Below are 123,379 nucleotides of genomic sequence, written 5' to 3'. Positions count from 1 at the left end.
AACAATACTGTTAATCTAATTAGATACAGCCAAATTACAGCACAATAAAACTAAATGTTATCACTTATTGGAAAAACTCAAATGCAAAAACAGAGTAAAATGCAATGCTGTCAGCCCTAAAAAGAGAATATACCATGGCAGAATATCTGTACACAGTGACAGATAAAAAAACTGAGAGCCACCTTGACAAGGTTCAGATTCAGTGGACAACCTCACTATAGAAAAAGGCAGACACAGGAAAACATGGCTACCACAGGAAGAAAGGTTGTGTCCACACTGTGATCAAAACACAAAACATAGAGACAGAGCTGCATTTCCTAACAAAACGCACAAAATACACAGACAAACGTTCAACAAGCGATGAAAAACTGCCCTTATAAGGACTGTTGCATGATAGCTTCACAACACGTGTCTGTCTGCCACAGAATGAGAGACAGTGAGTGAACTTACTTGACTCTGTGTTTCAATTATATTTTATGGCTCTTTCTTATTGTTAACATTTTCTTTTTCCTTTATGTGCATCTTCATTTTTATTATTTAACAATAATTTTTACCTTATATGTCAAATTTACATTGTATATCTTGTCTTTTTTTATATTGTGTATGTTCTTTTGTGCTGTCTTTGTTCTGCACAGTTTTATTAGTATGAAGCTCAGCTGTAAACGCTTTGGCAATACAGATGTACAAATATGTGTCATGCCAAGAAAGCACCTTAAAACTGAAACTGAGAGAGAGAGAGAGAGAGAGAGAGGAGAGAGAGAACAGAACCAAGATTACTGTTCATTAACGCTAAAGTATCTACCAATACAAAACTGAATGTATTATCGAATAGAACCAAGACTTGTTTTACTTACTAGCAGTTGTATAGGCCTACTTCATTATGGTCTGAGCACATCAACCTCTGACTGACTGCATATAAATCAAAAAGGTGCTGACACATATAGGCAGATTTGTTTTCTTCCTAGGAATGATCTGAGGTCAGACAGAGTGCAAATATTTATCAATTTATGCAGTGGCGGATTTAAGCATGGCCGTTATCTTGTGGGGAGTGGCAAGATGCACCCACCGGTCAACAACTTTGGGGGCGTGTTGAAGTGGGTTTCGCCCAGTGTGCCAAACAAGCTAGCACCGCTAGTGGATTTATAAATGAAAAATGAAAATATTATGAACACAGAAAGAAGCATTCACCTCAGAAAAAGATGTTAGTTTCGTGCCTTTATACAGTCATAAATAGTTTGCTGTAATTCGTTTGTTTCTGTAGTCATCAGATAAAGTATAATTTACTGTTATTCATTGCACATAATCTTTTAAAAAATGTGTAATCAAGGATTCAAATCAGACAATCTACAATAGAAATATAAAGCAACTTACTACAATTGCCTCTTATAATTGAATTAGCCATGCATTGTATTACTGAAGTATGTGTGGGATATACAGTATAGAAAATACATGACACCCTTTTTTCATTTAATTTATTTATTTCATCATGCTCAGCAGTTCTGTATTGCCTATGCCATTAATTGTCCATACAGCAACGTTGATGTTTCGGTTTTCTACCACTATGTTTCAGTAGGCACACTGGGTGTAAAGTGAACCTTCCCTTATAAGAAAGAGATTGACGTTGCATTTATATTCAAAAGACTAATTGCATAATATTTGAATAGTCAGTGATATCTTTCAGGGCATAGGAATACTTGTCCATACCATTCCATAAAGAAAATGAAATAATAATAATAAAAAGGCTTACACCACCTTTAAGAGAAAATCGACCTAAATGTGTCATTGAAGAGTGCCCCATTCCTGTACTTTGCCTAGGGCCCCCAAATCACTTAATCCACCCCTGCATCGAATAAGTTAATTTAAGCATGAATTTGAAAACATTAAGTAAACACTACATTTGTTTTTATTTCAAACATGTAAAAACTAATTATTTAGCTTATAAGTAAATATTGTTTATGATTATTTGTTAATTTTACAATACGTCTGTATAGGGATTTGGACGGGCAAGGACGAGGCGAGAACCGGCTTGACAATATAAATAATAGTTTAATGAGAAACTTAAACAAAACACACAAAAACACACATAAACACACATGCCCATAAACGATCTCTCTCTCCCGCACCATCTTCCGCAGTCGGCCTTTATCCCTCTCGGATGCTTGATTAGCCTGATAAGGGACCGTGTGTGTAGAATCACCACAACGTCATCATGTATTGATCCTAAAGTTGAAAACCTTGTCATTTTTATTCACTAATTTGTGTAAATTTCATTGGTAAATAAAATGAGTACATTTAACTTTTCAAAGCTGTTGTTCCCAACATGCACCAAGCTTGAATAAGTAATGAGCTTGCATGGGTTCATTGTTATCAAGTTTATTTACACCATTTTTATTGCTCATTTTGTTGTTACGTATTGTAACTTCTTGTTTTGTAAAGTCTGAAGTACATATTCCTACTCAAATTACCTATTCATTATCAAAAAAATTACATGTTAATTGTTACCGTCGTCGTGTTTTGGGCACCAAGTGTTCAGGCCTGTAGCCGCAATTTGGTCTTATTGCCTGCATTGAGCTTTCGAGTGTAAAGCTTCCATTTGTCATGTGGTTCATTTTTTTACGTGTTAACAAGAGAGTTGAAAACGTGGAAAGTTCTAGTAAAACATTCATTTAAATTACTTATTTAAAAAAAACATATTTAAGTACCATGTACATCTGATTTGTAAGTAAAAGTTACTGAGATGTTAAGTTAATTTTCTCTCTCATTTCACTCAATATTACAGTATGTCATGAAATTAAGTAGATTTTACTTAATTTTATACCATTAAAATTTACTTAGAAAAACTTTGCGCAAGCACTTGCAAAAAAAAAAAAAGAATATTTGTCACTCTTCAGTTTTTCAATGTGTGATGACGTGATGTGTGCAGTCATGTGTTTATAGCCACTAACAGTTTTGAACATGGTTCATCCAATTAGAATTTATGCTCTGAACTATCTGTTTTCTAATGAGAAATTAACCTCCATGTGCTGATGCTTTTCAGAGCACTGTTTGAAACCTCTCAGCTCTTGTATGATAAAAACATGAAAAGATAAATCCCCTTAGACTGAATGCAACCAAATTGCCCAATCACACCTCGGGCGGTTGTTGACACTGAACAATTCAAGCCAAAATGTCACCTTTAACCCCCCCACATTTATTTTTGTTCTACTTGACTTGCTTTGCAGCAGTCTGAAATAGATTGGGAGTCTCTTTGCTCAAATCAGAGGCTGAGAAAACCTTGTTTCAGCAGCACAGACTTCAGTGAGGCTCGCATGACCTCATAGTCAAATTAACTTATGAACAGAGTCTGCATTCTGTCAGTGACATTATAAATCATCAAGTGCTGATGTCTGTGGCTTCCTCCTTCCTGTCTTCATCTCTGTTCTCTGTCTCCCTCATATTTATCTCACTCACTCTTTCTAATATTTTCATCGCCTGTTTCTTCTGTTGTTGCACCATATCCAGAGACCTCAAGAGATAGTTTAACGTCATAGTTTGTCCCATTTTCGATCCTAAGGAGGCTGCTTCCTTAGAAACAGAATAAAACAAATGGCACTTGGCCATGTTCTGTCTATGTGCATTTGTGACCAAGGATGTAACCACATGTTACCAAATGTAATAATTTAATAATCAGCCATGTTGTGACCGCAAGAGAGAATTAACCCAGAGAGCATTCTATTACAGTTGGCAGTGGTCTCACTAAACATCATCCAGCAAGGCAGATGGCACCATTAACAGTTTTAATCAGGGGTTGGAATTAGACGATACAACTTGGGGCTACTCTTGGGATCACTGGTTTAGCTGGGTTATTTGCAGATACTTGGGCAGCTAATTGATTAATTTAATTAATTAAGTATATGTGAGGTCATCCTGATGGTTTAAGCTGGTGTTAATCGCTGTGCAATTGAAGGGTAATGATGGAGGCCAAGCAATGCCTGTGGCTTCTCTTACACTCGTAAATTATCAATATGACGTTAACTGCCAAAAATGAGCTTATTTAAAAAAAACCTACATGAAACAGACTTGAAATTTAGATGTCAAAACATAAACAGGCATGCACACAACACTTGAACCATCAAGTTGAGAGATCAAGTTTGTTTTGGGTGAGAACAGACCAAAAAAATAATGCATTTTTCACTGTGCATCTTACCATTGCAGTCTCTAGGCACGATCATCAGTTCAAGCTCGATTACACTTCCTAGTATATTGCACTATAGGAAGTGTGATCAAGCTTGAAATCATGATCACCAATTGAAGGCTGCTGTCAAGATCTACTGTGAAAAAGGAGTTACATTTTAGTCTGTTCTCTCCCAAAACAAAAGGCATCGCGTCAGAAGGCATTGATTAAACCACTGGAGTGTGATGGATATTATACATATATATGCTGACTTTTATCTTCTTTTTAGCCTTTACTTCAAAGGCTTGGTCACCATTCACTTGCATTGTATGGATCAACAGAGCTGAGGTATTCTTCTTAAAATCTCCATTTGTGCAGCAGAAAGAAAGTCAGACACATCTGAGAAGGCATGAGTAAATGGTGAGAGAATTTTCATTTTTGGGTGGACTAACCATTTTGTGGTAATAGAGCTATATTATTATGCTGTGAATGAACATGAAGACCTGAAAAGTGTTTTTGCAGAGGACTTGGTATTGAGCAGCACCATTCTTTTGACATCAACGTGACAAGGAAATAGACAACACATGTGAGTTAAGAAATAACAGTAATTTTTAACATGTGAGGTAAAATGGCTCACTTTTTGGGAAGTGTCAGATTAAATTTGCCCTTTTTAGTCATGTTATAGCCGCAATTCAATGATATCTAATGCATTTGTACATGACTTATAAGCCAATAATGAACCTCTTTATCAACCCTTAACAAAGGGAACATTAATGTAAATTAGTTAACCTATTAGTATGTTTTCTGTAATCTGTGGAATGCCACTATTTCATAAAAGACCCAGCTGTTTGATACAAAAATTCCCATAAAATCATCCTTTGATCATAACACTGTCATTTGCTTTTGGTGGTTAACAGCCTGTTTGTAGTGATTGCAAATCATACTTATTCAAAGCAGCTGCTTTGCGTGGGCTTTTGTTATTGCATTTGATGGTACTAATGCAAACTGGCAACTCCCTGTATGAGGTTTTCAAGATGAACCCTTCAAGCTTCATTTGTCCTGCCTGATTCACTGTGTACAGGAAGTGCACAAATCAAGGACCTTTAACAAAAGGCTGGGCTTTAGTTTCCAGCGAAAGTGTTGCGACTGGTGTTTTCAGAATGTGTGGTCTGTGGGTATTTACTGTAAATGTGGCACTAAACACAAAGCCAGATAATATGTTACAAATAGATCATCTCAATGCAGATTTATTCTTGCACACCCTACATCACTTCTGCCTTGTGTTTGCATGCAGTGGAGGGTGATTCTGTAGATAAATAAATGGGAGCCTAACTGAGCGATTTTCAATAAAAACAGGAAGTAAACCAGTCATATATTAAAATAGAGACTGATAGCAGTTTATTTTCACCTTGCTTGTATCAAAAACTGTTGAAAAGCTGCTGTTTTGCCTTGAGTCCCCTTCCCAGATGAATCAAACTGGGCGTGATGATTTGCCATTCAACCGTTTGCTGCTTTGAGTAAAAGGCTCCTTAAGTTGCATTATATCAGCCTCTAGAACAGCTGAACGGATTTCACATTTCAAGTGTTTCAATTCACAAATAAAATGTTTTAAAATAGTTAAAATGGAAGAAAATGTAGGACTCTTCTCTTATACTCTGGCTGTAACCAAAACCTTAAAAATGCTGCCTTTGCAGTCAGTATGTAGGCAGGCATCAATGCAATTCAATGCTTGCTTAACCTCCTATCTACAAAGTTGCCTCTATCCAGTAGGAAGCATAGATATATCTTTCTATGATATCCCAAACTATAATTCCATTACTACCAAGAAATAAGCATTGTTGTCATTAAATATTTGCTCATGAGACGTGATGAGAAAGGATTTGTTCATTCAAACCCTTAACAAATGGAACGTTTCAGGAATAATTCACCCAAAAATGCACATTCTCTCATCATTTACTCACTCTCATGCCATCTTAGATGTATTTGACTTTCTTTGTTCTGCTGAACACAAATGAAGATTTTTAGAAGAATGTTTCAGCTCTGTAGGTCCATACAGTGCAAGTGAATGGTGGCAAGAACTTTGAATCAACAAAAAGCATATAAAGGCAGCATAAAAGTAATCCATACGACTCCAGTAGTTAAACATATATATTTATAAGTGATACAATAGTTGTGGATGAGAAACATGTCAATATTTAAGTAATGTTTTACTATAAACAGGCACATTTTAAAAATGTATCCCACATATTAGATTACTCGAGGTCAGTAACATAGTATAAATACTTTCTATTACTTCTTCAGTAATGGCAGATTTTCCACTTGTTTTTGACAACAATCAAGAAAAATATGTGAAAAAAAAACAACTTTAAATACAGTAAAATGAAATACACCTTAAATAGAAAAAACATGCTCTGAAAAAGCATAAATATTTTATGGAGTGTAGCTTTTTCCGATTTTGTGGATTCTGTAAATAGAATGAGGCAGAAAATCTATTATTTGTAGGTTTCTATTTGATGCAACAGGCTACATTGGTTATACATTGGTTTCTCATTGAAGCATACTTTATTCTTGTAAAAACACTCAAATCTCATAAAAACTTGTCATACCATATAGCCTGATTTTTATAGTTAATCTGTAAGAGCAAAGATTTAAATTGTAACTGTAGTGGAATACAGTTACTCATATTTTGTATTTTAAAAACACAATGCAATATTCCATTACTCCCCAAACCTGACTATGAATTCTCCTCTGCCCAGTAGGTGGTGATATACATGACAAATGTGATTTATCGGCAAAAACAAAAGAAGAAGAATGTGGAACTGAAAGTAGTAAAAAATTGACTTAAATATTCATACACATCTGGGATGGCATGAGGGTGAGTAAGTGAGAGAATTAAAATGTTGGGGTAACTATCCCTTTAATGTGAATAAGGTGTTACTCAATTAGTAACATTTCTATATAAATGAATAATTTTTTTATATATTTATTTTTATCTGGGTTCAATATTTAAATATTTTGAATTACAGCAGGTTTTAAAAGGAGATTCGTTCATCCAAAAATGAAGATTTTGTTAATTTTCTCCCCCACATGTTGTTCCAAACCCATTTTTCTTAATCAGTTAATTAAAATGCATTTTCAATCTGAGCAATTAGGTTGTTACCAACAAAATTCAAACATTATCAACTTATATTTTGTGTGATAAAATATTTAACTAAAAATAAAATACATTTCACATGATGCAAACAAAATAGAACAATTCATTACAAGGGCATTTTTATGATTTTTTTTTTACATTTTGGGTGTATTTTTGGTCAATTTCGGTGGCATATTTGCCCCGAAACTTTTCTGACCCTGGTCCCCGTTCACTGTATGGAAAAGAACAACAATAACATTCAAAATTTCTCATCATACAGTATATATTTCACTGAAGATAGAGTCATATGTATTTAGAATACCATGAGGGTGAATAAATGACAACAGAACATACAATCCTCTCTGTTTTATCCATCTCTATAATTTCACACCATCTAACCTCTTATTCCTGCATCCTCCTATTCAGCATTTGATCCACCACCCTCAGAAAGAGAGGGAGGTGCCGACAGAAAGCTCTTTGTGTGCCACCCTATAAATGCTGCATAACAATGCACTAATTAGCATAACATGTATTTCTCATTCTTATTACTCATGCCTACCAGACAACCAGCTAAAATCCTTTTAATGTTGCTGTGGAACAGCTCTCTGCATTTAACATCACATTACTCCCTTGCTTGATTGAATTACCCCCTCTCCTTCAAACAGATCCTGCCAATCACAGATGAAATTATAGACATATTTCGTTTGGCACCAAGGGGATGCAGAGCGGAAAGCAGGATGAGGACAATAAAGGAATGGTCAGAGAATGACGGGAGCGAGGGAGAGATGAAGAGTGAGAGAAAGGAGGCAGGGAGCTGGAGAAAAAAGGGTGATATCACTGCCTCTAGACGGCAGCCAATCAGAGGCAGGGAGAGGCAGCGATGGAGCCAGAGAGGGTGTGTTTTCCTCGCACTGCAGCATCAGAATTGAAGAGAGACCACAATCAATCTGACACACAGCAAGAGACACAAGAATCTTCAGGGACAGAAAAAACGTCAGACGCTCAGAGTTGCCAGAGAAAGAAGGAAACCTGAAGCCGTTTCAAACCTGCAGAGGTAAGATGAGAAGATGTGAGTGAGAAATGTCAATAGCATTTAGTGTCTGATGGATGTCAAACAGAATTGCCTTTTTTTTGCAGCTCTTTTCTTGTGGTTAGATGATCACACCTTTGAGACTTAAGGTGAAATTATGTTGCAGTGGGTTTGATCTGTGATCTCTGATACTAGTGCTGTGGGCATTTAAAAAGCAGCAATGTTATATGCGTTCATGTATCTTTTTCTATCTATAATTAAGGTCTGTAAGCATGGAGATGGAAAGTCATATTTTCTTAAACTTCAGTGCATTAAATGAGGACAAGGCAAAAAGCCAGTATTGTTGCAAGAGTTGACGAATGTTTTCTCTGTAGATTAATTATTTGCATTGTGCTTTGAAAATACAGTCTCACTCCTTGAGTCTCGTAAGCAGAAACATTTCTCTGGTGGATCTGCACACATCCCATGTGATATCAGCAACAGGCTCCTCTTTTACCAACTTGTATTTAGGACTGTGCACTCTTAACTTGCATATTACAACATATCTGATTGGAAATGCTGATCTGGTTGCATATTGCAGCTTACCGATCCTGCTTAGTACACATACTGACCTAAGCATAATGCAAATATTTGTTATATTTAATGACACTAACTTTAAGAACGCCAACAGGAGAATCCAGTTCTACTTGTTTGGTAAAGCAGCTTTGCAAATTAATGATATGCTGTTAAGATCTGGGAACCATGCTGTACTCTTCTGTACTCATAATAATAATCGTTGTATTAGAATTGTTGTTGCAGTAATCATTTATGTATCATCTATATGGTTGTGTCACTTCCCTCCCCCATCAATTTGCTGGCTGTGTAATTGTGTGAATCACTCATGATTGTGCAATGGTATTGGTGGTCTGCAGTGCAGTTTATGGCATAACATGCTTTGTTGTATTTTGGCACACTTGTCAATTACCATGAAATTAAAGAACATTATTTATTTGCATAATGTTGCAGTACCATGGTACAGTGATGGTATTAGATTGTTATATCGTGGTACTGAGCAAGAATGTGGCTGTGACGAGGAGGAGGGCAGGGCGGGGCCGGGCCGTGACTATGCACTCCCCGCCCCCAATTGGTCTAATCAGGCAAGGAGAGGGATAGGTGCAACGGAATGCGGCAGGTCGGTAGAGAGAGAGCCACATGCTACTGCCATTTGTGCGTTTATGTTTTTGTGTTTTGTTGTTTATGTTCCTATTGAAATATCACTTTGATTGTTCAACCGGTTCCCGCTTCCTCCTTTCCCATTTTCATCCCTCTTACAGTGGCCAAATATTCAAGAACTGAAAAACCTATATTGATCGGCCGTTAATTTGAATATTGTGGTGATGTATCCTTCTCAAAGTCTATGGTGGTTATGGCCCTATGTAAGAATTACTACATTAAAGGGGTAGTTCACTCAAAAATGAAAATTCTCTCATCATTTACGTTCATGCCATCCCAGATGTGTATGACTTTCTTTCTTCTGCAGAACACAAATGAAAATTTTTAGAATAATATCTCTGCTCTCTTGGTCTATACTATGCAAGCGAATGGTGACCAGACCTTTTGAAGCTCTAAAAATCACAGAAAGTCAGCATAAAGGTAATCCACAAGACTCCAGTGGTTAAATCCACAATATAATAGGTATGGGTGAGAAACAGATCAATATTTAAGGCCTTTTTTACTATGTGTACTTTTTCAAAATGTGAAAGTGAAAATGGAGATTTATAGTAAAAAGTATTTAAATGTTGATCTGTTTCTCACCCACGCTTATCACATAGCTTCTGAAGACATATCTAATCACTGGATTCTTATGGATTACTATGCTGCCGTAATGTGAGTTTTGGATCTTCAAAGTTCTGGTCACCATTCACTTGCATTGTTTGGACCAACAAAGCTATTATTCTAAAAAAAAATGTTTGTGTCCTGCAGAATAAAGAAAGTCATACACATATGGGACGGCATGAGGTTGAGTAGAGAGAATAAAATTTTTTGGAAACTATCCCTTTAAAGAAATGTTCTGGGTTTAATAGAAGGTTAGCTTAATCAACTGTACTTGTGGCATAGTGTTGATTATCACAAAAAAACATTTTAGTGCGATAAAATCAGTGATTTACTGACGTTACATCATCATGACAACAAAGTTCTATATTGTTGGAAATCCTTAGCAAAGGAATTTTGAGGAATGATCTGTCACTCTTTCCAACAATGACTTTCCAAGATAAATTGCTCGGAATTGATTATCGGCAGGGTGTTTACTGCATACAGGTGCTTGGGTCATGCGAGTGTGGAACTGAAATAAATACTGTATGAGAATCATCCATACTCTGCTCATAATTCTGGTAAATTACCTGCCGCACAAACACTGGCTTTGCAAGGAAAAATATTATCTTCCACTACAAAATCTTCTCCTTAGAGGCAGAGGCTTTAATTGAGCTGTATGCACAGATGGATGGATGAGCTGGAGAGATTTAGTAGCGATGAGAGAAGAGAAGGAGGGTGGGGTCACATTTGACAGGCAAAGCCCTTCCACAGGCTGATAATATATGTGCACTTATGCTGTCTTTGGAGAGGCAGAGAATAGGTGCAAGGTCAACAAGAGAAGGGCTTGTACAGGAGCTGGGAGGGGGCTATGTAAAGAAAGGCTAAGGAAAGGAGCCATCACCTTCAGCATTTGTCTCCTTGGTGGCCGCCTTTTGACATGCACACCAGCCGAAACAGCCTCATATTGTGGTTTTGGAAACGTGAATATGTCTGATTTAGTCAAACGTTTTTTAGTGGTTAACGTGATATTGTTGAAAAATTTACTTGAAATCTTCTGTATCAGTTTTCACTCTCATGAATTGTTGAAAGGGATAGTTCACCCAAAGATAAAAAAATTATCCGTTTTTTTTTTTTTTTCAAAACTGTAAATGGGCAGTAAATGTGGAGCATCTGTTGTGCATGTGCCAGTTAAAGAGGAGTTCTGGGGAGAATCAGCACAGCCTGCAAGTCTCCACAGCCACCTGTTATCGCCTGAGGGCCTTGGTCGCTAGCATCCTCCTACCACATCACGCATGGTGGGGAAAAATCCCCCACAACAGCATTTTAACTACCTATCCAGTGAAGAGGGCTTCACAACCACTGCTAACACAGTACTGATGGGGATGAATTCATGTTTATTTTTACTTTTTGATCAACAGACTGTAAATACAGAAAGGATTGTAAAAGAGACATGAAATGAAAATGTGGAGTGTGTGAATCTCGTCTATGTACACAAAATACACAGAATGAGCCAAAAGGAAACTTTTACTTGCATAATGTGTATTGACTTACGTGTACAAATATTTATTGTAAAAGTTCTCAAATTAAAATCTTAAACACTTTTACCCTCTAACAGGTGTCCAACACATGAATTGTCTGTAGCCATGCTAAAAAATTGAGAATGTTGTAAAAACAGTCTGTGACGTTGATCAATGCAGTGTATAAGTAACTATAGCATATCACGGCTCAACTAAAGTGATGGTGACAGCGCGTTTTCACAAAACCCCAGAACCCACTTCAGCCAAATAAGGTAAATTTCCTTCTGTGTGCACTCACGAGACACTGCATGCACTAAAAGACAAGGCTAAATCCAGCTTCTTAAAAGCCAGCATTTTTTCAGTAAAAGTATCGCTGTGCTTCAGTTCTTCACCACTACACAACTCAATCACTGGCTAGTGAAATCTGAAGAATTACTAGCCAGTGGCTAATAGACATTTGTGCGAAATTTGGTTGCATATGCAAGCGAGATATGCAAGATTTACTTAACATTTTTAGGGTTGTAAACTTAGTAGAACTTGCAGTTAACATAGTGAAATTGACCTGTGTTTAATTTGTTAGGACATCTTTGTAAAGCAGAATGGAACTGACTTTAATACACATTCGCTAAAATTGCCTTGGGATCATTTGGTTAAAATTAGCTAAGAAGTTAATTCCATGAAATTTGGTTATCATTGAAATTCATACGTTATTAAGTGTGGCTTAAGTGTCCAAATATGTTTGGGGGCCACTGTAAGTGAACTGCAGAATAAAACCTCAAATATCAAAGATGATGAAAGCACTACCAAGTGCACCAGGGATTTGGAATCAAGAGAACACATGAGAGTGACTTTAACAAAGGAGAGAGTGAATTTACTTTATAACCCAATAAAAATAGTCAATTTTAATATGAAAGCATTAGTTAAAAAGGGAACCTTTCAACGTTCCTCTTTATTGTTCTTTATCTACACTCTCAAGTGAGTGTTCTTCTCCAAGGCTATGTCTGTATTCATGCATTGCCAGGCTGAAAGACTTCTCTAGACCGCAATCAAAGTAATGGGTTCTTGAGAATCAATTGCAATTTTTTTAAACCTTGCACATAAAGCTTCACAAAATGAAGCCAATCATGCAATTGAGACTGTAATGGCAGCGGTCTCAAACAGAGGCCCCGAATATGCTGATGAAATTAACTAAGCTGAAAGAGGTCACACTAAATCTGCCACATCTCAATTTAATCACCAAAAAGCAGACATAAGTTTTGACAATAAATCTAAACTAAACCCACATCATAATGAACTGCAATAAAGGTTTTCCTCTCCTTATTGGCCTGGCTATCAGATTGTGACTACTGACCTCATTCAAAATACTTTTAAAAAGCTCTCTGTAACTGTCAACATAAAGCAACCAAGTAAAAAATGCAAAGGAGAAAATACAGCTGTGACAAGAAAAAAGACAAGACAAAGACAAGTAAAGCCTAATGACCATCTCCCTTCCCCATTTCCTCCCACAGTTTGGTGAAATAAAGCCATCTCTTTGTTAAAAAAGCATCTCCCCATTCCTCTTATCTCTTTTTAATGAAAGAAGCATTATTGACCATATGAATGTCTTGACACAAAGTGAATCTATGCTTTGTGAGAGGTCTTTTTGTAGTCTTGTACAGTTGTGTATGCAGTCTGTTAAGATGGAATTCTGGATAGTCTCTTGTGTTTCCCATAATGGCAACATTTTGCAGCTCTCCAAACTCATTTGAATTTGACCTAAACAATGAAGCAACCTTCATATGATACACAAAGGTCTGGTGTTGAGCCGGTATACAGCTGCTGTGAATCATTTCGATTTCATTTATCCATCATTGTGATGAAAATCTGTTGTTTGGAAGATTTTTCATGATGACCTGGACTAGAATGGAAGACCATATTGTGGCTGTGGGCCAACAGTCTGGTAGATTATTGACTGTAGAGATGTGTTCTCACCAGGCATCATCGATCTATGGCACTTTTATATCATCACTAAATTTAGAATATAATAAATGTACCTTAACACAGTCATAGGTAAAAGAATGGGAAGAAGTTTTATTAAAATTCTCTTATTGTGGTTCTAAATTGTATGTGGGGTTAGATATGCCTATCTAGTAGATATCCTGTGAGCACATAGAGTTGGAGGCTTCATCTTGTGGTCTTTTTTTTTTAAACATCTCTAGGCCACATAAATGATCTGGTTCTCAGCTTATGGTCTCAGATAAGACCACAGTCTATTTCCATTATCTTCCATTATGTTCCCACATAGATGTCCCCCCAGCTGCTCGTAGATTTAATGGTGTACCTCATAGTTAAATTTTTAATTGACAATGTACATTTTTTCTTTATAATGTGGAACTTCTGTTCTAGTCTTGATCAAAGTATGAGTCTTGATAGGTATAGTCTTGGTCTGTTGGTATGAGCTAATAAACAGTCAAATGGACAGTCTGGTTTTTGGACTGACAGGCAGGGCTGGACTGGTAATCTGGCATACCGGGCATTTTCCTGGTGGGCCGACGCACTTTGGGGCCGATCAGGGGCAGAATGGCCATCAGTAGAACCGAGCGGGCCGGTGGGTCGCCCGCGAAACGTGCCGAATGGGCTGCGTTAAGCGAAAACGAGCTCAGCAGCCAATCCTAACCTTGAAACAAGAAGCACCAAACTGAAATTCACCAAAGCACCAAACTGAAATATAAAGTTTGCAGACTTTATATTGGAGTCTCACTCCAATAGTCTCCAAGAGACTATTGCAACGGCAAGTTCGGTTCCCTATTCCAGGGAGATAACAGCAACAAGGTTAAGCTCTGCCAAGCAAACCTTCTCTTCAAGTTTCGTGCATCTGCGTGTTCCAAATGATGAATCTTGCACTGACATAAGGGCTGTATATCTGCATGTTCCAGATTGCAAGAACCCTCTCAGTGTTACCAGGAAATCAGCATTCCTCAGCTCCTTCGTGTTGAAATGGAATCCAGCTCCTTCCACACTGAAACGTGGCCCTGAGCCCCAGTTGAAGAAGTCGCTATCAGCGAACTCATCGATCGATCAAGGAAAACCTCTTTCCAGAGACCTTGTCATTAGTGTAGACTATCAGTTTATGATTTTCTAATGCTCTTTAGATTACATAACCTGTGTATCACATGTTTTGCTATTGATCTTTGAGTTATTTGTTTGAATAGAAATAAGGTTTTAACCTTATTAATTAACAGAGAAACAGCTATTTATATTTAAATAAGATAATAGTCATACTTTGCCATTGCTACATCCAGTTAAACCACTTGCATCTTTCCATCCTATGCACATTTTTACCTATACATTTATTTTATGTTTCAGCATATTAGTACCATTTTGTTGTTTTGTTAGTTAATCTTGTTTATCTTTTTGAAAATAAAACTAATTTTATTAAAACGGTGTGTTCCTTGTGTTGATGATACAGAAGATCTCTAAAGGGTTAGGCTGAAACTCATGAATTCTTCAGATTAATCAGATGACCAGCTCCATCCAATTGACATATTTCAAATTTATTGTATGGTCGATTTGGATCATTCTTTTACTGTTAAGGTGAAACTCCTTAGCTGGTGCCCTGAGGATGGAGGGAGGGTCTGTCTGATATTAATAATCACACACATATAAATCTTAAGTGATGTGTGATCGAAAATCACCACATATTTTGGTGTCTTGTGTGAGGCTCAGTTCATTTCAGTAGGTGCCAGGGTGATTCTCACTACACAGGTCTTGATGTGTCTCCATCTTAATGGGTCTAGTCTTGTTCTAGATCTGGATGGTTCTACTCTTGGTCTGAGTCTCCATCAGTCTAGTCTTGGTTTAGGTCTTAATGGGTCTAGTTGTGGTTTGGATCTCAATGGGCCTAGTCTTGGTCAAGGTCTTTATTGGTCTAGTCTGGATTTGTATCTCGATGGGCCTAGTCTTGTACCCAATGGGTCTAGTCCTGTTTTAGGTCTTAAGGGGTCTAGTCTTGGTCCTAATCAGTCTAGTCTTGGTCTAGGTTTTGTTGGGAATAATCTTGGTATGGGTCTCAATGGGTGTAGTCTTGGTCTAGGTCTAGATTGGTCTAGTCTGGGTTTGGATCTCAATGGGTCTAGTCTTGGTCTATTGGTCTGAGCTAAAAAAACTGTAAAATGGATTGCCTGGCCCTCCGACAGACAGGTCTTGATCTATCTCAATGGGACTAGTCTTTGTCTAGATCTCGATGGTTCTACTCTTGGACTGAGTCTCAGTGGTTCTAGTCTTGGTCTAGACCAAGAGATGCACTGTTTCTCAAGAGACATACTAGGCTAGATGAATCATAATGCATTTCATTATGAAAGGAAATAAAGTCTACATAAAAAAAATACATTTTATGCAAAGAAAAAAATGTATAGGCCTTTTAATTTGGTTAACTCCTAAACATGATTGTGACAAAGAACCTGCCAAAGTATACCAATGTTCATGGTACAGTGTCTTTTTAAGATATTTAAAAACTTTGAGGCAGATATTCCTACATGTTTGACAAACTGCTTATGATTTTTGATGGTTTAATATGTCATTCAGATATTTTATATGTGAATGAAAGGGTCTTGGCCAGAATAAGATGCTGAAATATGCATAAGATTACAGCATTACAGTTTTTGTCTTGTTGACAAGTCTGAAAAGGGATAGAAGAGAGTCCTGGCCAGTTCACTTCAACTGGTGACAGGATGGATTATCATAGTTCTTGTTGTCATGTTGTACGGTGCTTTCAATGATTGGATCTGTTGTTTATAGTGAGATGGTCCCTCACTTGATTTCGTCAAGCCTGCTTCACGAGGTTGCTTCAGTGTTGCGCCTTGCGTATATGACATGTAATGCAATCTACAGCGTACAGTGTGTCATGCCAGGGGTTTCAGTGTTTGTTCTAGCAGAGTCAAAAGCACTATGTCAGGCATGATATATTCTTTACTTCTGGATCAGTGCACTAGTGAATGTGATCCCAATGCACTCTGATAATTTAATCTCACCTACTGTGTCTTCCTATTTCACACTACACCCACCAACCACCCAGAAAGACACATTAAGGCCTGAGGATGGTAGGGCTATTCAGGACCAAGGAAAAATACAACACATCTCTCTTGAATCAATTAGCTGTATTGGATAAACATTTTCAAGTGAAGAGAAAGAGTAGAATGAATCACACATTTCAAAGGACAAATTTCATCTGTCATTATTCTGTAATGGCATGGAAACACATTTGAATGAATTGGAAATTAATTGGAGTGTTGGTGCAGCAGTTGTGATGTACTGCTGAAGTGTGATGTGATGTTTGACTAAACAACACACTTTTGTTGCCAAATAAGCAGAAGTCCTGCCCACAGCCTTAAAAAGCACTGTGTTTTCATAAATTTCAGCGCACAACATCATGTACCCAAAAGGACATAGCCTTAATACTAACCATAAATCCTGACCCTAACCCTAACCCCAACCTTCCCTTACAATCAGAGAAATAATAAGTGGACAAAGTCCCTTTCACAATGCACCCATCATTACTAGTGCGATGCGCTGCTTTCACCTCCACATTACATGAGTTGCAGATAACAGACATACGTTTTTACAAGGTTGCTCAGGTAGCAAGAAAGAGAAAGGTGTTCACAGTAAACAGTGAAACTAGTGAAAGCAATCGATAGAGGTACTGTAACATACATTTGTGCTTAGAAAAGAAAAAAGTCCCGGGATTGCTTTGATGGCAGAAAATGTTCTCTTAAAGGGATAGTTCACCTAAAAATGAAAATTCTCTCATCATTTACTCACCTTCATGCCATCCCAGACGTGTATGACTTTCTTTCTTCTGCTGAACACAAATTAAGATTTTTAGAAGAATATTTCAGATCTGCATGTCTTTTCAATGGAAGTGAATGGTGACCAGACCTTTGGAGTTCAAAAATCTGATAATGGCAGCATAAAAGTAATCCATACAACTTCAGTAGTTTAATGTATGTTGTCTGAAGCGATGTAATCAATTTGGGTAAGAAACAGATTCATATTTAAAACGTTTTTTTTTTTTTATTATAAATCACCACTTTCACTTTCAGAATGTAAAAGTGAAAGTGGAGATTTATAGTAAAATATGACTTAAGTATTGATCTGTTTCATATCATATCACTTCTGAAGATGAATTTAACCACTGGAGTCATATGGATTACTTTTATGCTGCCTTTACAGTATGTAACTTGTATGAACCTAGAGAGCTGAAATATCCCAACAAATATTTGTGTTCTGTAGAAGAAAGTCATACACATCTGGGATGGCATGAGGGTGAGAAAATAATGAAATAATTTTCATATTTGGTGAACTAACACTTTAATGACATTCAATGTTGTGTCATGTAGCTCAATATATCTGGATAAGCACAGGATCTCTCTTCCATCTTGTTTTGATTTTCGCACGGCACTGCCCAAATTATTATGCATCATGCAAATTACAACATATGCTGGTCTTTTCATCAGAGATAACTTGGTGCTTTGTTCAGTGAATTTGTTAACATTGACACAAATCATGTGAAAGGGCCTTAAAAAAGTTCAAACCACAAAACCAAACCTTAAAATCTGATTGGATGACAGCAGTGTTGTTCCAGAACCAATAAGGATTTTGGTCCAGGAACACATCCTCCTTGGGTAAATTGCATGTATAACACTGCTGCTATGCAAAAGTGAGTAATTTATATTCAGAAATACTCTCTAATATCTTATTTCCTTCATTTCCATGCACCCAGCTCTGAACATTGGTTACATTATAGTTTTATTACTAAAAAAACATCATCAAAGCTAGGCTATGCTTACTTTACTTTCAAGCAGTGTGTGTTCATCTGTGTGTCACCTTCTCAGGTATCGTAATTTTCCCTTGCTTCTTCTTGCATGTGCAAGGAAGGTTGTATTTTTTTCAGTCATGATATAACTGGGGCTGAATGCAAAACCAGAACTGCTATGTTTGTTAGGGTGATGTGTTCCTGCAGTGGAAAAGTCATTGTGGTTGCACTGCACCAATGCAAAATGAACTGCTCACTGTTTTGACACACACTTTAGGGAAAAAAGAGATAAACAACAACAAACTTGAGAGATGTTATTACACACACACACACACACACACACACACACACACACACACACACACACACACACTTTGAGTGAGCAATGGGAGATGAAAGGGCATAGAACAGCGGAGAGGAGAGAGAGTTATATTTAACCAAGGACCTAATGGTGGCAAATCAGGGGTACACTGAAAAATGAAGGAGATTATGGGACACAGAAAAATAGAGATGGAGAGGAGGGAGAAAGATCAGATGGAGGCAAAGATATAGAGTCATAAACAATACTAACAAGCCTAATGAGGTAATTATGCAGTTGGACAATGGGATGACCTGAGGGGAGAGGGGTTTGGGTGGGGTTTCAGGCTTAAGTGCAGGATGAAGACAGACATTAAGGACGAGAAAATGTTGTGAAGGGGCTGGAAATGATCTCTTTGAAGAGAGCCAGGGGAACAGGGCTGGAAGTAGTTTCACAAGGAATGAGAAAATAGGTGGAGAGATCTGGCGGGGCATGTCTGTGAGTTGCAAAGATGCAAAGAAAACTATATTCTACATGTTCTGAGGAAAATATAAGAAAATGGTTGCCAGGGCATTGCTATGGAGTTGCTGGGGTGTTTTTCTAGGTGGTTTGTTCCACTGTAGCGGAAAAAAAAAAAACCCGCCTAAGCTTGTTTTAGGCTGTTTTAATTAGGTTTTGGTGCTCTGGTCAGGTTGGGAGACCAGCTAAAACCAGCTCAAACCATCAAACCAGCTTAGGCTGGTTAAATATGTTTTTTTCTTTTCAGCAGGGTAGCTAGGATCTTTTCGGTGGTTGCTTAGGTCCAAGTCAAAAGAGCCCACCCCCAAGTTGAAATGATGTTCTCATTCTTCACATTAAAATATAAGGGCTTTTTTGTACCTATTTTATTATCCTCTTGTCGAAACACCTCTCCTCAAAAAACTACACGATTTCAGGTATCATTCATTAACAGTATATGTTGTACATGACAAAATATTCACAATATTTACAGTCTGAAGGCTTCCCTTATGGCTAATGCTCAGTGCGCACTGTACAGTTTTGGTGACGATTTAGTCATCTGATAAAAACAACAACAACAACAAAAACATTTGCTATAGTTTCAAAACTGCAGTCTTTGATTACTTAGTGAGACACAATCAATAACGGCCGATTAGTCATTGTACAGAAGAAAGATGCAATGAAAGTAAATGGTGACTGAGGCTAACATTCTGCCTTACATATCCTTTTGTGTCCCACAGAAGAAAGTAAGTCACACTTGTTTGAAACAACATGAGGGTGAGTAAAAGATGACAGAATTTTCCTTTTTATTTTCGGTGGACTCTCCCTTTAGGGATAAGAGAGTATGGCAACCTCTGCGTTTGTTGTCACAAACACTCTCTTCTCTCATTCACTCATCCTTCCAGTACCGTGTCTTGCACTCTGTTGGGTTTCCTTCTCCCACAGCGAAGTCACTGCGGAACCACCTGTCTGGTTTATTTTTATTAGGATTAGACATGCGTTTTGTCGCCCCTCTAGTGTAAAAGAAACAACAATGAAGTGTAAATTCCTGTGATATTTAAGCTGCTATAGTTGTGGCTGCAGCTCACATGGTCTTTTAAGCATCATGGAACGCTTCCCACTGCAATATCTCTGTCTCTTGAGCTAGAGAAATTTCCTGGATCGCCTGTAATGTATACCATGATTCTCGAAACTTGATCTTCTCTAATTTGGCTGATAGTGTCTCTGATAATGATATGGATATGAAAGGTTGGTAACCTAATTTTCTGGAATGAAGGTTGAGACAGGGTCCAATGTGCTGACCAGCTCTAGACCTGGAAAGAGAATGGATTATGGAGACCATCATGGGATCTTAATTACATTTGTGAGAAGATATGCTGGTGTTCCCTTGCTCGGTCTTTGTTCCATCTGTTATATTACCTCTGTGTGTGTGTGTGTGATACCCATGAGAGCCCATGACCTTTGATTTTAGTATAAACCAGTGGTTGTCAATTGGGTGGGTCAATTGTGATTTTCTAAACAGGGGGTTTTCGGGGGCCTGGGCGAGTATTGACGCTGACGCGTGAATTCGAATCCCAGGCATACTGAGTGACTCCAGCTTAGTTTCCTAAGCAACCTAATTGGTGCGGTTGCTAGGGAGGGTAGAGTCACATGGGGTAACCTACTCATGGTCGCTATAATGTGATTCTGTGGAGAATACCGTGAAGCCTCCACATACACTATGTCTCCTTGGTAACATGCTCAACAAGCCATGTGATAAGATGTGCAGACTGACGTCTCAGACACAGAGGCAACTGAGATTCGTCCTCTGCCACCCAGATTGAGGCGAGTCACTACGCCACCACAAGGACCTAGAACGCATTGGGAATTGGGCATTCCAAATTGGGTAGAAAGGGGGAAAATAAAATAAGGGGTTTTCAAAATTTTTGACCCCCAAAAAATATGATCCCCTTTCTAAAATATAAATGAAGCTATAGATTGTATAAAGACTAATTTTCACTTTGTGAAAAAAAAAAAAGTAACCGTGATATTAAAACATAACTAAATAATTGGCTTTTATGTTGTACATTTTTGGCTTTAATGTCGTCAAAACATATTAAATTAATACAAATATTATCTGCCATATATTTACTTTGTATTCAATTTACAGAATACCTTTTATAGATTAAAATATCAAGTTTGTATGAAAAACCATGTATGGTTTTCTAACAGTCTTTAGAAAGAAGAACGAAATCTAATAATGTCAAATTGTTAACTGTTAAATCAAAAACTGTTAAAACATTAACATGGTAGACATTCTTTATTATTATCCTAATATAGCAAGTCAAATTTGACATAAAAAAATATAATTAGTAAATATTTCTCTTTCCAGATTTTTGTGGACCCCCAAGCACCCCCTTTGTGGCCCCCTGGGGGTCTAGTTGGTGGGTTACCTGAACAAATAGTTGACTAATCTGTCTGAATGCTGTTCAGTTAAAACATTGCTTTAATAGTCATTGATTATTCAACCATTGTGATCCATCCTTATAGAACAATGCTAAATGCAAATCCATCCATCTTCTAAAGCCGCTGGTCCTATGTAGGGTCATGGATAGTGCTGGAGCCTATCGGGCCAAAGGCAGGGAAACACCCTGGAGGGGTGGCCAGTCCATTACAGGGCTGTTAAATGCAAATAATAAAATATAATGAAGTTGTGCATGATTAGTGTAACAAAATAGACGTAACACATAAAAAAAAAATATATATATTTATTAATATTAGTTAATGCATTACGTATCATGGACAAACAATGAACAAAATATTGTTTACAGTATTTAATAATGTTAAAAATACAATAGTTCATTGTTAGTTCATGTTAGTTCATAGTGCATTAACTAATGTTAACATATACAACTTTTGATTTTAAAAATGTATTGCAAAATGAAATTAACTTTAACCAAGATTAATAAATGCTGAAAAGGATTGTTTATTGTTAGTTCATGTTAACTAATGTTGTTAACTAATGTTAACAAATGGAACCATATTGTAAAGTGTTACCAACTTATCTGTTATTGGAATGGAGAAAATGCTTCCCATATCGTTTGTTGTTAACATCAAAAGATGTGCATCCAATTATTTTGTCATAAATTCATGTGTCATTTGGTAGAAGATAGGCAGATGCCAACATATACACAACGTGTTTTGAGTAGTAAATCATTGCCTGCGGAGAGCAAGAAACCATAAAATTTAAATGTTTTTTGAAAACATTTAAGGACATTTTGGTTTACTTCTGTACAATTAACAATTTTGTGACTTTGTTGGGTCACCATTTGATGTCCAGTGTTAAAGCTGGCTACTGAAGCAAATGAGAGTGTAGTATACAGCTGGTCCATGTAGCTATAAACACTTTCTATGACTTTTCAACTGGTTCTGCAACTGGCAGGAAAGATCAGGGCGGATGCCCATGTGCTCTCTCTCTCTCTGTCTCTCTCTCTCTCTCTCTCTCTTTATTTCCCCATGTGTGCTCTTCTGAGACTCAGCCAGGATTCAGGGCCAACTACCATTGTCATCTCTTATCAGCCTGGAGAGAGAGAGAGCACTGGTTACAGATGAGTCCCCTTCTGCAGTACATAGCCAGAAACAGAAAAAAGGAGGAGAAGAGAAAGGACAGACTGGCCCAAGATCAATTATGCCAAAGAGATTAGAAAATGTGGGATATAGTCACAATGTGTGTGTGTACTCACTCACTGGGCTGCATTTAGATGTATTACTGTATAGAATAAGGACAAATGGAATACGCTGTGCTGTGTCACATTACTACAGAGAGTAATAGCACGAGTGAATTACTTGCATTTGATCCCTAACACAGTAAAGTGTAATGCCACACACAGACTTGAACAACTTCGAGGCAGAGCTGGTTGCTGGAGATAATGTGTCTCCTTTGATGGGCCCAAATCAGTGTGTGTTGTAAGGGAATGACTGCTGGGTCTGCAGTACTTTCAGTTGGGCATAATTAGATTTCCTGCAAGAGTAAAATCATCCTGTTATTGGAACACATATTTCAGTGTTGAAAAGATCAGCATTGCCGGTTACAATGCTGGATGATTATCATATTTTGCTGTTGAACAACATGGCTATGCTGGTCTAGTACTAAACCAGCGCTTGCCAGCCTAAACCAGAATGGACATGCAATCTAATCTAAGCTTTTTTTTTTTGTGCAGGGTTGTTGGAAAACATGTTAAAATGCAACAAGCCATGATTGGAACTTAGGTCTTATGGGTTTGTTTACAGAAAATGTCTGTTATTGATTTAAATTGGAGTTCAGTGGAATGGGTAATGAATATCTATTTGGTTTAGTGAATAAGACTGTTTGAGATGGAGTTATGCATGAACAGATTTAACACATGTTTAGGGAAATATGGTGGAAACAATATGTTGTTGTCTGTAAGCAGTTTGGCTCTCTTGGGTTTTATTAAAGGAACACAGAGTGCAATCTGGTTCTATTAGTGATGAGGTTGTGTGTTTGCATGAGAGTGCATTTTGTGAGAGAGGGATGCTCAGAATTTTATTGCACAGACTAACAGGCATTTCAGAGAAAGGAACTGACTGGAAATATAGATGGAGACATAATTAATAAGAACAAATCCTCAACTCAGATACCTTCATCTGATAATAGCGGATATGTGTGGTCAGAAGTGTTGGGTACTTATTACTTTAAAACGGTTATCCACTACAAATGAATAATTATTTCTCTAAAATTGTAATCAGATTACTTTACAAATTAATTCAGTTAAAAAGTAATCACATTACTTAATTTACTTTCTAAAACACTTTTCCGCTCAACAAATTTAAAATAGTGTTTATAATTCTTCCTAGTTCATTGTTTCACACAAGTCATACACTCAGCACCTCTGCACATTTCTCCTTCACAATGACTCATTATGGGGCCATAATTCATGTATTCTACATAAATAATGTATTAGAAATAGGCATAACCCTATAAAGTACTGAAAGGTAATTAAAGTCATACAGTAACTAGTTACTTTGTAACACTGGTGGACAGTTGACATTTAAAGGGATAGTTCACCCAAAAATTAAACTTCTGTCATCATTTACTTGCCCACATGTTGTTCCAAACCCATATGATTTTCTTTTAATATGCAAAACACAGAAGAAGATTTGTTTAATGAATAATGCGGGTTGTCTATCGACCCAAAAGTACATTTACATTTACATTTATGCATTTGGCAGACGCTTTTATCCAAAGTGACTTACAGTGCACTTATTACAGGGACAATCCCCCGGAGCAACCTGGAGTTAAGTGTCTTGCTCAAGGGCACAATGGTGGTGGCTGTGGGGATCGAACCAGCGACCTTCTGATTAACAGTTATGTGCTCACTACACCACCACCACTAGAAAAGTAGTCCATGTAAGTAGAGTGACATATTCCAAGTCTTCTGGTACTGTATGTATTGTGTGTATGCATGTGTATGGATGACAGCCTGTGTATGTACTGTAGGTATGTACTGTTATTTGTATTTAAACAGCAGATACTGTACTGTATGTGTCCAAGGCAAATTTCCTTTGTGACAATAAAGTCTATCTTATCTTCTTCTGAAAGCAAAGGACATTGTGAGAAACAACCCAAAATGCAAGTAATTGTTCTGTGAAAAGCTTGACCTCCTTTGTGCATTTATGAGTGCATGAGAGAAGCTTGTTCACAGTAGCATGCATTTTCGACATAAAGTATGACAAGAATTTTCATTTTTGTCACGAATGCAGAGGCTGGACCCAATATTAGAGTACAAAAAAAAAGAATTTATTGAATACATAAAAGAGAAAAAACCTCAAGGGGGAAATTCAAACATAAACTTCCCCAAAGGGGAAAAGACGAACTGGCACTGGACAGCACACACGAGGAGACTTAAATAGAGTGAGAAATCAACTGGTTAACAAGACAGGGCAGGTGTGACTAATAAACTAATAATTGAAAAACAAGGAGGCAGGGTATGACGTAAGACAGAGAGAGAGACGTGGCGATACAGAAACAAATCAAATCCAAGTGCTCTCACAACATAACAAAACACCCGATTGGCATGAGCGCACATCGCCAAGACAATAAGGCAATATACGGCCATGCCAACTGACAAACAAGACGAATAGGTAGCAATGGCAAACAAAGCCATACCACTCATTCTCACACTAAACGCATGTCCGCGGTCTCAAGAGACAGACAGAACATGGAGCATGAGTGTCCGAACCCCAACGCAGACCAAAACTGAACCAGACCAGAAGTCGGGATCCAGACACCAAGCTCCGTATATGAAACAAGACATAAAACTATTGAGTGCATGCTGCCAAGATGACATTAGCACGATGCACCCACTTCAATAACAGACAGACATGGAGTGTCCGGATCCCGACACAGGCCGAAACCGAACCAGACAGGAAGTCAGAACCCAGACACCATACTTAAGACATGAAACAAGACAGACTGAAGAGCGCATGGCAGGGAATACAACCGAAACTGTGCGCTCACATAAAGACAGACAACAAAACACAAGACAGACATGGGACGATGATGCCACGGCCCTGTCAAACAAAAACACAGACTGACAGTGTGACAGGACAGTAACAATATTTGGGTGAATTGTTCCTTTAAGAAAGTTAGAAAAAATTAATTTCCAGCAAACAAAGAGAAGCATACTATACAGGCAAGTATAGTAAGAGTTATATAATAAATCATTTCATATTCTACATTTTTGTAACATTTATATAATTCTTTGTACTATCAAAAATATGTTTTGATCATTATTTCACAACATTTGAAAATTATAACAGAATGAGACAATTCCAAATTCAATTTTATATTACAACAATTTCAATTCTAACTGATTTATATTTTAGCATATAGCCTACCTTTTTAATAATAAACAGAAATTAACCTGTAACCTTTACTAACATTAAAGACAATGCACAATAGTCCAGTTATATTTCAGACAAAGAGAAAAATCAGTTTTACCTTTTAAATCATCTGTTATTTGATATATATTATTATTGTTGCAATACAGTGCCATTCTTTGTTTTTCCTGGCTGTGATCTATTTACTTTTCTTTCCCATAGGGATGGCACAAAATGTTTCCTTGTGCTTTCTTATGCCCTGTGCAATAACATATAACATTAGTAATATCTGGATCCTGCTGCAAAAAGAGATTGAATTGACAATTGCTATAGACCTGCTGAGAGGTTGGTAGGTCAATTTAAGGGGAAATGCCTCATAATGTTCAAAGAAAGATAACCAAGAAAAGAAACCAGCAAGCATCCCCATAGCATACCAAATGGCAATAATGCTTTTAGTGCACCAATGACCGAAAAATGTAAAAATTTTAAATTTTTGTGTATATTGTTCCACTTCCTGACACATGCTGTGAAATGGTTCCATTAAGTTAACTGCGCATATCGTGCCATTCTCTTACAAAATCTGTCAGAATTGCAAACCCCTGTATTATGCATGAAGTACTTAATTTATAGTCCTGGGTAAATATAACTTAAAAGGATAGTTCTTCCAAAAATTTAAATTCTGTCATAATTTGCTCCCCCTCATGTTGTTCCAAACCCACTTTCCTTCTTTTGTGGCACTTAAAAGGAGATGTTTGTCACAGTCACCATTTCATTTCATTGTATCTTATTTCCATTCAATGAAAGCAAATGGTGACTGAAGGACATGTTAGACAGAAAGTCAGCCTCATTGTTCCACAGAAGAAAGAAAGCCATGCAGTTTTGGAACAACATGAAGTTTCGTGTTTGGTTAAACTATCTCTTTAATTTTTAAGTGTTTAATTTCTGTGCCACTAGCATCACTAAATGAACTTGCAGAAATATGACTGTTTCCCAAGCACACAGTTTACTCAGCAAATGCATATGATTAACAATATGAGTGTGCATTTTAAGTTTTTACATTTAAGTAATTATTTTTCTACTTTTTACCCATGTATGACATACATACATGAAAGCATGTAACATCAACCATCCGTGTGCTGTGGAAAACATAAGGGAAAAGAAGTTGTGCCAGGAAGAGGGTAGTGACAGATGAGGATTGAGAGAGAGAAGGGGGATGGAGAAATGGTGGAAGGGAGGTGTATTGCTACGTGCCGCTAGAGTCAGAGGGTTGTCATGGTGATAGGTTTGAAAAAGTAACAGGTAGGCAAGTACTGACACCTTGCTAGTGTCACACAATTGGACAGCTGCAGTCCATTCTCCATCCAAGCGTAGTAAATCACCGTGTTTTTACACCAATCTGATCTCAGGTTATGCTTGCTCTGCAAACACACTGGTACAACACAGGCTTTGCCAGGAGACGGAGTATGGAGAATGGCAGGCAGTGTGGATTTCACAGCACTCTCAGCCAACATGACCCCATTTTCTCGCTACTCAGACAAAGACATTTGAATGGCAGTCAAATCGGTTGAAACTGATTTCACTTGTCCTCGGTTGTTCATGCAAGTAATGGCTGTGTTTTAGGGATGGGTGCATTGATCTTTAAGTATCTACAAAGGATTGAAATTTTTGTATGAGGATCAAAGGTGTTGTTGTTTTTTTATTATCTAGTTAGTTAATTTTTTCTCTTTACAGCTTATTTTATGCAATAATGTTCATAGTTACTGTGTTAGCAAGTTGTGTAGGACAGGAACCTTTTCTCTTTAAACTATAATGACATAGGAAATATATATTTTTTAATTACAAATTTAGTCAAGATTGAGTTATGACTGAAATCATGTCCCTTTCATGTTACAGACAGGTTTGGCTCAAATGTGCTCAGATTCAAAGAAAACATGGCCTTTTATGGTATAGTAAATTGTCCTTTGGTTGCACACTTTAGAGTTCTATGCATACTGCATATCTGGGCATTTTACTCATTTGATGTACTACTATATTAATATAAATTAGTAGATAGTTATACATATTCAAACGCCGGGACAGAAACAACATCTGGACATAATTAACACTAGGTAACAAAAAAGCTAAATGTGGCATTTATTCTAATGGGTTTGTGTGATGTTTAAGTTTATTTAAATAAAGAGCTGTTTAACTCGCAGATGCGCATCATATCAGAACTGCAACATTTGTTTACAGCAATTGAATAATACCTGTTTTTAAAGGTGCACTCAGTAATTTGTTTTAAGTATGTTGAAGTGGCTTTCATGGTTACATTGACACCTAGTGGCCTGGATGCTGCATCAGTCAAATGCAATAGATTTTAGTTACCAATGCCATTGTAGAAATTCACTTTGCACAGTAAGCCAGAATGAATTTAATCCATTATTGAAAGTGTCCTATGACAGCGCAGTTACTGAGATTAAGCAAGTAGTACTCAGATGGTCATGTGATGCTAACATGGCAAAACCCATTAGGCCTGTGTAGAATAAAAGAGCTTTTATAACCTTATATATAACTGATATGACCGAATTCTTCATCTCACATGAATAGTCATGATTTTCTTCAAAATTCTAAAATTTCTTTAGAAGTAAAACTTTTAAAATTAAAATTAAAACTAAAATTACTGAGTGAACCTTTAATTCAAATTGGTAAATAATATTAAAAATACAGATACATTTAACAGTAGCTGACACTATGAACTGCACCACAACAGCAGTTTTGGTGGGGGAAAATGCATATTGAAGTCACAACTTGCTAATGTTTTGTGTCTCAATAGTTTTCCCAAAGGAAAATGTGCCTAACAATCAAGATTTGCCCATAGACTGCCATTGCCAAGTCACAAGACATAAAATTCACCCCAAAACACAACATGCTTCAAAATCAAGATTTTTATATCTGATTGACTATTTGCACCCAGGTGTAAATAACACTTGCCACACAGAGTAGCTTTTTGCACCCCAATAGTCTATTGGAAACAAGGAAATTTACGACAAACTGCATTGTGTGTGTTGCTTCAGTGGCATGGGGCGTAACACTGGTGAGACTGTGCCTTTCTGACCCAGGTAAGATTCTGTGTTTGTTGCACTCTCTTTCCTATTCTGTTTCCTGTCTCCTCTCTTAATATTTTCTTAAATACTACTTCTAATAATACATGAGAATAAAGATAGTTTTAGTATAGTAATATTGTAGTAACCATTGTTTTAGCACAAACCATAGATTTGATTCAATTAATAATGGTGTTACTAGAGTAATATGGTGTTGTTTATAGGAACCTTTTACATTTTTTTAGTTGTTATAATTTTACTACAAAATACCATGGAGATACTATGGTTACTGTAGTAAAACAATGGTTAACTTTTGTAAAGGAAGGTTAGGGTTAGGTTTAGGGTTAGGGGTTGGAGTTGTGTGTGTCTGTGGGACTCAAATAAACACAATAAACATGTCCCTATACTGTTAGTATTTAATAAGGGGTGTAAATAGCATATACCTTTATTTGCACCAGGTGCTTACTTTTTTTTTTTTTAAATCAGTGGCTTCCTAAAAGCACATTCAAGGAAAAAAGAAAATACATCAACAATCTCAATGTGTGGGTCTCTGAGGGTTAAAGATTGATAATATTCTTTAATTGTTGTTAATAAATGATAAAAATCAAAAGTCTGATAATTTGCAATTTAGGCTTATTAAATGCTTTAAATAATGGCTTTCAAATATAATGTTAAATGGCTATTTATCCTTAGAAATAAGCTAAAAATTCCATTTTATTTCAGGAATTGGAATCAAAATATATTGGACTTGAAAGTAGGCCTATGTAATATTGGATCTGAAAAAGAAATACGTGTTTTGCCCATCTCTAGTGCATGTGCATGTGATAACTGCTAAAAGTCGTCTGCGGTTCAGATGTGTTAAATGTATAGAAAGACATTAGCTCGAGAAGGATGAATATCTCAACTACATTTTTAACATAACACGTCTCCACTCGACCTACACAGCCTGCATACTGAGCCTGCAGGCAGCGTTGTCTACTCACCCAGTGCAATCTCTCTTCACATTTCTTTCACTTTCGCCCTCACACAGTTCCCAAGAGGTGTTATTTTTGATTATATCAGCAGCACTTAGGAGAAAGTGCTGCTTTTGTAACTTTAACAAAGTTAATGGGGTTGATGGAGAAAGGTTTCTCTGTCCTGGTTAATCAGGCTTTGATGATCTGAATGAAGCAGCAAAATTAACATCTGATAATGTGGACCACATCCTCCTGATAAAAAGCTTAATCTCTCAGCCAGCCCATTCTGTTTCACTTTTGTCTTGCATGTGTGTGCCACTTAACAGACAAGGCAAGACCCCTGTCTCTGAATGCAAATCCTGTGGAATACTGAAGCAGGCTGACCCTGACCTGTCAATACTTCTCATTTCCATAAAGGAGGAGAGCACTAGCAATGATTTGGTGTAGCCTTGGTTTCAGATACCAATTTTCCCATTCACAGAAGTAGAAAAGAATAAAGAGATCTCAGTGATTAGGCTTTCTAGATAATGAAACAACAAGTCATGGAGTGTTATGAATAATTCAAAGTAGAGATGGCTGATAGCTTCAAAGATCGCTGAATTGACTAATGGACTTGAATAACTGCTTGGCTGAGTGTTTTCCTGTATATTGCTTGAAGTAGAAGAACTTTACATTTATATTTTCATTATTTATTTGGCATGCTCTTTAAAGGTGATGTGTACATTTTAGTTGTTAAAATACTTTCTGCTACTTCAGCTTAAAGTGTAAAGACTGGCTCTGTAGCGAGTGTTTGGAAACCTGTTTGAAAACGTTTTGGTATTACATTTTTTGACGGTAGCACAAATGGCATACTTCAACTTTTAAAGGAATATTCTGGGTTCAATACAAGTTATGCACAATCGACAGCATTTGTGGCATAATACTGATTATCACAAAAAATAATTTCAACTAGTCCATCCTTTTCTTAAAAAAAATACAAAAATACAAAAATCGAAGTTACAGTGCAGCTTACAATGGAAGTGAATGGGGCCATTTTAAAACTGTTTTATTATAAACTTCTATTATTTGAGCTGTAAAGTTGTTTAAAATGTTTTTTTACAGTCATTTTAGGGTTTGTTGACATTACGTTTTCATGGCAACAAATTTGTAAAATTGTCTATAACTTTACACAGAAAAAGTTAATGATTGATTTTATCTCACTAAAATTATGTTAATACACATATTTTTTATGTCTTGTAGCAATAATTTTGAAATAGTGATTATTTTAACATTTACGGATTGGTCGTATTCACTTACATTGTAAGTGCCTCACTGGAACCCAAATTTTGCCTTTTTTTTTAAAGAAAGGAGTTGCAAGTCAAAATACATTTTTGTAATAAATAGTATTATGCAACAAATGTTGTCAATTGAGCTTAACTTGTATTGAATCCGGAATATTCTTTTGAGTAATTTACAGAAAATTTTAGGTATTCCAATTCAGTCAAATTCAGGTAAATCTGATACAATTCAATTCATTTGTACAACTCATATAACAATACATGTTTATATGAAAGCAGCTTTACAAAGAATGGTGCCTTACAGACATGGTAATTGAACCCATGAATAGAGGTCTGTTGGGGCATTAAAGCCTGAGACCATGTGACCCGACCTGACCCAACACAACCCAACGCGACATGCAACGCCAAATTTTAAGCCCAAACTTGACCTGAACCCTAAATCACTCACTGTCATTTCTTTACCAAGCAGGTACATTTGTTGCAGTTGGCTGAATTTTATTTAAGCATAGTAGGCAACATCTGTAACAGTATGTTAACAGTAAACAAACAATTTTAACAAGGCACGGCGGCCCTTCAGCACAAGAACAATCTAAAAGCATGTGTAACAGTAACTTGATATATTGATAATAAAATAATTGATTATTTTCAAAATAATAATAATAATAATTTTTTTATTCATTACAAACCCAACCCCTACCCGAACCCTAAGTTATACTTGAAAAACTGACCCCAACCCAGCCCGAAACCTGTCGGGCATGGGCCAGGTGGCCGACCTCTTCCCATGACCATAGTGTTACAGCACATCCTCTACCAGTTGAGCTACTTTGATAGACAGGCTTGCAGTGGCTGTGATCTGTGATAGTAATGCATGTTTCGTGGTGTAATGTCAGAGCTGATAGTCAAAGGAGCTGTCCATCAATCTGTGGTCCCCTGGGTAGCACCTGACATGGCCCCGGCGTGTCACACAACCCCTCGACAGCTGTGCTCTCCACTTATCAATGATCCCAAGGGACCCCTAACACCTTCACGCACACTCATGCACACTTACTGACAGCCAGTACCCCGTCTCCATCATGCAGGGGCCCTCAGATTGTGAGCCAGCTACAGCATGTGGCATGATAATGATATGCTTCCATGCAATTGTGTGGTCCAGACCTTATTAAGGCCTAATTGAGCTGCCGTGCTTTGAGATGTGCTGGGTTTAATTATCCTCTGTTTTGGGTTGCTGTGACATGTTGTTTTGCCATAGTCAAATGTTATTGTTCTTGGTATAATTATGCTTTTCTGGTCTTAACAAGGTTGTAGACTATTCTTCTGTGAAGATCGCTGTTATTGAATTGTAATTTTTACACCATGCATCATCTACCAATCTGCTTGCTAGTGTGGCTGTATTTGGGTAATTTTACTTTAACATTTATGCATTTTGCAGACGCTTTTATCGAAAGTGACTTTACAGTGTGTTCAAGGTATACGTTTTATTTTTGTAAGTATGCATGTATCCTGGGAATTGAACCCATGACTTTGGCATTGCTCTACCAACTCTGTCAGTTGAGGAACTACAGGACAAATTGCATGGACTTTCTTAGACTGAATTTATTAAAAAAATTATTAAAAGTATATATGTGTTTTATGCTGTGACTGGCCATCTGTTCTTTTTCCAAAAAATTTTTTTTTGCAGATAACTTAAATAGTCCCGTGGTGTGACAAATACATTTTTAAAAGTAGATATATTGGTAACACTTTACAATAAGGATTTAAACATTAATTTAAGTTAACTCTATTAGTTAACATGAACAAGGAATTATACTATTCAAAACTTGGATAATGTTCATTTCAAAATATGGAACTTTTAATTTAATAATGTATTAGGTTATGTTGACATTTGTTAATGCATTATGAACTAACATGAATGAACAATGTACAATTTAATTATAATAAATACATATTAACCAAGATTAAAAAATATTGTAAAAATATATTGTTCACTATTAGTGCATGACACCTAATGTTGTTACTAATGTTAACAAATGATTGTAAAGTGTTACCCAAATATTCCATGTGGTCTCGGAATTAATATTAACATATAAAAACTGTTCTATTTGAAATAGTTTTACATATAATATAGCATATCACAGCGCAAGGCTGCAGCTGAAATACTCACCTAAAGGATTATTAGGAACACCTGTTCAATTTCTCATTAATGCAATTATCTAATCAACCAATCACATGGCAGTTGCTTCAATGCATTTAGGGGTGTGGTCCTGGTCAAGACAATCTCCTGAACTCCAAACTGAATGTCAGAATGGGAAAGAAAGGTGATTTAAGCAATTTTGAGCGTGGCATGGTTGTTGGTGCCAGACGGGCCGGTCTGAGTATTTCACAATCTGCTCAGTTAATGGGATTTTCACACACAACCATTTCTAGGGTTTACAAAGAATGGTGTGAAAAGGAAAAACATCCAGTATGCGGCATTCCTGTGGGCTGAAAATGCCTTGTTGATGCTAGAGGTCAGAGGAGAATGGGCCGACTGATTCAAGCTGATAGAAGAGCAACTTTGCCTGAAATAACCACTCGTTACAACCGAGGTATGCAGCAAAGCATTTGTGAAGCCACAACATGCACAACCTTGAGGCGGATGGGCTATAACAGCAGAAGACCCCACCGGGTACCACTCATCTCCACTACAAATAGGAAAAAGAGGCTACAATTTGCAAGAGCTCACCAAAATTGGACAGTTGAAGACTGGAAAAATGTTGCCTGGTCTGATGAGTCTCGATTTCTGTTGAGACATTCAGATGGTAGAGTCAGAATTTGGTGTAAACAGAATGAGAACATGGATCCATCATGCCTTGCTACCACTGTGCAGGCTGGTGGTGGTGGTTTAATGGTGTGGGGGATGTTTTCTTGGCACACTTTAGGCCCCTTTGTGCCAATTGGGCATCGTTTAAATGCCACGGTCTACCTGAGCATTGTTTCTGACCATGTCCATCCCTTTATGGCCACCATGTACCCATCCTCTGATGGCTACTTCCAGCAGGATAATGTACCATGTCACAAAGCTCGAATCATTTCAAATTGGTTTCTTGAACATGACAATGAGTTCACTGTACTAAACAGTCACCAGATCTCAACCCAATAGAGCATCTTTGGGATGTGGTGGAACGGGAGCTTCGTGCCCTGGATGTGCATCCCACTAATCTCCATCAACTGCAAGATGCTATCCTATCAATATGGGCCAACATTTCTAAAGAATGCTTTCAGGACCTTGTTGAATCAATGCCATGTAGAATTAAGGCAGTTCTGAAGGCGAAAGGGGGTCAAACACAGTATTAGTATGGTGTTCCTAATAATCTTTTAGGTGAGTGTATGTTGCCTTTTACAAAATTTACAAAATGTACTGCATTAATAAATATTAGCTTGTTTTTGTCTAAAGCTCATCTGAATTTGTTTTAGGTCATTAGACATGACATTATGGTGCCTTGGAAGGCTGTCCTTAAGAGGTGCCTTATGCAAAATGCTACCTGTGAAGTCATTGACTGACTGGGCAGTGACGCAGCAATGCAGCTGCCTTAGTTTTAGGACAGAGCCCTTTTGAAAACTGGAACAGAACACAGGTGTCTCCACACAATTTGAAAGTTATTTTAACTGACACAGCATCTAAATCAAGTAGCCCTCCTAAAAAAGACTGTCCGTCTAGTGCATATTTACATAGAAATAAAAAAACAAAACAGGGCAAAATGTATTTGGTGTGAACAAACTTTTTGCAAAAGGGAATCGAATTGTCTCTTGTCTAAATTATTTTGTTGCGTTGTATGTATGTGCTTAATATCCCTTATATGAAGCTGTGTTGAATTGGCTTTTTGCATGGGTCAAATACCCCATTGTGGGTCTGTCAGTGTAGAACAAGATGTGTCTATCCTAGCTATTTGCTGTAGCTGTCAGCTCAACCCCTCCACATCCTCACCTGTCTCATCAGCTCGATCCTGACTGTTTGACAGCTCTTGAGATTAGTAATTCAGCATTAAGACTCAAGTCAGGTAGGAAGCACCGGTATGTTTTATAATAAAGCAAAAAAACTAAATACAAAGTCAAAAATGTGGCTGAATTAAGACAATCAAGAGTTGCCACATAGTCCGGGGTTCGAAAGGGACCGTGCCTCAAAAAAGCAGTTGAAGGGGGGAAGGGGAAAGAAGGTCAGTGGTAATGGGTTTTCCGCTTAATTTCATAAGCTTATGATTGCTGCATTTACTGAAGGTTATATTGACTCTGTAGCCTTTTATGAGTTTAGGTTCCCCCCTCCCCACAGCTAAAGCATAGACTCACATCTGTCCCATGCTAGCATGTCACTTCTTGTGCTCTTTAAGCAACATTTGTCATTTTAATTACCTCTTTACTGTAGAATATCTCCATGTCTTTAGAGATTAGCCATCATTGTTGTCTTGTCAGAATGGGGTGAAATTTGTAATTAGGTAACCGGCCAAGTGTGCATGTCATGCATCAACCCAAAGCACCAGGGGTGTTTCTTTAATGAACGCTGGTGTTCCAAAGGCTTAGTATGTCATTGCGGCTGACACTAAAAAAGTGAACGTGGTCCATTTAGGTGAAAAGAATCTGTGCCAAGGAAACTGTAGGCATTGGTTCCAAACCAATGAAGCGCCTTTGTTTTAGCTGTTGACATCAATTTGCTTTTTCCCAAAACGCCATGAAAGGGCACTTAATTTTGAATCCTGTACAATTATCCAGTTCAGATCTGCAAGTGCCAAAGAGATTGGACAGATATAGACAGCAATAAACAGAGTCCAACATTAATGCTCGCCAAGTGCCAAATGTGGAAAAATGGTCTTTGTCGAGTAAATAAAACATGCCATTTTGTTGGTAATTTTATTAGGAACAGTAACCTATACAAGGTTTAAATTGATTTGTAATAACAATTGTCTGAACCTCACTTTGTAAGTGACGTGATCGAGTCAAATCAAATAAAAAACGGTCTACTAAGTAAATTGTGTGTTTTCTAAATTTGACCTCAGAGGAAAATGTACCATTATTAGTTTAGGCTTTCTAGGATGCCTGTTTTTTTCTCCAGAATAGCAACATATGTGTAATGTGTCTTTTTCTTGTTTTTGTGACAGATATATTGAGATTAGCCAACACAGTCTCATGACAGCTCATGAGATCAAAAAACATAATTTCACATTGTCACAAAACAGGCATAAAATTTTTGCTATCCTCTTATCCAATATTTTAAGAAAGGAAACATCAGTGAACAAATTTGTTTACCAATTCCATATTTAATTATGCAATACACATGACTGATGTATGTCAATCTGTAATATGCTTTTCTCATCTCATTTCAAACCCTGATATTTTCTTTCTTCTGTGGTTCACAAGACTTATTTCCCTAGTCAAATAATGGTTAGGTTTAGGGTTTGGGTAAGAGGTTAGACTTTATGCTTTGGTAAAATTTTGGGTTTGAGGTTAAATCAGTTCCGTCCTCCCTATAGGAAAACTAAGCAAGTTGTTTAGGGCCCCCGATCTGCCAGGGGGCCCCCACACTGTCAAAGACATTATAAGTAGTATTACAAACATACTGATGGGGGCCCCCACACAAATATTTACCTTGGGTAAAAAAAAGGAATATTCCAGGTCCAAGTTAAGCTCAATCTACAGCATTTGTTGGCATATGTTGATTACCACAAACATTTTTTTTTTACTTGCACCTCCTTTTCTTTGCAAAAAGTAAAAATCTGGATTACAGTGAGGCACTTACAATGGAAGTGAATTGGGACAATCCAAAAATGTTCATGTTAACATGAGTTTAGTGTGATAAAATCAATTACTATCGCAACCCTGTTCTTGGAGGCCCCCCAACACTACACATTTTGGATACCTCCCTAATCAAACACACCTTATTCAACTCATCAGCTTGCCTCCAGGAACAGGTTTGGTAACTACTGTAACCTATTCTGTATAAACATTGTAATGTCAAAAAACCCTAAAACCTTAAATTGACTGTAAAAATTAAGATTTAAACAACTTTACAGCTCAAATAATACATATGTTTTAACAGAAGAATTAAGAATGTGCTTTTATCAAATTATAAGCTTCACATTTCTGCCTTTAAACACTCCAAAAGTTGGCCCCATTCACTTCCATTGTCAGTGCCTCACTGCAACCTCAATTTTTGCTTTTTTTAAGAAAATGATGGATAGTCAAAATATTTTTTTTTTTGTGGTAAGTAACATTATGGCACAAATTATGTTGATTAAGCTTAACTTGTATTGAACCCAGAATATTCCTTTAATTTAAGGGACATTTTTAAGAATATAATGTAACACCAACATGTACGATATCTCACACTTTTATTACTGTATGACTTGTCATGAGACTAGTTAGGACTAGTTGGACTAGTTAACATATTCCTACATTTTTATATGTTTTAAAATTGTTTACATTTAGATGAAAAGTCTGTAATAGTCTGTTTGATGGCAGGTTCCATTGTGAAAACTTACCCCAAATAGTTGGGATTATTAGGGCATGTAAGGGTATGAAAGTTAATGGTGCGTTCAATAAACTGTATCTTTATTCCTGGGCAGGAATGGTGAAAATATCTACAGTTTTTTGTAGCCAAGACTTTAAGGGATGTACAGAAATTTACTTTCAAATATAAACCTACCCGGAGAAATACTCAATGGAGTAAAAAGTGTGACAACTAGCCCTGGTCTCCCCTATTTATATAATGCATATTTTAAAGATAGCCTAATGCAAAATTCACATTCATGCTGATAAGACATTTTCTCAGTCACTCACCATTGGTAGTACAAAAAGTTAATTTTGGATCATGGTAACAAATAGTCCTAGTGCTTCCTAGTAGTCCTTTTTTCCTTTTGATGTGTTAAATGACCTTACTTGACCTTGTATCTATGCCCATTAAACAACCAAAAGACTCTCCAGCTAAGCCATATGGAGCTACACATGTTGCTGTTGGCTAGATAAAAATTGCAACTCTCTAGCTAGTGATCCCCTAGTTAATTTTCCCTAAACGTTGTCATAATTTTCCAGACATCATGTTCCCATATTTCTTGTGCTCTTTTTGTATAACCATCCAATCAATTTTTAATATCATTATTCAATCAAAATCTCCTTTGAAATTGAGCCGTCTCTGTTCCTCCCTCTACCCCCCCCATAGAAAGTTCTGTACCCCCTTTTCCACCTTTCTCGTCTTAATAAACACACTCCTTTACCTGAATTATTCACAGCTTCTTTTATTTTCTGTTTTTATTGTGTCTTAAGGGAAAACACATCAATAAATAAATAAACCTGATGGCTGCTTATTCTTGGAACACAGAAAAAGACAGAGCAATACAATGAGAGCAAAAATTGTGGATTGCTTGACATCTTGTTGACTTTGAGTGCATTAGAGAATAATATTTTTCAAACCTGAGACTGATTTGTATGTCTTCTGCGTATGTGCAAGAAACATACAGTATACAACTGTTACGTGCCTGCAAGCTTGACCATGGATCTGCTACATGACTCCCCATTTGTTTCCACACACGTGTGTGTGTGTGTGTGTGTGCACGCATCTGAATAACTGAATTTATATGTCCATGTATGGGGGAAGATGCAGTGGAGACCCCGTTTCCATGGCAACGTGGATGGAGAGAGTGGGCGGTGGACCCTTTGACAACCTTTTTTTCAACAGCTTTCTGTCTGTGACATTAACCCTTAACCCAGATGTGAGTGAGAAAGCAAGAATGAAACATAAAAAAGAGAAAATTACACATGAGCGAATGTTTTTAGAAAGGAAGAAGCATGAGAATTATGAAAAAAGTTCTTCTGCAAATAATAGTTTATGTTGTATATTTTATCAGTATGGATATTTCCTGGAAATGAAAACCATGACCATGCTGTAACATGAAGTTAAAAGGTTAAAATTCTCTCTCTCTCTCTCTCTCTCTCTTTCTCTCTCTCTCGATTGTACCACAGCACTCCGACACCTCACTGTGTGTATCTTCACTTGTGTTCGTCATCCTAAACTAAAGTGTAAGAGCATTGCATATGTTTTAAGAGCTAATGTAGGCTATGTGTCTCTTTCTACATCTATTTTTTGTACATTACATATGTTAGCCGGCAGGTGGTTACAAAAGATCATTTTGTGTGTAATATGAGCCAGTTGGTGACGTGAAGTGAACATAGAACAGCACTCCATGATCGCTCGTATTACTACTGCATTACTAAAGCTAGAAAATAGCTTTAAACGGCTTTAAATAAACAACTTCAGGATTAAGGCTCATACTGATTGATTACAGAACTCAAGGTGCTTACCTCTTATCGGATTTTCCACATTGGATACATACTGTATAAAATGGCGGAGGACATTGCGGTTTCTATAGTGATCGACTCTTATGCACCAGCTACCGTGAAATAGAGAGGAATATCCCTGCTTGGACGGCTATTTTACCACTGAGAAAGCTCACCTTCAGAAAGCTGACAGCATCTTTCCTTGGGTGTGGTAACTGGTGATTACACACGCTCCGTCTCGCTCTCCCTCTCTCTCTTACACACACACACACACACACACACACACACACACACACACACATCCATCAATCCTTATTTATCCAATAACATGTTCTCCCCGTGTTTGTATGGGTTTCCTCCAGGTGCTCCGGTTTCCCCCACAAGTCCATAAACAGGCTCTAAATTGCCCCGTAGGTGTAAGTGAGAGTCCCCCAGCCACTGGGGATTGCATCAGGTGGGGCATCTTTTGTAAACCTGTACCAAGTCAAATATGCAGATCACGGATGGTCTGCTGTGGTGACCCCTAATGGGAGCAGCAGAAAGAAAAAGTACAAATATTCCAGGCAGTCTCTTAATTGACTATTAAGCTGTCAGAGTGTTTCTAGAAAATAAAAAGCAATATAATTGTTAAAAAAAATGCTTTATTGTTCTTAGTATGACCCTACTCAGTTTCCACAAACATTGCATTAGTACAGATCTTAGATACAGGCCAGTTGTCAGGTGGGTAGGGTGGCTCTCTACTCTCCTGTGCGCTCCGGTGCTGTCTGCACACATCAGAAGCCTTTATGAGGATGCAAAGACACATCCAAGCAGGGGGACCCTGGGGTAAACTGCATATGATGCCAAGTCAATAAAGCAGAGAAATATCGCTTGAAGTTAGCAGTATAGCTATGTCTGTGCACTTTAGAACTATGCAAAGCCAGGTGAAGAGGAGTGTGCAGATGTTGCATGGCTTCAGTAGAATATAGATTTTTTATTAGGCAGCAATAATAGCTGCTTTCACTACTATCAACTCAGCATAATGAGATCAAGGTAATCTCTAATCTCGTATGCACCCTATTGTGTGGAGCATGTCTGCTTGGATCAGACCAGCTTTATTTTTGTTCTAACTCTCATTACAGATTTAACCTTTTTCTGAATCTGCATCAAGTTCATGCAGAAGTGATGCTGAATTCCAAAACACAACATGCACTTTTGTGTGCACAACACATAGAGGGACGGTCTGGCCCCTGACCAAATATACTGTATTGTGAACAAACCGAAATGAATTATGAATTAAGGTGAATTTAGGGCAAATTGTTCCAACATGGAAGGCCAGGCTATAAATAATTTACCCTGCAGGGGGTCTCTACCAATTATAGGCCCCTCTCTGCATCTCTTTGACTTCTGCCACTCCCTGTTTTTCCCATTACCTTGAGTCACCTATCTCCACCCTCCACTTCTTTCTTTCCTGTCCCTCTCTTTACCTCTCTCCTTCAAATCAGTTTTTCTTTGGCTGTCTGTCCCTCTCGGTCGATCCATGTTCCTGACAGACAGACAGACAGACCCTCGGGGTGGTCTTGAGGGATTGAGGGCAAGCATATTAATTTATTTCCCCCCTCCAATTCTCTCTCCCCTCCAGATTCTGACAAGCATCTTCACAGTTGGAGGTGGTAAATATTTAAAGAGAAGACATAACAGAGCCCAGCCCTTAGAAACACATACTGTACAGATGACTTTCACTGGATAAACACTCTTATGGTATTATCAGAACACATGGTTCTCAAAGATGATTACGTTTTGGTTGACAACAAACAGATAACAGCCTATTTATTTTGCCATTCTAACTTAACATGGTAATATGCATTCAGCATTATTTTTTTAACCTATCAGAAAATGTGATGGGTAAGTTCTGGAAATGCATCTTATTAATTAGCATGACGTAGGCTACTCAAAGCCAAAGTCATTAAGCTCAGAATTTACAGTATGTCGAAAACAGTGCACAGTAATAAAAGTTTCAACTAAATCATTTGTAAGTGGCTCACTGCACAGAGCTGAATTGATAGAGCATTGCAATTGTGATGAAAATGACCATGGTATGACTCATAAGCAGCCACGGGCCGTCCATTTTAAGTCTAGGACTTCAGTGCGATTCATTCCATTAAGAAAGCACAAATTCACAATGTATAAGACACTATGCCTATTATACATTATGTGGCAGTCAACTAATAATACCAACTGACATTTTCAAAACACGTCCACACACGAAAGCCAGAACTTGAAACGACACTTAATGCTCAAGCAAGCCTAATTTTAACTGCAGCATGACTATAATGTGAAATGAACATCAAAAATAATGCCATAATTTTTCATATGAATCTACCAAGGAGGTCTATAATACCTGGAAAAATTGATCTAATAATATTTGCGATTTAAATGTTGCTTGCAATAACTTTAGTTTCGTCAGGGTACACAGTTATGCTGCGTTCCATTCAAGTTGGGTGTGGGATATTCCTACTTGATATCTCCCACCATAAATGTATTCCATTCCCCGATATTCAGAACTGCAACACTCCTGTTTGCTTAGCAGTGGTTTGAGAAGGCTTTGCTGGTCCTGAGAATTCGCCACTGCTCAAAAGTGTCATAGAAGCACCACAAACTGACATGGTTGCTTAAGCAATTTATATCTCACATTTGCTTTTTATGAGACTATCTGTACATAGCCTTCTGTATATTTAAAAAATGCTTGTCTTAAGAATGAATGGCCAATTATCCCAGTGTCTGTATTTCCAAAGTAATTTTTTTTTATTTGAGGTTCTATATAGAACCCTAGGGTTATTACCTCAGCTCCAAAGGCTCTGTTTACAAAGACTTACAGAAAAAAGAACCCTCTTTGCACAAAATGTGTATGCATAAATTACATTATTGAATTTTTGTTTATAAATAGTTTTGAGCTCTACACTACATTGCTACATTGCATTTGTGTTTCATACTGCAGAAAAATAAAACTTTTACAATGTACTTCTACAGCTTTTATATTTATCATAAACAGCAAACAACGTAGCAAGACATCTTTGTTTTTAATTACTCTTCATACTGACAGCAGGTATGTTAAATGCTTCTAAAAGCACACTCAACCTGATCTTTCATTATGGTGTCTAGATCCTTCAGAGAGTGCAGAGAGTTGGAATCAAACTGATGACATGGACATGGCTGAAGTGAAGTGAAGTTTAGTTTGCTGTATCCATAAAATCACACACAGTTTGTCAGACCAGTGGCAACAAAATTATTCTGTATCTACCCCAGTGCTAAAATTGTTTAAGAGCTTTTCAATGTTTTTATTCATTTTTACTTCGTTTTTTACTTTTTTATTAATCTTACTTACGCTTATAATGTTAATTTACAGTATAGTTAATGTTAAATTATTTTATATTTATGATTTTTATATAAATAATTTTGCTACTAATTAACTTTTTGCTTATTATTATAAAAGTCAGTTCTCATAACTATTGCATTATGAACTGTGTTAATTATTGATTGTGTTGTTGTAAATACAACTATTAAAAATGCTTTACTTAATGATGCATAAATGTCTTTTGTAATGTTATTTTAATTTCTTATTGATATAGTATATGAACCATTCAATTCACATATCCATTAAATGTTATTCTGGTAATAATTGTTTTTTTATTTAAAAACGAATCAAAAATCAAATGTTATGGTTGCATTTTGGGTACCCCTAAAAGGTTCGATATAGAACCTTTGCACCTGGCTCAAATAACCCTTTAGGGTTCCATATAGAATTGCTTGGTTCATAATTGGAACCCCTAAAAGGTATGGAACCTTTTCTTCTAAGAGTGCACAACTTTACCCTATTGAGTCCTCAACAATGTTGTACAGACTAATTATTCATATTTGCAGTGTATTTAATTTATGAACAGATAATGTTAGGATCACGGCCAAGACTGACTTTTATAAAATTCCACCTTAATCTAGTTAATATGACAGGAATACGGATACCAGGATTAGCAGAAATGTAGCTTCCAAACCTTTGAAGTGTATTGGACAGCAAGCTGGTCTACCAAAGTTTATACCACATCCCACATGGTACTATGAGAATGACAATTTTCTCATTATTAAAGGACAGTACACCAAAAAATGAACATAGATGTTAGGTAGAATGTTACCCTATGTCAGCATTTACTGTCATTGTAAGTTAAAATAAAAGGATTCGATAAGAGTTAAGATTTTTGGGTTAACTACGTAAAGGACAATCAACCTTTTCTTTTCATAAAATTCCCATATTATGGATCCTAAAATTATGTAGTACCATCAATTTGGAAATATAGACTGTTACCAATGAAATATTTGATGTGATGCAATGCATCAGGGCCGGCCCAAGCCTTTATGGGGCCCTAAGCAGAATTTGATTTGGGGGCCCCTCGGTGCTGCAATATGATTGAATTATGTCAATGCTTGATTATTCGCACACTATAAATCTAACACACCCCTTATCAATTTTATTAGTTGTAGCTGTGTTGCTTACAACATACCAATGTCTGCCTGGCATGATTTTACCCTTCTACGGTTTTAAATGTAACAGTAGCACACCTATATTTACCCAATCCTGTTGATCCTCTGTTACCAGTTTTGTGTACTTCTAGAGAACAATTTGCAGCAGAAGCTGTAGACAGTATCATTTCTTTTTGAATAAGTGAGCAGCTCCGCTTGCATTTTTCCCCATTAATTAACTTTCTGTAGGTGTAGTGGAAGCTTCGGCCATCAGGTTTTTCAGGGAATGTGAAGAGGGCAGTGGCCCTCTGCTTACCAGATCAGTCCTTTTGAGTCAGACAGGATAGATGACCACATCAGTGGATGCACGTGCAGGGAAGTGCTCCTCGCATGCAGAGGATGGAACTGATGAAAGATGAAAATAATAATAAAAGTTAGATGTCATATTAGAAGGTAATGCAACAGTCTGTCAAAAACAAAGGCATGGTATATCCATATAAATATAATGATCTGGGTTTGTTGAAAAATCATCATCAGCTGTAGCACTGGAACTTGGGGCAGGTGGCGTTGGTTGTGCCCCATGTCCAAAATATTTCAACAGTGCTCCTAGGGAAGTTTCATAAGAGTACATATTTGACAGAATATTTGACAAAATATGTTATTTTCTCAACACAAATTATTATACACAGCAGCAAGCCATCTGTACACCTAAACAACAACTCTTAATCTATAACTAGCTAATTGAGGCTTAATGATATTGGAATATAATAGCAAAGACCCCAAAATGGTAGACTAATGTAAATAATGTTAAGTTGTTATCAGTACAACGTTTATGGAATAGAAGCTTATTTTTATTACAAAAATATATACCCAGGAAAGTTATTTTTACACAGAAAACAAAAACTTTAATCTAAAACTTGCTAAGTAATATGTTGTACTAATAATATATTAAGATGTCAAGGCTATTTACAGATGATTAATCAAACTTTCCTAAAAAAGAAGATATGCTACATAGGCTATGTTAACTAACTAGCCAGCTAATGTTAGCTCGTAACTTAGCCTAGCTACTTAACATACCTTTATCGTGCTGTTTTTTCTCTTCCTTTGTTTTCTTCTTTTTCCTTTTCTTTGCACCAGAGGATATGTCCTTTTTTTGTGACATTGCTGTTTTGCTGTCTGAATGTGCTTGCACCTTGCAGCCCGTTAACATAATATTGCATTTAATATTGCGTTTTTGTATAATTACCATTGTGCATTGACAGTATAATCACAAAATAAAATAATAATAATGTGCTCTTGGGGGCCCCCTGGTGGCCACCAGGGCCCTAAGCAGCCGCTTAGTTCGCTTATGCCTTGGGCCGGCTCTGCAATGCATAACAGCAACTTTCTAGGTTATGATTCACATTTCTTCTAATAACCCAAGCAGTATATGCTGTGAGTAAAGTGACATGCTCCATTTCGCAAAGATAATTGTTTGGTTATTTTTTTGATTGCTAGATGCTTGATATTACTAAGTTTGGTTATGTGGAATGGAGCATCAATTCTCTAAGGGCCTAAAAGCATAGCATTTTTTTTTATCTCATTGTATGCACATCTGTTCTGTGGAAAATACATTATTGCCATTGGTACTTTCCAGCTGCAGGGCATCAATGATGTTTAGTCTGTGACGTTATAATAAGGCAGGTGACAGGATTATATAACATCAACAGTGCTAATAGACCTAAAGCCCCAACTGTTGTCACTCTCTTTCACATCAGCAATAGTAGCCATGTAAGCCATTATAGACGCAGTTCTTATCAGCATGTTTGGGGTTCAAGCTGTTTTTGCCTAAAGCAAGGGCACACTCTCCCAATTCTTCACTCTCAAACCCCTCCTTTTCTTCACTATTCTCTGCTTGGCTGCTTGGCTTAGTCACCTATTTACTGGCTGCTGTTTGATCACATGTTACAGGGTCAATGATTTGATTGCCGGCTGGCTCCCTTAGGAACGGGCGTGTGACAGAGATAATCGTGCTACGCTCAGCACCTTTCAGTCAGTATAAACTCAGATAATGGCCAAGGCCACATTGAACAACTTTGTCTTCTACCGTTCAGCCCAGTGCGTTTCAGCTCGATTCATCCTCATTTGATGGCATTTGTTAAAGGCCAACGGAAGCCCACCCAGCCTATAATTGGCTGCTGACACAGCCCCTCCCCCTCTGATCATTTCATATGAATATCTCAAAGCTAGAACACAGGAGAGAGCTGACGAGAGGAGAGGAAAGGTGTCTGATTGATTGGGCAGCTGTGTGATTTAATGGAGGAAGGGATTACTGTCCCGGCTGTCATCTCTATCACCCCATCCCCCTCCACCTCCTACCTTTTCTTCTCTCCTCTAATTCTATCTTTCACAATAAGGCTTGGCGGCACTGGGCTGATAGGAGTTGACTGTGTTTAATGAGCCAAGTAATCCAAGATTGAGGTCCTACACCAACATAATGTGTATGATCTTCCATACGTGACCCGCAAGTACCATTGTGTGGGCTCAAAAGAAAAGAAATGTGGGAATTAAAAAGTAAATGTATGTCAGTTACGCCTCTACATAGCTAGTCTGAAAGTGGGTTCCACCTCTCTCCATACTATTGTTTTGGATGGAGAGAGGTGTTGGTTTTCTCGTTAGAATTAACCAGCAAGACTTCCTTGGTCAAACAGCTCCAGTGTTGGCTAGTGTTGCACTAGCCTTGTCAGTGTTGGCTAGTGTTGCACTAGCCTTGTCCCTGGTCCCAAAAAATACTGGTCAAACAGCTCAACAAGACCAGCATTTGTTTGACCAATATTTTTTGGGACCAGGGACAAGGCTAGTGCACTGGGCCTCAGACTGCTAGGTTCCTCCAAAACCTTATGTCCAAGGTTTGGCAGCCCGAAATCACATACTTCTGCACTATTCTACACCATTTAGTAGTGTAAGTAGTGCGAGTGGTATGTTTACAGAGAAAATGCAACAAAAAGAACTGTACTACAACCTGGATGATATGCTTCTTCAACCGTCATATTTGAACATGGAATGTTGGACACGTCATGCTTGCTATGGACAGCGGAAGGGGCGGAGTACCTGGCTGTGTTTCGTGTTTGACGAAACAATTGTAAATAATGGAAAATGTAGCAACTTTCAAAACTTCAGTGAAGACAGCATCATACAAATATGAGTTGAATGTTTTACCATCACCCCACGCTGTGTGAATATGTTCATTATTTTAGACATCAGTGTTAAACTGAGTGTCAACACATCACGTTAGTTTGAAACGTCACTTCCATCAGCTGTTAAACTGTGAATGCTTCTGTGTAGTAAAAACTTTTAAGTGTTTGTAACACGTTTCCTGGTTATATGGGAAGAGGAATTCAGTTTATTTACACTGAAATTACGAAAACACAAACGAAAATTGCGCTTTTCATCATCTTATAAAACTGCTGATTTTCAGCCTGGTAGTGAAGCTTCCAACACACACTGCAATCTACGTGCTAATCTTATACCCCTCGAGCTCTCACTGCAAAATAGGAGACAGCTGTTAAATCCAGGTGAAAATCCTTACCGCTCTCATCTCCCGAACTAGCTCTTCATTCACAAACTGGTGCTTGAACACACCCCCATAACCACATACCCCCATCGGCCAACTCAGACCAGGGAGCAAGCCGGCCTGTACCTTACTCCCCCCACCATTCCTGGAGAGGAAATCCGCAACAGCCATCTGTGTCCCCAGCCTGTGGACCACCTTGAACATAAAAGGTCATCTTTCATACTATGGAGACACTGGAGTGGGGCATGTTCCGAAAAGAGGGTGAAGGCCCATCCCAGGAGGTAGTAGCGAAGGGTCAGGACCGCCCACTTGATGGCCAGACACTCCTTCTCGATGGTGCTGTACTTCGCCTCTCTCACCAAGAGTTTCCAGCTGATGTACAGCACTGGAAAGTCCTTCCACTCGACCACCTGGGACAACACGGCCCCAACCCCCTGTCCGATGCATCGTCTGTAAAATGAAAGGGAGATCAATATTAAGAGAGTGTAAGAGTGGCCCACCACAAAGTGCAGCTTTCACTTGAGGAAACACCTGTTGGCACAGCTCTGTCCATTGGACCGGATCTGGTGCTCCCTTTTTAGTGAGATCAGTCAGCCCCAGGAACTGTCTCACCTCCATTTTGGGCCAGATACTTTACCTTACCCACCGCCTAATTGCAATTTCTTCAGGTTTTCAGAACAGTCCTTAGATGTTGCATGTGCTGCTGCCATTCCTTACTATAGATAATAATGTCATCTAGGTAGGCAGCGGCATAGGCAGTGTGCAGTCTGAGGATCCTGTCCATGAGCCGCCGGAACATCACCGGGGCCCTGAACAAGCCGAATGGAAGGGTTACAATTTGGTGGAATCCAAACGGTATAGAAAAGGCAGTTTTCTCAGGGGGCATTGGCATTAAGGGGATCTGCCAATATCCCTTTGTCAAATCCAGTGTCGAATAAAGCGAACTGCACCCAACAAACTGAGCAGTTATTCAATAGGCATTGGGTATGTATTAAGCTTAGAAACCGTGTTGACCTTTCTATAATCCACACAGAACCGGACCAAGCTGCCAGGAAGAGGCAAAAACACGTCTGAGAATTCTCCTTGCAACCTGGCAATCTGGATTACATAAATGTAAATGTAAATGGATAAGCTGTCATATGATCCTCTGCCAGCTGTGCTGCCTCCTTTAGCGATGCCGGATGGTGGCATTGGATCCACTCCGCCTACCCCTTCAGTAACCGGGTAACGAATTGCTCCAGTGCCACTTGATCGACTACGGCCCCGACATCGCATTGTCCATCCAATAGCCACCTCCAGCAGGCGTCACAGTGCTGTTGGGAGAAGGTGAATTGGCAGCCATTCTCACCTAGTGAAGACCTATCCTAGGGTACTAAGCTCCGTAACACCTGCTGGTCCTTGCTTGAGCCTGGATCAGCACCTGGAACCTCTGCTCTATTCCATGAGTAGCTCAAGCAGGGCCTGGTGTTGAGCCTGGTAGATGCCGGCAAGGGTCTTGATGACTTCAGCCAGTGGCAAGGTGTCCATGGTAATGTATCCTTCCTCCAAAATACCGGATTTCTGCACCACTGTAAAACGTATCCTTGTTATATGGGAAGGAGGAATCGGGAGTCGGCTTCAGTAAACCATGTTATTTGCTCAAAATCTTGACCAACCGTTTCTGAGATTTTGATCTTCTCCCAATAAAGTAGACAGTAGCTGTACTTGTATGCATTCTGTAGAATATAGCATCCCAGCGGCATTAGAAACATAACTGACTTGCCTTAAATGGTCTTTGCCATGATCCAGCCATGTGGTGAAAAGCATTGCATGTCCACCTGCTTGGCTAGCACTATGCCAGCGCTAACCAGCATACATCAGCATGGAATAGCATGGAAATTCATGCTGGTCTGAGGTGGTCTTTTTAGCAGGGTTGTCTTCATGTGTGTGTGCACATGTGTGGGTAAATGAAAGATTGTGTTTTACTCCTCTTTCAACCTTTCCAAGGTCACTCAGCAGCAGGGTTTGGCGCCACTAGCGTACAGCATGCCCAGCTGCTTTCAACAGGCTTTACACAAGCCAATGAAAATGCCCAAGTTCCAACTCTATAATCTTATTTAGTTTTTTCCATTCTCTACCTGAAGTCCTCAGGGGAATACTTTTTGTACAGTAGTGTGATCAAGGCAGATACATGAAAAAAGAATGTTGTTTGATCCAATGATAGTACTGAGAAATGGAGCCACACACACTGGCCTTTGTGGGGTAATTTGGCAGGCCCAGGTACAGATGGAGAAGTCCTCTTGGAGAGTAGCTCGTGAGCCTATGGCATGAGCGATCGCTGCTCTATTAGATGCTTATCTTCATTCTCTTATAGAGGTCCTTGAAAAATCCTCAGGACCCAGCCAATATTTTTACAACATCTTTTTCCATACCCAGACCTCCATTCACCATTATATATTAATGACTATGACCATCAGTCTGTTCTGTGAGAGATCCAGGAAATGCATCGAGTAAATTGCTTTATGAAATTACACAGTGGCTCTGTGATGTTGATCAGGATGCTTGCCAAGTTGGTTTGGTTTCAGCTTGATTGCAGGCAGTAATGGACATTTTACTTTTGGATATTACACTGTATTCAGTATTTAAAGTGACAGAATGTATTATCTTCTTTTCTACATTGATTCTTTATACATAAGTTACTCAGTTAACTGTTGGTAAATATAAATAAATAAAAAAATCTAGATTTCTGATACGCTTGAGGTGACATCAGGCATTAAATATTTGGTAACACTTAAGAATACTATATAGTTAGCTATTAATGATAAAACGTTATTGTAAAGCAGGGATTTTCAAATTGCAGGCTTCAATATGGCACACAAATATTGTTATCATTCAGTACCATGGCATATATCAAAGTACCATGGTGATACCATCCAATATCATCATCACCATAGTATCGCCACAGTATTGTAATTTGGCTGATACTTATATGGTCACAACACCCTAATTCCTGCCCCTCACTCCACTCTTATTCTCTCTTTACCTCTCACTCCATCCTTTGTCTCATGTCTCTGGGTCCCTCTGTCCTGAGACATGTGGAGGTCAGAGTCGTTTTTCTCTCCAGTGATACACGTGGGTCTCCTCCTCCTCCTCCTCCTCCTCCTCCACCTCTCTCACTCCCCCCTCTCTCTTCTCTTGCAGTGAGAGTACAGCAGGAGGGTGTGGACCGGAGAGAGACACAGAAGAAGAAACAGATCGAGTGAGAAAGAGAACAGAAGAGAAGGAGGCAGATTGGAGGACTGCTTTTCTCTGAGTGGGATTATCCAAGGTTTTTCTGCCGGTTGTGTTTGTGCCTGAAAGCAGGTGCAATGCCTGCCACGTCACAACAGCAGGTGGGCAGCAGGGGGCAATGTGCCCCTCTCCTGCTCCCTCTGCTCTCTCTCCTCCTGCTGTTCCTCGATCCCAAGCCTGGGCAAGCCACCATCAACATCCCATCCAAATGTGAGTATAGGATTTTACAATGCATATAATACAGTATGTACACTATCTGTCAAAAGACTAGACACACCTAGTCATTCTTGTTTATACAATTTTCCCAGATTTTAGAATAATAGTGAAGTCACAAAACTGTTAAATAATATAAATGGAAGTTTGGAAATTAGCTATGTAGTGAACAAAAATGTTAATCAAATCAAAACTATCTTTTATTTTAGCTTCTTTAAACTACTTTGTCTGCACACTAGGCATTCCTTTTGCCAACTTCATCAGGCATCCAACTGGGATGTATTTAAATGTAGTTTATGAATTCCCATATACTTTGGCTACTTGTTGACTGGTTTTCCTTCCCTCTCTGGACTAACTTGTCAATTAAAATAATAATTATAATAAATTAAGTGTAAGAAGTTCATATATTGGCACAATTTATATTTGTCTACAAAACTAATTTGAAGCATTGAAGCATAAGGATTTAGACTAAAAGGTTTTTAAAATCATGAGAAATTTTAGTCAAATTCTATTCCAAACTTTGCACTGGTAGCAGAAAAACAAGTTTTAACAATGGTTGTTTTTCTGCGATAACTTATTGTTTTGATTATTACACTATGTTAAAGAGGTCTTTAATTGCTTCATTGATTAACTTATTGATCCAAGCACTAGTACAGGCCTGTTACTGATTGAAAGGAAACTCCACCTGCATAGTAACTGTAAAAACATCAGCTTATCCACCCCTGCTACAAGTTTCCTAAAGCTATAGACAGCACTGGGGTTGTTGCTACTATTGTACATCTGCAATGTAAGATTGCCCCAGTGTATCAATGAATCAGACACTGTCCTGCCTCTCTCCATACATACACTAAATAAGAAAACTAAAGGATGAAAACAGTGAATGAGATGTCACTGAAGAGTTACATCAGCAGTAAAGGTCAAGGTATCTCTTGACTTTCAATTAGTGACCTTTAAATTGAAGACGTGGACATGAATGTGGCCATTAAGATTAATATACACAACCACGTTAAAATGTTCAGCCAACACCCAGCTTGACTGGGAATAGCAAAAGTGCTCTGCGCTTACACCCACTGTCTCACTGCCTGCAGAGCCATTTTCAAAGATTCAATGCAATTGTTTTCATATTAAGTTGTGAGACTGCAGTATCATCCAGTAATGCAAAGGAAGTTTGAAATCACAGCAAGGAAAACAGCTTGGTAGTGAGTATATATTTGTGCCCTGCTTTGCCAGAGTCTTGTTATCTCTAGCATGCCTATTGGGTCTTGGCCAGCTGAACTAAAGTCCAGGTGTCAGAGCTGGCATAATGTTTTTTCTTTGTTTCCTTGCCTCCAATTTGGCATAATCATACAAATATTCACTCATTCACTCATACAAATATTTTATCTCATAAAGAAAAAAGATCCAGTGTATTATCTGGCTTAATGTAATCTATGTGTCTATACTTGTTTGCTAGTTAACCAGCTTGTTTTATGTTGGTTTCATCATAAATATTGGTGAATACAACTTGTGAGGGATGGCCATTTCTAGAAGAAAAAGTATGGATTGACTAGATGCATTAGGTTTACACCTGCCACACCTGCGCAATGGAGTAGTGTGTAAAGACGGTGTGGCTGTTCCCTTTTCCATACTGTTTCCTGTCTCCACTCTTATGCTTTCCTTTAATACTACTTATAACAATAAATATAAGAGTGGGTGAGCAGGGTGAAGGTCAGGGAGTTGAGAGAAAGGTTTGATCCATTGAACCATAGTTTTACTATAGTAACACTGTTGTAACCATGTTTTTTTTTTATTTTGTTGGCAGAAGCCATAGTTTGAATGCAATTAACCATGATGTGACTACAGTTATATGGTGTATATAGTAGAGTTACGTCTAGATTATATTATTATAGATATCATAATTTAAGAATAATTGTCTAATGGGAGGTCCTCGCAAGTATAGGTTTAATAGTTTGAGTGTATGTGTCTTCTAAGTGGTAAAAGCATTTGAATTCATCTGTTTTGTGTAACATATAAGTGCATGTTTCTTGTACTGTATTTTACTGTAAACTTACATGATTTCTTTGTGATTGATTCCCCTGCTGACTCAATGGACAGACAAAATTAGAGACTGTAAGTATCTTAAGCCCTGTGTGCATGTGTAATTGTGTACAAAATATGTGATTTGCATGCACTAACTTCCACTCCCTTACTTTAATTTCCCAGACTTATTCCAATAACAGAAAAGATCCTGCAGCAACAGCAAAGCCTTCTGATTAGCTAAGAAATCTGTTTGTTATATTCAGAAGTGTTTGTACAATTGGAAAAATTTCAGAGCACAGTAAGACATGGATATTTTAAAATGAACCCTTCTACAGTCTTTGTTACAGGCAAACACTCTTAGTATTACTGGTCAAATTTGACGAGATACAGTAATAAAATAAAAAAAAATTTCACCGAAGTAATAACACTAAACTTATGAATTTTTTTATTTTATGGTATTTTATCCTAATTTACCTCTAAATAACTATATTACACCATTTCACATATAATTAAAACACATTTTATATTTCTTTCACTTCATTAAAATCATACATTTCATTAAACCTGAAAAAATATCAAAATGTTTCATGCATTTGGAGCATCTGCTGAGTGTATGTATATATATATATATATATATATATATATATATATATATATATATATATATATATATATATATACACGTACATATTAAATGACAATTATAACCAGTGGATGACTGCAGTTATCCACACATGCTGCCTGGTCACTTTAGACCGATGTTGTAACAAAGTTAATTTATAGAAGTTATGAATTTGGATATATATTTAATATGATATTTTATTTGGATATATATTTAATATTTTGTTTTATGTTTGCAGTCATACTTGACATATGGTGTTACAAAGAGAAGCCTTAGAGTAAGCATTTAGTTACAAACCATTTATTTTGCAAACATGAAAATTCAATACGAATTCAGTAAGTGAAGTAGATGAAGTATAAAAATGGGAAGATAACGAACAGGAAGATTATGAATGGCAATAAACAAATTATTCACAAACAGTGGAGAAGAAAAATATGAATAAAGTTTTGTTTTTAATAACATCTTATAATAAATAAAGTTTGGTATATCACACAGACTCATGGAATCTTGTTAGCAGTTTTTGTGCGTGTGTTGAGATGGCAGGTGTAGAAATATCACCAAGCCTTATACCATTTGAAGGAAATATTTTTATTACAAATATCCAGTCAAATCGGTCAAAATAACCAAACAGAAATGTAAGAAATGCTATTTCATCATTGTGCTGCTGAAATAGAACTGTGAGCAAGGCCCAAGAAAGCCACATAACATTACATTAAAGTTTTACATTAAAGTGTTTTTGTATGGATGGTGTGTATATGTTCTCTATCAGTGTGTTTGTGTGTACAGTATGTGTGTGAGTGAGAGAGAAAGAGAGATGTGTGTGTGTGTGTGTGTGTGTGTGTGTGTGTGTGTGTGTGTGTGTGTGTGTGTGTGTTTGATAAAACCACCTAGATTCATAGTATCAATTCTGAATTATAATTGTTTTGTGTGTAGGAAAAGTCACCAAGCCTTGTACCGCTCCGATGAAGGGAAACTGAAATCAAATCAGTCAAAATGACCAAAGACAGTAGAAGGGTTAATAATATGTGTGATGTAATTGCTGTTTCAAGTTTTGGAGTGTCTGGACAAGTTTCTTTATATTCAGTTCTGATTGATATTAGCTACAATTATAAGAACACTTGCCTCTTGAGACAGCGAATACAGAACAAATCTGAAAGCTAGAATATCTGAAGATGCCCTAAACCATTCCGTTGATAGGCCTAGAACAAAATAATTAAGAATATATGAAAAGTTATATAACAGATATACAGTATATACAAAAAAATTATAATATTAAATCAGAGGAATGCATGACTTTTTAAAGTATCTTGGGCATAAGCACTTGTTTATAGCCTCAGTAAATGTGTTTGTAGATTACATCAAGGGCTTCCTATCTCCGTCACTTTTTCTCTCCTCCACTCTCAGTTCCTTCCTGCCTTTAACAGGCTACTCATACTCATCAACATTTGACACTTGGAGAACATCTTGTGCTCACACAATCTCCATGTATTGCCTCCTCACACTTTACAATGCTCTCTTCATTTTCTTCTTTTCACTTGGGAGTTTTAATGAAATTAATTATATTACATATCTTAGACATATCTGTTGGAACTAATCAGTTGTGTGAAAGATTCAGGGACACTGGCTTCAGAACACTGTTGAGATTAACAGGAAACGGTACTGCAGGAAGTCATTGTCGCAGTGCATCATTAAGTTGTTGAGAATATTGCTTGTCATGTGGTTACAGCAGGTCAGCAGAAGGGCTGCTTATCTACTGCAACTAATACAGTATGCCTTCCTCATCCACATCTGAGAATAATTAATGAAGATAATATAGGTTTCTGGAAATAGAAAACTTTGTTCTATTTTCCTTTCTAATTTCACAGCTCAAATAGAAATCTAATTTTATTTTCTCTCTGCAGTAAAAAGCCCTCCAGTGATTACTACCCAACCAGACTCTGTCACCACCTTTTCAACGGATGACATCACACTCACCTGTGAGGCAACTGGGAATCCTCCACCCACGTCAGTATCCATAGCATCATGTTAACATTATTTGGTAACATCTTACTTGAGACCTCTACAGAATGCCTTATAAAATACATTGTACTGCATTGTATGTTTTATCATTTTAACCACAGTTATAGTACATTAGGCACCTTACACCTTACAATACAGTACACCTTTAAACTTATAATGCATTATAATGCAGATAGCACAAGAAATTAGGAGTTTTTCCATGTTTTCGAATGCATTATTTCTTTAAAGTTATAGGTAAGAATAGTTAAGTATTATAATGTATTATGTGGTTTAACAGTGATAACCGATATAACTGGTTAAAATTATTCAAGTGAACATGTAAATGATTATAAGGTGTTTTGTAAAGCAATATTATATTATATATTATAATAAATATTGCATTATTTTGTATGCGTATATTTATTTATTTATAATGCTTTATATCAAGGATTTAGTAATATTCAATAGGGGTGAACCAAATGTAAAAGTTTAAGAATCTGTCATTGAAAAACCCATACTGATAAACCACTACTACAAATATTAGGGGGGACGTGTCCCCCTCTTGGTCTGTTATTGTTACAGCCCTACTATATGCATGTGCAAGCATCAGCTAATGTGTTACTCATAATTTCCTATCAATCTTAAAAGGATTGGTCGAGAAACAATATTAAATGTCACTCCAACCCATAAATTTAATTAATGAATGTTATACTTCTGTTATGTTAAAAATCACTTTTTGAATTCAATGAGTTTGTCGTGATATCTCATTTATTTCTTCTCTGCATCATCACTAGGTTCCGATGGGTTAAAGATGGATTGGAGTTTGACCCGTCTCAGGACCCTGACCTTTCAGTGTCCACAGATTCTGGAACTTTTTCATTGACAGTCAAGGAAGGACCGATCCACCAGTACCAGGGCCGATATAGCTGCTATGCATCTAACGAGCTTGGCACGGCTGTGTCTAATGAGGCTCGCATTATCACAGAGAGTAAGTCGCATTCATTACTATAACATTATGGAGCGACGCGCACTTGATTGCATGTTTGATATCCCTAATGTTAACACAAGTGGTGAGTTTTTCTACAGAGAGAAGCTGGTGCACAGCAGCACACAATCAAATCCCTGCCCCCTGTTGTTTCTTATGCATAAAATGCCATTTAGTGGAAATTTCAGCTCATTTTGTGTGCCAGTCACACTAACAGTTTACAGACATGGTCAGAATTCCTAAACAAATACAAATCACAGATTGCTCCCCAATTAGCTGTCAAACATGACACTAACTAGCACTTTGTATGTCACAACTATTAATATGCCTTGATATCTAGCAAACTACCTGTGTCATTCTCACCTTATACCGACCTCTCTGATAGTTTCCGTGACAACGGTTACCTCAGAAACCAGTGTGAGTTGATGCCGTGTAAGGGTGTCAGCAGGGACGACTACTCTTGGGATTAATGCATGCAGGAAGTGAGAGTACTCAGCATGAGCAGGGCTAACAATAGCCCTCATATTATGAACTCCTCATGCAGCTGGGGCTGGCTACATTAATATTATTTGCGTAATCTCAGACTTACACTCTTACAATCATTTCAAAGCATTGTCTAAGTAATTCTTGTTTAGCTATGTCATTTTTAATTGCATTATGATGTTTGATTGTTTTGTTAGCTGTGGGGTGTTTAAGTAATTGCAAGTTATAGCAAACTTCAGTTTCTCACAAGCATAATTTGCATTGGAAATCAACAAGATTATTACGTTTTGTAATTACAGATTTTTACAGCAATTTAAAGCCCTTCTCTCATTTCTATGTTACTCTCTTGTTCCCTCTATATTGCTCTGTACCTCTCTTTTAAGTGTCAATACAAATAATCTAACACAAAAAATAATATTAATATGAGATAATCTCTTCATAATGATTAATAGGTAACGACTCGGTTACTAACGTAAACTCGGTTCCCTGAGAGAGGGAACGACTATTGCGTAAGTAGCTTACATTATGGGAAAACTCCGTTTCTCGAGAAATATTGAAGTCTTTATGTAAAACGCATTGCAGCTGCACAGCAGACAGTGATGAGCGAGGCAGCTCGGTCATTGGCTGTGCTGCGGCAACTGCTCGAACCAATGACGGGGCGATTTAGAACGCGCCACCAATGGGGGCGCGCCCCGCTTTCGCGCGCTCATAGCCTGCTGAAATTAGCATATGAGGGCTATATAATGAGCATCCTGTCATTCCGGTTCTTTTGGTTCAATCGACTGAAGCGACTGACCAAGCACAGGCATGGCAGCTTACGCAATAGTCGTTCCCTCTCTCAGGAACGACTTATCGAGAGGTCTCTCCTATTGCGTAAGTAGCTTACGCTATGGGAACCCCATGTAAAACGCCGTGCGTGCTGACTTCGCTGTATAAAGCCAGAGGCAGGTGCCTGAGCCTTAATGATTATTCCACGAGCTGGCCAGAGGCGAGCTATTTAGTGGGGTATGACAGGGCGCCCTTACCTACAAGGTGGGGCGCTCCTTGTACAAACACAAGTACACATCATATGTACTGAGTTTTTTGTGTACTGGTACGCATAATAAACCCTCTAAGTCGGTCAGAGACGGACCTTATAAGGGAGGAGATAATGCCCAGCATGTACATACTCCAGCTCATTCCACAGTCAGACTGATAGAATGTTGGAATGTAGTGAGGGGACCTGTAGGTTATAAAACCTGATAAATGTCGAAGGCGAGGCCCAGCCTGCCGCTGCACAAATATCTTAAATGGGTATCCCACTCGACCATGCCCACGAGGAGGCCATGCTCCTCGTAGAGTGAGCTCTGACGCCTAAGGGGCATTGAAGGCCCTTGGCTTCATAAGCTAGCGCTATAGCATCCACTATCCAGCGCGATATTCGTTGCTTTGAAACAGCGAGACCCTTAGTTCGGCCGCCAAAGCATACGAATAATTGTTCCGTCTGTCTGAACAGGGCAGAACGTTCCAAATATACTCTGAGCGCCCTGACCGGGCAGAGTAAATTTGCGTCGCCTTCGTCTGCTGAGGACGATAGCGCTGCCAGAGATATCACCTGTGCTCTGAAGGGAGTGGAGAGCACCTTAGGAATATACCCGTGCTTTGGCCTAAGGACAACTCTGCAGTCGTTAGGTCCAAATTCCAGGCAAGCAGCGCTTGATGACAGCGCGTGCAGGTCGCCAACTCTTTTAACTGAAGCGAGTGCCAGCAAGAGCGTGGTTTTGAGCGAGAGCTGCTTGAGGTGCACGGTTCGGAGAGGTTCGAACGGGGCACCTTTGAGTGCGTCCAGGACCGTGGCCAGGTCCCAGATTGGCACCGAAGGTGGGCGAGGAGGGTTCATCCTCCTAGCGCCTCTTAGGAAACGAACGATCAGATCGTTTTTTCCTAATGAATGTCCTTTATCAGGACTGTGTGACGCCGCTATGGCAGCCACATAGACTTTGAGCGTGGAGGGTGTGCGGCCCGCCTCCAGCAGCTCCTGCAAAAAAGGCGAGTACGCTCGGTATCTCGCACGTTTTGGGGTTCAAGCTCTTGGTATCACACCAGTCACTGAACACTTTCCACTTTTGGGCATACAAGCGCCTCGTAGAGGGGGCTCGTGCCTCAGCAATGGTTTTCAGAACTCCACTGGGGAGGTTCTCGGGAACCCGTTGAGGGGCCATGCATGGAGGGCCCACAGATCGGGGCGGGGATGAAGAATCATCCCGCTGGCCTGTCCAAGGAGGTCTTGCCTCAGCGGAATCGGCCATGGGGCAGATTGCATCATCTGTACCAGCTCTGGAAACCACGTCTGGTTTTTCCAGAGTGGGGCTACCAGGAGCACTGCACATTTCACCTCCCTGATCCGACTGATGACCTGAGGCAGCATCGCGATCGAGGGAAAAGCATACAAGGGGCGGCTCGGCCAAACTTGGGCGAGCGTGTCCGTGCTTTTGAGAAGAGAGGGCAGTGCGTGTTTTCCTTGGAGGCGAACCTCCGCCTCGCCAAAGGTTCGCCATAACCACTGAACCGTCAGAGGGTGGAGAGACCATTCTCCTGGGAGAACTTTGTCTCTGGATAGCATGTCCGCTCCTTGGTTCAGGACGCCTGGCACGTGCGCTGCTCTTAGCGAGCGCAGGTGATGTTGTGACCATAGAATGAGCTCCCTGGCCATAGAGTGCAGGGAGCTCGATCTGAGTCCACCTTGGCGATTTATATACGAAACTACCGTCATGTTGTCCGTTCGGACCAGGACGTGTTCGTTTTACAGGTACGGAAGCAGGGCTCTGAGAGCCAAGGCGACCGCTTTCATTTCCAGACAGTTTATGTGTAGGCGCTTTTCCGGGTTTGATCAAAAACCGGAAACAGGCCTGCCCTCGTAAAGGGCCCCCCATCCTATTTTGGAGGCATCTGTCGTGATCATTTTTCTCCGCGTATTCACGCCCAGACTCACGCCGGTTTGATACCATTTTATGGCTTTCCAGGGCGTCAGGGCTTTTATACAGCCGTGATTCGCTCTGATCAAAAAGTGGCCTGAGCGCCACGCGTGAGTGGGGACGCGGCTCTTGAGCCAGCGCTGGAGAGGACGCATGTGCAACAATCCTAGCTGGAGTACAGCTGATGCCGAGGCCATGAGGCTGAGCAGTCTCTGAAATCGTTTGATGGGGGCGTGCGCGCCCGTTCTGAACGATGTTGCAAGGCGTCGAATAGAAAGCGCGCGCTCTGATGAGAGGCGCGCTGTCATCTGCACTGAGTCTAGCACTATTCCCAGAAAAGAAATATTCTGGCTGGGGGATAGCACGCTCTTTGCAAAATTTATTCTCAGACCCAGGCATTGTAAATGGCTGATAGTCCAAGATCTGTGTGTCATTAACTGAACCTCTGATTGTGCTATGATTAGCCAATCGTCGAGGTAATTCAGTATCCGCACTCCCCGCTGTCTCAGGGGGGAAAGTGCTGCATCCATACATTTCGTGAATGTACGGGGGGCCACTGATAGGCCGAATGGTAGTACTGTGTACTGGTATGACTGTCCCTCGAAAGCGAATCTCAGAAAGGGCCTGTGATGAGGCGCTATCGGGATGTGAAAGTAAGCGTCTTTCAAATCCACTGATAGAAACCAATCCCTGGGGGCGAACTTGCGTGAGGATGTGATTGGTTGATAACATTCTGAACGAGCGAATCATTAATCCTTTTTCGGGACGAGAAAATAGCGGCTGTAAAAACCCGCCTCGCTCAAAGAGGGAGGAACAGTTTCTATAGCGCCCTTCTCTATCAGTTTGAGCACCTCGGTGCGTAGAACATGTGACACATCTTTCCTCACTTTCGTCTCGACCACCGCTGAAAAGCGGGGTGGTCTGCGAGCGAATTGAAGTGAGTATCCGTGTTTTATTATGTTCAAAAACCCATTTCGGCATGTCGGGGATTTTTTCCCAGGCTTCTGCTCGCACAGATATGGGCTGAATGCCGGCTGGGGGTGTGTCGCAGTGACGTATGGGCCCCGCCGGCAAATCGCTTTGTGCTAACACAGAATCTACGGCTCTCATTGAGTGCCGAGTGCAGAGGTGCGTGTGAGAGTACAAGCACATGCGCTATTTCCGAAATGCTGACAGCATGAGTGCTTGAAACTGTATGAACAGTGTTTTGAAGTGGGGGTGCATTCATCATTATGGGCACGCGCGCCACGTTCATAAAGCTTTCCGCATTTAGCGGGGAGTTTCTTAGCTCGCGCATTACATCTGTGATGTTTGCGGCATAGCTGTTTGAAACTGTGTGGGTAGCTGTGTGTAGGGGTGCGTGCAATACAGCAGGCACACGCGCTACACTTATAGCACTTCCCGTTTTTACTGGGGAAGTGTTTATAACTGTGGGAACAGTGCTTGTGTGTAGTGGTGCATACATGACAATAGGCACACGATCTACATATTTGAGACATCCAGCCTGAGCTGGGGAGGTGTTTGGCACTGTTTGGACAGTATTGATATGTGGGAATGCGCACTTTAGTGTGGACATGTGAACCCTTAGTGACACAGGCAGAAAATGACTCTTTTGGTGATTTCTGTGTGTCGCCGTGAAAACGGCGTTTGATTGCAGGTGAGCGAGTTTTATGACTGGCCCATTGACTGCTGTATAGACATTTCCAACCGCCTGTAAGGGGACTGGGTAATGTTCTAATGTTCTACACTGAGCTTACAGCTCTCAGAGGCACATGCGCGCGCTGAGCAGCTTTGTTGAGTGCGTGTGAGATTACAGGCACACGCGTTATCTCCGTAATGCTCTGCAGAAAGAGCCGGAGAAATGTTCGAAACTACAGTGTTTACGGGTGGGGGTGCATACATAGGCACGCGCGCCACTTCCATAAAGCTTCCCGCTCTTAGCGGGGAGTTTCTTGGCCCGCGCGTCGCATCTGTGATGCTCGCGGCTCTGTTTGGAACTGTATGGGCAGCTCTTATGGGTGGGGGTGCATACTGTGGTAGGCACGCGCGCCACATAAAGCTTTCCGCATTTAGCGGGGAGTTTCTTAGCTCGCGCATTGCATCTGTGATGCTTGCGGCATTTAGAGAGCTGTGTGAAACTGTATGGGTATGTGTGTGTAGGGGTGCGTGCATGACAGCAGGCACGCGCGCTATACTTTTAGTACTTCCCACTTTTACTGGGGAAGCGTTTATAACTGTGGGAACAGTGCTTGTGTGTAGTGGTGCATACATGACAGTAGGCACACGATCTACATTTATGGGTCGTCCAGCTGGAGCTGGGGAAGTATTTGGCACTGTTTGGACAGTATTGATAAGTGGGAGTGCGCACTTTAGCGTGGACACGTGACCCCTTAGTGACACAGGCAGAAAATGATTTTTGTGTTTTCTGTGTGTTGCCGTTAACACGGCGTTTGAGTGCAGGTGAGCGAGTTCTGTGACTGGCCCATCGACTGCTGTACAGACATTTCCAGCCGCCTGTAAGGGGACTGGGTAATGTTTTACACGTTTTGCTCGCTGGTGCTGAGGCGGTCTCTTCCATGCTGGTGCCCGCGCTCGTGTCCGCTGATGTCGATGGTGCGGGGTCGAACGAGCCCGGCCAGTCGTTGGATGCAGCGTCAATAGAATGTCATCCTTTCCATCGTCGTCCCCTGGCGCGCCGAACGAGACGAGACCCACCGCTCTGTTGGAGGGGTGCTGGTCCGCTCTCGTGGGCGGCGGGGAGATCTCTGGTAGCGGTGAAGCACGCGGGGACTGAGCCGGCGTGACGTCACCGAAGTCTACGTGCTCTGGCAGCCTCTGTGAGCGGTGATTTTTCTTGCGCAGCTCGAACAGAGGTGGCAGCACGGTGGCAGCCGGCTCGCTTGCGGTGAAAACGGCAAAGCGAGCGCGCAGCCCGGCGAGGCCCAGTGAGTCGCATTCGGGGCATCCGCCCTGAATGAGTGCAGCTTCTGCGTGGTCTGGTCCCAGGTAGCGAGTGCAAATGATGTGATGATCCCCGTCAGGAAGAGGGCCTCTGCACGAGGCACAGGTTGAAGTCATCTGAAACAACACCTTAGAAACATCACTCTTTTACTTAAAAAAGCGTCGCGGGGGCGAGTGCTTGCAGTAAAAGAATATGCTTAGTAAAAGGATATGCGATGCGCGCCGGATGGCGTAGCAGAAGGCTTCGAAGGAGGCTGAAGGTGCCGGCGTCCTCTTAGCAGTCCTGCTGTAGCTTTTCAACGGCGGCGAAAGACTCCAACAATCCGGAGAATCCAGCGAAGAGAAGATCTTCGCTGAAGGAGATAAATCTAAAGAACCGGAATGACGGGATGCTCATTATATAGCCCTCATATGCTAATTTCAGCAGGCTATGAGCGCGCGAAAGCGGGGCGCGCCCCCATTGGTGGCGCGTTCTAAATCACCCCGTCATTGGTTCGAGCAGTTGCCGCAGCACAGCAAATGACCGAGCTGCCTCGCTCATCACTGTCTGCTGTGCAGCTGCAATGCGTTTTACATAAAGACTTCAATATTTCTCGAGAAACGGAGTTTTCCCATAGCGTAAGCTACTTACGCAATAGGAGAGACCTCTCGATAAGGGAACTCTTTTTTAAGGGTCCACAATAATGCACTAGTTAAGCATGAATAAAACAGTAATTAATATACAACTGAATGTAGAGTAAGGCCATCTTAGCTGGAAATGTATTATTTAGTGAGGAAATTCATGTAATTAATGCCCAATTTCAGAGAGCATATATCAAGTTTGCTAAACAATATTAAGCCAGTAATTAAGGCTCATTAGTACTGGCTTTACAAAGCTGTTACTAGTAAATTAATAACATCTTGACTCCCTGTTCTAAAGTGAAAGCTTCACCCACTCAAGTAATGGATATGTTTTGCTTGTTTCAATTACAATAAATTAAGTTGACTGCAAATACTGTAATCACCAAATAAATGTAATATATATATATATTGTGTATTATAACTTGTGTAATTAAATGTTTCACTTCAGAACTGAGAATCAATTTGTCTTTTAGAAATTCTTTAGTAACAGTTTAGTCAAACCAGTAATAATTAGTCATAATTACTGTTTTAATATTGTTCAATAAACTTAGAATGCCACCTAATAAGTGTAAAAACAAAACAATAACTTGAATAGGTCAAATTTCACTTTAACATGGGGAATAATTGACTTTAGATTTTAGTAATTTATTAGTAACAGCTTTGTGAAGACAATACTATTAGCCTTAATTACTGGCATATTATTGTTTAGTAAACTTGATATATGATATACCGTACAGTACATGATATCTGAAATAGAGCATTAGTTGCATTACTTTCTGCACAAAAATAAGCATTAAATAAGTTGTAAATTATAGCCAAGATAGGCTTACTCTACATTTAGATATGCATTAATATCTCTCTTATTCATGCTTAACTAGTGCATTATTGTGGAACCTAAAAATAAACTGTTTCCAAATAACAATGTAGATCTAAATAAAACATTGTAGATTATTATCAAAGAAATTAGCATACTCTGTGCTAAGAACATTCTACTGTGCATATATACTAGTAAATATGTTGGTCTAAGCAGTCATTTATGTGTTTACAGTGATCAAGGGTGTAGTTTCAATCCGGGAAGCTAACTCACTCTCTATCTTCAAAAAACGGCTAAAAACACATCTTTTCCAAAAGCACTTAACCGGTCAATAAAAAAAAAGAAAAAAAAATATATATATATATATATATATATATTTTACATTTCTTGCTGCACTTAAATCTGTTTTGTATACTATTATGATGATAGTGAAACTTTGTAATATGGCACTTTTTGTACCACTGTCTCCCTAAGATGATTCGCTGATGTTCTTCCTCTTTTGTAAGTCGCTTTGGATAAAAGCGTCTGCCAAATGAATAAATGTAATGTTTTAGCACTTGCGTTTGATATTTTTCGGTTAAATTAGACAAACGTATTCTGATGGTTGAAAGCTTTTCGAAGTATTTCTGTCTTGTATCTTGGCATATATGGCAGTCTCACCTCTCTTCCTTTTTCTCTTTGTCTGTCTCCATTTCTTAAACACAGACAATCCCACTCAACAGAAGGAGAAGAAGGTGTCAAAAAAAGTGGATGAAGGAGACAGTGTGGTGCTTCACTGTAACCCTCCTAATAGCACTGTGGTGCCAGTCATGCACTGGATGGACAAGAGTTAGTCTGTTGTTCTCTCACTATTTTCACATTTCCTCCCATATTTTCAATAAGATTATAAGCATTTTGTTACTCAGCATTATACAAATAAATGCACTTATTTATCCTTTCTTGTCTCTGTTCTCTCTGTCTGCCTTTTCAGAACTGAAGCACATTCAGCAGAATGAGCGTGTAATTCAGGGTCGGGATGGAAACCTGTACTTCTCTCATGTGACTGTGGCAGACAGCCGTGACGACTACACCTGCAACACTCAGTTCCTCAGTGCCCGCATCATCATGCTCAAAGATCCCATCAAGTTGACGGTTGTCCCCTGTAAGCAACAAGGCTGTGAATGCTGACTGTCCTAGACCAACCAGTGCTATTTTACCTTTTGAATCCAGTGGTGCCGAAACACATTTCGAAGTGGGAGGGGCATTGACTGGGGCTGGCTGTGATGTTATGACATGGAGCTTAACTCATGAATATTAATTTGGTCATGCTGACGTTGTGAAAGATTGAAGTGAATTAAACTTTAAACTGCAATAAGAAATGTAAATGGATTCAATGTTTAAACAATTCAAATTGCCAATACCACATCTTATGAACTTAGAATGTGACCCCACGTTTACGGCATCATTGTGTGGCCGCAAACAGCTGTGGCTGGAACAGAAGGTAGAGGGAGAGAGAGAGCAAGAGCAAGAGAGGATTCAAGTTTATCTGTTAGTTTTAGCCACATAAAGTATAGGGAGAGTCCACTGGGAGCTACCTGGGGTTAAATGCCATGCTCAAGGGCACAATAGTGATCGCTCAAGGATACCCACAGGGTTTCAGACCTGCAACCTTCCAGTTACCAGCTTAGATGCTTTACCACTAGACTACACCAGTCCATGTGTTCTATATGTGAATGTGTTAAGCTGTAGCTAAAGGTCTACAAGAGATTGCTCTGTCTGAAGCTCAGTAACAATATAATCCAGTGCCAGAAATTAACCAGGGCTTTAGACAAAAATGACTTTGAGAGCAATAAACCTTTTTATGGATTTAAATATATATATTCACCGATCAGACACTAAATTAAAACCGTCCACATGATCTCAAGCTGCGATGCACTGTGTGTTCTGACACCTTTCTGTCATGGCCAGTATTAAGTTTTTCAGCAATTTGTGCTATAGTAGTTATCTTCTCTGGGATCGGACCAGATAGGCTAGCTTTTTCTCCCCACGTGCATCAGTGAGCCGTGGGCGCCCGTGACCTTGTTGCTGGTTCACTGGTTGTCCTTCCTTGGACCACTTTTGGTAGGTACTAACCACTGCATACCGGGAACACCCCACAAGACCTGCCTTTTTGAGATCCTCTGACCCAGTCATCTAGCCATCACAATTTGGCCCTTGTCAAAGTCGCTCAGATTCTTACCCTTGCCCGTTTTTCCTGCTTCCAACACAGGAAATTCAAGAACTGACTGTTCACTAGCTGCTTAATATATCCCACCCCTTGACAGGTGTCATTGTAATGAGATAATATGTTATATGAATGTTATTCACTTCACCTGTGAATAGGGTTCTGAACCATAAATATTCTGAATAATTAACCAGGCATGGAATATGATTTTAAGAAATATATATATATACTGTTTACATGTATATGCTAGTGTATTTCTTAAAATTCTATTCTAGGCCTAGTTAATTATTCAAATTATTCAGGGTTCAGAATTTATTTTCTGAATTTTTCTGAATTGATTCAATTAAAGTATTTGACATAAAAGCATACACCCTCAAAAAGGAAAAAAATATATAAAATAAGCTAAAATTGTACTTAATTAACTTTTTAATTAAAAACATGTTACAGCAATCTTAAATGCTATTGTGTTTATGTATACAGTAAGTCTAACTCTACTCATTCCCATCACTAATTTCTTAATTTGTCTGTATTTCTAGCTAATTCGGTGGTGCGTAACAGAAGGCCACAAATGATGAGACCCACTGGCTCTCAGAGCTCCTACCTGGTGCTTAGTGGCCAAAACCTGGACCTGGAGTGCATTGTTCAGGGCTTGTAAGTCCCACTTGCTCTGATTGTGTGTTTTTGAGGGGGTGCAAAGTTTTACCAGGATTTTTACTTTAAAAGTGTTCTTAGGGCATAAAGGAAAAGGTTACAGTGCAGCAGTAAATCAATTATTTCCTCTTCTGCCCTACAAACATTTTAGGAGCAGGGGCCTAGACCATACTAAATTAGAATTGTCCTCAGATTTGCTTCTGTGATCTTGCATAACTTACAACCTTTGTAATCTCATTCTCTCTCTCCTCAGGCCTTCTCCCAAAATCCAGTGGATCAAGATAGATGCAGTCATGTCTGAGTCCCGCACTTCCAGAGACAGTTTTGACAGAGTGCTGCGCTTCAAGAATATCTCTGTGTCTGACAGTGGCAAGTATCAATGTTCTGCCACCAATCTGCAGGGGATGACCACTCACACCTACAGCATCACTGTAGAAGGTACGGCTTTACACTGCCAGATCAGTTCCTCTGAGGATTGGTGGGGTGTGTATTTGAGGGCAACTTTGATGGCTCAGAATAGCTTGGTAAAATTTTTAAAATTAAACACTGAGTTTTAAAATAACTTCCCTTCATAACAACCTGAGTTTACTCTCTGAGGGCTTTTAGCTTTGCATGATTGGTATATAATTGTATATTGGCTAATATTGGCAAAATAAACCCCAATACTTGCCAAATAAGTAAAAAGTTCGGAACCCATAGGTTATTATTTGTCAAAAATATTAATAACTGCAGTCTTGAACAAAACAAAATAGGTATCGTTTTAAAGATAAGAAGTAATTTACAATGCATGTAGGCATTATGACCAAAACTGAACAAGTGCTTTGAAATTTGCAGACTAATCAGAAGTGTTTCTCCGTTTTGCTAATTTATAAATAATTTTGTACTGTTCATATTATTGAAATCGGTAAAAACATCAAACAGCCATGTGTCATATGTCGTTGGAAAGCACTCAAAGAGTAGAACAGGTGTTGCTTATATGCTACGCTTCACAAAATATAAACAGAACATAAAATATCACATAAAATTATTTAGAAGAGGGGATTCCCTTTAAAAACGAGCCCACACACAACGTAATCGGATGCATAGATCAATTAATAATCCACACAAAATCACAAATTGCATGAAGCAAAAAATGTGCTATCTGGTTAAAAAAACTTTAACATTCCTGGATAAGACTACCTCGTCGGAAATTATATAGTATGTTATCCAGCATCATGGAACGCTAAACCATTCGTATTAGGATTTAAACCACTGCAACCAGAGGTAGAAGTCATCCAATATGGGCAGAGAGGACTGTTCACTCTAATTACATATGGCCACCAGAAGATGGCACTAAGTACATGACACAGACTCAGTGATGGCTCAAGAAATATGAATGAGATGTCCATGCCTGCATGCTTTGGAGAGAGAGCATACCTTTAGTCATTGTTGAATGTACATGTTTAAGAAGTTAGTATGTACAATTCTTATGTTTTATTAGTTTAGAGAGGCTTTTTGACACGTGGAGACTTTTTTGGATACAAATTATTTTCGTAAATGCTATAACTTTTTATTGCTTTGTCGTATCAACAAAACATTTTACTCAGTTACATGTGACATGATCGAACAAAACAAAATCCATTTTTGGAGCTACCTTATTTTAACCCTGAGATATTTCTCAGGAGATTGTCTTAGTTTTCTCTCATAATATTTCATAATCTATTTCATTTAAAAAATTAAAAGGTTTTCATTCAAATTATATAAAAAAATTGACCCTCTTTGATCCTTTTGTTTGTTTGTTTGTTTTGTTTATTTGTAGAATTATAAACCTTTAATTTTGGGCATGCTACTGAAATGGAAAATCTTTAAAAATACCTTCAGAGTTTAAAGGGATAAAATGCTTTGAAATATTGTTTTGAATTATAAGCCAGCAGAGTGCTTAGTGCTATAAGATAATTTAAACTAGGACAGTGTAGGAGATTGGTTTCCAAGGTCAGTGGTCAAATATACACTTTATCAGTCATTATACAAACTATATTGACCAATCAGAATCAAGCATTTTAAAGAGCAGTATAATAAAGCATACCATTGGCTACATATTGGCTACTGTGCTCTGTCTAGAAGCTTGCATATTTGTTTGCTAAGACCTGTCATGTGTAGTGGCAACTGTTGTGTTTTGTGGTGCTCTAGCTTCCCCATATTGGACTAAAGAACCAAAGAGCCAGCTGTATGCCCCTGGAGATACAGTTAAACTGGAATGTAAGGCTGATGGCATTCCCAGCCCCGCTGTGACCTGGACCATCAATGGCAATTCTCTTACTGGTAACTGATTCTTTCAGAACACATTCTACATGTTTTTGTACATCTTTCTGTTTCTTTTTGATTGTTGTTTATGTTGAATAATCTTTGTGTTAATTTGAGATGTAAGAGACATTGTTCGACATGTGCTAGCATACAATGATGTGTTTGTGCAGATATTGACCCAGACCCCAGACGCAGTGTGAAACATGGCATACTTACTCTGAAGAATGTGGAAATCAGTGACACCGCAGTGTATCAGTGCAAAGCCACCAATAAGCATGGAGCAGTCCTCGTCAATGCATATGTCTATGTTATAGGTGAGAGTATTTGGTCAAAAACTATTTTTAATGGTGCTTGCTAATGCAAAACCCCACACGCTAAGAATGAAATCATGGCTTGAAACTCTTTTTGGCTTGTTGATCATAACAGCATGCTAGAAACCACTTAAAATACCTTTGCAATCACATAGCAAAGCCTTGGCATCCACCCACAACACCCTAGCAGTGTAATGGCGAATTTTGCACAGGAAGCACACAATTTCTTTTAAATAAAATGAAAAAATAGATTCTGTGAATGCTGGAAACTTAATAATATTGGATTTCTTATTTCTCTAGAACTACCTCCTCAGATCCTGACAGAGGATGGCCTCATGTACTCAGTAGCAGAAGGACAGATGATCGAGCTAGCTTGTGAGACCTTTGGCTCTCCTCTGCCCAATGTCACATGGTAAGACAGATTAGATCCTGTGGGGTGTTCCTACCTCACATGCCAGAACTGATCCAGCCAGCTGTCCTGAGAATTGGTGGGGGGAAGGGGGTTTTTGGGGAGTACATTTTGACACGGGCAAATGTATTCACCGTAGTCATTCATACTATCATTCTAAATATTGATATACTTGAAATGTAGCACATTGCATCCACACGAACAGGCTCAAATAAATATATTTTTTCAGTGTTTAATATAGTTTTTTTTTTTATCAGTTTTTATTTTTATTTCATTTTGTATTTTGATGTGTATGTTCACAGGGAAGGTGAGTCCTGGGGTGCTCTTGTAGCCAACCCTAGGATGAGTCAATTATCTGATGGTTCTCTACAGATCAGTAATGCCTCTCTCAATGACAGTGGCCAGTATACTTGCACTGTCAACAATAGCAAAATCACCATCACTGCTGAGCTGGATGTACTCAGTAAGTTGCATACACATTAATGTCCATCATTTATTTAAAATGTATTTCATATCAAGCAATTATACTAGATTCTGTCAATTCCAGCAAGTCTTTTGTTAATGTTTTATTGTGCTCTGATATTTTCTAATTGATTCATACAGCTATCAGCACCGTATTGATTACTTATCACTTTTAAACATTATACAAACCACATAACAGAACCACACTGCTTTAAATGGTAATTGAGTTATAATCAATATTTTTACAAACACATAACAATTCCATTGTCTCTCAGACAAAACAGTCATTGTGAAACCTCCATTGGCTCTGCGAATCCAGCTGGGCAAACCAGCCACCCTTACCTGTGAGTACCAGGTGGACTCCAGGCAGGACAGCCCTCAAGTCCAGTGGAGGAAGAACAGAAAAAAGCTCTCAGAGTCCTCTTATTCAGACAAGTAAGCTTTTAAAACTTTCTTTTACTCAAAACAGGCTGCCACCACGCTAAGTTTAAGATACATAAAAGATCATTGGAAGTAGGTATTAACCGTAAATGTCTTAGGTACATGCTAGATGAATCCACCCTCATAATACCTGATGTCAAGGAAGGGGATGAAGGAATGTATACATGTGAGGTCATTACACCGCTGGATATGGCTGAAGCAAGTGGCTCCATCACTATAGTTGGTAGGACACTTCATAATCTTTGAAACAAATGTCGGTTATCTATGACATAGCCATCTTAAAACCATCTACCATTCAGGATTTGTATGCACTGCAAAAATGGCTGTTAGAAAATACGTTATTACAGAGGCCCTTAGAGGACAGGGCGGGAATTTTTTTTCTTAAATAGTTTTGCTTCTCTCGCAATAGTTTTAGTTTCATCGCAATACATTTTGCGTGCCCTCGCAATAGCTTGTGCTTCCTTTAAATAAGTGTTGCATGACCTCGCAATAGTTTGCGCTTCCTCCCAATAAGTTTTGTGTGCCCTCGCAATAGTTTTTCTTTTCCTCACAATAACTTTTGCGTGCCATCGAAATAGTTTGCGTTTCCTCGAAATTAGTTTTGCGTGCTCTTGAAATAAGTTTTGCGTGCCCTTGCAATAGTTTGTATTCCCTCACAATAAGTTTGGCGTGCCCTCGCAATAGTTTGCGTTTTCTCGAAATAAGTTTTGCGTGCCCTAGCAATAGTTTGCGTTTCCTCGAAATGAGTTTTGCGTGCCCTCGCAATAGTTTGCGTTTCCTCGAAATAAGTTTTGCGTGCCCTAGCAATAGTTTGCGTTCCCTCACAATAAGTTTTGCGTGCCCTCGAAATAGTTTTCGTTCCTTCACAATACGTTTTGGATGCCCTCGCAATAGTTTGCTTTCCCTCACAACAGGTTTTCCGTGCACACACAATAGCTTGCATTTCCTCTAAATACATTTTGTGTGCCCTCGCAATAGTTTGCGTTCCTTCACAATAAGTTTTGTGTGCCCTCGCAATAGTTTACGTTCCCTCCCAATAAGATTTGCGTGCCCTCGCAATAGCTTCCGTTCCCTCCCAATAAGTTTTCCGTGCCCTCGCAATAGTTTTCGTTCCTTCGCAATAAGTTTTCCGTGCCCTTGCAATAGTTTGCGTTCCTTCACAATAAGTTTTCCGTGCCCTGATAGTTTGCGTTCCTTCACAATAAGTTTTGTGTGCCCTCACAATAGTTGCGTTCCTTCACAATAAGTTTTGTGTGCCCTCACAATAGTTTGCGTTCCTTCACAATAAGTTTTGCGTTCCCTCCCAATAAGTTTTTGTGCCCTCACAATAAGTTTTGCGTGCCCTCGCAATAGCTTGTGTTTCCTCTAAATATGTTTTGTGTTCCTTCACAAGTGTCACTGATCACTCACTGGTTTGGTTCTCAAATTATCTTTCTCACAGGTTTCAACGTTTAAGATTTGAAAACCTTTTTTCCCATTCTCTACCGGTCACCAGGGGTGTCCCCCAAGGCTCCATTCTTGGCCCTACACTTTTCTCAATTTATATTAATAACATTCCCCAGGCAGTTGGTAATTCACTCATTCACTTATATGCTGATGATACAATCCTTTATGCCATGGGCTCCTCCCCTGATGCTGTTCAAACTACCTTGCAAGATAGCTTTTTCCAACTACAGCAATCCTTTACACAACTCAAACTCACTCTTAATACCTTCAAAACAATAACCATGTGGTTTTACCGTAAGGGTACAACGCCTCCTCCAGCCCTTAAAATCACCACTTGCAAGGGGGCTATTCTAGAACAAGTCACTGCATATAAATACTTGGGTATCTGGTTGGAAACTTCACTTTCTTTCTCCATCCACATATCAAAGCTGCAATCTAAGGTCAAGGCCAAGCTTGGTTTCCTTTACAGAAACCGCTCTTCCTTCACCACTTCTGCCAAACTTACTCTAATTCAAATGACCATTCTACCCATGTTAGACTATGGAGACACTATATACAGGGTTGCTTGCAAGTCCACTCTATCAACTCTTGACACTCTTTACCATTCCGCTATCAGGTTTGCCATAAATGCTCCTTTCAATACACACCACTGCGCTTTATATTCATCTGTCAACTGGCCCTCCCTTCACAATCACCGCAAAATTCACTGGTTCACTTTCATTTACAAGACCCTTCTCGGCCGCTCACCCCCTTACTTGGGTCACCTGCTGCAGCCAAAGCCTGTCATGTACAACAACCGGTCCTCACTTCGTCTTCAATTACGTATTCCCAGAACTAACTCTGCCTTAGCTCTTGCTTCTTTTCAATCTGCTGCCGCTCGCGACTGGAATGCCCTGCAAAATATTCTCAAACTAGATACACTAATTTCAATTTCATCTTTTAAAACTATTATATCATCCTTGTTCACGGACACATGCAGTTGCTTGTCTACATAATCATTTTGTGTTGTCTACTGTGTTGTTTTAAATTGTATTTATTGTAATTGTTAACCTGTATGTATTTGTAATGTACTGTATTTATTTTAGCCCCATTACCTTTCCCTAAGTGGTTATTCCACTTGTCAGGCCGCCATTGTAAATAAGAACAACTTCTTAATGACTTGCCTGTAAAAATAAAGAAGAAAAGAAAAACAATACGTTTTGTGTGTCCTCGCAATAAATCTTCCATGGTTTTACATGGTTTTACTGCAGTAATCATATTTTAACCTTGATATTTGTTGTAAACCCATATTAATAAAACAGGAATTCAATAACTGTGGTAATAAAAATCATTATTTTGTGGTTATTATGGTTTTACTACAAATACTATGATAAAACCATAGTAACCACAAGATTTACCAAATACATTAGATGTGCTGTATATTTGCTTTTGTACATTAACTTTTATAACTTAAAATAGCAATAACACTGTGAAATGAGAATATACTGTAGGAGTAGATTTAAGGTTAAAAGCAGCACTTAAAATAAGAGCGCAACCAGATTTTTGCTTGTTTGAGAATTAGTGAAGCTGGCATTAGTGAAGCATTTCCAAAATGTATTTATAGAATCAAGCATGTTGTGGTGTGTTACATGTCTTCTGTTAATTGTGACCTACAGAAGGTGCAAAATATCAAGAATATCAAGTTTTGCTGTAGCCGGATTGAAGGAATAACATTTAAAAACATAGATGTTTCTTTTTACTGGCATCTTACTACTCTGCCCTCTTTGTGATCTTTTATTCACCAGACCGACCAGACCCTCCAACCCAAGTCCTGATGAACGAACTTAAAGAACGTAGTGTCACTCTCAGCTGGACACCTGGAGATGATCACAACAGCCCTGTGCTTGGTATATAATTCTGACTATTTATATATAATATATATGGAAACAAATGTGTATGGAGTCTGCATTTGTCAATATTTGATACATGTTCATGGCTTAAAGTGTAGTTGCTTATTGATTTTTGCTCCATTATATGGCAAATGGGCAGTACAACAGCATGTGGTAAATTTCTGTATGTGTTCTGTATTTATCTAGAGTATTTGATTGAGTCTGAAGAGACAGGATCTGAAACAAATGAATGGAAAGAACTAAGTCGTGTGTTGGGCAGCAATCGGCAAGCTACCGTTTCCCTGAAGCCCTTCATTTCTTATCGTTTTCGAGTCATCGGCATCAATGACATCGGCAAGAGTGACCCAAGCATGCACACGGAGCCATATTCCACACCAGCAGCTCGTAAGTAATACTGCACATATCCCATCCCCAGGCTATTGTGAATGTATGTGCATGTTAACTTTGCCTAAAACTGACAAGCAGTTGTATGGTTACAATTTGATGCATTTGTTTTGTCCCTGGAATCCTTGTATGACAGTTTTGGGTATGTGTTTAGCCTGAGTGTATGGTTGACCTGAAGTGACAGGAATATTTTGCTTGTTAGAATGTTTTACCACTAAACAATTATATGTCCTCACAGCACCAGACAGCAACCCTGAAGGAGTGCGCAGTGATTCCTTCGACCCAGACACCCTTGTCATCACATGGAAGGTGCAATCCACTATTCAGTAGTTAATGTTTGAATATCTTGGCCAGACTAAACCACACACATAAGCAAGTCCCACAAGTGCATAGACAGCTCCATTGTTTGCTTTTGTTACTCTATGGTCTAAAGTTTGAAAAATGCACTTTAGTTTATGAATCTGTGTTCTTGCAGGAGATGGCCAGGCATAGTTTTAACGGCCCTAATTTTCGCTATAAAGTGATGTGGAGAAAGGTTTTGGGCAGTGGTCCATCCTGGCACACCAACTACACAATCTCTTCACCCTTCATCGTCACAGATGTGGGCAACTTCACTGCCTTTGACATTAAAGTGCAAGCTGTCAATGAGATTGGAGATGGTCCAGATCCCAAATCCACCATTGGATACTCTGGAGAGGACTGTGAGTTATTGTAACATTGACCACGATTACCTGTACAAGAATATCATTCAGATTAAACATTTATATTGATTGGTTTTATGTGCATTTATGTGCTTTTTTCCAGAAAAAAGCTTAACCAGAATATGATCCTTAATCAGAAATACATAGTCACTGATTCTAGTTTTATGTAAATCCTGAGACAAATAGTAGAGGTGGTCTTTCTCTCTGACAGACCCTCTTGATGCTCCTCTGGATGTTGGAGTGGCTCTGATCAACAGCACTGCCATTAAAGTGACATGGGCGTCCGTGAATAGAGAGTCAGTGAGGGGTCGTCTACAGGGTTACAAGGTAACAGGCTGTGCCTGATGTAGTACATGTACACCTCTAACCTTGAATGCACTGTAAGGAGTGGTTCAGACCGTATGCTTTTTTGTGCTAAAAAAAGCTAGACACAGCACATCAAATAGAACAGAACACAGATGTCTTGAGTTGCACTTTTAAAAGTTGCGTTCTCTTTAAACTGGCACAAAATCTAAAAAACGCAGCGATCCTGTGCGAGACTCTAAAATAACAGCAAGATTGCACAAAATGGTCACCCAAATCTCATGAGACTTTGACTCTTTCTTCAATCATCTACAGATTCATCTGATGCACTATGGCCCTGAAAGCAGACACCTCAGACGGGAGCGTGTCAGGGAGGGGAAGCCAACCAATGTATCGGTTGTGATGACTGGCAGTTCGGAAGAGAGGAAAGTTCTGGGAGACCTGCAGCCTTACTCCCATTACGCACTGGCTGTCAGTGTTTTCAACAATAAAGGAGATGGACCACAGTCTGAACCCCTCACTTTCCACACACCGGAGGGAGGTAAGACAAAAGAGAAAGAAAAAATTAATTAAGCAAAGGGCAGCCAGATGAATAAGCATGTCTTCGGATACTGTCTTCTGTTGTTTCAGTGCCTGGTCCTCCTTCATCTCTGATGCTGGATAGCCCTTCAGAGACAGAAATGACACTGCACTGGACTCCACCCACCCAGCCAAATGGAGTCCTGATTGGATACACGTTACACTATCAACAAGGTATGTCATCAGATCCAATGATTTATTCTCATCAGGAGGCAAGCATCACTATAACTGTTGCTCATACTAAGGGTTAGGGATTTGAACACATATATTAAAAAGTATCAAACTTGTAACACTTCTTATACTGTTTGTGCTACTTGAAAATTTAATATAATTTATAGACATTATAAAGATGACATTTTAAGGAAAAGGTATATTTTTGGTTGTCTATTTCTCTGCAGTTGATAATGAAAACAGTCCAATGCAGGTGGAAATGATTAATGGCCACAGTGCATCTCACTTCACTTTAAAAAAGCTTGACCCTCACAGTCATTACCGCTTCTACCTGTGGGGTCGTACTGCTGCTGGAAAAGGCCTGCCAATCATCAGAGAGGGAGCCACCACACTGGATGGAGGTCCAACAGTTACTGATCACTGTATTATCCATCTGGACATAAAGATTAAAGACAATATTTTTTTAAAGATATAAGATGATATTTGATATGCTTTCATACCCAAAACATGTTAAAGCAATTGATCATGGTTTGTCCAGTTAAATTAGACAGATTTTTTTCCACGCTGAAATGTATGTGTTTTATAAAGAAAAAATGGTGCAGATTTCAGGGACCCTGTGTCTGACTTGTTTTATGTCTCTGTATGTTTCTGTGTGTGAATAGATCCTCCCTCCAACATTAGCTTATCAATTGGAGAGACATCAGTCAACCTGACTTGGGTACCCAAAGAGAGACAAAGAAGCATGGGTTTCTTTATTCATTATCTGAGAAAAGATGGTAAGTGGTGTATTGACAGAATGTGATTGAAAATGACTGAACACAAGCTTGTCCAATAAATACCATTCAAAACAAAACAGGAACTGACAGCTGTTCCAGAAGTTAGTTAGTTAGTTAGTTAGTTAGTTAGTTAGTTAGTTAGTTAGTAAGTTAGTAAGTTATGCAGTTGCTAGGGTGTATTAATAGTTTGGTTGGTTGATTTGTTTATCTATGCAGTTGCTAGGGTGTACTAACAAAATAGTTAGTTAGTTGGTTAGTTACCTAGCTAGTTAGTTAGTTAGTTAGTTAGTTAGTTAGTTAGTTAGTTAGTTAGTTAGTTAGTTATGCAGTTGCTAGGGTGTATTAATAGTTTGGATGGTTGATTAGTTAGTTTATCTAGGCAATTACTAGGGTGTACTGACTAAATAGTTAGTTGGTTAGTTAGTAAAGCATTTGCCGGGGTACTACTAAATAGTTAGTAAGTTAGTTAGTTATGCAGTTGCTATGGTGTACTAACAAGTTGGTTGGTTACTTGGTTGGTTGGCTAGTTTACCTATGCAGCTGCTAGGGTGTACTAACTAAATAGATAGTTAGTTGGTTAGTTACCTAGCTAGCTAGATAGTTAGTTAGTTAGTTAGTTAGTTATGCATTTGCTAAGGTACTGATAAATATTTAGTTATGCAGTTGCTATGGTGTACTAACAAGTTGGTAGGTTACATGGTTGGTTGGTTGGTTGGTTAGTTAGTTTATCTATGCAGCTGTTAGGGTTTGCTAACAAATAGTTAGTTAGATAGTTAGTTGGTTAGTTAGCATTTTAGTTAGTTATGCTGTTGCTAGGGTGTATTACTAACTAGTTAGTTAGGTAGGTGGGTGGGTGTGTAGGTAGGTGGATATGTAGGTGAGTGAGTATGTAGCTGGTTTTGTAGGTTGGTAGGTAGGTAGCGGAAAATAACACCTCTGCATATGCACAGAGGTGATGATATGTATAGTCTTATTGCAGTAGGCACAAATTAACTTTAGTAGCACTTTCTGCTGCCTCAAGGTCAGATCAACCTACTGCTGAACATGCTCCAACAAGCATGTCATAGAAGGACTGGGATAAATAATTTGGACATAATTATTCTCTTATCCACCACCTCCAGAGTGTAACTGAGTAAAATAACCTGCCTCCTGTGAACTTGTTCAGCTTGTTAGCATTCCCTGCTTTTATCCCAATGCAGCAACACTTTACTCTGGCCCTTCTTGTGGATTGTATCTGTTTTGTTGGTCCATTCTTAAAATCGAAGTATGTAAATTTTATGATAAAGCGAAGTATGTAAATTTTATGATAAAGCGAAGTATGTACATTTTTATCTATGATAAAATGCTTTCTCCTATCCCATTTCATTATGCAGAGACAACAGTAATTAAGCCATTTGTAGATTGGCTTCCCATAGAGTGGAAACACTGTGTGCTTTCAAAACAATGCTCTGTTTGTGTGAGCAACGAGTAGTCTAAAATATCAACTTTTAGATCAACCAATGTCATGAGTTGGGGGCGGGACACCTGTTTGACTGAATAATGGAAGATGGGGGCAGTGTCTGGGACACCCTTTATGGAAATAATAATTATTTTTGCAATTCCATTTGGTGCCTTAAGTGACAAAGAAATTATGCACTACTTTTAATATTTATCTGAATCACAATTTATATGCACATTTTTAAATTAGTCATAGTTTAATTATTCACATTAGGTATAGTAGCTGAAATATGCCCTCTTATTCCTGCTTGATTAACATGACAATGTCTATACATTTTTTATTAAGGGCCTTTTTCTGGGCCTGATGGAGTTTTTTTTTTAAGTTTTGATTCAACTGCCATATTTCTGTTGTTTCCAGGAAGGGGCAAATGGAAGCGTTCTGAAAGTGTGAACACGTCTCAGTCATTCTATATACTACAGGGGCTCCAGCCAGGATCATATTATCAGCTGCTCTTTGACTTCTGCAACAAAACTTTCTGGGAAACTAAGATCCAGACAGCAGGAGCAAGTAATCACAAACCAGCCTCTCTAAAATCTCTTTGTAAATTTTTTTTACTGATGTCCTAGTTCCTTGCAGACCACAGAAGACCTTTTAGTAAGACAACTTGAAAATTCATTGTAAAGGCCCCATGAAATCAACATTTTGTGGTTTTTAGCCCATTTGAGTTTTGCACTGATGTCATCTACTGTATATGTTAGTGTACTCATTTTTATTTTACTTATATACTGTATACATGTAAAATGCTAAAGTATTTCTGTTCCGGGAAAACGGACCAAAAGTATTGATAACTTCTTGCACTGCACTGATTCTGTCCAATCAAATGCACTCTAGAATGAAGATGTCCCTCCTCATGCAAACGACAAGCAAGTGGCGAATCAAGATGCATGGCTCATGTTACTTAAGCCTATTGGCTTTTTTTATAAAAAAATAAATTAAAAAAAGACTTATATATCCTTTCCTTCCTGTTTCAAATGGAAATAGATCAACACTGGAAAGAAAACTGTGCTTATCAATTGATTTCATCTTAAGCTTGTATATTAGGAGGGACCATAAAATGGACAGTAGATGATGTTTTCTTGTAATATTGGGTATTTTATTATCAGATAATTCATACTGCAACTATTTTCCCTCGTTTTATAAGGAGTCATGGAGGCACAGGCTACTTTTGTCACAGAGGGCTGGTTCATTGGACTCATCAGCGCCCTTGTGCTGTTGCTGCTGTTACTGCTCATTCTCTGTTTTGTAAAACGGAACAAAGGAGGAAAATACTCAGGTAAAATAAACTTGCAGCAGAATATACACATACATTACATGGCCAAAAACATGTGAACACCCCCTTCTAATTCCCAGAGGAGTAGAAACCATTAGGATAGGACCAACTCCCTATTATTGTCAATAGTTTATAAGTTAAATTCTCAGCAAGTGCATATGAGTGTGGTGTTTCGGTGTCCACAAACTTTTGCCCACATAGTGTAAAGTAGTTTTATCTTTCAATGTACTTTACCTCCCATGGTGCATTTACTCAGCAATTAGTAAACTCACAGTGAGAAACTTCATCAAATGCATAAAAATGGAAGGTATTGATGTTTTTAGTACCACAGAATATCCCTCTATTTCATTCCTCTGTTGCAGTTAAAGACAAAGAAGAAGGCCAGATAGATTCTGAAGCACGACCAATGAATAACGAAGCTTTTGGAGAGTACAGGTGCGTTTTTAAAGAGGGTTATGCATCTAATGCACTAATTCCTACTCTGTTTTCTTTACTTGTTTCTTATGTTCTTCCTTTCTTTCCTAAATGCTATTCCAATTGATTTGCAGATCGCTGGAAAGGTATGCTTTGAAGTGGCTTTGTGTTCTTTTGCATGCATGTCTTTCTTAGTACTTTCCTAGCAGTATGTCACAAAAAGTAGGGAGTGGGGTGTTGGGAATAGAAATGCCTAAATATGGTAATAGGAGTGATAATCATTGCTATGGCCCTGGCATTATTCAGAAGGGGAAACCAGGGCCAATGTTTTTATGCTTTCATAACTCACTTACTACTACACATCTGCCAGCCATTGTTTGATATAAGAAACATTTAAAAGATTTTGAATTACAAAGACTTGATTATAATAACACATTTAATGCAAGATTTTGGAAATTAAGTCATTACCCTACTTAACTGAATTTAATATATTTTATTCAAACTAATCCAGTTTCGTTCAACCATCATAATTTAGTTGGATTAGGTCAAATCAATGATAGTAGTTTTAACTAAACTTTCTAAGGTTTGTCAAACTAAGTAATTTTATGTTGTTCCAACTTTTGAAAATGGAAATCCCCTGCCCAGTTACAAAAAGTAAAAGTACAAAATGTTACAAAAAGTATTCGTGTAGTCTAAACTCAAATAGATTAAGTAAACTTTCATTTTTTTAAATAATTATTGGTTAGAATGCAATGTAATCAAGTTGTGACAAATTTATGTTGCTTTAGTTAATTTTAATTAAGTAAACTGCAAAACCTCCAAAAATCCTTTGTTCAATTACCCTTGCTATGGGGTCAGTTATACATTTGGCATTTTGCACTTCTTGCTTCTTTTTGGTTATGTTGTAAGGGTCCATTCAAATCAAATGCAGTTTTGCACTAAACAGACGTCTTTAACCGTTGCGCAGAATCTCACTGTTTTTTCAGGATCTTGTGCAGAAGCTGTGTTCTTAAGATGCCACTTCAATATAAAAGAACTTAAACTTTAAAAAATGCACCTTGAGACACTGCATTCTGTTCCATTCTTTGCGCTGTAAATAGATTTATTTAAAGTAAGAACACAGGCTGTATGAACCGCCCCTAACACCTCAATTAGGAGCATATACAGTATATAGCGTTTTTCACAATACACATGGTTTCAAAGCAGCTTTACCAAAATTCATACTGTAGTGTCTCTAACGTCTTAAATGTCCCCATTGGACATTTAGATTGAAAAAAATGTATGTACAGTCATGCCTTAATGTTTTTGTCTTTAGGCCCCTAGTCATCAGTCTCCAAAGGTGACTGTAGCAAGGAACAAAAACTCCATAAGTTATTAGCTAGCTCAAAAAAAAAAAAAGAAAAACTTGTGAGAAACCAGGCTCAGCTGGGGGAGCCAATTCGACTCTGGCTATACAGCATGAACATAATGCCAATATTAGTTAGCTGTGTTTAATAAAAGTAATGTAATTTTTGGAATAAACTGAGTAGATGTTTGGTAAGCAACGTTTAAAACTTAAGGATATGATTGAACTGTAAGATTATGATGTGTCTTGAAGACCATTCCAAATTGAAACCTGTGGTGCTACGAGATGCAGTGTCCTTTGCTGTTTGACTGTTAAAGGCTTTAGTTGGCAGTAATTTATTGTCTTTATATTACATTTTAAGAGAAGCTAAGTAATAGCATCTGTGTTATTTAGCAATATTTCTGTTTTCTACTTGACATATTTAATTGGGACTAATTCCTTTAATCGTCAGGAACAATATGTATTTAAAGCTAAAATTGATGTGGGACCTACTTTAAAATTATTTATTTATCAGCTGATAATTCAAGAAGAGTCTTCAACTAGATACTTAACTTCCAATACAATGGACATACTGTAAGTTAAAATTCAAAGTCATCAAAATGTTCGTCAGCAGAAGAAAAGTATCTTTTAAAAGATTCTACTGAGTAAGTCACTTGTTTTATATTGAAAATTGTATTCACTACAATTGCCCCATTTCAATTGATTCTGGTCTCCCCTACTTTGCCCCAGCACTCAGTGTTTGTTTGTAAATGTATCCGTATTTCTCTTCCTTTCTCGCTTGATGTTGATGAGAAGTGACAATGAGGAAAAACAGATGGCAAGTCAGCCGTCTCTGTGTGAAGACAATAAGCTGTGTACCTACGATGCACTGGACGACTACCCCAACAGCAACAGCGTGCAGACAGAGGTGATCATGAACGAGTCACTGGCCAGTCAGAGCAGTGGAGTCCGTGATGCTCCTGACCCTGAGACTGAAGAAAGCTCCCCATTAAATCCTGCCACAACCATCTCCCACCATGGCCTGCCCAACTCTGCTGCCCTCCTTGATTAGAGCCGGGCACACCTGAGACCAAACGTGGATTCACACATGTGCCCACTTGTTGCAACCCTTCATGAGCAGGGTTGGGAGGGTTACTTTTGAAATGTATTCCACTACAGATTACAGAATACATGCTGTAAAATGTAATTTGTAATGTATTTCGTTAGATTACTCAAGGACAGTAGCATATTCAAATACTTTGGATTACTTCTTCAGCACTGGTAGATTTTTTCACTTGTTTTGACTATAAAAACTAAATAACTCTGCCAGAACAGTAAGACAAAATACACATGTTAAAAATACATTCTCTGAAAAACCTAAATATCTTATGCAGTGTTGTTTCTAAAACAAGATAAATCTAATCAATCTTTTTTTTAAGATATTTTTACAGGAAAACAATACAAAAATTATTATCAATAATATCCCTAATATCAAAGGTCTTGCTAGAAAAAAGAAATTATGATCCAATGTGAATTTTCTTGATAAAAAAATATAATCGTGTCTGGTAACATGTGCATGTAAAATTGCTAGAAATAGCATTTTAGCTTAGCATAAACTGACAATTTACACAAGTTTATTTCTATTTCTTCTGCTCCAAACAAACTTCAAACGTACTTCTCTGTCTGCTCGTATGAATGTAAAACATCATAAGAAAGTGTTTCACCACTGTTCAAATGCACTTTGGATCACATCATTTATATGTATGTTTTCCATCTGAAAGGACTAAATATTAATTGAAACAAATGACAATAAAATGCAAAGTAATCTCTTCAGTAATCAAAATACTTTTTGAATGTAACTGTACTCTAAATACCAGTGATTTAAATTATAACTGTAGTGGAATACAGTTACTAATATTTTGTATTTTAAATACGTAATCTTGTTACATGTATTTCGTTACTCCCCAATCCTGTTCATAACTGACCAAACAATCTACAGGCCATAATATTGAGACCTACAAACCAAACAGATGCCAAGAAAACATAGCAGAAGCACTGCTGGGGCTTACTTCAGACATAATTGGACCCCAATACTTTTTACTCATAAACATATTTGGACTGCCATGCTTGTTGTTTACAGATATAATCTCTCATTTTACTATATAAAGTATAGTCGTTTACAGTTATACACACATGACAAGACAAGAAAATCCCATGTAACTTTCAGAAAAGTCTTCTTCGATAATCCATTGCTAATTAAAGAAGATACCGAGCTCTTATGGCAGATGCCGAATCAAATATGGAGTTAGATTCACCTGTATGACAATAACAAGTGTTATGGAAGGAGAACTGGTAGAGCGAGAGACTGAGGGCCTTAAAATCATGACAAAATGCATTGTGCAAGCATATCAACAACCCAAGCTGTATATTGATTGCAAATATTAATCAAGTAATTGGGTTTTGTGCTTTTCTACCTTTTTTGTTTAAAGAAAGTATCATTATTGTTTAAAGACTTGTCTGTGCCATGTTTTATTCACTTTTCATTTATTTTTTTACTGAAGCATATGTTTCGTGTTGTGTTTTATGTCATCTTTGCACAATTTATTGTAATATTTTTATGATTCAGTTTAAGATACTTATCCAGATGCCCATGACCTAAAATTACAGACTTCCATACTGTAAATATATGAGATGCAATGATTCTACGACATAAGATCGTTTATAGCAAGCTGTACATATATAACTTCTATCAATTTAGCCAAATACAGTATTATAATCTCTCTTCTCTCATCTCCATTGGTTCCTGTGCCTGCCTACAAAAACATACTCCATCAGAAATGTTACCACCATCTTGAAGGGATAATTAACATGAAAATAAAAACATTCTTTCATAATTTACTCACCCTAATGTTTTTCCAAACCTGTTAGATTAGTCTTTCTTCCATACAAGGCGATGTTAGGCAGAATGTTAGGGACTGACAGCCTCAGTCACTATTTACTTTTTTTGTATTGATAAACAATGCAATGAAAGTGAATGATGACTTAGGCTAGCATTCTGTCTTGTGTGTTCCAGACAGAAAAACATACGGGTTTGGAACATTATAAGGGTGAGTAAAAGATGACAGAATATTCATTTTTGGGTGAACTATGCCTTTTTAAGCATTTTCCATCGTGACATTTTTGTCTGTGTTTATTTATTTCAATTTTTTCAGTGTATTCATCTGTACTGACAGATGCTCACTTGCAGTCCTGTTGGTGTAAAGCCATAAGAATACACATGTAAGGTGTGTATTAATTTGTGAGGTAGTCTTGAGTTAGATAGGGTTGTAAAAGAGTACATCTCACACTCAGAGATATATACAGTTTAATTAATGTTCTAGCTCGTGTCTTGTTACACAGAGAATGTGTGCTTTGTTTGGATAGGAAATATGATTCCATACCAGTATACCAAATAGCATTTTGTTTTATATATATATTTTTTTTTTTGGTGTCTTTGATTACTAGTTTGATAAACAACCATAGCAGAAATTAGCACTGAAATAAGCTATGGCACATCTGGTATTTCTCAAGAGGCACAGGGTGTAAAATCTCTTAAAGGGATTAATTCACCCAAAACTCAGTTCAACCTCATGCCATCCCAGATGTGGGATTTCTTCTGCTGATCACAAATGAAGATTTGAACACAAATTAAGATCTGAATATTTCAGCTCTGGAGGTCTTTTCAATGCAATTAAATGGTGGCCAGACCATTAAAGCTCCAAAAATCACATAAAAGCAATCCATACCACTCCCAGTTGTTTAATATGTCTTCTGAAGTGATGCAATCACTTTAGGTGAGAAACAGATCATTTTAATCCTTTTGTATTATAAATCTCTATCTATATATATCTATAAATGTGAAAGTGGAGATTTATAGTAAAAAAAAGACTTAAATATTGACCTGTTTCTCACCCACACATATATCACTTCTGAATATATAGATTTAACAACTGAAGTCTTATGGATTACTTTTATGCTGTCTTTGTGTGATTTTTGGAGCTTGAAAGGTCTGGTGACCATTCACTTTCATTGTATGGACCTACAGAGCTGAGATATTCTTCTAAAAAAAAATCTTCATTTGTGTTCTGCACATGAAAGTCGTATACATCTGGGATGGTATGAGGGTGAGTAAATGATAACAGAATGTATATTTTGTGGGTAAACTAACCCTTTTATTCCCATATGAATGTAAATATAACCCAAAAGATTGTTTGTTTTGACCTTTGAAACTGTATTGTTATGTTTTGTAACCGTTTACTTGTTTCAGTTTTGTACATTTTTTAAACTTTAGAGTAACTTGTTAGTTGTGATAGGAGCGTGGTAGATAAGTAGTGCATAGTTTCCAAAAACAAAGAAAAAAAAGTCCTTTGATATCTAAATGTTGCAAGTTCTGATTAAAAAATACAATTGTAAAAACAGATTGGATTTAAAAAAAATAAAAAAGCACCATAACTGCTTTCATCTAATTGAAGTTACTGACAAAAGATTTTGCTGATAGTTTCCCAAGTGCTGAATAATGGCAGTATTGTGTGCATCTGATTCAAATCTATCATGGCAGTGGCAGGGCAAAAGAAAGGATGCACTCCCAGGGAGCAATATGTGCTGACTCAGATCTTTGAGACCACTGTCTTTGCAGTTATTCCCAGTCCTTTGGGACAGCTGTGGGGGCAAGACTGCTCTGATTTTATTCTAATCTGTGTTAGCTTCCTTCACAAAAGCTGTACAGACAAACTCAGGCAAAAGACCCATAGGGATCTATTTTCTTACAGGAGGCAGTAGTGATGCAAATAATGTTCAACTGAATATTCAATTGAACTGCTGCTAGACTTGTGTATTTTGTCAGAGTCTTGACTGTGTATTGAGCTTGAAGATGAATTGACTCTCAGATGTCCACTTTACTGCCCTCAACTTGTGCAAGAGAAATTGGGCCACCACTTAAAGTCAACATGAAATAATAAAACAAATACACGTGCTTCAACTTATTGTGAAGGATTCATTGGTGCATGTTGTTTTAAAGAAAAAAACTGTTAGAAAAAACAGATCTTTCATCAAAATTTAATAATTTGCTTGGTCTCTGAAGCAACTTTCCTTTTTGGCTGATATCACCAAGGCCTCTTATTTTTTTAACCCCTCCCCTCCAGCCACCTTTTCATGATCCAGTCAAATCTGATGAATAAAAAGTTCTGCCGTACATTTTTATCCCCCATTGAATGTCCCATTTCACTTGAAAATGTAACATTATGGAAGAAAAATAGGTTGCAAATGGCATTCCATGTTGACTTTAAATCTGGATTATGAACAAAAATTGCGATTTCTGTTGTTATTTGTCAAATGTATGCATTCAAGCTCATAATCCATTAAAATGCATCTTAAACTGGCTTATTCTACTGTAGGCTTAAAGCATAAATTCATAGCTTTACCGAACAGTCTTTTACTCTTCCTGTATGTTCTGTTAGTTATACTGCATATGATGTGACAATAAATGAAGGACCAAGTCAAGTCATTGTTATTATAGCACTTTTCACAACACATTGTTTCAAAGCAGATTTACAGGAAAACATGCATTGACAAAAAAAATGAAACTGCAATATCTAAAAAGTCTTTGATCATTGTGTAGATTGATTAAATATGATTGTAAATTGTTTATAGAAATTACATAATAATTGTATTTATAACCCCAGTGAGCAAGCTGAAGGTGATGTGGCAAGAAACACAAAACTCCATAAGATGTTGGTTAAATGGAGAAAAATAACTGTAACGGGGGTTAATGGAAAGGAGGCGGCAAGAACCGGCTTTTCAATATAAATAATGGTTTAATATAAAACTTAAACAGAAGACAAACACACATGATGGACATGTCCATAAACGATCTCTCTCTCCCGCACAATCCTCCGCAGTCGGCCTTTATCCCTCTCGGAGGCTTGATTAGCCTGATAAGGGACAGGGTGTGTGTAATCACGACCCGGCCCCGCCCTCCGCCCTGCCACAATAACCTTGGGAGAAACCAGACTTACTGTGGGGGGCCAGTTCCCCTCTGGCAAACCGCATGAATATAATGCCAATATTAGTTATTTGTGTGCAGTGCAAGTCATGGTTTTAAATTTGTGAATTAAGTAAGCATTAAGGTTCCTTGTTTAAAATAAATAAGAAAAATTATATATAAATTTCAAGAATGTAGTCCATCAATAGAGAAATGTGCATAGTAGTTCAACCGGCAGGTCATTTCAATGGGGTCTATCCTAAGTCCAAGGTTCAGGCAGTGGACCAGATAATTAACACGGCGTAAGGCTGTGGGTCTGTCATTGGCTGGCCACATCCCCTTGTGGTGTTTGTCTATACTACAGCAGTGAATGGACTGAAGTGGTCAGTGAGGGTGGGCTATATTAACTACATACATCTTGAATAAAATATGCTGAATAATTTACATCTGCAACAGTTGTCAGTTTGTGTGAATATTCATCATAATATGGCATTTCATAAAAGTATTTGCTGCGAGAAATAAACTTTTTTTCAGAAATGTACTGTGTGCCAGAAGAAGCAGAACTATGTTTTCTTTATGTTTATAAAAGTCAAATTTATGAATGAAAAACATAAAAAGTGCTTGGAAATGTAGACCAACATTATTTCTGTAAGATTTCTGGTGATCAAGGTTTAGGAAAAAGAGAAGATAGTGAGAGTCCTAATACTTTTAATTATCTTCATCTGTTCACACACACAGATGTTATGAGTCTTTGTCTGTTCACAAACAGATATGTTCCTCATTAAAAAAAGTTTAACTCCTTAAGACAGGAATTGTAATTTTGCAATATATGTAGGAAATCATGATCACTCACATTAAAATGAAGACTCCAGTAATTTCAACAATATTATAAAAGCTCTTTTATGCTACATTTTTTATAAGATTTTATACTTATATAGTGTAAAATCATAAATGTAGCTAATTTATTGACAATTAGAAAATAATACAGGAGTTTCATCTGCCACTTATCAAACCAATGGTAAATATACAGTATATTTAATGTGTTCACGAGAGATAGTTCATCGCTCATGCACTTGGCTAACATTAGTTATTCTTTAGACAATGAATTATAAATATATATACAATCCAATGATTGTCTGGCATTTAAACTAATAAAACTACAGAGGCATTGCAATGAAAATATATATATTTTTAAAGATTACTCAGTTTAATTTGATTTAATTTTATTATTAAATTGAAATGTCTAAAAAAAAAGTAATGGGATTTTGTTTTTTAATGATAAAATATCTTGTTATTAAGAGAAAATGTCATTTTTATGACATAATAACTCGCTATTAAGAGAATAGAAGTTGTTTTTATGACAATTAATAATAATTAAAAAACAAATGTGGCAGCATTGCTCAGAGTTTAAATCCATTCCACATATTCCACATATTTTGATTCAAAAGAAGCACTGAAAATGTGGGGAGATAATGTGGCAGATTCCATCAGGGCCTGACAACATTATTTTTTACAGAAATGCTAATAGAATATCTCTATTATTACTATATTTAAAATAACTCAGATTTAGTGTTGTAATCTTATACACATTGCACTGTACAAGTTACCTTTAATAACGAGAAGTATTTTGTCAGCAGTCTGAATTCTACTGAGTACTACCATGTATTTTTAATGACAATAAAATTTCAACCTGCCACTTACTTTGCTTGCTGCTCTCTAGACAATTGTTGATTGTATTTGTTGAGCTGAACTCTCCTTTCTCTTTCCAGCTCCCTCTCTCTTTTCTCATCTTTCTCCTGATCCATCAGATGGCAATCACATGCCAGCTTTCGCTGCCTCTCCATCTCTGGTTAGAGTGACAAAGAGTTCATTATACTTGTATGCTCAGAGAGCAAATGTGGAGTAGATGTCAGTGTATGATCTGAACCTCTTTTTCAAAGCACTGTCGGTCTCTCTCTCTCCATGTGTGTGGATATCATTGAGCTGCTGTGGGGTCATACCCTTCCAATGGTCGGTCAGGACCCCCTGCTGAAGATTCTGACATTCTCTTTACAGCTTCGGGTCGCTCTGTCAGAAGGTCAGAGGTCACCATTTAGTTTACCTCTGCTAGCTTTCTTCCTCCCTCCTCAGCTTCTCTTGTCTCTCCTGTTCCATCCTCTCCTCTGCCTGCAAGTGGAGGACAGAGGTTACCTTGACCTTTAATCTCAAGAAGCAAGATTAAGGTGCCTTAATGGCAAGATTACACATTCTTTCTGAAAGCGAGTGAGTGCAGTGCGGATCGCAGATCGTTTGCACTCTTCCTCCAGGGCATCCAGCTGTACTGCCCTTAGGTAATTTTCCACCAGTTCTCTGTCGGTTAACAGTTCTGCAAGTACACACATTATCAGAAGATACACATGCTCAGAAACTCTACTACCTTTCTGCAACTCTGTGCTAGATATAACAGTGAAAATACAACCAAAACTGAAGGGTGGATACTGTAACAAAGCACAGCCTTGGGAAAAGTAACATGGAATGTGAGAATATTTTGTGTGTTTAGCTCCATTTTTGTGTTCCCTCTCTTGTTTCTCTCGCCTCCTTTTGAGTTCTCAGGTTTCTCTCATTCATCTCCATCTGAGCTCTCGTTCTTTCATTCTCATTAATTCCTTTGCCCTAATTCTGCATACATATATGCATAGAACATATATCTGTATCTGGGTAACTGACATGAAATGACAAGCAGTGACATCAGTGTTCTGCAGTTTGACATGCTTAATCTAAACCTTTCTGAAATATAATATTTTAAATGATTTTATAGGCGTAGCATCATATATGTAGTTTTTTTTACTTGATATTAATTGAAAGACTACATGGAATATGTGAACATTTACATTTTTGTTTGTTAAACTGCAAGACTATTTATAAGCTAAAAGGTTTATTCAAAAATAAAAATAAAATGTTTTCCCTTTCAGAATAGTAACATTAAATATTGATTCATTTTGAAAATAATAATAATATTGGCCTTGTTATTTGCCAGTTGCTTATCTAGGTGGGGCAATTTTATTTATACATTTCACACACAATGGTAATTCAATGTGATTTACATATAAATGATTAAGAAAATATGAGATATATACAAATCAATTTAGAACAAGAAATAAGAGTAAAAAGTAATCAAATAAATAACTAAATCGATTTTAAAACTATTGAAACAATGGGATATAGACAGATGTTGTGCAGCCTTATCATGCATTCGTTATCTGTAGCCCTGAATTATATCCACAGTTTAGACTACCTGAAACACTTGCGTACTGGCCGGTCCTAGGTGTTGAATCTGCGAAAGAAATATTGATATCTGGCTCCACCTGTTGGCCATGATTGATGTCTGCATCACGACTGTCCTCTGCACGTTGATGAATCCCTCTGAACTGGATCAATACCCGAGACATTTCTCCTCGAAATTCTTCCTCCTCTTTTTTGTTGTTGCATTGTAATTTCGTCAATGGGCAAGCGCAAAAAGATCTGAATAACATAGGATAGATCATTTCTGCAGGACATAGAGACAAATACCACTTTCTTTACAATGCTGAATGTTTTGTCCCTGGAGGCATTAAAATAATTTTGTAAAAATTATGAATAGGAATATCGTTTAAACAGAGAGAGAGAGTATAAAAGAAACTCATACTGGTAAATATAAATTTTGACGAGCGACAGTGTTTAAAGTGCTATTTGGGTTAATCAGCCCAATTAGGGTCCAGGTGTGTGGAATCACGACCTGCCCTGCCCTGCCCTGCCCTGCCCTGCCCTGCCCTGCCCTGCCCTGCCCTGCCCTGCCACACCACATTCCTCCCCAGTTCTTGCAGGCCAGCGAGCCCCCGGCATGACCCCGGGATTTCGGCACCAGTGTAAAGGAGGAGGCGAGAACAGGCTTGAAAATATTTGAAAGTGTTTTGTAATCATTGCCATGTCTGTTTTCCCTGCTGATTGTGTCCCAGGTGTTCCTTGTCTTCTTGTTTGCCCATGTGTATATACCCTCTTGTTCTTTTTTCCTATGTCGGTTATTGTTTTTATGAAGTGCGTGATTAGCCAGCATACTGCTGTAGAGTTTTGGTCAATTTCCTTAATCGTTCTATATTCTTTTGTTGACAAAGCTATGCATTTGGATTCTCACTCTCTCACTTCACAAAGTCCCTTCACAAAACCCTGACACATGCACAGTCACAACTTTGCTTACATTTGCTTAGTCAACTAAAAATAATGCAGTCTTCCTACTTTTTTGCATCAAAATGTACCTTTTTGTTTTCCAAATGTTTCTCTTTATTGGTGTCATTTTAAATTTAACGTATTCTTAGACTTTTACATCAAACATTTTACAGCATAGTCATGACAAGGTAACTTATACCCATGATCACTTAAGCACAGTTTGATAGTCTGATACTTGGTTTACCACCTTAGAGAGAAAGATGCTGAGCTCAACCAGAAATGGCCACAGTACACCAAAGCCAAGGGGAATACAGCCCATAAGACCAAGAAGCCAGAGGTGTGGCTTCTTTGCAGAATGCCCAAAAGATGTACAAGAAGTGTAAAGAAGACATTGGAGAAACTTGACAGGGAACAGGGTGCTGTGGAAATGGCAAGGCATGAGTTTGAGGAATGAATGGAAGAAGAAGCCCAAAGTCAAGGCCAGGATCTGATACTTTGAGAAAACCAAGTCAGAGCCCCATAATCCCCATAACATATGCCTGTTTTCATATTTCAGTGTATCATTTTACACTCATACTGTTCTGTCAGTTGAAGCAGTGTCACAGGCTGATAGGGGAGACCAGTAAGCAGGCAGCAACCTTGGATTAAGAGCTAGAAAAGTTCAACAGGGATCAAAAGGCTGACCAGGACTGACTGGATCTGGAGGCGAGGAAGAAGATTGAGACAGAGGTACAATAAGGAATGAATTGTGCTTCAGACACAGGTAACATTGTTGATAGAAAACTTATAACTGTTTGTGGTGAAGGGGGCATGGCCGTTTGTCTGTTTGAGGGATAGAGGGAGTGGTGTAGCTCTTAAAGCCAGTTGACATGATTTCTAACAGCTATTTCTTGTTACAGTGATGGCGGGGAGAGACCTTAAATGCAGCAGAGAGGATGACACCAGAGTGCAGTGACTGGCGTGCCTTATTATTATTGTGAAGCTGAAGTGTTTAGAAGTTTAATGTAAGAGAAGTACGAGAAGTTTATTAAGAGTTTTGTTGCATTGAACAGACAAATAAGAAAGCCCTGAGAAGGTTGCACTCTAATGAACTGAAGGCAGAGAATAAAAGCCGACCTGATTCGTGTCTCTGCTCCCCGTCTACTCCTTCCATAACCAAACCTTTAAAGAGTGTTACGCTGGTGTTGAAACCCAGGTACTTCTGGAAGGAGATACGTCATCATGGAGTCTTCACCACTAGCCAAAGTGACCCAGGCCAACACCAGGCCCTTGTCAAGCTGGAACAGCAGTAGCTTTTCAACTCCTGCTCCAGGCCCAAGCGGAAGAACGGCAGGCGTTTCGGGACCTTATTACACACGAGGGGGCTGCGGCTGCGACCCTGGAGCCCACACCTAACATCTCACCGGTCACTCTAATTAAATGAGCCCTGCTGACGATCCAGAGGCCTATAGGTTCAAGAAAATGGCCGAGGTGTGGAGATTGCCTCCGGACCAGTGGGCTGCCCGCTTACTGCCTTTGCTCTCTGGGGAAGCACAGCTAGCGGCTCAACAACTCCCAGCCGCTAACCTCTTTGTGTACACTGATTTAAAGAGAGCTATTATGCAGTGGGTCAGTCGTAATCCAGAACAGATTCGCCAACACTTCCGTTCTCTGAGGCTGGAAAGGCACGGCTGCCCGTTTGCCTTCATGCAGAATTTCTGAGACGCTTGCCGGAAATAGTTGCTGGCTGAGGGGCCCCGTGGCGCCCAGGACATCGTAGATCTGGTGGCACATGAGCAGTTCATCTCCAAGCTTCCTCGTGGCATGTCCGAGTGGGTCCATTGTCCCCGTCCGGCATCGCTGGAGGATCCAGTTGGCTAAATGATTCCATTTCGGGAACCACCAAAGAGTAGTCTCTCTCTCTTTGCCCCAAACCCCTACCCCGCCTGTCCAATTTCTGTCCCATCCCTTCACCCAGGAGATGGGGCAGTACCATGCCCAAATCTCTTCCCCCTACTAACCCTCTCTCCTCTATCATTCCCAGGTTGGCGAGCCCAGTCCCATGGGTATGGAAGGAGGAGATGGTGTAGCAGTGACATGCTTCAGGTAGGCTTGTATTCTCTGCCTTAAGTTCATTAGAGTGCAACCTTCTCAGGGCTTTGTTATTTGTCAGTTCAATGCAACAAAACTCCTAATAAACCTCAGCTTCACAATAATAATAATACTAATAATAAATTAAAAAAAAACAATAAGGCAGTGTACTCTGGACACTTACTGGTGTCGTTCTCTCTTCCTCTCTGGCAAGTTTTGGCTTGGTTTTTAAGGTCTCTCCCTGATGTCACTGTAAAAAGAAACAGCTGTTAGAAATCATGTCAACCAGTATGTCAATGTTTTATATCCCTTTTTGCATTCCATGCCAAAATCAGGCAAAATATTCGATAGAATCAGAAGTGATTGAAAAGCTGGAGGACTATATTGCAACCAGCAAGTACTTTAGAGATCATTATAGATCCTAAAGGATTAGATTAATTATAAAGAGAGATCATATATGGATGAGCAACGTTCCCTGATGTAAAAAGTTTATATACATAACCCTGTGACCGCACAGGACTTATCTATTGTGAATTCTCCAATATTATATTACATCATAGATTAATAATATCCATTTCTTTATAAATGAATTAAAGTTGATATTGTGTGTTGTCAACTGAAAACCGCCTACAATACTATCATATTGTTGCTGCTTTGTTTCATGCCTGTAAACATCCCTACTTTGTACATGCTACTTTTGCTTCATCCTTTTAAATATCATGCCAAGAACTGCTTTGATTTTTATCAACCTCTGTATTTCTCTCATTAGGCAGTCTCTGGATGAACAGAAGCACATGGAAGAAGAACTGACTGAGCAAAAAGAAGACACAGACACATAGACACATTCACACATACTTTCTTCATTAAAACATTTCACCAAGATTGTTGCTTTGATGATACTGGCCATTGGTGATGGGTCAACTTGGAGATGCTCGCTTTGACTGGCAGGAAAACAGCCGTCAGCCGCAAAAAGCTGAAATGGTGGAGAGCATTAAACGTCTCTATACTGGCTCAGTGTTGAATTACATGCTGCGGTGTATAGAGTTACGTTTTAAGGCGATAGTTCACTAAAACTTTACAATCAGTCATCATTTACTAATCCTAATGTTGTTTAAAACCTGTATGACTGTCTTCCGTGTAACCCAAAAGGAGATGAATGGCAGTATGTGAGTCTCAGTCACCATTCACTTTTTTTGCATGGAAAAAATATGCAATTCAAGTTAATGTTGACTGTGACTAAAATCTCCATTTGTGTTCCATGTGAAAAAAGTCATACAGATTTGGAACAACATGAAGGTGAGTGATGACAGAATTTTCATTTTGAAGGTGAATTATCCCTATACTCTGGATTAAATAGATGTTAAGCTCAATCGACAGCATTTTTGACAGTGTTGATTACCACAAAAATGTATTTCGACCTGTCTGTCCTTTTCTCTAAAAGCAAAAATAGAAGTTACAGTGAGGTACTTACTATGGAAGTGAATGGGGCCAATTTTATGAGGGTTTGAAGGCAGAAATGTGAAGCTTATAATTTTATATAAGCACTTACATTAATACTTCTGATAAATGCATGTATTATTTAAGCTGTATCGTTGTTTATATCGTAATTTTTAGTCATTTTAGGGTTTGTTGACATTACATCATCATGGCAACAAAGTTGTAAAATTGGAAAAATATCACTTTACTCCGAAAATGTTAATAAGTAATTTTATCACACTAAAATCATGTTAACAGGCATAGTGTTTGTCTTGTGGCAATACTTTTGAAACAGTGAGTATTTTTTAACATTTACAGATTGACCCCATTCACTTCCATTAAGTGCCTCGCTGGAATCTAAGTCTTAGTTTTTTTTTGTTTTGTTTTTTAAAGTAAGGAGGGGCACAATTATTTTGTGCTAATCAATATTATCCCACAAATGCTATCGATTGAGCTTAACTTGTTTTTAACCCAGAATATTCCTTTCAGCTCGGAGCAGAAGCTTTGAAAGTTTTTCCCTTTTAAATTTATATATTCAAACATTCGTCTGAAGGATGTCAGACTGATCGAATTATGCCAGCCAACCCAGAACAAATACCAAATTGCTGAGACAAAAGTCCAGGGAAAAAACATGGATTCCATCATTGTGGACTCAGAAGACAGGCAGAGATTGCATCCAGTACATCAAAGAGCAAAGAGGAGAACCAGAGACATTTCTGCCTCTAGCCTATTTGGAGGTACAGACAGATTTTAATAAATCATTCATTAGTCTGAAGTGGTCTGTGGTGTTTTATGATTTAAGAGGTCTGAAGTTTCTCTTTGAGAGGCTGAGTGGCATTGAGGGGGTGGTAGAATTGGTTTCACTGAACATATGCTTGTCTCCTCTCTCTCAGGTGAAACCCACAGATGAGAAACTGAGCGAGCTGCTGGGGGCCAATCTTGTGATTGATGTGATCTGCTACAAGCCTCCACACCAAGAAACTTTCCTTTTCTGCATACCTCATACATCGCTGCACTGGTTTGTGGTTCGTTCTGCATAACGCGGCGGCTCATTTTAACTTATCGCGGCCCATTCGATCCATTTCATGGCAGACCCACCGGCCTGCTCTGTTCTCCCGATGGCCAGCCACACCTGATCGGCCCCAAAGTGCGTCGGTCCACCTGGAAAATGCCCAGTATGCCAGTTACCAGTCCAGCCTGTTGACAAGCAAAGCATATATAAATTTAATCTGAATAGCAAAATACTTCCTGTGATGGATATCTGTCAATCCCCACCATCTCAGGAGGAACGCAGGCACAAAGATTATTGATGAGACTATGTCACAGCTTCAGGACCTGAAGAACCAGCACCTCACTAAGGAGAGAGAGGTCAATGACAAGAACCAAGAGATGGAGTAGATCCAAAAGAAACTAAGGCCACCAACAAGTGAGAGACAGAGCCAGAGAGGCATAAAATAGATGTTAGATGCATTGTTTGACAAATAAATCTAGAAATATGCTTGTAATTTTATCTATCTAATATTATGTGTGTGGTGGTTTTAAAGGTTCTCCCAAAATGAAAATTCTGTAATTTACACCACCTCCTGTTGCTCCAACCTCAAATGACCTTTCTTTTGTGGAACACAAAAGGAGATGTTAGTCAGTCACCATTCACTTTTTTTGCATCATTGTTTCCATACAATCACAAGGGTTTGGAAAAACATGAGGGTGAGCAAATGATGACAAAACTATTCCTTAAGTACCAAGCACGTTTGATTTATAAATCGAAACAAGGTGTGCTGGTTTTAATGTTAGAGCGTTGGCACAGCTTCAGAAGGAAGTGACAGCCATAGAGACCAAACTGGAACTGACCAAACGGAGTGACAGACACTGTTTGCTGCAAGTCTGGAGAATGCAGGACATTAAACTGCCCCTCAAATTAGGGAACATGGATGATACCAGCCAGGAAGAGGTACAGACTCACACTTTTCTGCACCATATATGCCTACACACATGCACCTCTTTTGCAAGCAATTACAGTTGCCGTTGATGGATTATGTCCACATTAGTAACTTGATCCGTCCATGCAGGGAAGCTCACTAGTCAAGGATTCTCTCATCAGCCTGAAAGCATGGAGCTCTCTGCATGCCAAGGAGGCACTCATAGAGATTGACGACAGCAACTTAAATGAGGACCTCAAGGTGATTTAAATTGATGAAATGGAATAAATGTTTATTCAGCCATCAACATTGCGAGAATCACTCTAAATTTTAAGCTATGCAACTAAAATGTTTGTTATTAGCCATTGGCTAGTAAATATCAATGCCAGTAATGCGCCTGCCCTGATGAATGCCTGTTGGAATGTAAAAGTGTTGCAAAACACAAGAGCTTGTAGATTTGAATTGTACAATAAATATTTGTACAAGCAAGTTAATACTTATTATGCATGTATAAGTTTGCTTTTGCATTGTGCCGTGTATTTTGTGTCCGAAGACGAGATCCATGCAACTGAATTTCAGTTCATGTCTCTTTTAATATACTTTGTTATTTACAGACATTTGGTGATCAGAATGGTAAAAATAAACTTTAATTTTAATAACACCTTGTATGGAGGTACAAAAACAACTTCAACTTCTCTCTCGTTAATGTACGATTTGCTCATTTAACGCTAACATATTCTCGTGGAGCAGCTGTTTTCTAAAAGTGACCATATTATTTTAGTGCTTGTTATTCATATCACTGTACTGTAAATTCAAAGTAAATCGCACAAGTGCATATAAAAATATTCAACAAAATGTAGTAATGTACTAAGTGTAATAAATGTGTAAATACCTATACATTTTAATGGTACAACTTCAGAAAACTCTGTAAATATTAAAGAATTTAACAAATAGGCTCATGCCACATCTAGGCAAAGGTTTGGTAAAAATTGTTTTATTTTTGCATGGTAGTTTTGATAAAATTGCACATAAATTGTTTTTTTTATATATAATTATCAAATAATTGTATGTGTAATTATGTGCATTATTAGGTTCCGACCTTGCAAATATATTAAATGTGTATGAATTTTCAAATAAAGGCAACAGCTTGTATCATTATTAAAAAATTCAATTTCATGACATCATATGATCTGATACAATGTGGAATTTTTTTTTTAAAAGCTAAAATGTGAATTAAAATGATAAAAAGGGGAATATAAAATAAGATGTATAATTCCACATACTATATTGTGTGATCTCATATATATGAATACTATAGATATGTGATGTCCCCTTCTCATGATTTGCTTTATATATTTAAATATTATATATATATATATATATATATATATATATATATATATATATATATATATATATATATATATACTCACCTAAAGGATTATTAGGAACACCAAACTAATACTGTGTTTGACCCCCTTTCACCTTCAGAACTGCCTTAATTCTACATGGCATTGATTCAACAAGGTGCTGAAAGCATTCTTTAGAAATGTTGGCCCATATTGATAGGATAGCATCTTGCAGTTGATGGAGATTTGTGGGATGCACATCCAGGGCAAGAAGCTCCCGTTCCACCACATCCCAAAGATGCTCTATTGGGTTGAGATCTGGTGAATGTGGGGGCCGTTTTAGTACAGTGAACTCATTGTCATGTTCAAGAAACCAATTTGAAATGATTCGAGCTTTGTGACATGGTGCATTATCCTGCTGGAAGTAGCCATCAGAGGATGGGTACATGGTGGCCATAAAGGGATGGACATGGTCAGAAACAATGCTCAGGTAGGCCGTGGCATTTAAACGATGCCCAATTGGCACTAAGGGGCCTAAAGTGTGCCAAGAAAACATCCCCCACACCATTACACCACCACCACCAGCCTGCATAGTGGTAACAAGGCATGATGGATCCATGTTCTCATTCTGTTTACGCCAAATTCTGACTCTACCATCTGAATGTCTCAACAGAAATCGAGACTCATCAGACCAGGCAACATTTTTTCATAAAACCCGGAAAATTCCGTGTTTGGAAGGGAAAGAGTTAATATAATTATCATTTAATTATTTTTAAACCATTAAAATCAAATTTTGTCTAAATTACACAATGATGATTAATCGACTTTATGGACGTTGCAGTTTTTGTCGTCTGTTAATGCTGATGTTCTGTGAAGCTGCTTTGAAACGATGTGTGTTGTGAAAGGCGCTATACAAATAAAATTGAATTGAATTGAATTGAATTGAATTTTTCCAGTTTTCAACTGTCCAATTTTGGTGAGCTCTTGCAAATTGTAGCCTCTTTTTCCTATTTGTAGTGGAGATGAGTGGTACCCGGTGGGGTCTTCTGCTGTTGTAGCCCATCTGCCTCAAGGTTGTGCGTGTTGTGGCTTCACAAATGCTTTGCTGCATACCTCGGTTGTAACGAGTGGTTATTTCAGGCAAAGTTGCTCTTCTATCAGCTTGAATCAGTCGGCCCATTCTCCTCTGACCTCTAGCATCAACAAGGCATTTTCGCCCACAGGAATGCCGCATACTGGATGTTTTTCCCTTTTCACACCATTCTTTGTAAACCCTAGAAATGTTTGTGCGTGAAAATCCGGCACCAACAACCATGCCACGCTCAAAATTGCTTAATTACTTAATTCTGACATTCAGTTTGGAGTTCAGGAGATTGTCTTGACCAGGACCACACCCCTAAATGCATTGAAGCAACTGCCATTTGATTGGTTGATTAGATAATTGCATTAATGAGAAATTGAACAGGTGTTCCTAATAATCCTTTAGGTGTGTGTGTGTGTGTGTGTGTGTGTGTGTGTGTGTGTGTGATATATATATATATATATATATATATATATATATGACAAAAACAACCACCTGTTTATAGGATTCTCTTTCAGAGGAGATCAAGGCATAGATGAACACTACAACAGAGACTGAATGAGCAGCAGAGAATCAGCGCCCCTAACATGAAGGCCATGGTGAAACTCAGGAGTGTTAGGGACAACATCCATGAGAACAGTGATGGTGAGTCCAGGCTCATCTACCTGTAGCTAATCTTGAGCTAACTAGTCTGCCTTTTGAGCTCCACAATAGTGTCTGGATAAAGAGTTTGGGTCATTGTTAGATGTCTGGATTAAATGTGCCATACAGCCCTATGCAGGGGAATATATTGAGGCCAAATAGTAACCAATAGCTACAGATCGACGGATTGATTTTGAGATATTTCCACTAATAATTATATATGATATTGCAATGCCATACAGTGCTTAAGGCTCCCTGGAAAAGAGCAAATAAACCTAATCAGGCCTTTGAGCAGATTAAGGAGAGGTTTGACCATTTCAATGCCTTTTTTTGAGTCTGTAGCCACCAGCATTGATGAGATCTACAAAGCACCCTCACGCAACAGATTAACAATTATTTTTGCATCAATAAAACAAGTAGGATTTCTTGGGTTATTGTAAACTAGTATTCCTTTCCCTCATAGCTACAAACCTGCACCTTTCTTTGTCCTGGATGAGATTGATGCTGCTTTGGTTAACACCCAACATAGGCAAGGTCAGTGTTTGTTAGTTTGACTCCAACAAATAAGGCCTCTTCCAAATGCAAATGCATGTATTTGGGTCACCCCAAAGAACTGAATGGCATAAATTGGAAATTTTTTATTTAACTTACTGTGCAGGTGGTGAATTACATAAAGGACCAGTCAGCTCAGAATTTCCAGGCTATTGTCATCCCTCTCAAAGAAGAGTTGAACACAAAAGCTGACTCCCTCTTTGGAGTTCACCCTGAGGTATGCATTTCAGTAATGGGCCGGAAAATGTAAACACAAAAACTAGTAAACCCATGCAGTTAATCCATTGAAATAAAACCCATCCCAACCTATTATTCTATTTATCTTCAGTATTTACCATGTCGTAGAAACTGCAGCAATTTGTTTTAATATGCAACAGATACATTTTGAAGTTGTGCTAATTCTCTAATAATAATAATAACACTAAATCAAACTCTTTTCATTGATTCACAGCAAGGAGATTGTGTCATTAGTAAAGTGCTGACCTTTGATCTTTCCCAGTATCTGGATGCCAATCCCAGTGATTGGGTTGCTTTTATCAGAATGTATTGGTAGATAAAGGTTGAGAATGATCAATGTTGTATTTGCAAAAACATTATTACAGTCATACAGTATTAGTCATGTTTAAAAATATTTTTCATTTTAATGCTGAATACTGCAAAATTACTATATTGTCTAATGTATGCCATATAGTAAGCATGATTGTTGAAATACTAAGTCAACTATTGTGCTGTGAATGGCCTACAGATTAGAATCTTATGAAGCTGTTTATGTTCAGCTAAACTGGACAGACTAGTGCAGTGATTTTGCATATGCCCAATGTTTTGTCTGCACATTCTAAGTGTTATGTAATGGCTTGTGTAACATCTTGCAATAAAACCCATTTAAAGAGTCAACACAACATCTTAGCTACCTGTGGTCAATTGTGCCTTGTGGATTTCGGTACAGTGGGGAATATCCAATATGTAAGTTTATGATTTTCTTTTTTTAGAAAAGAATGAAAAACATGAGATATATGTATATGTGTGTAATCTTTGTCTATTGTAATAATGTCTAAGAATGAAAATAAGAGCTTGTTTCATTAGTTTTCCTTAGTCAACACAAATGCCATTCTAAATGTTACATGGAACAAAGTAAACAAATAATCAATCAATTTTAGACCAAACAGCCTTTGTACAATGTAAAAAAAGTTGTAACCTGCAATTGTTACCTTAAAGGTATAGTTCACACAAAAATGAAAATTCTCTCATCATTTACACACCCTCGTGCCATCCCAGACAAACTTAGATTTTTAGAAGAATATCTCAACAAACAAAGATTTTTAAAACAATATCTCAGCCCTGTAGGTCCTTACAAAGAAAGGAATGGTGGCCATAATTTGAGTTCCGAAAGCACAAGGGCAGCATAAAAGTAATCCACACATCTCCAGTGGTTAAATCCATGTCTTCAGAAGCAATATGATTGATGTGGGTGATAAATACATTTAAAAAAAATGTTTTACTATAAATTCTCCTTGAGAATGTAAAAGCCAAAAACAAAAGGAAAATGTGGAAATGTATGTTAAAAAAGGAATTAAATATAAATCTGTTTCTCAACCACACCTATAATATCACTTCTAAAGATATGGATTTAAATACTGGAATCATATGGATTATTTTAATGCTGCTTTTAAGTGATTTTGAACATTCAGAGTTTTCACTTGGATTGTATGACCCTACATGGCTGAAACAAGAACGTGTTTGGTCTGAACGGCCCCTAATGTCACTTTTACGTGTGTTTGAATAAGACATCTATATTTACTCAAAGACGTCCATCTAGTGCATATTTACATAAAAAACGAAAACAGCGCGAACGGACGCAAAAAATATTTCGGTGTGAGCAGCCCCAAAGACCCAACTTTCACGTGGGGTCTTTCGGGCAACCGCAAACCCAACCTTGCTCGCACAGATCACTGCCCTCGATGCACTGCCCCCACGTTACACCCACTCAGATAATACGCTGTTAAGACGTCAGTCTACTCCTATTGGTCACCTTTTTATGTCTTACGTTTGGTTGCACTGCAGAGAACGCCCACAACGTGTCGTTCGGGGCTTCTTAAGAAATTTAGTAGCCCCTTTCTGTGCACTAGTTTGATCAGACTGTTTAAAGGCACCGGTATTTTTTATTTTAGTTTCCTCAGCAATGGACAACATCAAAGAAGGGTGGTTCACCGAAACGTGCACATTATGGCCTGGTCAAGCGATGAGTCTTCAAGTGGAGGAAGTGTTGTATCATAAAAAATCTAATTTCCAGGATGTGATGGTTTTTAAAAGGTGAGTCTTGGTGGAAAGTGGCTTAAATTAGCGTGTTTGCTAACTTCCTGTATATTCTGCTAGTGCATAAATGAAGATCCCAGTCAATGCTGTCCTAGCTAACCTATTTAGCTCTTTTACTTATTCTCTTTAATTCGGGGTGTACACTGAAATAACACGTTGGCTTTTAGGGTGTCTTACTGTATGGGTGGCTACAGCTAGCTTGCTAACTACATAGCCTACTGTGTGGCGTGGCATTCAGGGTGGAACATTATGGGACTTCATAATTTTGATTTCTATTGTTACCACGTGTAATATATATATCTCACTCACACCGATAATCCACAACATTAAAGTCCCCATGAATTCAAAATTGACCATACTTGCTTTGTTTGCCTAAATTGATCGTTTTGTGGTGAACAATTCATCCATGCAAGTCAATCCACACAAAAAAATTTTTGGCTTCGTAATCTTTAATCAAAATCTGAAAATTCCCCGCCCCTCTGCATTGGAGGACCTTGACTGATGACGTAGGTTTGACGGTTTAGGTGTCTCCTTAACATCCGTAACCACGCCCCTCCAACTGACAGTAGAGAGGCTGCCTGTGTGTTTGCGAGCATTGACAGCGTGTGAAAGGAGAGATGGCGAGGAGGTGCATTTTTGGTTGTGACACTCACGGAACACTTTTTACCATTCGAACCCTCCGCATGTAACGGCTCAAACATGTAAGGTCTGATTCCCCCCATGACGAAATGATCCTCCGTGTGTTCCTGTTCTTCTTCATCTTCTTCCTCCTCCTGCTGCAGGAAGGGGACTGCTGGCGGTGTTTCAGGCGGCGAGTAATCCTCAACAACCGATCTGCCTCCATTTCTGAATGAAACACCTACTTTTTTAGATCCAATCAGGTGCTAGTTGGAAAAAAAAAGCCACGCCCACTATTTTGCCTCATTTAGTATTCCGTTTCTCTCGGAAATACGTCACAACACTGGAGAAAAGTCGTTTGCAACTTCCGGTTCACGGGGACTTTAAAACCACCTGCCTAATATTGCTTAGGTCCCCCTCGGCACCAACCCTCATCTCAGTATAGCATTCTGAGATTATATTCTTCTCACCACAATTGTACAGAGCGTTTATCTGAGTTACTGTAGACTTTGTTAGTTCGAAAAAGTCTGGCCATTCTCTGTTGACCTGATCATCAACAAGGTGATTCCATCCACAGAACTGCTGCTCACTGGATGTTTTTTGTTTTTGGCACCATTCTGAGTAAATTCTAGAGAATGATGTGCATGAAATTCCAGGAGATCAGCAGTTACAGAAATACTCAAACCAGCCTGTCTGGCATCAACAATCATGCCATGGTCCAAATCATTTAAATAATTTTTTTCTGCATTCTAATGGTTGATGTGAACATTAACTGAAGATCCTGATCTGTGGCTGGTTAGATAATTGCAGTTGGGCTGGTTTGAGTATTTCTGTAACTGCTGATGATCAGGACAACAGAGAATGGCCAGACTGATTCGAACTGACAAAGTCTACGGTAACTCCGATAGCCGCTCGGTACAATTGGGGTGAGAATAATATCATTTCAGAATGCTATTCTAAAGATTCAATAGAATCAATTGCTTGGTATGGGACATGCTCTTTCTTACCTAATAGGATATTGGAAATATGATACTGATGTGAGTGTGTGATGAGTGGCTCGAGCTGTCATCCGTTATCTCAAGTGCCACGTGCTTTAGTTACAGTGCCTAGTTTACCCCCAAAATACCCCTTTGATCTTTCATCTAGGCATAAATAATGTGTTGCTCACTTAATCTTAACGGAATAGTTCTCATCAAAATGAAAATTCTCTCATCATTTTCTCACCCTCATGCCATCCCAGATGTGGATGACTGACTTTCTTCTAAACACAAACAAAGATTTTTAGAAGAATATATCATCTTTGTAAGTCCTCACAATGCAAGTGAATGGTTACCAAAAAAATTTTGCCTTATTTATTGAATAACCATATTTTAATCCCTATTTTTGAAAAATTCAGTCATTGAATGAAATACTTTATAAATGAAAACTACTTTTTATATAATTTTCTCTTTATTTTGAACTTTACAATTATTGGTGGTATTCAAAAATTGCTAATCAAGCTTACCACAATGCTACATTTCACATTTTAGTCTAAAGTTGTAGGCTAGTTATTATAAAACACTAAATTAGGCTCTTAATGTTTTAAGTCATCTCTGTAGACAATATCTAAAAGCAAAGCTGGTTTGTTTTCTAATATCTAAATATCATTCAAACTGTATTTTATTAAAGGTGATGTATAATTTAAATGTAATTATTTATAATTTAAACATGGCACATAATTGTTGAGCCCCGCCTGTTTTGGCGCAAAACTGTCCGCTATAAAAACAGGTGCACAAACACCATTTCCTCCATATTTCTGACTGAGAACAAGGAGGACAGATGGGGAACAGAATCCCATTACGCCGCTCTACACAACATATCTTCCCAGAAAGGAAGCATGACTCCGCAGTCTCGTGGGACGGCGACTGACATGAGTATGCCACAGTGGATGATCCTCGTTTTGGGCCAGGAGGGGAGCACTTAGAATGAATTTATGTACTTATAGTCATATAGTATGAATTAACTCCTTCATGAACCCAGTTGGGAAGGGAGTTTATTTATAATGATAGTTCTTGTGACTTATGGTAAATTACAATGTCCTGAATTCAAGTGGTTGTGTAAAATGAGGGGGAGCCCGTACTTAAGGGTAGGGGCATATGTTTGGCAAACAAAATAACAAGTGCTCTAAACAGAGAGGACTTGTGAAGAGAGACACGTTACATCTAGGTTGTAAAACCCATGTCTTGTAAGGACACACCAATTGTCTTTACCCATGAAGAGGCCGTGCCTCTAGTTGAGTGTGCTTTAACACCAGTTGGGCAAGTCTTACCCTGCGACTCCTGAGCCAGAGCAGTTGCATCGACAATCCAGTGAGAAAGCCTTTGCTTAAGCGGAGTACACACTGCAAGCGACATCGCATGCGACAGCGACTCCATCCCATTCATTTTCAATGAGAGCACAGCGACTTCCGGTGACACGAGCTGTCACGACCGTTGGTGACAAGGTGTGGGCGTGTCCAGCAACGCAACAAAGTTCGAGACAAGTTCAACTTTATTCAAATGAAGAGCGACTAACGGATTTGTTTTTAGCAGCAAGAAAACTATTCGCTGTACATACATCGAAACAAATACAATAGTCCACACAAATTAAATAATAATTGTGTAAACAATACACAAACGCACAACATAATCCAGGAGTAAAATGTATAGTCCAAAGTGAAAATGTGGATGTGCACAAGTCTGATCCAACAGTTCAAAAGCAGAGGGCGGAAAAATGACATGACCAGAGTTGTCCCTCGTGGAGTGGATGACACCAAGCAAACCATGTTGACCTGCATCTCCCACACCAATGAGCCAAGACAAGTACAAACTCCAGGACACCAAATGCTGAACAGGAACACACAATGATGACTGGCACAATGCCGCAAAATCCCTCCGTCACAAAGCACAGCAGCGCCATCCACAGCAACCGCGCTGCAAACACTGCCAGGTAGGCAGGCCGGTGAGCAGAGCAGCCCGTCCCCACACACCAGTGGGAACCACGAAAACTGGCAAAAAGGCTGTTGGAATTAAATCCAAAAATGTCAATTTTATGTGTATAACGTAAGGGATTTAAGTAAATACAACAATGAGATGAAACTCAAAACAAACGGAGTGAAGCTTCAGCGAAAATGTGCGCAGCGTACTCCCACCGGAAACACAACAAATTTAGAAAAGTGTTCTGTGTCTCCAATCGAACCTTCTTCAGAGCAGACCAGGAGGGAACCACAGTCCACTTTACGCTTCAAAGTGTTTCACCCATCAGGAGTGCTTTCACTGCGTGGGTGTTTCTCCCGTCGGGGCGAGGCTGGCGCTGATATGACTGCTTCTTTTTGGGTCACGGCTTGCGCGGCCTCACCGGTGGCTGGGCTGCGGCAGGTGCCGGTGCTGAGCTAGCAGGCATGGGGCTTTTTGCCGGGTGCTGGCTCGAAACAGAGTGAGGGTGAGCCGGCTTCGATATGATCTGTTTGGGCATGAAGTGTCTCATAACTTATGACTGCTGCTGAGTCACGACGTAACTCTCCACAAACGTATTCACTGCGCCCCCAAAGAGGCCGTATGGAGACACTGACGCATCCAACAAAGATGCTTTTTCCCTGTCACTCATCTCTGTGAGGGTCAGCGATATATGCCGATCCAGAAGGACCAGGTTGCCCATGGACTTGCCGATGGCCTGCGCCGTGAATTTCGTGGCACGCAACTCTAAATCTGTAGCAGCCCGTAGATCTTTGCAAGTTTCTGGAACGAAGCCTTGCTCGTCCGTTTGCTTGAGGAGCTTTGCTTGTAATACCTGGAGCACCGCCATTGCGAGGAGTGCTGATCCAGCTTGTCCTGCTTACGGAGTAAGCTTTTCACGCCAGTGTGGACGTCTGTTGACAAGGCTTGGAAGGATGTATGCTGTGTGATTTCCATGCCCTGTTACTTGCTGGGCAGAGGTGGGCCACTACCGCCTCCTCCACAGGGGGTAGTTGGGCTTAGCCATTCTTTTACCTGTGATCCACATTTGTGAGAATGGCGTCACTGCGTGTGCAGACTGAAAGGGAAAGAATAGGACAGAAGAAATGGATACAGCCTAAAAAGTAGCCAATCTGCCATCAACCAAGAAAAACTGTAACCAGGTGTACCTAGGACAATTGGTACTGCTGGACACACCAAATATTGATTTAGTTTTTTATGTTTACTGGACTTTGTATGACATTTAATTGATAAATGAAAACTATTTATTGCATTATTTTTGAAGACATCCTCACTATTATTTTTTTTTTCTAAGTGCCTAAAACTTTTGCACAGTACTGTACATCCTGCTCGACCTCACGATGGCAACATGCATGAAGAATGCGAATCGCCAAAAATAAGTGAAAGTGTAGATTAATAGTATAAAAAGGACTTGGATATTGATCTTTCTCACCCACACCTGTCATATCACTTCTGAAGATATGGATTTAACCACTGGAGTCTTATGGATTTATTTTATGCTGCCTTTATATGTTTTTGGATCTTCAAAGTTTTGGTCACCATTCACTTACATTGTATGGAGCTGAGAAATTCTTCTAAAAATGTTAATATCTGTTCGGCAGAAAAAGGTCATACAGATTTGCGATGGCATGAGGGTGAGTGAATGATGAGAATTACATTTTTGGGTGAACTGTTCCTATAAGCAACAGTGCTTCTTTTCTGTTTATGGAATTATCATTTCACGTCAATGCTTGTCTTCATACAGTAAAACATATGGAAATGTGTTGGTTTTGGATGGAGTCATCCAGTGCACAGAGCGGGATGAATTTTCTTATCAGGAAATGATAGCAAATCTACCTCTCTGCTGCCACCCTTGCCCCAAGAAGGTACCTGCTTTCATTTCTGTGCATCATTTTAATGTATATTTTGAAGAACTGAAACTGTGTGTGTGTGTGTGTGTGTGTGTGTGTGTGTGTGTGTGTGTGTGTGTGTGTGTGTTCACTCACTTTAAGTTGAGTTAATTGTCCTCATTCCTTATGTCAGGTTCTCATCATTGGTGGAGGAGATGGTGGTGTCTTGAGAGAGGTGGTAAAGCATCCACTGGTTGAGTCGGTTGTTCAGTGTGAGATCGATGAGGTTGGTATTGCATTTAGACTGAGCTTTTCTTTATTTACAGAATAAATCTAAATCAATAATATGTTGTTACAGGAAACCTCAAAGTTGTAACATGTTCTCTAAGTTTTTAATATATTTTAAAATATTGAGACAGATATAATTTTCTCTCAGGATGTAATAAATGTCTCCAAGAAGTATCTCCCTGGAATGGCGAAGGGTTTCTTTAGTCCCAAACTTACTCTGAATGTAGGTGATGGATTTGAATTCATGAAGCAGAATCAGGATGCTTTTGACATCATCATCACAGACTCCTCAGACCCTGTTGGTATGCAGTCCTAAATGTGGCATTGAAGTTTCTTATTGCACTGGTAAATCATGATTTGGCCATTATGTATGTTTACATGCACAAATAAAAAAGTTTGATTTCAGATAAAAATAATTCACTAATAATAATTAGTATTTTTAAAATGACACGTAAATTCTTTAGTCTAGCTGAAATCTTACCTGTCCGTTTTTTTCATAGTCGGACTAACAGACCTATTTAATGATATTAAAGCTCGACTTCATCCAGCTTTATGCATGTTATTCGGCCCACAATTGGCCTTCTTGTAGTGCACATGCATGCTCAGACAGAAAGACAGAGGTGATGCGAGACTTGTTTAGAAGCCTGCGCATTTGGCGTCCTTCAAATATTTGATTACACATTGTGAAATGCATACTTGAACAGACAGATGAAGACTGATTATATCTGTGCATGTAAACATACTGTTTGACTTCCAGAGAGACGTGAGGTTTATTTGAAACTGGTTTTATTTCACCTGTTACAGGTCCAGCTGAAAGCTTGTTCAAAGAGTCTTACTATCAACTCATGAAAACTGCACTGCGCGAGGGAGGAATTCTGTGTTGCCAAGGTTAGTATATGGTCAATCTCAGAACTAAAACTTTGAGTGATTAATTGTTATGAATTTCTTTGTCAATGAAAATTATACTATAACATTTGGCAGGTATATAATTTTAATTTTGAATTTTCCAGGAGAGTGTCAGTGGCTGCATTTGGAACTAATTAAGGAGATGCGAATCTTCTGTAAGACACTCTTTCCTGTAGTAGATTACGCCTACTGCACCATTCCAACATATCCAAGTGGCCAAATCGGCTTCATGCTTTGCAGTAAAAATCCAGTAAGTTTTCCTTTTATCATCTAGCAATGCAATTACTTAATTGTATGAGTAAGATAGCTTTTGTAGCATATTGTTAATTATCAAAAGTTAATTTCGTCCCTTCTTTAAAAAAACACAAATGAGTGGAGCCTGTACTTGAGGTTAACTTGCTGCTTCAAAAGTATAGCCACAAGATGTAAATATGTTACTTTTAACATAATTTCTGTGTTATAAAATTGCTTATTAATAGGGATGCACAGATGTATTCGCTGCCAAGGAGAGATGAGTTGAAATACATTTTTGTGGTAATCAACATTATACCACAAATGCTGTCGATTGAGCTTAACTTAAATTGAACCTGGAACATTCCTTAAATATTTCATTGATACATTGATTTTTATAGAAAACTAATTTCCGTGAACCAGTACGAGAACTAACAAGAGATGAGATTGAGAGCATGGGCCTGAAATATTACAATCCAGAAATCCACCTTGCTGCATTTATCCTCCCAGAATTTGCCAGAAAGGTAAAAAGCAGTCCAGTATTTTCTATTCGTTGTGCTCTTGACACCCTTTTCTCCACCATTTCTAACTAAAGTCTTATGTCCTACTGTTTATGCAGGTGTTAAGTGAAGCATAAATGGCTTTATGGATGCCATTTTGTATCACGCTGCCTTCTGTGAAAGCAGAACAAAACCCTCACCGCAACTGTAGTACCACCCACTCCAGATCACTTTCCAGCCTCTGCTCTCTGACTGACTGTTTGGTCAATCTGTTTCAAGTGGAAATGCCTTCTGTGGGAAATTCTCTTTATTTCTGTCCAGTCCCATCAGTATGTTTAAGTCTCATGAGTTGTTTTATTTCCTGTTACAAAGCCACTACCCACATCAATCTGACATATACAAATGTAGACAATCAATGCATGTTTTGTGACTGATTCCATGGTCTATTCATGTTTTAACAGAAATGGTGTAATGTAGCACCATAGGTCTCTAGCTTGGCATTACTCACTCAATTTAATAAGCATATTTTAAATCGCAATCTAATGGAAGAGAAATCTCTTAAGTTCTCATAAGCATTTCTATTGTTGGGATTCAACAGACTTTTGTTAGGAATCGAAAGACTTTCAGGTCAATGATAATTGCACATATTTAGTAAACGTGCATTGTAATGGTTGCGTTTATGGGTCAGTTTGTCAGCAGTAAACAGTTTTCAACTAAATAGAATACTGACATTTAAGCAGACCCAAGTGGTTTACAGCAATCGATTTAACAGTGGCTCTCCTACTCAAACTGTAAGTAATTTCTGTAAAAGTGGCATTGGGGTCTATGCTGATGACTTGTGTGGTCTTGCTTTCATGAATAGTTATGTAACTATGGTTACATGAGTCATGTTTGCATGATGTGGTTTATATAGAGCAAATTGGTGTTTGGTATGCAGCTTTTTGAGAGATGTGCTATTATATGTCTATTACAAATGAATCCTTATTGTCAATGGAATATGTGGGTGGAACGGTTTTTAGGGTTTTTAACATGAAATGAAATGTCAAGTGTACTGTAAGCTTCAAGATATTGTCTCTTATACTGAACCTGATTATGGATGGAATAGGAATATTAGCTATAGGTAAAGATAAACTGACAAAACTATTTGCTGATTATGATCATATATCTTTTAAGTGTAGTTGCATAGGCAACACTATTTTGTACTCTGTGTTTTACTGAATGGAAGGGTTTATCTGTCCTTTTACCATTTCCTGCTAATGATGTAAATTTCATTTTGTGAATTTCATAAATTCTTTTGAAATAATAACAATAAAAGCATGTAGTTCTGTTTTGTTAATTACACATAAAATGTAATAAATTCTGATAAAAGAATTGCTTTATCTCCAATACGAATACGTGATTGCAAAGTGCGGTTATGACCACCAGGCAGCGTCCTTTGCCAGTAAATTCAACTGACTACGCTTGAGGAGTTTCAAATCTCTTTTCAGGTAAATATTACATATTTGTTCTAGCATAGGATCCATCTTTGTTATACTGCTCCCTTCACCAGTGTGGACCAAAAATACTTTATACGAAGATGCCTCAACAGTTTTAAGCTAAGTTGGTCGTTAAATCGAGAAATGCCATATTAAGTAGAGCTGGGAGTCCATTCCAAAAAGAACCGCTTCTGAAGCTTTGGGAAACTCCGCTCAGGGACGTGAGATGATCTGTTGTTATTCATGCTATAATCATAAATAGTGAAAATTGTGCTTTCTCTCTTTTTTATTTTTTTGTAAGTATTCACTTTGCCTCCCGCTTTCTTAAGAATCAAGAAAATAATTTCTGAAAGCAAACTGCAATACTTATTTTGTTGTTGTAAAAAAAGAAAGATATTGCCATCACCAAAGCCCTTAGATTTGTCGTTCGAAAGTGGACAGACATTACAGTGCGTATACCAAAGGCAAGTCAGGCCATCTTTTCGCAGCTATTTTCTATGCATACAATCGGCAACAGTGTAGCTCCTATTAACTTGTATGGGTAAAGACCGAAATCTCCAAAACGGTACGTCAAGCTTACGATCAAAAATATATTTCAAATCAGCAGTTAAATCTTAAACAAGTGGTATCATATATTGTACTTCTTTAGCTCAGATTAAGTTAAAAACGTCTCGGTTACTTACATAAACTCGGTTCCCTGAGACAAAGGGAACAAGACCTTGCGTTTATTGGGAGTGCATTCTAACATGACCTAGTTGAAATCTCATTATTGGCTGTGGTGTTTGATCCCCGCCTGTTTTGGCGCGAAGCTGTCCGCTACAAAAAACAGGTGCACAAACACATTTACTCCGAATTTCTGACTGAGAGGAGCACATCGCTCCTGCCTCAAGAAGTCTTGTAGTACAGCTTGCATTAGCGATATCTCATTCCCTTCATCTCATGGACCCGAGATTATGTACGTAACCAAATGACATTGCGTTATTAATGTATATGGAGAATAGATATTAGTCACGCTGCACTACATGATATCCTCCCAGAAAGGAAGTATGAAGCCGCAGTCTCATGGGACAGCGAGCTACCCTCATGTTGGGCCAGGAGGGGAGCACTCAGAAAGTATGAACTCCTTCACGAACCCAGTCGGGAAGAGTTTATTTATAATGTAAGTACTTGTGACTTATGGTAAATTACAACGGCCTGAATGCAGGTGGTTGTTTAAAAAGATGGGGAGTTTGTCCTTAAAGGGAGGAGCATAAGTATGCATATTTGGTCAATGAAATAGCAAGCGCTCTAAACAGAGAGGACTTGTGAAGAGAGACGTTACATCTAGGATGTAAAACCTTGCGAATGTGTTTTGAGAAGACCATCCTGCTGCAAAAAATGTGTCTGGTAAGGACACACCATTCGTCCATACCAGTGGCGGCTCCTGAAAAAATTCTCAGGGGGGGCAATTTTTCTGATAATGATTAAGGTGACCCATTCAATGGGTACCGATTTTCCCTCTTGCTACATAAGTTACAGGTGGAAAGCTATGTAAGAAATTAGCATCAAGGAGCCTTCATAAGCAAAAACGACATGGCTCCGCAATTAATTATTCCACTTATTCATTACTTACTTTAATCCAATTTTGTGTGATGTAAAATAGCTAAACAGGACACATTTTCAAAAAGATATGTCCAGCAACAACATAAAGACAGGGGCAGCATATAAGTCAATACCAGAAACATTTATTAACTCAAAACTATCTCAAAACTATTGGCTTACAAAAGCAAAATAAGTTATCACAATACAAATAATCAAGGGTGTTCTTTCACATTCCTCAACAATGCATAAACAATCTGCATTTCCATAAACAAATGAAATATCAGCTGAAAATACAAGTAGACAAATTGTTGAGAGAAGTGGAACTTTAGAACTACATTTTCTGGAATGTAGGATATCACCAATGTGCTACTTAAAAAAAGCAAAGTAACGTTGTCCCAAATAAGTGAATGAACAACTGAAGCTTGACCTAGTGTGGTCTGTGCATCTTGGCTTTACACATTGAAGACCAAACCAGAATGATGAGGTGCTGCCAAGTTTAACTAAAGAATTCTGATATACACATTAATTACTTAGGCCTCATGGTTGAATTGGAAATATGTGCACCAGAGCATAATTCACAACAAGCGAGCAGGAGCTTTTGATAGAGACTACTGAAAACATTGATGCAAATTATTGGTAATAAGCAATTTGTATAGACTTCCATATTCTGCCCTCTTGTATAGATTTGTGAAAATGAAATTGAACAGTGATAGACATTTTGCCTGAAAACAGCATTTGAAAATAATTTCTAGAAAGGTAAACAGCTATTTGTATGGCTTTGTAAATATGAACAACCATATTCTGGACAATTGTATAGATTTGTAAAAATGAACAGATTTTTTTTTAAAACGTTTTTTTTTTTTTGAATGAATGAAAAATAACTATTTAAAACAACATCAACTTTGAAATGATTTGGTTTGTGTGTGTGTGTTAATCAGGAAATCAGGCATGTTGAGGACGAGTTCCCTCTCCATTGAAAGCATGGCCAGTGCATTCAGATGTTACTGGCCCATTGAATTTCGTAGGAATGTCTTAACATTGAGAATACAAATACTTAAACATCTCTCAGCTTCAGCTGTTGTCATGGGAGTAGTTATGAGGATGTTCAACAGAGTCACAGTCTCAGAGAATGTCTCCTGGAGGTTGTAGCTCATGAGAACCTGGTACAGTGCCAGTGCACCACAGCAGCCCTTGAATTCAGGATTCTCATTAGATCAGAGAGAGTTCTGTCTTGAGCTTTGCCTTGTTCAGCATGGTGTATGCATTCACAGTGGCATTCAGAGCCTCATCAGGAAATGAATGGCAGTACCTTTCAAACATATCTGCTTGCAGTAAGGTAGCACTCACAATGTGGCCAGTGAAAGAGAACCTTGCTTTGGTGTGATCCAGGATGGTGTTGCAGACCTCTTCAGACAGCCTCTGCTTCTCTTCTCTCAAAGCCGTTCTGGATCTTTTGGCTCCTGTTTCTACTTGCAGCTGCTGTAGAGAGGAGTCCCTTAAGGCAAACAGACCAATGTGTTTGTTAGGCTATGTACAGAACTGTAGTCTATGCGATGCACAGGTATATGCAATTTATCCACGTATAGTACAAAGATTTCAGTTCCACTTAAAATTGCCAGGGATGCATAAAGTCTTAAGTGTTTAAGTTAGCCTTTGAGTCTCACCTAGACTTCATGTTCAGCACAGTATACAGTTTATAAAGTATGCTAGATTACACCACTGGCCATATATAATGAGAATAATGTAATTTCTAACACAAATGCAGTCTCCTTTCATGCAAACATTTTCAAATGACAAAGCTCTGCTTTGAGAACGATCAAATTATATTGTTTAATCTTACCTTATGGCCTGCACGCTGTTTGTGAAGCTGACTACTGACTACTTCATCACGTTTGATGAAGACAGCATCGATGTCCTTCTTCTGGACCTTCTGGTACAGATTATCGACGTGGGGCATGATTTTGTGAAAAAGCCACATGAAAAAAATGAAATCTTCATCATGTAGCATCCTCACGTAGCCATATGCCTCTCTCACGGTGGGCTGGTCAAATGAACCCAATGAAGCCATCCTGATGTCTTCAAAACTTTGTATGAGGTCGTCTCGATTCTCGTAGACAGTGTTCACGACTCTGCTGTTGAAGTTCCACCGTGTGGATGAAGTTCTGGGCAGTCTTCGTGCAACAGTCTGGTCAAGAATGCTGGTCCGTTTGGGTGACCGGGAAAAAAAAGTTGCAATCCCACTCAGATCGGAAAAGAAAATATAAACTTTTTTGATAAGAGAAGTAGCTTACTGCATGATCAAATTCAGCAGATGCGCATAGCAATAAACATAATGGGTATTCTTAAAATGCTCACGCACCTTTTGCTGCACACCAGCCTTCTCTCCCCTCATCACACTGGCTCCATCGTAAGCTTGCGCAATGAGTTTAAATTTCTCGTCGTCGGCAAAAAGACCGTTCAGTCTCTCCTAAAACACACTGGCAATTAAGATTGATTCCGAGATGGGAAGAAACTAAAAAAAGCGTTCCTGCACTTTATGGTTGCTATCGATGTACCTCAGCACCAGCAGTGTCTGTGTAGAAACGTGTGGCAATGTTCACTCTCCCCAAAGCAGACAATCTCAAACAGCTATCAATGTGGGTCTTTGACAGCTCATGTTTCTTTATCTTTTCTAAAAGATGGTGCATGTCTGTTACACCTGTCGCTGTCAAAAGCGGTGCTGTCTGCCGTGCCGCCTTCAGGGTGAAAGAGGCAGGGGTAGCAGAAGACTGCATTGGCTACATCGCAGCCTGCTAGCCAGGTTTTTCGTTCGTACCAATTTTTGGAAAATCCTCGAGTGTAGGACTTTCCCCCTTTAGTAGAAACCTGCTGAATGATTAAATTTGGTCTGGGAGGTCCTAATTGTTTCGTTGACAATTTAACTTGATTCGTTCGCCGACAAAAGGAACTTCTTTCAAAGAGACAATCGAGATTCACTGAACGCTAGCCATCTTGACAGTAGTACGTGAATTGATTGACGCTGCTACCCGCTCTTTTCTTAGTTACGTTCATGGTTACGTTACGTATGACGAAAGCGCGTAAGTGCAAGCCCTCCTGGAACCCATATAGATTGTATTGAATGCTCTGATATTTGAAAAAAAATATTTTATATGAGAGTCTATGAGAGAATTCTGGGGCGATTTTCAACCTGACTGAAATCACCCCAAAAGGGGCGGGGCCATTTTAAGCACGACTTTAGCCTGATTGGCAGATCAGACGTCTAGATTAGAACACTGATAACAACTGTTGCCGTGATAGAATTGGTTAGAAAAAAAATCCTTCCTTTTCCCGTTTGGCAGTGCGTCACCCATATCGCCCTAATGATCACACTGCCCCTGGTCCATACCCATGAAGAGGCCATGCCTCTAGTTTAGTGTGCTTTAACATCAATTGGGCAAGGGTTACCCTGTGACTCATAAGTCAGGATAATTGCATCGACAATCCAGTGAGAAATTTTTTGCATGGAGACGGAAATGCCTTTCGTGCGTCCTCCATTGCATACAAAGAGCTGTTCAGACAGTCTTAACTGGCGAGTATGCTCAACGTATGCGTATAGCATCCTCACAGGGCATAACAAATGCAGTGATTGTTCCTCATCTGAATGAAATGGAGGAGGGAAGAAGGCCTGAAGGTGAAATACCTGAGCTCTGAAGGGTGTGGTTGGACCTTAGGTACATAGCATTTCTGGGTTTGACTGTGGCTTTTGAAAGACCAGGGCCAAACTCAAGACATAAATTGTCGATTGATAGTGTATACAGGTTATGACCTGCATGATTGATAGTGTATGCGGTGTTAGCGGTGTAGTGCATACACACGGAGTCCAAAGGCTTGAAGGGGCCCTGTGAGAGCTTTTAGGACTAAAGTTAAGTCCCAAGTCAGGACTGTAGCTGGCTGAGGTGGATTTAATTGACTTGCTCCTTTAAGGAACTTTATGATTAAATCATACTTGCCTATAGTGGCACCAGATTCATGTGCGGGATACACAGAAATAGTTGCCACATACACCTAGAGCATTGAACGGAGTGAGTCCTTTGTCTAATTGCTCTTGAAGAAATATGAGAATTTCATGTATGTGGCAGTTTACTGGGTTTACCTTGCCTTGTGAGAGACATCAATCAGTGAACACATTCCATTTTAGCATGTAGTGGTACCTTGTGGACGGCGCTGTTAAATGGTGTTCATGACTGAATGCGTCAGTTAGCATGCTCCATTCAGGGGCCACACATGCAGGTTCCACAGCTTGGGCTGGGGATGCCAGATTGTGACTTGTGCCTGAGAGAGGAGATCCTTGGGACTTTGAATACAAGAGGGGGACAGTGGCTATTCCCCACTAAGGCAAATAGATAGATTTCTGCTTTGACAAATATTTCCCAAATCCTCATTACAGATTAAGGAGGAAGTTTCCATTTGCCAGGTATCACCCCTTGGTACGATAATAGGACCACACCCTCAGTCAGAGGAGATGACTCGCTCCATAGGAGGAGGTGACGCATCAGTCTCAACAGTGGCAGTGAATGAATTCCGCCTTTGCTGTCTAACAGAAGGGCACCACCAGGAGTGGAGCCTGCGGCTTAATTTGACTCAACACGGGAAACCTCACCTGGACACGGAAAGGATTGACAGGTTGATAGGTCTTTCTCGATTCTGTGGGTGGTGGTGCATGGCCGTTCTTAGTTTGTGGAGCGATTTGTCTGGTTAATTCCGATAACGAACGAGACTCCGGCATGCTAAATAGTTATACGGCCCCGTGCGGTCGGTATCCAACTTCTTAGAGGGACAAGTTGCGTTCAGCCATGCAAAATGGAGCAATAACAGGTCTGTGATGCCCTTAGATGTCCGGGGCTGCACGTGCGCCACAATGGGTGGATCAGCATGTGTCTACCCTGCGCTGAGAGGCGAGGGTAACCCGCTGAACCCCACTCGTGATCGGGACTGGGGATTGCAACTATTTCCCATCAACGAGGAATTCCCAGTAAGCGCGGGTCATAAGTTTGCGTTGATTAAGTCAATTTCCTTTTTACACACTGCCCGTTGCTACTACCGATTGGATGGTTTAGTGAAGTCCTCGGATCAACCCCACCGGGGCTCCTCGCGGGCCTTGGCGGAGCACCGAGAAGACGATCAAACTTGACTATCTAGAAGAAGTAAAAGTTATAACAAGGTTTCCGTAGGTGAACCTGCGGAAGGATCATTATCGAAGGCTCCGGAGGGCGAGAAGGCTGGACGGAATGAGCCAGAGAACGAGGCCAAGGCGGGGGTGGTGGCGTCTGTATTGGAAGCATCCATAGTCACCACTTTCCACCTGAAAATCTGCCCCAGTGCCACACCTCGCTGGTAAAAGGCAGGAACTGTCCAAGGTGCTAAAGCAGCTATACAGCGCCGGTATATAGTGATGCACATGCACCCATGGCACCAAGCATGTCGAGGCACATAGTGCTTGAGCCTGCACTGAAAAGGTCTCATCCATGGCACCAAGCATGTTGAGGCACATAGTGCTTGAGCCTGCCCTGAAAAGGTCTCATGTGTAAGAGATCTAATGGGATGATGCCCCTACCATAAACTCCAATGCTTTTTGAAAAAGTTTCAGTGGAAATGTTCTCCCCAGTTTGAACTGAGACAGATACTATAGAATGGCCTGAATGCTCTCACTCATGAGGTGAGTGTTCCTGCTTGTGGAGTTGAGGCAGACTCCAAAAAGGAGATTTGTTGGCTGGAGGTGAGCATACACTTCACCAGTGGGTCGGCTGCAAAATGGCGCCTCGATATGCAGAAAAGGACATTTTCAAAAATGTGTTCTTCACAAGTATAGCTAAACCTGTCCACACACAAAGAGAGAGAGAGAACAGAACTACATGCCACTGACACTTTTCCGGTGTTGCTGCCATAGGAGGATGCCCTTGGCGATGAGCAGAATGTGCTGGATAGCCTCTGTCTGCTTCCTCGACGGTGTTGCCAAACAGGCCAGCCTGGGAGATGGGGGCATCAAGGAAGCGAACCTTGTCGGTGTCCTTATCTCAACCAGGTGAAGCCAAAGGTGGTGCTCCTGGACCACCTTGGTGGACTTTGCCTGCTCAAGAGCCCGCGCAGTGACGTTTGTTGCCCGTAGGGCAAGGTAGGCAGAGCGCAGCTTCTGCATTACTCCCGGGTCAGGACTACCCTCATGTAGCTCTCTGAATGCCTTGGCCTGGTGAACTTGCAGGAGGGACGATGTAGAATTATCGGTCTTGTACGGGAGTCTCGGGTGATTCCTCCATATGGCAGTGTGCACAAGTGCACCGCAACCAACTTATCCATATGAGGAATCTCTGTGTATCCCCTGGCCACCCCACCGTCGAGTGTAGTGAGAGCGGAGGACTCTGAGGCAGGTCCGGGCAGTGAAAGTTGCCTGCCATGACTTTGTGAGTTCCTCGTGCACCTCTGGGAAGAATGGAACCAGGGTGGGGCATGGCTGTGAGCCAGTCACGAGGGCTCAGGGCAGGGTGGAGGGTTCCACTCCCAAGAAATGCACATAAATGGAAAGGCATCTTTAACTCTTTCCCGCCAGCGTTTTTAAAAAAAGTTGCCAGCCACCGCCAGGGTTTTTGACGATTTTCGCTAAATTTTAATGGCCCGCAGAATATTTTCTTCCATGAATATATGAAGATGCTATATATCAAAATAAAGATCTGAGTCTCTGCTTTTAGGCAAAAAAAAAACGATTTTATTTTATCTTCATTTGTTCTTTTTTTATTGCCACTTGAACAGAGGTAGGTTTTGTCAAAAACAACATTTCGGACAAAAAGCTGAGAAAAAAGCATTTTTATCAAACAAGTGCTTTAGTATTAGTATGGTGTTCCACTACATGTTTGAGACGATCGCAGTCTGTTTCTTTGATCAAAGAGTTGCGTACTCTTTCAAAACATGCGAGCGGGTCTTCCTTACCGTGTACCACCTAAAACACGGATACCCGGAAAATTCTGTGTTTGGCGGGGAAGCGTTTTTTCATAAAACCCGGAAAATTCTGTGTTTGGCGGGGAAAGAGTTAAAAAGAAGCTCTCCGTCAGTGCTCACTGATTTTAGAGAAAATATACTTTTATTTCTCTTCAAGTGCGGCTGCTGAAGCACCCAGGGGCATTCTCTGCACTTATCTGTGCGAAAAAATTAGAATCTGCTGTAATTCGCTATATATCCAAAAAACATTTTAGGCTTTCACATTCAGAGGTGAATGGAATGCTGGTGGATTTCTTCAACACCGCTCGGCTTCGAAGAACAAATCTGAATGAGTGGTTGAAAGCCGGCTCCTATTATACCCATATGTCTGGGAGAGTGGCATGCAAATTCCACTCAGCAATTTTCATTGGCCTTTTCTCAAATATCAGAGGTGTTTGGGGCTCCCAACTTTACAACTTAAAAATAAAAACTAGACCTGCTCTTAAAGACATGCCAGAATTTTTAACACATTAACGGGCTAACAAATTATACTAATGGCAGTTTATAGTATGGAACATACACCCACATTTTTCAAGTGGGTGGGTATTTAGGTGAGGTGTTGCCAGATCAGCCGCACCTGATGATGATACAATTTGACCCTTTGCTTCACTTGTGCTTGGGAGGCTTAGGGATAATGCTACCCCATAGATCCAGCCGTGTACATCAAGTGCACTATGAAGAGAGAACAGTCTTGATAGCAATGCTATAAGATCGCTTCAATCAAATTTCCAATAAAAATCACATCAAAGGTGAGTTCTAAATAAACTGTATTTTTTGAGACCCTCACCATTTAGCCCTCCAAAGCTTCCATAGTGGGTGTAAAAGTCTTCAAAGGGAATAGGGCGTAGTGATGATCACTTCTGAATGGAACACACCTTGTATCTAAAAGATTTTACTGTAAGGTAGGACTTCCTTTTCTATATCTGCCATATTGGGCATTTCAATATCTCCCATTTGTTTTAATACAAGTGGTCCATCTTGGGCTAAATAGACTTTGGTAATACCACAAATATTTGGCAAAAACAGTATGTGGTTATTTAGTGGAGCTATTTGTAATTATGCATTATCATTTTTGTATTATTACAGTAAATTCTAGTAATAACTAGGGCTGTCGATTTAACGTGTTAATTCAATGCGATTAATTTTACAAAAAATAACGCGTTAAAAAAAATTACGCAATTAATCGCATGCCCACTGATCATAATAAGGAAGATTCCTGAGAAATGCAAGCTTGTAGTACCACCTTTTTACTCCAGAGGGCAGTAAATGAGACTTCAGCTGTATGAAAACGTGCAGTTTATACAGTGAAGAAAACACTTCAGTAGGCAGAACAACACAAACATGCGTTATGTTCTTTTGTTCAAAACACTTGATGGAGCGCAAATCTGAACTAAGGGATCTCAAGATGTGTTTAAAGATTGAGTGTTAAACTATATTTAACTTGACACAGTGACCTAAACATTTTATGTTTATGACACAACACACCCGAGACGCTACACAAGCCTGTCTGTCCGTAGGTGTAAATTGACTGGGTCCTTAAACAAGCCCTCATAATAAATCTCGAACTCATTGACAAATTCACTTGTGAAATGGATTGCTGTGAACTGTATGCCAATGATTGGATTATGATCAGTAATATGGTAGTAAACAATATATTGTATTCTAAAGCCGCTTTTTGTATGGTCTTATCAATGATTAACTCTTCTGCTACAGGAATGTAATGCATTGTAATTATATGAATATTTTTTATTATATATAATTTTTTAATATGTAAAGATAACTATGTATAATTATATATTGATATAAATATGTATAATCATTATATATTGAGTTATTGTTATATAAGGGGCTTTATCAGCAAATATTTGTAAGTGCGATTAATCACGATTAATGAATCGGGACACAATGTAATTCATTCGATTAAAAATTTGAATCGATTGTCAGCCCTAGTAATAACATATAACGTGTACATGGACACTGCAATGTAAAGGGAAACAGAAAAGTTTGGCAAATCATTTATTTATTTGAACTTAAAATAAACTTGTTAAGCATTATGTACACCTTTTAAAAGAGGAATTATGAAGTCATCAAAACTCCTGCTGTGACAACCAGGTTTGCGTATTCCTCTGACGCCAGATATGT

At 38.8% G+C, this 123,379-nt stretch overlaps 2 protein-coding genes and 2 pseudogenes across 2 annotated transcripts; 3 read left to right on the top strand and 1 right to left on the bottom strand.

The window, feature by feature from the left end:
* Positions 1-8,237: 8,237 nt before the first annotated feature.
* LOC127618512 (neural cell adhesion molecule L1-like) lies at positions 8,238-88,091 on the top strand. Its single transcript, XM_052091000.1, has 28 exons — positions 8,238-8,340; positions 50,931-51,230; positions 55,776-55,878; positions 56,667-56,860; positions 65,396-65,518; positions 65,661-65,831; positions 67,430-67,544; positions 67,798-67,982; positions 69,714-69,845; positions 69,998-70,141; positions 70,439-70,550; positions 70,850-71,010; positions 71,285-71,444; positions 71,549-71,673; positions 74,681-74,782; positions 74,972-75,169; positions 75,408-75,478; positions 75,645-75,870; positions 76,082-76,197; positions 76,489-76,714; positions 76,804-76,926; positions 77,151-77,324; positions 77,586-77,699; positions 79,555-79,704; positions 80,339-80,470; positions 80,830-80,902; positions 81,016-81,027; positions 83,022-88,091. The coding sequence occupies exons 2-28, from the start codon at positions 51,098-51,100 to the stop codon at positions 83,275-83,277; spliced, it is 3,831 nt and encodes a 1,276-aa protein (XP_051946960.1). The 5' UTR covers positions 8,238-8,340; positions 50,931-51,097; the 3' UTR covers positions 83,278-88,091.
* A 1,830-nt stretch (positions 88,092-89,921) lies between these two features.
* Positions 89,922-91,761, bottom strand: LOC127619037 (RIB43A-like with coiled-coils protein 1; annotated as a pseudogene).
* A 2,685-nt stretch (positions 91,762-94,446) lies between these two features.
* LOC127619035 (structural maintenance of chromosomes protein 1A-like) lies at positions 94,447-102,048 on the top strand (annotated as a pseudogene).
* Positions 102,049-102,383: 335 nt separating this feature from the next.
* On the top strand, positions 102,384-112,505 carry srm (spermidine synthase). The gene is made up of 9 exons (XM_052091001.1): positions 102,384-102,458; positions 103,664-103,805; positions 109,164-109,284; positions 109,442-109,534; positions 109,685-109,838; positions 110,341-110,424; positions 110,547-110,692; positions 111,075-111,197; positions 111,293-112,505. Exons 2-9 carry the CDS (start codon positions 103,675-103,677, stop codon positions 111,308-111,310), a joined length of 870 nt encoding a protein of 289 aa, XP_051946961.1. The 5' UTR covers positions 102,384-102,458; positions 103,664-103,674; the 3' UTR covers positions 111,311-112,505.
* The last annotated feature ends 10,874 nt before the right edge of the window (positions 112,506-123,379 follow it).

This window comes from Xyrauchen texanus, chromosome 25 (assembly GCF_025860055.1).
Source record: "Xyrauchen texanus isolate HMW12.3.18 chromosome 25, RBS_HiC_50CHRs, whole genome shotgun sequence".
Classification (NCBI taxonomy): domain Eukaryota; kingdom Metazoa; phylum Chordata; class Actinopteri; order Cypriniformes; family Catostomidae; genus Xyrauchen; species Xyrauchen texanus.
Note: the sequence above shows the minus strand (reverse complement) of the source record. Positions and strands in the feature narration are given on the sequence as shown.

Bases quoted from the DNA above. Each gene is read 5' to 3' on its own strand.
- srm (XM_052091001.1), top strand. From the start codon at position 103,675: ATGGACAACATCAAAGAAGGGTGGTTCACCGAAACGTGCACATTATGG. The intron at 103,806-109,163 runs GTGAGTCTTGGT...GTCTTCATACAG, and splicing joins GATGTGATGGTTTTTAAAAG to TAAAACATATGGAAATGTGT. The intron at 110,425-110,546 runs GTTAGTATATGG...TGAATTTTCCAG, and splicing joins AGGAATTCTGTGTTGCCAAG to GAGAGTGTCAGTGGCTGCAT.
- LOC127618512 (XM_052091000.1), top strand. From the start codon at position 51,098: ATGCCTGCCACGTCACAACAGCAGGTGGGCAGCAGGGGGCAATGTGCC. The intron at 71,011-71,284 runs GTAAGTTGCATA...ATTGTCTCTCAG, and splicing joins TGCTGAGCTGGATGTACTCA to ACAAAACAGTCATTGTGAAA. The intron at 80,471-80,829 runs GTAAAATAAACT...CCTCTGTTGCAG, and splicing joins CAAAGGAGGAAAATACTCAG to TTAAAGACAAAGAAGAAGGC.